Source organism: Aythya marila, assembly GCF_965140915.1.
Source record: "Aythya marila genome assembly, chromosome: 12".
Taxonomy (NCBI): Eukaryota; Metazoa; Chordata; class Aves; order Anseriformes; family Anatidae; genus Aythya; species Aythya marila.
Genome location: NC_139053.1, coordinates 4,316,698 through 4,460,876, shown reverse-complemented (window position 1 = coordinate 4,460,876; position 144,179 = coordinate 4,316,698). Strand labels below are relative to the sequence as shown.

The 144,179-nt window shown below is 40.2% G+C and overlaps 1 protein-coding gene across 2 annotated transcripts; it reads right to left on the bottom strand.

The window, feature by feature from the left end:
• Window positions 1-29,398: 29,398 nt before the first annotated feature.
• Window positions 29,399-140,649, bottom strand: NKD1 (NKD inhibitor of WNT signaling pathway 1). 2 transcript variants are annotated; one of them, XM_082769974.1, is made up of 10 exons: window positions 140,314-140,649; window positions 140,139-140,171; window positions 139,778-139,938; window positions 70,733-70,790; window positions 51,383-51,489; window positions 48,742-48,837; window positions 40,629-40,776; window positions 39,493-39,577; window positions 34,933-35,063; window positions 29,399-34,178 (listed from the first exon to the last, which is right to left on the bottom strand). In XM_082769974.1, exons 1-10 carry the CDS (start codon window positions 140,336-140,338, stop codon window positions 33,604-33,606), a joined length of 1,419 nt encoding a protein of 472 aa, XP_082626100.1. In that variant the 5' UTR covers window positions 140,339-140,649; the 3' UTR covers window positions 29,399-33,603. The 2 variants fall into 2 exon arrangements, with proteins under 2 accessions (XP_082626100.1, XP_082626101.1); XM_082769975.1 differs by lacking the exon at window positions 48,742-48,837.
• Between the last annotated feature and the right edge of the window lie 3,530 nt (window positions 140,650-144,179).

Below are 144,179 nucleotides of genomic sequence, written 5' to 3'. Positions count from 1 at the left end.
TGACTATTGGTGACCCGTTTCCTTTCATTTTCTAAACCCTGCTACAGGAATTTGAGCAGTGTGCTGATCCAAGAACAGGAAATACAGACAAAACTTTCGGATGCTGGCCCCCAGCTCTACAGCTAACGCTGAAACATTGTAGGTACATACTTTCAAGTATAGTTCCCATGGATAAAATCAAACATAGATGTTTTTCCACCTTACTTAAACAGTCTACAAAGTGTATTCAATAATATGAACGAAGTTAATGCAGGATTTTTTGGAGGATTACTTAAATTCTAAGACCACTGAGGACCTCAGAGAACAGGCACAAGTTGAGTCCAAAGCATTTGCAGAAATCTCAGTGGATTTCATTACTGGTAAAACCTCAGACCGGACAGAGATTATCTTACTTGGCTTTCAGCATCCAGCCATTAGAGGTAAGTGGTGATAACACTGTTCTGACTGAGCTTTTGTCTTGTAGAAAGGGTACTTAACAGCACACAGTGTATCAAGCCTCACATAAATAAATGGTGCGATTCATTTAAATCGGAATTATTGCCACAAGCATCACGATGTGTAATTAATATCTTCTGGTATGCTTCATCTCACAATAGTTTTTATTCAACAGAAAGGATCATTAAGAGTTGTATCATTCTGAAGAGAATACTGCAACACAAATTCCTTCTGCTAAAATCTAGTTTAAGGATTTTCTACCGTAAGAAAATGAGGTATAATATACTCATTACAATCCCTTAAAATATGTTAATGAATGGTGATATTTATCTCAGTATGGCAAATACATCTTAAAAGATTTTGCTGAGAGACAGCTTTCTGAAGCTGGCACATGATGAGCCAGTGGACACATTTCTTCACTTTTGACACCACTATCACACCCTACCACGGTCTGCCAAGTAGTAACCCCATCTGCATTAGTGTAAAACTGCAGAATACAATTAAATTATCTGTCATCACATCAATGCACACACACAGATTCTTAGGTATCCTGTGTAAAACTATTTCCCTGGATATAGTGAAGGAAAATATATAGCTTTTGCTAAACAAGCTGTAATATTAACATCTGATGAAGTCAGTGCCAATTGAAATCAATGGAAATGGGATTTACCGCCAAGGATTTTTCCAGTGGAAAGAGCTTGAGCTGCCTGGCTGGGGTTTTCTGAGTTTGCTACGACACTAGGTGGCAGTAATTGTTTTAGAAGTTTTTCTTTCTTTCTTTATTAATTTTGATCCCTAAATAGAAGTGAGATAGCACACACAATAAAATTAGTGCTGATTCCACTGCCGGTTGATGAGGTGGGGAAATTTGTAGAGACTCGATACCAGAACAACATATAGCTTGAGAACCAAGAAGAAGTTGCATCCAAAAAGAGAGTGATGGCCAGTCCCAAGTTCTTGTTAAGAAACCTCTGTGAAGGACAAAAAAAACCTGCTAAGAGTCATACAGTCTGTCTTGGGAAGGTTTCTCCTAAGGCATTCCCAGAACTAGACCTGTCATTTCTTTCCCTTTCACGGTCAGTTACTACCTTATCAAGAGATTACAGGCTCTTCTATCACATGTGGGAATAATACTGGAAATTTTTTTTAATATTTATTTCATATTTGGAGATATTTTATCTTAAGACATGAAGAAGTATGTACATTAATACTGAACTGAAAGTCTACTTTCTACATTGCATACGATGGGATATTTCTAAATTAACTTTCAGAAAAAGGAATATGATGTATTCCCATCACATCATTTATCTACTAAATAAATAATAAAACAATTATTTATCCTTTAGAAATTTTAGCCCACCAAATGCTTCCAGTATTAAGCAAAATTGATTCAAATAGCACTACCTCATGAAACACTGCACAAATATTTTCAAAATTCCTACACTTTGATTATGTAAAACCAAAACTTAAAAACATGCCAGTCAGGTCTAAAAACTCATGAGTATTCTAAAAATATAATACATTTCATTTTATATTGTGCCTGATACATTCCAATCCTATAAAAGTATATATAATCAAGTTTTTCTCCATATCCATTTTTATAAAATGAGGTGCTTACTTTTTAATGAAAACTCAGATTTTCACCTAATCATTTGAGTCAAAGAACTGAAGTATTAACAAAATGTTGTGAGGTTTGCCTTTAATTTGCTAGAGTTGGCAGTGCTGCATTGCAGGAACTGCACAGACCATGGGCACCAGCTGGGACACAACAACACTATAGCCTTTCTGTGCAGCAAAAGAAGCAAGTAATGGCTAGGTCAGCAAAGGGGGATTTAACAATGACATTATACATGTTGAAATCTGATCAAGAGGTCCCTACCTTTAGAAAAAGTATAGAGATCATCATATTCAAAAGTATAGCACACCTTCACCAGCCTAGTTCCAACTGGGGTCATACTGGGATGTTGGCTGAGAGCAAGTACTAGCTTAGAACTAAGGTCTTTCTTAAAGACTCTTTGAACACTTACTCTAAATAATGAAAGCATCTGTAGTCACAGCATAAAATGTCCTGGCTAAAATGGGGGTACATCTCTCTGGAAGATTTCACTTTTGAAACCTTTTCCATGTCCTGGGAGAAGTGAGCAGTTAGGACAGTGCTGAGGATCACATCATCTCTGTGGAGAACAACAGCACTACTGGATTTCTAGTAAATGTGGAATTTCTGGCCAGAGTTCATACAGCATTCTCATTTCTCTGATCCCAATGTTATTTGCCATCAGACCAGATATTTGAACTAATCTATCCTAATCTAGTTCTTGCATTCTTCTGTTTTCAAAGAAAATGCACATTGATTTTTTTTTTGTCTTCAGACTGACAATGACACTGTGCAGACTAATAGCGATACAGTTATGAACTCCAGCTGTCTTTGGTAAGGAAAAGCCATTAACATTGGCTTTCCCTTTATCCTTTTCTTTTATATCTATTTGCTTGTTAGCTGAACTTTCTATGTACCTCTTGAAACCCACTGTAATAATTCATACTGATTGCAAAAGACATACTAGAAGAAAAGGCTGCAAAGCCACTTATTTGTAGTTATCTCAGTTGTTGATCTTAGCCAATAAACTGCTGACTGATCACTGCAAATGTTTCTGCTTATAGAAGATATGCAATGGGCTGATACTTAACTCACTTTAGCTTCTGTTGCGGCCAGTCTTTTAGTGCAATAGCTAAAATGGTGCACAATTCCCCAGCTCATACAGGCCACAGCACAAGTGATGCACCATGTCTCAGAAGTGGAATAGTGCCTGGGTTGTTCTGAAACACTCCCGGATGGACCACCTAGCACATGTCATTGGTATCACCTCTGAAGCACTTGGTGACTACTCCTCTACCTGTTGCGGCTGCAGATGGTAAGGGGAAATACATAGCTACACCCCTAGGCTTTGTCCATCATAGCTAGCGTATGTTAAAGGAGATGGTGAAAGGGGGAGAAAATGACAAAAGTGTGTATGTACGTGGGACAGAAATGCTTAGCTTAGGGGCTACTCCAATTTCTGTTGACAACTCTGTTCTTTCTAAGATAGTACCCTGGGCTTTCCCGTTTCTTTTTTACCTTTAAAGTGCTCATTGTGATGTCCTTCCTCGATCAGGATGACAATGCATGCTGTGTGTCTTGTGCTCCAAGGGTTCAGCTGCCAGCCACGGATCGAAGCTCTTCCTGGCATTTCCCAAACAGCCCTGTGGTGAGTGCAGCATGCTGCAGGACAGGTTCTGTATTCATCTGCAAGATCACAACACAAAACAGTTGAGAATGCTGAGTAAGCAGAATTTGGATGTTAAAAACATTTCATCTATGCTTCTCCCTCATCTCTTGACAAGCACTACTAGCTACCTACAGTCACTATTCTCTCCTAAGCCCAAATGGGAATTTTGTCCTTCATATACCCTCAGTTTTGAGCTGCCTGTCCCAGCACAAAGCTAAGCCAGTCTGTGTAAAGATACCCTCCCCATAGCCCTCACACACTGTGAAGGAGACAAGTAAATACAACATGCAGCGGAGTACACAGTCATACAGATCAATACTGTCATTACTTCCCTTTATTCCCTGCCTGTCCCCATCCATCTGCTTTCTCTTGTCCTAGAAATGGCAGCTTTTGACAAATGGACTGGCTTTTTGTTCTTTCTTTGAATTAGATCTGGGGTTACTAGCCCACAATTAGAGCTCCTACACACTACAGTACCCCAGGTGACAAGCAGAAGCCCAGAGAAGCACAGACAGGTATGCACACTGAATGTCTGCCTGGTACAGGTAAGTGGCATTGGTGGTTGTGCAGAGGCCCCTGCAAGGCCTATGCAGCACTGCAGCTTCATCCAACAAGGTAAGGATGCAAGCAGAATGCAAGAAATGCAAGTCTACAGCAAAGGGATAAATTTGGACACGTGGAGAATGTTTAATATAAATAAAACAAACTACATGAATCAAATATTTAGTTTTTGAAATGCTAGCTGTTCCAGAAGTAAAAAATCTAAACCATTATCCCTGAGATAAGCATCACGAACTATATTTATATTTCCCCCTAGGTTTTATTTTGTGTTCATTAATATATACAACATTTTCATTTTCAAAAATACTTCGTGAGCCACATACTCTCTCTGTGTACTTTTATGGACTTGCTATTAGAGTTGGATGAAATTGCATTTGCATTCAAGACAGAACTCAACTCACTATAATCATGCCTAATTTGTTGGAGCACTGAGTATTTAAATCTGATTATTATGATGTTTACGGCTTCCACAACCCCCAAATTGCATAATAATTGTCATGTCATGCAATTTATAGCTACGCAGACTCTGCATGAAGACTGACAGGACCATTGTGTATATTATTAGTGGAACATTTGTGAATCTGAAGATTATAAGGAATCCAAAAGAAAGCTGAGGAGCAGATTCTTAGTAGCATGCATACTGTGTAGCTTAAAGTAAACTCACTACATTGCACTACTGAAAATGTGCAGTCTCTTCTGCCATTTGAGCTCCTGGAGGAAGGCTTCAGCTGACGTGTTCAGAGGTTCATGTGGTCAGTAGCCCCAGAGGAAATAAAGACTGAGGAAAGTTGAAATGTTCTGCAAATATGTTTTCTTCAAATATTAGGCATATTTACTTCCTCAAATTTATTCCTGATATCAAGCAAAACAAATGGATTGTTACGTACCCACTAAAGAAAGAAGCTACCAAGTAACTGGGCCGGAACTTCCATGCTGCTTGAGTCAGCTCTGCTTCCTCCGTAAAGCAGCTCTCTGTGAAATTCAGTGGCTGAATAGCAGTCCTGTAAGCAAAGACATGACACTGAAAGAAATGCACCTTAATGATTTTATAGCACTTAGCACAGTGTGGTAATGCTTCATGAGTAAGTTTGTAGGTGCCACTAAAAAATCACCAAGAATAGTACTTTCTCATTAAGAGGGGGAAGGGAAAACAAAAGGTGAGACAATGATGTTTTCTGTCTCCAGACTCTAATTCTCACCATTAGAAAATGCAGAGTTGCTAGAACTGCGGTGGTGATGCCACTGCTAAAATTCTCTTTGAGAAAGCTGTGAGAAACGCTCCATTTTCCAGTTCTCAAACACAGATGCCCTCCACAGTGCAAGAGCTGCCACTCACTTCCCGGCCAGTGGTAACTCCATGTTCTACTCTTTTAACTGAGTAATGGCAAATTAGTGGGGAAGAAAAATGAAGGCACTGTACTGATCAAAGAGGATTTTTTGCAAAAAGGCATGTGTGGTTGGTTATTAACTGAAACACAATGTCAGTGGTTCTTTTTAAACAGGAAGCGGATTCTTTTGTTGCTTATGGAAAGGCTGGCGGAAATTTGCACAGCCTTTGAAAAGTGTCATTTTGGAACATCGGCTTTGTGGGATCGCAAGCACGCCGCCGGCAGGAAGATGGGGTGGTGGCAGAAGGACTTCCCTGTGGCTTGTAAGGAAATCGATTACGAGTAAACCCCTGGACAGAGACAGGTTCTGCAGTACCTACGTGATGTGGCAACCACGTGGGCTGATGAGCCAAAAAACAGGTGGTCGGCAGCAACTGCCAAATCACCATCTTGACCTCATCAATAGCCAATAAAGAAATAGAGCAGAAACAAGTTACAGATGGCAAACAACTAAATAAAAAGACATTATGCTGCCAAGAGGAGCTCTTCTGAGGAGTAAATTGGCCCTAATACCAGCAATTCTGACTAAAAAAAAGAAATGAAATGGTTTGCCTAATTTACTCTGTGTTCAGAGCGGGAGTATGATTCCTATGGCCTACCATTCAAAAGAGAAATAGTTTAAAGTGCTTAGGTGGTCAATGGTTATCAACAAGGCAAATATTATTAGTAAAGATATAATGATATTTTCCCTTCTAGAAAACACAGCCAGGAAACCAAAAAAAAAAAAAAAAAAAAAAAAAAAAAAAAAAAAAGGATCCTAGTGATTAGTTTATTCTAAAACAAAATGGAGAGTGGTTGAAACATAAATTAAAAAACAGTTAAAAATTACTATAACAATCGAAAATGCAGGAAAGTCAAATTATTGCAGATGTTTTTAGAATTGAAATAATTCAAGTTGAAACATGCCTGCCAAAGGTTCAAAATGTAAAATAACCTGTGGGACTGAGCAGCATTGGGATATATTACAGGAAAAATGTGCAAGATAAATGAAGCACAACAGCTAAAGTATCCAAAGCTCTTGCGAGTCGTGTTATATAATCAGCATGGATGTGGTGGACAGTGATCGAGGAAGCTTAGAAGTTCCCAAAGAGAAGGATAAAACATTAGGTTAATAACAGCCATGTACAAAATGACAGAGATTAACCACGCAGTTGTGATTACTTTTACAAGTGAGAAAAGAGAGATGGGAGCTAACAAAGAAGGTGGCAACTATAGAGTTATGATCATGTTGCCTTGCTAGAATTTATTCGTCAAGTTGCTCTTTCTAAAACAGCAATCCAGGCAGAAAAGGAGTGGAGAATTGTAGGATTTTGTGCATCCACAAAGCCTTAGGGTAGCTATATTGAACAGCAAATGGGAGCAACGTCCAATGGTATTCCCAGGTGCTAAGCCACAAATGCCAGCTCTGGGAAAGTATGCTTAAATCTAAACTCAATTCTAGCTACAATGCACAAGACAACAGATATTCAGAATTGCTTCATGCACAGAAAAGGAGATGGTGAAAATTGGCCTCACCAGGCTCCATCCAGGCTGGTGCTGTGCAAGCACACACTGCTAACAAGGAACAGCCACACGGTGGGTGTCGGTGTGAGCTGACACCATGGCACTGCTGCAGCTCTCCCTCGGTGCTCAGTGATGCTGTGACAAACCTACAGCACTCCCAAACCGAGCTCAGCCACCACAGGAGGCCGTTGCTACGTGAAGCCGCCCCGCAGCCACCGGAGGCCAGGTTGTGAGCAATGCCACTGGCCTGCCTGGGCTCAGGCTGACCTGATGCCGTGCGGGTGGACTTCGTGACCGATAGCTGCTCAAACGCACACCAACAGCTCCCTGCAGCATGGCATCTCTGGTTCCAGGATGCCTCTCTCTGTCAAACACTCCCGTGCTCAAAAGTTGTCTGGTTTTCTTTTGAAAACAGGTAACTATTTATTTAAGACTATTATTAAACTTCAAGTTTCAGCAAACATTTAAGACACAGTATGCTGTAGAAGTTCATATAAACTGCACCTGTAAGTGACATCTTTGCAATAGTCTCATACATAGGAGGCTCAAAGCTATTTCTTGCCAGCAGCAGTGATCCACAGACTTAGATGTTGTTAAAAAGCTTACAATATCAGCAGGGCAACTGCTGCCTCCATTAGAAACATGATACTAAGATGCTGATTAATACCAGGAGGGGGCTTTAATCAGCCAAAGCCATATGCTATTTAACTTAAGATGAAAGTACAAATGATAATCATTATTTCAGAAAGGATGTATTTAAAAGAAGAGCAGAACAGCAAGTGGCATCTTTTTATCATTAGAGCTTCTTCATGCAGCCCCTTTTTTTCTAATGCTTTATAAGCTTTTATGAACATCTGGATCATTTCTTCATTATATAGGCTTCCAATATCATTATGTTTGATGTAGCATTTTTAGTGGAGCTATGCTAAACTTCTAAATATACAATTAATTCCTATTAATTATAGTTTTCAAACTGGTGAAATTATCCATCATTAACTTAATCACTTGTATTTTATCTTAAAATTGTATTCACTCTTTTATAATCCCTACATCTAAAGCCATTTCTTCCCTAGGCTTTGTGTGATGTTTTGCATGCTGTTTGTATAAAGGTTTGCCAGCCATTTTCAACTGCTTGTAGAGCTGAAGCTGTCAGCAGCAGACCATTTTAAAATAGAACCTAATACAGCTTAGTTGTTTTACCAAGGAGTGCTTCAGAGAGAAGGGGGAAAAAAAGAATTGAATTGGGATCTGTAAAGGGCAAGACTTCATTAGATCTGATGAAACTTTAGTGCTATGTTCCCTACATCAATGGGAGGAGGAGGGGAAACCTTAAAAAGGGGAGAGTAAGGTAAGGGAGCTATTCACTGTCTTCCACTCCATGTGGCAATAATTCAGCATGAATAGAGCTGAATGATTTGGAAGTCTGCATCCACTGTACATGAAGAATTAAGAGCATCTCTAATACCAAGTTACAACACATCTAAAGAAAAAAAAAAAAAGAAAAAAAAAAAAAGGAAACTTTTCCAAGCTTTTTTCTGAACACTCTGGCCTCACTTTAGGTTTATTTGGTGGCTTAACCTGGAACTTAAATTATAACACCTTCACTGAATGCCTCCCCCAACCTCCAAGCCTGGAGTTGGATCTGTTTCCTTTTCTTTGATATGACATTTGCAAAATAAAAAGAGAAGCAATCAGAGTGTTTAAAAGCACCAGAGCTGACCTGCTTGGTTCTTGTCAGCCTGCTTTCAGACACTGGAAATCAGAAATGGTGCAGGGAGCCAGAACTCCTGTTAGCACGGATGAGACATAAGTATCAACTTTGTGGGATGTGGTGTATCCACTATGCGATAATCCAGTTGTTATCATTGTCAGATTTTTAGTTCTCAGCACTCCTCCTCATTGCAGAAATACCTGGAGTGGGTGGTCAGGCTTAGCTATTGTTTTCACTCCAGTCAAGGTCTACTTAAGCCTCTTTAATCTTCTCAGATTGCTCCAGGGCTCTCCCCACCCTGAGCCAATGGCCCTCCACAGAGCAACAGAGCAGGGTAAATCGGAGTTGGGTATGTGCCGATACAGCATGGAGTCCCTGCAGCACTGCTCTCCATCCTGCTAACCCCGAGTTCCCAGGCAGCACCTTTTTGGTGAGACCCAAGGCCCACAGAAAGCTGTCCAGCTTCTGCACTCGTACCCAGTCACAGCCCAGAGCGCACCGCTGGTGCCTGGTTTGTACAAACCCTGAGCAATGAAACCTCTGCAAAAGACAATTTTCACCAAAGTCTAATGCTCTGAGCAGGTATTTTCTAATTCCATCATGCTTCTCCTCTCTTGCAACTTTTTCTCTGCTGGACCTGAAGGAACTTAAATGACATTCACATACATCTTATTTTCACAAGGAATGTAGTATCATCCTGGTTTTGTCATACAGGATGAAAGAGCACCTCCTCTGCTTGAATTTACCAGAGAACTGTTAAACACATCAAAAGCATGAAGACCTCTGATTCTCACAAATTAGGCTGTCTGATCTTTGTCTTTGTTTCACTGACGTTCCACGATAGCATACACTTTCTGTAACTTTACCTTAAATTTGTTTATTTAATTGTCTCCTGTAATTTCAGAAACCTCTGGTCACAGCTCCAGATGGCCCCTTCTTCTATTGGGTTATTTAAAGGATTCTCCTCTTTATTCACGATACCATGTGATATCAAATTTTGGGCTCACAGTTCCTTAAAGTAATACTTTTTACTTACAGTTCCAGCTGCCTCAGTATCACAGAACCATGTGTTCCTGCTCTGCTCATCTCCCAGACTCCCATTTCGGGAGGCAAACATACTTAAAAAATACAGTTCCCAGTGCCTCAGATTACAAGGAGGCTGATTCTACATCACTCCCCCTCTCTTCCATCACATGCTGGAAAAATCTTCTTGCTTCTGTCAAAAAACAAAACAAAACAAACAAACAACAACAAAAACCAACTTGACTGACACTGGAAATTCATGTTCCAAGAGAGAGACTGAGCAGGAGCTAAAGTTTGTTTTATTTGTTCTGTGATGAGACAAGGTTGTCGTTGGTTTTGAAAACTTGTGGCAGCATGAGAGACCCAGCAGCAAAGCTGCTCCTGCTGGGGGTGGAATCCTTTGGTCTGTTTTAATCACTACTCAATTTCCTTCCAGCTCCTGCCCCTCCCTTGGTTCTGCTCTCATTTTCTCTCCCCTCCTCTAAATGGAAATTTTCAAAAATCAGACTCAGGCATCCGACCCACAGCTCACCTCCAGGTGTGCCACAATATGCCTGCTCGTCACGGGGGCTGCTTTTGCTCTGGAGGGCAAAGCTTTTGCCTTTGATCATGCCAGATGTATTTTCTCCTCATAATAAACTGAAAATTACAATCATCCCTTTTGGTCTCCAACAGCTCATTTGCCCATTATTTCTTCAGTAAGGCATACAATGAGTACTCGGGTAAAGTGCTACACAGCCTAATGCAGTTTTAAACCAAAATTCAGAACGAGTGAAAATGAACTGTCTCTCCTGAAGTAAATTAGCTGCCAGGTGCTCCAAGATCAAGACTGCAACATCCAGATCCAACAAGGCTGGAACTTGTGGTTTCCTTCAGAAGTTTCTAAATCAGGCTAACAAGGCTGGCCCACAGTTGACTCCTCCTGGTCCTGAATAATGTAGGTACCTCTCCTTTGCAAATCACTCCTGAGTGAACACAGAGAGCAGCATGCTCCCAGTTGCTTCTAGGTGCTGTGGAAGACATTCACTTGGCCCCTGTATAAATTTATTCTGGAAAAGATTGCAGCTGCTTCAAGAATGTAAGAAATGCTGGATTAGGCCTGCGGTGCGCCTAGGCCAGCTTTCTGTCTCCAGCAATAGAGATGTAATCTTTAAGTCCAGCCCTTTACTTCCTGTCTTTCAACCAGTTTTCAGACCTTAAAATAATCTGTCCGCCAATTTCATGGCAACTCACTTTCTTCAACAATCTTTCATATGGAACCTTGTTAAGAGCTTTTTGAAAATCCCAGCCTTGATGTCCACTGGATCTCCTTTATCCACATGCGTATGGACACCTTGTTGAACTGCAGTGGGTTAGGGGCAGGATTTCCCCTTCCAGAAGCTCCATGCCCAGCACAGCACACCTCTCAATGAGCTCACTGACCTTTGGATTCCCTCTGGAGCTCATTTTGTATTTCACTTACATTCCAATGAAGTAAGCTCTGACACAAGCACCCAGATGAAGTAGCACAATCCCTGACATTCCCTGGGTTCGGTCCATTTAGTGGTGCAAAGGGTGTCAAAATTTTGCAGCTCCACCTAGCCATATGATATAAACCCAGAGCCTTGTGCCTTCCCTGCTGCCCCAAAACAGCCCCTCTTGAAGACTGTGTTGTGTTTTTTTTTTTTCCCTCTGACACAGATCTCCAGAACTAGCACACAAAGCCTTTAACAGATTAAGGTGCCTGGCTCCTAGTGGTCCCATTGCTTACAGAAGGGGCTGAGGATTGGGAGGTCCTGAGGCTGCTCACAAGATAAATAAATAAACCAGCCAATTTTTGGTCAACAGCAGCAAGGACTGAGAGACTCCATTAGTACTAAAAGCCTTGAGCTGGAGTCCCAGCTCTGCCTCTGACAGGCTGTGGGGCTCTGGAAATTCTTCCCATATCCATTGCCCTCTGCACTTACCTTGTCTGCTTAGCTTGTGATCTCTTAATGACAGTGATTGGCATGAGACATTTGTACAGTGCCAGTAACACAGGCATCACAGCACAGCCTGGGTTAGGACCCCAAAGTGCTACTCTAGTAACAACGTGCGGGACTCCTCTGGCATTGCAGTAAGCCTTACCTGCACTGCAACATCCACCTGCTTTGGTGGGTGCTATGTATGCATCTGGTACACATAAATGTCCCTGTGTCTTTCTGCATGTAAATGTCACGCTTTGAAGGCTCTTCTTATTGGGACCAGTCATTGCTTGTTAAGCTCTGCCAGATTTTTCAGCACCATAGAGGTGGGCCCATGGAGCCTTACAGCGTGAGCAGGGTAGCAAACCATTTGGAGGAGGTGTACAGCACATACAGCAGGAGCTGGCTCACTTCAAAGTGCTCCACGGGAGCTGGTTGCACTGGAGGTTGTGGCAGGTTCTCAAGGAGCTGGCAAAGGGGACAGTGCTTGGGCGCTCAGCTAACAGGAGTTTTTGAGCACACACAGCAAGGCATGAGGCTGTGCTAAACAAGGAAGGAGGCAGAAAGACAGGAGGGTGTGAGGCAGACAAAAAGAACAGGAGGAGGGACAGAACAAAATCAGTGCTATTATCTGGGGGAGGGACACTACAGATCAAAGCTCTTAAGGCTAAAAAATTAAAATTGCTATAAAGGGATTAGATTAAAATGATGGAAAACAGTGGGGGGTGGAAACGTTGAGGCATTGCATGCCACATACTTTCTAGTGTTCAGCATCTCATATATATCAGAAAATTTAAGAAAGACCCTTTTGAGAGTCCCCCTTTCTCCTCATTGCAGAGACATCTGATTCCCCATGACAAGGTACTGGCAAAAGGCAGCCCTGAACTTCTGAGCTGGAGCACGACAGGACCGTGATTCTGTAATGGATCTGTCCTCACACGAGTGAGGCTGAACAGGGCTTTTAGGCCCAACTACAATATAAATGATACAACAAATCATCATCATCAGTACCGGAAGCTGATGCAGTGTGGTGCTCCATTGAAGAATACTGCAGTCCCACAGCCTGAGAGAGACAGAGAGAGAATACAGCTTGAACAAATTAGTCTAGTGGTTCTTCTGTCTTTTCAAGATACAAATGCCAAGATCACCCCTTCCCTGCCAGTCCTATTTCAATCCCTCTGCCTGGAGAAGCTGAACTGAGAAAGGATCATAACAAAACGAGGTGATTAAGCCTCCGAGAACAAACACGGTTCCTTCTGCACAAGTGCTGAGGGGTAAAACTTTCTTGCTTCCAAAGTCTTTTGAGAGTCCTGAAATTCTTTTCTTCTGTGTTGCATTTTGAAGTTGCTCCCCACGAATATCCTTGTCAGACAATACTAACTCTCCACCTACTGACTGTCAGTAGTTTTCACAGAGCTGACATTTAAAAGACTCAGAGCTTGAAAGCTAATCTCTCTTCTCAAAAGTTATATTTCCCAGCAAATATTTGGATATCTACCAGACAAATAAAGCAAATGTGGATGTCTCTTTGTAACAACTCGACCACAAAGTTTAAAGGCGGTAGAAGAGTAGGATTTAATTTGACTGAAAAGATACTTGAGAAAAACTGCTGTCAGCTTCAGCCCAGAGTTATATTAACTGGATTTTTTTTTTTTTTTAACACACAAAATAATCTAAATTAAAAGTTCACTGTTGTAAATGCAATACTAAGGTCCATGCAGTCATCTGCTGGAGCCACAGTGTTGATGAAGAGTGGATTCAGTGCATCAACAACTTATCATGGCTTGCAGCGAAGAAAATACCTATAACACCAATGAGAGGTGTGATGACTGTGTTCAGACTTCCAAGTTATCCTGGGTACAGCCAGGCTGGGTACAGCTGAGTGTTTTTACAACAGCAATGACCTGAGTATGCTCAGATTCTCAGGGCTTTACAGGCTGTGTTAAATTCTGCTCTGCAACAGCTTCCCTGCCACGAGAACCAGAGCTAGGTAAAGCCAGCTTGAGGGTATGTGGGATCCCCTCGCAGCAACAGAAATACAATGAAGTCCTTGAAAATGTTTTGGTTTTCTTTTTTTTTTTTTTAGAACTACCCAACCCCATTGCACTTCAAATTAAGCCTAAATTTTAAATGGCAACAAGAGGCCTTGTCCATGAAGATCTCAGATGTTGTGTCCCATTTTAGCACAAGACACATTACTTCAGCTGCTGCTATTGTTACGGATAGCCTGTTCTTCCTAACAAGTCAGATTATTAAAAAAAATATATATATATATATATTCTTCCACTGTGCAGCTTCAAGTAAACTTGAAAGCACAAGATTTAATTAGCAAATTTTGGGAGAGCTTCATGCAAGAGTAAAGAAACTAACCCCTATATTTCTGTTCCAAACACAACCGTTTTAATTCTGCTCCTGTGCTCATGACTGCCCAAGATGCTTCTGTTCTTGCTCCCACAACTTGTTCAAACCCCAAAACAAGGTCCTGGAGCTTCAGGAGGGGAGAGCTCAGTGAGGCTCTACCTGTGCACAGTGGTCTTCAGCAGGAATTTTTCCAAGAGCTCTCCAAAGGGTAGTGCAGCTGCACACTATCCCCAGGGAAGCTTCCCCATCCTTGAATTTTTCAAGGCATTTCTTAATGTACATGAGAGCCACAAGTTGATGGTGAAAGTCAAACAAACAAAACAAAAAAAACCCCTCCTGTTTCCCTGGATCCCTGTGGAAATCCATTCCTCAACCATCACACACCAAATATCCAGTCATGTCTATTTCCCAACAAATATTTCTCATCCTAATGGGCAAGACTCATTTCAGTGTCATACAGGTTAACGCGCACAAAGGGAGCCTGACTATGTCTGAACTTGCCATTAGGTAGATACACCTAACACAACAGGCACCTCCAGCAGGGTTTCTCTGTCCTGTTAATCAATAAAAACTATTTTGCAGCCTCAGCCTAGTGGAGAGGTGGCAATATCAAGACATTGATACATTTCAGACTCAAATCCTTCAGCACTGTCTTGGCACAGATGATGACTGCCACAGCGCCCCGGCTCCCATCGCAGCCCCCAGGTGCTCCTTTTCCAGGGTGCACTTGCTCTGCGAGTAAATCCAACAAAGTGCACGTGGTTTAGCAAGCCAGCCTTTACACCAGCATCAGGAACAATGAATTAGAAACACAAAGTCGGTACCAGTAGCAGCACGATATAGCAGTAACACAGCCTTCTACAGCTAAGTTTCTAGTGATATCATGAGATGTTCTGGGACTGAAAAATATGGGGTTTGGGTCCAGAAGGTATCTCTCCCTTCATCCCCAAACTGCTTAGCTTTCCTGAGTGACAATCACTGTGTTACCTACTACCAGGTAACCTAGTTATCACTACTAGGTTATGATACCTCTGGATCTTAGGGGAGAACTTAATTAAATTATTGACACTTTTCTTTATTTAATGCAACTTCTGTGAGTGTTGAGACACAAGACACCACAAAGCAACCACTATAAACTTCCAAACTATAAAGTGCTATTTTGTACTTTCCTCTCTGTTGTTTTTCCTGGTTAACGCCGTACCTTCTGAAAATTACACATTACCAAACTGAGAGCAGTGGGTAGCATATTTATGATTGTTAAGTAAAACCACTGAAAGACCCCTCATTTCTTACAAAACAACAAGGATTTTTACAGAATTCCTCTCTTGGTTCAACACTTAAAAAAAAAAAAAAAAAATCCACTTTTTTCTTAATCTCTTAAACTTGGGCTAAGCAGAGTTTTAAGGTTTGCAGAGCTGTTCTCCAGCTGAGTGTTTCCTTTTAGATATGCACACCTCCTTGTTGGACATTCATTATCAAACCTTGTGTTTGCCTTTTATCTACAAGTCCTCTTCAGTGTTCAGCATAAACTACATGGACACCTTGCAGATTGACATTTCTTCATTCATGCTTTACCTTAAACAGCATGCGAAGACATCAAAGAAGAGGAGCCGACTTTGATGTTACAAAATGAAAAACGCCTCATGATTTGCCAAGACCAGGGGAACTTGTAGTTTGCTCTTTTTCCCTTAAAGAAAGACTACTACTTTCCCCATGCATATGTGAAAATCTTTGCCTTTTTCACCGAACTTGTATAAACATTTTGTTCCCTGTAAGAAAAACAAACATGCTACATCTTGCTCCAGCCCAAAAAATACAGGCCCCAGTGCCCAAATGAAGGTGGCTTAGAGGAACACGCACACTTTATGTAAGAGCATATTTGTTTTGCACCTGTGACTTTTACACGCTCAGGTGTGATGACCCCCCCCCCAACACTGATAATCACAGTGCATGTGTTCTGTTTTTCACTCACAAGTCACTGCTGATAGGGATTTAGAAAAGCTTGCTCATTCCTATGCTGTAGGTGAGGAAACCATGCAGCAAGCAATGTTATTTGGGCCAGCCATGACAGCAAATAGCCAGCGCTACGACAAAGCAGTCCTGGTTCCCACGTGGGTAGCTCACTCTGGCCATGAAATAAAGGGCAGTGGTGCTCTGCACCTTAACAGCCACAGAAAGTGCTGGCAGCCCATGGGGCAGCCAGTCATCCTTACCTGAAGGTGCTGTGCACCACGATAGGAACGGATTGACTTGCTTCATTAGTTGTGTTCCTATTGTTTTGAATGCTATCCAGGGTGGTTTTCTTTGCAAGCTTTGTTTCATTGCTTGAAGTGAAGAACTGCCCTGTCCTTATAAGGACAGTAGGAATGTGCATAATTAGTCCAAGGCTAAAGAATAGAGGCATTCAGAATGAACATTTGTTATTGATTTCCCAGACTGCAGTTGAACTGAGAAGAATATCACGAGAGGAAAAGATAGGTAATTAAATGTGATTTGTTAGAATGCTGCCTAGCTAGGTCATTGCATATGTATTATTCGGCTGCACTGCTTCAATGTAAAGTGCACAGTTCCTCTCCCTGGTACAAAATCCTTTGATTAACCAGCCTCCCTTCGCTGGTGGAAGGGGCCAGCCCTTTTGTTGTTTCGCTGCCGGCAGCATTGCTTGTGCCATTTCTTTAAGACTCTTCATCAGATGTGGTTTGTCAGGAACATGCTTAGACTGTAAGTCAGAATAGAGCTCATTTTCTTTGATGTGCATTTGTAATGTGCCTGCTCCGAAAGGAGGGGAATAAACTTTGGTCACGCTGTTAATCTTCAGGAACTACATTTTAAGCAACTTGATGTGAGTGGACTCGGCACATACCGTAGTGTCAGCTACTCCTTTCAAACAGAACTTTATCAATAATTGGTGCCAACACAAGAACTCACGTCAAACATTTACCATAATAGATTCAACAGGAATGTGTTTAGCCCCAACCTTCTGCTGTAGAGAGGCCTTTTATTTTCAGTTTAGAGTCTGAAATTTTCCAAATCAAGATGCATAGCTACCACTTCACCTTTTTTTCTGGCTGTATCACAGTCAAAGACCAGCACGGATATGACCAGTTTGACCATTTGGCTCCAGCATTTTAGGTTCTGCACTCAAGATTTTTATCCTTGAGCAAGTGTTTTGCATACCAAGGAAGTCTGAAAGTGAAAGGGTTACATTTCCTTGAAGGTCCACTTGAATGACTGTGAGAGGAGAGCCAAAATGGTAATCAGATCCCTATGAGATCATATTGAAAGCAGCCATGCCTATTTCACAGAGTCTTCTGATGTTGCAGGGGTCTGTAAAACATTTAATCACTGGAGTTCCAATAAGTTGAGATTTGTTGTGAGTGCTGTAGAGAGCACTCGCCTGAGATAAAATGCTGCCTGGTAATGCTCTTATGGCTACATGAGCCAGAATGCAATCGAATATCCATGGTGATTTAGCCTTGCATCATCATCCCAGAGAGGGGGATGCAGGATTTTCACAGCTACATAGCAGTGGATTAATGTAACTACTCATTACAATTCATGGGAGGCCTGATCCAGCTTCTGTTAAAGTCCAAGTAAAGATGCTGTTTGAATTTCTTGGGCATCTGGACAGTGGTTTGTGTGTCCCATCCTGTAACTGCCTTCTACCACAGAAGCAGGCCCAGGTTTCTCCGTTACCCAGGTGGCAGCTATATGCATGTTGGTCTGCCCTCATTACCCAGTGGAGGACAGGTGACTGTAATTCTGTCAGACAAAGAGGCATTGGCACAGACAGGATTAATGGCTAAACTTGCTCTACCTTGCTTTTATTTTATTTTAACCTGTGAAGTTCTGATTGACATAGAAAATAAGTTTGGCAGAAACTATGTTGATATCCACTTCTGAACTAAGGAAAAGAGTGGGGTTTTGAAGATGGCTCTTCAAAAACTCAGATGTGATTGCGTGCATATGAAACCAAAGTCGCTTAGCTAACAATGTACTATCTCATCTGACTCAGAGTTTGCAGGAGCCAAGAGAAAATCCATGTTAGCCTATATTCTTTAAACAGCAAACAACCATTATCCAGTTAAACCTGCACCAAACAAACCTTTTATTAGGCCTAGCTTTTGAGAAAGCCCTTCTCCACTAATGGGTATGACTTGCAGCTTACTTTGAAAGGTTCAGAAACCAAACTAAAAACGAACCAAGATTAAAGAGCAAATTACTCACACAGGTCAATCCAAATGACCCCTTCCAGTTTCTTGCAATAATCCAAACCTCTAGACTGTCTAAAGACCTCATAACACTGGAGAAATCTAAAAGGTAGTTTATGTCTCTCAAGTGGTTAAAAAAAACAACAAACATCTGAGTCCATTTTATGCTACAGTTTCTAGCTTTGCTGCCACTACCAAGAAACAGAACAAGCAAGTTTGTAGGTACTGAGGTTAAAAGATGTTTCAGCGTGTGGTTTATTTGTTCTTTCTACCTACACAATCAAAACCAATATATATTAGTTAAAAAAAAAAAAAAAAAAAAAAAAAAGTGAGACAATGTGTTTAAAAACGCATCTTTTTGTAGTGCAGTCTAGACTTTTTAACAACTGAATAGGAAATATTACCTACTTAATTACTTGCTGGACTACTAGAGCCAACAAAATAAAACGGATCCCTCTGATCAAAGACCACAGTTTTCAGAGGTGGCTCTTGAAATACTTCAGGTTTGGAAACAGAAGCCTCAGACCATCAGTCCTTTCCCCTTGTCTGACAGGCACTTACTGAAGAACAGAAGAGGTTTGCCAGCAGATATTTTGAGTGTCAGGAAAAAGAAAAAAATATCATGAATTAATGTGATTTTGGGGAGAATTATATTGCCTAAAATACCATTGTTAGTACAATTTTTTATTATTTTTATTTCTGTGACAGATTTGGCAGATTTATGCAGCACCTTCTTGACAGTATGAAGTTATGTGTGTGACTTAACCTTTTTATTTCTGCCTTTTGGAGTTCAGTCTCTGTCACTGTTGCCCTCTTTATTCAACTCCTCTGTAGATTCAGTGCTCCTGACACTCATTGTTATTCTACTCTCTGCTTTCAACATTATCCCAGTGAGATTCCCTCCTTGTCAAAGCACTGACTCAGTACCTTAGAGGACGGTCTGTTGATCTCTAAGACATGTGCGAATCCTTCTGGTCTCACTATTATTTATTAGGTGGCTAAGAATGCCAAGATATAAAATGTTTAATGCAAAAAAATGGTCACAACATTATTTATATCACTTATGTGGTAGTAATAGAAATATCACAACAATTTAGTGCTCTGCTTTGTGTTACTGATAATGGTTTAGCAGCATCCCCTGCCCCGCTAGCAACCAAATACCATACTACAGCAACTTTTCCAGGCTGCCTATCAGATGTTTTTGAGGAAAATTGTATAGAGGCACAAGGACTAACCAGGTGAAGTGCTGCATGCTCCCTTTGGTCTCCAGGCCAAACACTGAAAAGCACAAAAGCACACCATCTATCTATAAAGCCATATTTATCCTCCTTTTTTCTTAAACCCCAAATAAACCCTGGTCAAGTCACAAATCACCATAAATATTCCTGTTAGGCATTACCCTATTCTTAAAGAAATAGTTGTCAGTACCAACTCGGATGCAGGAAGCTCTTTTTAGTTTTGTAAAACTGTGTGGCAGCAGAGTAGAGATGGAAAGGCAAAGGGAGCAGATTAGTTTCTCCAGCAGCAGTTACACCCACTTAAGGTGCCCACACCCCAGCACAAGCTATGCCTTTGGCTGCCACAGCAGTATGCTGCTGTTCCAGCATCAGTGCGTCCAGGCTAGGGGACTTGCCCTGTCTGAATGGGCCTCGCTTCCAGGCATGGCGTCAGCCAGCTCCAGGACTTTCCAGAACACAATACAGCCATGAACAAAAGCAGAAGACTAAAGACAGTACAGTCAATAAGGGTAACAAGAATAATCAGAATTAAATAGCAAAAGCCATCATCAGACTGACACCCAGGATGATGGACTGGGAGTTTTGGAAAGGACAGGATCACCCATTTGCTGCAGGCCTTAAGACAAGCTCTGACCATGCTGAGGAGACTTGGGAAGCAACTTCTCAATGCTGAAGCTTTTATCCCATCCTTTAAAGGCATGCAGCACTGGCTCCTGCCTAAACTGGAACTCTACACCAAAGTACCTGCTGGCATTGCCTATTTTGGTAATATTTTGTGAGGCATCACGATCTCTGCAAGTTTTATAAATAAACCCATTCATTACTAGCTTAATTAGCTGACCTCATATAGTTGGAAATCCTGGTTAAGGACCGTGGTCTGTTCCCTCCCCAGTGGCAGATAAACAAGCATTACCCAGCAGTGACCCAACCACTTCTGTCAAATCTTTCCAACATCCTTGGAACTTTCCAGAAAACAAGGAGTATGTTGCATTTTTTTGCTTGGCACTACAGCACGTAGCACCCTGTAACATCAGACTGACATTTGTCTTGCCCCAGTTGCACATATAGTTGCAGTTAAGGGAGAAAATGAGTTCTTGTATCATTAGAGACGAAAGTGCTATCACACTGAACTATCACACCACTCAACCCAAAAACAATGTCTACAGACAAGTCTCCTTACCTGAAGAGCACACAAGTAGGAACTAGATGTGTAAATGCCTTCAGCAAGTGGCAAAAAAGAAGGGGAAAAAAATCTATTGCAAGTGGCCAATACAGCAAATTACAGCTGACGGTCTTACTGTTAATCGAACTAATACGATATCATACAAAATGATTAAGGACTTAACTGGGCCTAATGCTCTATCACTAGAGATATGAAACTCATGGCAATCATGATAAAATACATGAGCAATTTAAGCCCTTAATGTAAAGAATAGCTGTCATTTTCTTTGATTTATCAACAGCACAGCAGCCTTCTTGACAGTATGTTCTGTATGCTACAGTGAGGCCTGACATCTTACAGGACATCAGGTCTCTTGTGCATGAAGATGAAGCTTTGTTGATTCATAATTCCCCCAAAGAGTCCATAACTGTGGATTGCAGTGTTCAGCAAGTGCAGACTGAGCACTTAGATCCCAAAGAATGAAAAATGGGACTGTTAAGTGATTAAAGCAGGAACATTGTAGACAGAAATCACAATTAAAAAGAAAGTGTGTATCTCATCATCAGGTGATCAAGTTAATTACTGGTGATGAGGCATGAAGTAGCTATAAATGATACTACCTTCAGAAAACTCAAGGTTTCAGGTGGGAGATTAAATCTGGAATTAAAATAGAGTTAAATTTAAATTCCAGAGTTCAGTGGAAGCTGTACTGGAATAAAAGAAAATCAGAAATCAGCTCTATGCTTCTAATTGAAGCAGTTTGGAAATGCAAACTTAGAGAGCTGACTGCTACACTTAAAGGAAAGAAAGCATCTCTTCACACTGAGCATTTTCATCTTTCAATCTCTGAGCATCATTACAAGTGAAGAATTCAAACCTGTCACAACTCTTCAGCTTTACCAAGTAAAACCTGCTGCAGAACTACGATTGAGCCAAACCTTTCTCTCTTGAGCGGACATCCTAGAGCAGTTTGTGGAATTACTGCCACAAAACACCCCTTGTGACTCCTTTCAGAGCCTAAGAGACTTTGAAACATCATTAATTCATTTTCCTTGGGGAATATGATTTTCAGTTTTGTTTTGTTTTTTTTTTTTTTTTTTTGTTGTTGTTGTTGTTGTTGTTATTGTTTTGTTTTTGTTTGTTTGTTTGTTTGTTTCCTTTATTTTTATCCTTATGGTAATTTTCTACTCAGAACTCTAAAGAAAGGGATTCATATCCAGTCTGCCTCCAAAATTATCAGAGTAATAAACCAGGTAGGAAGCAAGCTCACTGACCTAACCAGAGTCAGCTGGGCTCCCTGAAGGAAAAAGGAAATGACAGAAAGACATCAGAGAATGAAAAATAAAAATCTAAGGCCCATGCTAGCAGGGTGAGCTGGTCAGAGCATGCCAACTCCATCCTACTTCAGGTGAAAATGTCTAATATTATAGCTGGCCAGCAAATAAAGTAGGAAAGTAAATTCAGAAGTTCTGAACATTTTTCATGCTTTTTAACTTGACATTTAGGGTTGCCGATTGGCCCAACTTGCAGACAATAGAAGTTGTAGTCATGTCACACTTTTTAAATGGCTCCGTGTTCGTGCTGGCCTTGAACATGCAGCATTTGCCACAAGGGTGGTATTGACAGAGAGGACGTCAATGAGAGAAAGGTACGAGGGATCCCCTGGCAGCCATAGGGAATGACAAATCAACTGGCTCTTTTCATCAAAGTGATAGAAACAGAGTTGATCAAAACAAGCAGAAGGCACTGTTCTGTTTGGTCTGTACACTTTGTACGCTGCCACTTGGGAACTTAATTAGTCTGCATGCTTTATGTTTCTATCTTTAGTCTGATGGCATACAGCTGTTCTTTTCAACATCACTGCCTACTGCCCTTTCCTTGCTGCTGGGGCACATTTGTAAATAGGAGAGGCGAGATGGGCTGGAATTTAACCCTCTGCCGCTGCAGCCGGGGCTTGTGAGTGGACTGCGGACCTGGAGGAGCCAGGAGGTCCTCCCTCAACCCCCACAGCCGCCAGGGGTTCTAGGCTGCTGGTGGGAAGGTGCCTCTCTGGCTGTTGCTGTTGGAGTCAGGCCTCATAATTACCTGATTAATTAACCTAAGCTGCACTAGTAAAGGTGACTAAAGGCAGGGCCTTGGTGGTTGCCTAAAATAGTCAGTTTCAGCCCAGGTGGTTTTAAAGTGGTAAAACATGGTTTTAAAGTGATGAAGCAAATTGTTCTATCACCTCACATGAGCTCTTTGTGTTTTTTTTTTTTTTTTTTTTTTTTTGTTCGTTTAATTATGGAAAGGAGGCTCAGTGGGCCCTCATCCCCATCAGGAAAACACCACTGCACAGGGACAAACCCTAGAGCCACGTGGCACTCCTCATCCTGACACCAGGCCTTCTCGTCAGCAAAACTTGGCCAAAATGCCAGAAAGCCAAAAAATAAGCGTTCTGACAGCAACCATACCTGTTGTGGTGAGGGAGGCATCAAACCATGATAGTTTCTCCTCAGCTATCATCTAATCAGTGATGGTGGTGATGAGCCAGAGGTGGTGCTCCCCTGTCTGATCCCAGTGGCAGTAGCCGTTACTTTTATTTGCACTGAAATGGGCCCTGAGGGGCACAGGGAACCTTCTGGAACCTGCTAGGGCTGCCCCATAGAGCCTTCCGGAAGGTTCCACGGAGGTGCCTCAGCTTGGGGTGGGTTTAGGTCAGCACAATTTGGAGCAGGGATCAAAAGCCTTCCCGATATCCCTGCTGCCAGCACAGTGGCTGACCACATGCCTCTGGAATGTCCTCCCTCTGGAGAGGCACTTGGGCCCTTCCAGAGTGAGGAAAATCCGCCTGAATTATCAGTGCACTGAGGATTTCCACTCAGTGTGGGGTATAAAAGCTGATGCACTTAACAGATTCCTGGGGTCATGTTGTGTGCTACCCTGTGAGACGTGTGGAGCAAGAAATATGTTCTGCTGCTGGTCTGGAAATGAAAATAAGATGCATATAAATGAGGAGAAGTGAGGCCTGGATATGAAACACATTGTGAAGGTATGAAAGGAAAACAAGCAGTAATAGATTTAAGACTCATCTTAAATCTTTGTTCTGCAAAGATTATCCTTGCTTTTGTTTAAATTCATTCCCCCTGAAAGGCATCCATGGCATTCATCTGGAGCAGCAATGCTAGACCTTATTTCAAGGTATCAAGGCCTGGCACTTTCCCCAGAAAATCTCTTGCCATGATTTATTCCTGTGTCTGTAGGAGCCAGTGACCAAGATTGTGCACGGATTTGGAACATGGGAGAAAAAATTTAGGACTGAGATCATGAGGGGTCCATGGCTTGGTCAGATTGAAGTGCAGGAAAGAACAACCTTGTCCAGCTGCCAATTGAAGCCATACTTAAGCAAAGTCTCAGGAACAGCACATGAGAGCTGCCACTTCTGGTTGCCTATGTGTTCAGCATCAAGGTGAGCGTTAGCACCCTATATACCCAGATCTACTGTGGTTACATCTCAGAAACACAAAGCTGGCTTTCTGGGCTGATGTTGACAAGAGAGGAAGGGAATGCACCTCTGAAGTATACGCAATAAATTAGATTCTTCAAAATGCCTTTGCTTGTGTCATTTCTTAGCCTTGCACTTTCAAGTGAGACATGTAAATCTCCCAACTGGAGTGCAGCCAGCACCCCCAGGTCCAGCATTAACCCCCCAGTTCAGAGAGCAACTATTTTTTCTCAGCAGTTAAGAAGTTACACATTCATCTATGCCCTACTCCCAAAATTTACCACATCAATAGCCTCCAACTCCTGCCCCCCCTCCCCCTTGTTTCTGTCTCTTGTAATAATTTTTTTCATAGCCTAGAAATTCCTGCTTTACTACCTTGACAGTGATGGTAACGTCAGGTGCTGCATATCATGCCACACTCATGAGTTTTACATTCCTACGACATGGCAGACTTTGATACAATTACAGCTCAGCTACATATCTTAATTTATGTTACAATATTGCTGTAGTGATATCGGAGACAAATGTTTAATTCACAGAACCTCAGTTTCAAATTGCAGTCCCTGAATGCAAACAGCAGACTTCAATATTTTTTCATCAATTTCTTAGTTCATAAAAATCAATTTTTGTAGAGTTTTTACACTGCACATAAAAGACTGTGGCATCAATTAGCCTTAATTCTTTTTTTTTTTTTTTCTTTTTTTTTTTTTCTTTTTTGGAAACCTCTTTGTAGGAAAATCTCATATTTCAGCAATTTGCATTATCCACACAATCTGCTTTGAAGTTCTAAGTTATGGTAAGAAAAGGATCCACTTATCTGCACATAAAAAATGTTCAAAGCTTATAAATTCCCTGAAACAGATGTACATTATCATTGGATTTGCCTTTCTCTCTTTGCTGTTGCATGGCTAATAGAGTTTCATGTGCCCTCTCACATCCTCCCCATTTAGCATCTTTTCTCTACAGAAGCATGCACCCTACTGTGCCAATCCACACTTCAAAGATTTCTGTCTATCTATTAGAAACAAAGCACAAAGTGAGAACATATGGCCCCTTTTAAATTTCCCACATTTAAGTCAATATCGTTTCTTTTCTCCTTTGGCAAGAAACATAATAAGGTTTATCTTCTCCCTTCCTAAATCTGCTGGCTCTCTCAAACTGCTTGTGCCAATTCAGCAGTTACTTTGCAGCATCAGACTTGGCAGCACATATGAAAACAAAATCTCTAATTTTTTAAATTGCTTTTATTTCTCCAGATCAAGAAGATGCATTTAAATGATGAAAAAGGATGAAATGTAACTGCACACTTTCAGATAAGTGGATTTTAAACCCATGAAAGGGCACAGCAGAGAGTCAACAGCAAAAAAAGAAATTGTCATATTCAAGTTCTTTTCACAGTGACATCTTTCCAAACATTTCCTATTACTAACTAAAGGTATGGAAGAGCATTTTGGAATCTGAGGCCTTACTGCGCATGAGCATTCACTGCTCTCATGTCCCAGAGCATCCTTAGAAACCCAGCATAATGGCATTTAGGGGAGTGGTTAGGCAATAACGAGACATTGCTGTCTCTTTTGAGGTAAAGGAACAATTACTTGCCTCAGAATCATGTTGGGTCTTCTTTTTCTCTGCTCTAGTTACAGGCATAGTGAGTGTACTTCTTGTGTGCCTGGAAGCAGAAATTTCTGACCATTTCTTTGGAGTGACTCTATCCCAGATAACAGGAAAAGCAGGATGCAGGCTTAGCTCAAAGTGAGTTCTGCTGTGTAGAGGATTTCCTCTGTTTGTGGGCATTAAAACCACCATCTATGTGAGAAAAGACTCTAAGTAAAATAAACATCATTAGATAGCATTAGCCACATAGGTAGTATCCTGCGAATACTACCTAATTTATGATTCAGTTATAAATAAATAGGTTGCAGGGATAATGTTTTTGGCAGGACAAGGAGCGAAAGCCTTGCAATGCTCCTGGAAACACCACGATTTACTCCTTTAATTTAATGTCTCTAGCTAAGATGACTCCATGTTTCAGACTCCTAAGCTGTCAAGCTTGTGATCTTTAAATTAATCGATTTTAGCATCCATTTATTGGACCAGGAAAATTCTTATAAAAACCTGCCCCTGATCAGTGCAAGCTGTGAGTGCCCCAGGGCCCTGATTCCAAGAAAGTGTAAATTGAAGTACCTCTGTTTACATCTGCTGATCCAGTTAAGCCACACAAAGTTTCCATTGAAACTCATAGAAGTCACATGTGCAGAGCCATTGAGGGATATGGCCTTAACAGATGGCATAGCCAAACAGCAAGAAGTTGTGATTAAAGACATCAAAAGTAAGAAATATTCCCCGAGAAAGCTGTAAAGAGAGAGGAGGAATGTGAGGCCCACAGTGCTGCCTTTTGCTCCCTTCATACTTTTGCACTTACTGGAAACTCCAAGTCTCTTTAATTGAGCTTTTCCTCCCCTCCACTCCTTGCAGGGTGAGGGGGTTAATTGCTGCAGACTGGAACATTACAGTTTTCGTACTCCTGCTTCCTACTGGCACACTGAGTGCACAGGAATGCCCTGGGCACGCACTGCACAGGAGTCCATACAGCACTCAGAGCAAGGATGGAATAAATAGCTCCAGCCCCCATGGCCACGGGTGTCCATAAAGCACCGTAACTGCGGCTTTAAAAATCAGCACTGGCCAAGTGAGACCTTAATGCTAATTGCCATGGCATTTCACTGTTTATCTTAGCTGAACTAGCATTACCAGTCCTGGTTGTTAACAACCTCAAGTGGCACTTTATTCATCTATCAACAGTCTTATCCTGTGAACAAGCAAGCGAAATACTATAAACACCCACTCCAAAGTCACTTTGCAGGTTTAAGCTAAAGCCCACAGAAAAAGGCCTTTCACAGAACTCCAGTGAGAACAGAGAGAACGCAAGCTCCAAAACAACATTTTAATCTACAAAGTTTTATTTTTCTTTTTAAACTTGTAAACCATAAAAAGAGCTTATCAAATATCTGAAATTAGTACAAGAAAATATGATGACTCATATAGCAAACTGCATTTGAAGGTCCAAATTCAAAGACAGGCATGGGGTTCTCCTGGCTTCCATTTGTGAAGCTAGAGATAAATTTGGCCCAGTTGATGAGGTGTTTTATTAGAGAATTCACAAAGCCTCAATGTGCTGCACTTCATGAGCAGAACAGAATGGGAACGATGAAGTGCAAGAATAAGCACTCAGCACCAGAAGGATCTGAACCCCCCTCATCTTCATCCGCAAAGTACAGGCTCATCATGAACTAGGCACTCAAAGGAAGACACAAACCCCGTTTTGTAAGCATGTTGGGAAAAAAAAAAAAAAAAAAAAAAAAAAAAAAAAAAAAACCAACCAAACAAAAAGAACAGAAAGCACAGTGCACATGATTATCAGTATGCCTGATATTGCTACATTAATGTTTGCCCATTGCCAATTTTATAAAGCCCCTTAACATTGTCTTCAACATTCATACGAAACTTCTAGAACTTCCTACTCTCAGACCCTGAAATACCAAGCTAACGAGACAATCGTTATGGTCCAATCTGCCATTTCATGTGATATCAGAATTAGACTTTGTGTCAGTAGATTTCCAAGGTATAGTTAACACTTAACATTTAGAAAACGGGATAGACTCGGTCAAGTGTTGCACAAAACTTCCAACTTATGTGTGTTTGTAATCAAAAAGAAAAGGAACTGATGCTCTTATTCAAAGCATATTCTGAATAATATTGAAAACATCTGTAGAAATACCCCAGCTTCTGAAAAAAATTCCCTTAGCTTGGGCAGAGACTCAGGAACGCAGGACATTGTTTCTTATTCTGCCACAGCCCCGGTGGTGATTATCCGCAACTTCCCTTCCTGGTGCTTCTTGCTGCACGCTGGAGATAGACCTCTTCTAGACAGTCTTTCAAGCTTTCCCCATGAAAAACATTCTATGAAGTATTGTTGCTGTTTTGTGAGTGACAAATGTACCATAAGAGATTCAAAAAAGTACTATGAATATAGTTTCTTCTCCATATAACATCCTTCTACCTCTTTGCTGTTTTTCCCCCCTACTGATAGACAGTTCTTCTCTATCCCCACACTTCCCAAATCTTTCCATCTTTCTCTTGCCAGTCTTTTTTCACAGCTCTAAACCTCCATCTGTATAGTCCTTAAATCCTAATATTTTAAAAGAAATAAATTAGAAGATACCATCCACAAAATTTCTATATTTTTAGCTCAGTAGGATTGAATTATCTAGAATTATATAGAAATACAAAAGTAAATTAAAGCATCATTGAAAACATCACTATTTAATAACTGTGATCCAAACTGCAAATAAGATGCAGTTCAATGCCTACTGAATAATTTCTATGCAAAGTTATTTGCTTTTCTATGTCTGTTCCTTTTAACCAATTTTTAGCACATTTCAAACGTGTACAAGCAAAAAAAAAATACCCAAAACACCCCCTTCCAAGTCAAATCAACTGAACAGCTGTCAAATATGTGAAGAAAATAAGTCATTATATGATAAATTGAGGCCGGTTTTGCTGCTAAGTACCTTGGAAAAGAAATCTTCCAGAAGCTGTGTAGAAAACATATTAAGTTCCATTGTTATTTCATAGATTTTCTAACATGTTTCTACTTGGTATATTAAAAAAAAAAAAAAAAAAAAAAAAAAAAAAAAGTCTGACAACATGATGCTGAATATGACTTGGTTCCCACTGAAAGCATGAATAAGTCATGTTTGAAAAAGTATTTTCAGATGTTGATGAATTGCATCAAGGTAGTTAAAGGTGAGACCTGATTAGCTGACACATTTCCAAACATGAACATTCTTGCCTACACTCCAGGCGAAAATTATGTTGAATGTTTTTGCAAATTTTCTAGCATGATGAATTTTCTCAAGTGTAACCTGGGCCCCAAGGGGCCTAACTTTCCTGTTAATTGGAATACAAACAAAATCTGTCACTCAGTAATTGAAGTACACAATGACATGTGGAGAACAGTAAGCATTCATCATACCTATACATTTGTGTGGCAACCTGTAGACTGTTGAGCATACACAGTAGTTACCCACTAATAAGATCGCCTCTGTCAGAATCCATCTTGTGGCAGTCACTACATGCCAGCAGAGGACACATTTTAATAGAAACACACACACATACATACATATATATATATATATATATATAATTTTTCCTTTAAGTTATTTCTCCAGCTATACAGTATACTCCAGCTGTTCTGTGCTCATGATGACTAGGGTAGGAAGGCAGCTCTAGAGGTCAAAGATAATGTGGCTTTTTAAGCTGGTTTTGCTTTAAGGGTCTGCCAATATAACAGCAGAGGCTGTACTTCACCATCCATGGGCAGAACTGGGTCTTAATCCTTAGCAGTGTCTAAATGACGTGTGGATGTTTGAAAAACATGTGGAAGTGCCTTCAGATACTCCAATGACATGAGTATTAATTAATTCACCAGCTTGATCTCTTATAAGCTTTCATTTACTATCAGCTACTACAAAACTATCACCAGTAAGATGCATTAGAATAAATACTGAAATCACTGCCTGCACATTACATAGACTTCAAACCCATTCTCCTGGAATGAAACTATAGGCACCCAGAAGCCAGTGATAATCTGGAAGTCTTGCTACAGATTTCACTGGGATAGAGATTTTACTTTGCTATCCTTAGCTTTGTTGACTTGGTATTAGGTGGACATGAAGCTGTGAGAAGAGCTTAGCAATCTGTATTTTCAAAAACCTGACTTTCCCAAAATTGTAGCTGGTAGAGCTGAGCAAAATTTTTCAGTTGAAATTTTCTTCAGCATATAGCGCAAATTTTGGGATTGGTTTCGTTTTGTTGTATTGTTTTGTGTAAAAACAGAAAAAGTAGGTGAAAAGGATGGAGTTTTTATTTGAAATGACTTTGTGCCATTCCATTTTATTTTTAAACAGTGACAATATTGATATATTCTTTCCCCTTGGAAATGAAATGTTTTGTTTGACCAGAAACTGATTTATTTTAAATTTAGATTTGGCCACAGTTTTGAGTAACCCAAAATAAATTATAATATTTTAAGGTTTTCAGAATTAATAAGCTGAAAAAATCAGTTACTCAATGCACCTCTAATAATAAGGGACAAGAAATTTAACTTTTAAACTTGACAGTTTAATTATAAAGCCAAAGCATGCCCAGTCCATAACTTATGGCCTGATCCTATTCCCAAAAACGTTAATACAAGTTCTTTCATCAGTGAGATCTACAAGCACTGACAGCAATTGCAATAAGCCCCTGAAATCCACAAGAAGAAGAAGGAAATATACTTTCAGAACTAGTAAAACTTTAATTAACAGGGGGTTCTCTTGGCACAGTTTTTGCTGTTAAATAAATAAAGCATTTAGTCAAAACCGTCTATATTTACTATACAAAATACTGAAAAGCAAACATTTTTAAAAGATACGGAAACTTAGGGTTCTGTGAAAAGAAACTGTGCTATATGTTATTCACACTTAATGCACATAACACAACTGCAACACAGTATTTAGATACTGCATGTTCATACATGGCTGGTGTAAAGTTTTAGTATGGGGATGCCATGTTATTAAAATTTGTTTGTATTTCACAAGATCTAAACAAGGTTGAATTTGCCTTTTGAATCTCCAAATATAATAAAACCAAACAAATCAACTCAAGGTTGTATCCAATGGTCAGTTGTGTAGCATTTCAAAGCTCACTTGCATGGCTAGTACTGCACACTTTTCAATCAGATGGGATTTTGTTATTAGTGCTGTTATCTTTTCTAGCAAAAATATCTTTGGGTGAGAGAGCATTTATGCCCCTTTGCAGCCATCTTATGGAAAACCCCACAGATCTGAAAGCACTCAAGTTTTCCAGAACATTTCTTGTTTTCAGCAGTGTTCTGCATTAGAAAACTGGACTAGGAAATAATTCCCACCTCCAAGTCTTTCTGGCATATGCTCTACTGAAAAGAGAACAGCTTTAATTATGTTTTCAAAACAAATAGCATGGCATCCCTTCTTAGATGGAATGTACACTTGTGTGTTTGCATGCGGTATAACGTAAGTCACTTGAATACATCAGACTTTGTTAACACTATAATATAAATAAGCTTATTCCTTCTACTAGACATATAAATGCCTTTTTTTTTTTTTTTTGCAGTCCATAATTATATATACATTGAAAAAGAATGATACACAAGCAGCAAAAAAGGCTTAGACTAGAACAACTCAGTGGTAACTAACCAAATTTGTGGCCTTTTCATATTTTCTATACAGAGAGTTCTGCATATAAATATTTTTGGACTTTAGGAATTTAAAAAATAAACAGAACAGTATAGTTGTCACACAGATCAAACACATTTTAAAAACATTTTGTTAGATTTAACAGAACACACTGCTGACAGCTAAAAAAAAAATAAAATAAACCAGATTTTTTAAAGAGGACAATAAGCCTAAACAACTGCTGATTCAGGGAGACAAGAGATGGACCTAATTACCAAGAAGCAGTGATTCTATTCCAATTTCACAAGAAAGCAAGGCTTTCAACTTTTTCTTTAAAAGTTGATGTCTCCGTGTTCTTAGAAAGGGCAACATCCCTCTAAAATTGGTCAGCAGTAAGGTAATACTCCATTTTGGACTGATGAAAACTCTAGTCAGAAAAAATAATAAAGGTCTTAAAATGATGTGGGATAGTTACATTTTACAATATATACTATAGGCAAAATACCACAACATTTAAAATAATTAAAATGAAATGCAAATATGTTTGATAGAACAGTTATATTGTTATGATGAGTTCTCTATTTCAAAGTTCCAAAAGCAACGTAGGCATTTTTCAGTCACTTTCTACCTGCAAAGTAGTGATCTGTACAAAACCCAACCAAATGGATTATAGATCTGGGCCCCATAGAAAGTAAAACTTGAATGTACTGACCCTTTTTTCACTTTTCCAATTTGCTTTTGACCTTCAAATTTCTCAGCAGCCAGTAAAGTCTTGTAAGTATGGTCTCAATCTCCTTCATGGAATGGAAGCCCTTTGATACAAAAAAAGTAGAAGAGGCCAGAATGACTGTGAACATTATTTTTTCACATGTTGAATTGTCTCTCAAATGGGAGAAGCACAAACTGGTAGGTGCTGGGGAAATTTAAATCAGAGGCAACTAAGAAAATGCCATGGCATGTATTTCAAAATGTCACTGTTATGGGAAAAAAATTATAATGTTAATATTCAAACCACAGATTTCTAAAACACAACAAAATGTACCTGAGAGTGTGCATATTTATATATATATATTTATATTTATATTTTATATATATTTGCCAACATTTAAAGTGAGAAAGTATATTTTCCTCAATTCTTTCTCAAAAAAAAGAACTGTGGATTTAAACAAAACAAACCCCCCAAACAACCCCTCTCCTTCCCAACCCCCCGTGAATTATACTTATGGCCCAAGCACTAAAGTCTACTGATGGTTTTGAAAACACCATTTCACATCCTCCTTTTTTCAAATGGTTACCCAAACAGAATGGAGAGTAAACAAGAGAAAAAAAAAAAAAAAAAAAAAAATAAAGGAAGTGTATTTAAATATAACCCAGTATATAACAGGCTGTACTTGTGTCAGTGAAGAATCTCAAAGAAAATAAAGTGTAAGTCATACAAATGTAGCTCTGTTGACAAGTATAGCTAATGTTTCTTTGCAATTAAGATAATTTGAAAGGATGTGAACACAAACAGGCTACATGAATGCAGTATATTAAAATTTCCCCTGTAGCACATTACAATCAATAAAAAGAAAATAAAATCTGAATAATACTAGAGGTAGCAGCTGTTTGTATTTTCTGTTATTCTGAGCATCTCTGGAGTCCAAATCTTCGAACATTGCTCCCCTGATAAAAGGCTTGTGTGCGATCAGCCGACATAGAGCAGACTGGTAAGCTAGATGTCTGCAATAGTGTTTGAAGTATCTTTCCTTCTACAATGGAAGTAGTACTTGTAAAGAAGTGCGTTGACGACCTGCATTAAATCACAGCTCAAAATCTATGGCTGTTTGCTGTTTTACAAGCCACTTAAAAAAAAATCCACAAGTTGTTTAAGTAAGCTATGCAGTTCCACAACATATAAATAGGGTAAGTTTCAAGAGTTCCATATAACCTCTAAAATAAACGCTAGCTGAATATTAATGGAGTAACAATAATATTAATCATAGTAATGCCTTAGTTCTGGTGTCACAAGAACGTGCTTCCTTCATATGGGATGATTCCCGGAGGATGTTGGTGGGATCTGTTTTATGTCTGGTAGAAATGATGGTAGTGGTGGTGATGCTCATGGTGGTGGTGGTGTTCATGCCTCTGTATCATTTGTCCGACTTGGCCTTCATACAAAATGACTGTGGGCAGGTCTCTCACATGTTCCTTTTCCACAACTGTCCCTGGAGACTGGAAGGTTTTGCACATCTGGTGATTCTCCTTTGCCCTCTGCTTATGCTTCTTGTGAACCTGTTGAGACTGCAAGGGGAGGTAAGGAAGATTCTGTCCCACCCGTGTACTTGGGGAAGCCATTGGCATGGGCCCCCCTTGAAAAGGTTTGTTTCTTACTGCCCTTCCAGGATGCACAGGAGCAACATTTTTGCCCTGGGCCTTTGGAGACCTCACAAAGTGCTTGTTTGATTCCTGGTTCCGGAGCCTCTGTTGAATTTCTGCAATCTTGGCATATGAACTCTCAGCTAGATTGATGTGGCTCGGATCCACCACTTGAGATTTCCTATGGTGAGCATGGAAGGTTTCAGGTTCATGAGAACGGGATCTAGTCTGACTCACAACTCGGCTTGGTGGGTCATGTTTTTGAGCTGCTGGAGGAGATCCTAGAAAATAACGAGCTGAGTTAGTCATCTAGTATTTCAAAGTTTTAATTAGTAGCACACAGTTGGCAGGGATAGCATTATCAGCAGAGTGAATTTTTCCTAAGGAAGTGAATGCAATTATAGCTGTCTAGTTTAATTATATTTAATCATTCTGATTAGTAAATAATACACACACATACCTACATATATAAAAATATGTTTAAGTATATATCTTTAAAAGTCTTTACATTTCATTCTCTTGCTCATTATCTATTTGAAATTCAACAAAATAACTGTGAGTGGAATAGTAAGAAGTTGGCAGAGGACAGAGAAAGGGAAGAAAATCCAAATCCCCTTAATGTGGGGGACAGAAGGCAAAATTCCAGGTATAAACCCACATTCTCTGATTTTTTGGTCTGTAATGAGTACAAAGAACATGCGACAATAGATGCTGGTATCATCTGGGGAATGACATCCGCTATCCAAAATTCAGTCCTCACCTCACCAATAGACTAGATCTACTAATTCGGATGTAAAGATTGTTCTGCTAGGCTGTCCTCCAAGTTTAGCTACACAAACAAGTACTTCAAAGCACGCTTGCAGTACATTAGCCACTCCATTGTGATTCCACCTTCACCAGTAATTACCTTGCAGCATACATACAATCCTATTTCTTCCAGTAAGTTACTACAAACAAATCACAGTTTCAAAATTCATGCACATTTAACTGAAGAAAGAAAAGACCAAAAGCTTGCAATATAAATTACCAAATTACCTGGCCCAAACTTTGATGTATAGTTTTCTATTCCTGCAAGATCCAAATAGTGGTTTCTCCTTTCAATGTTCTCATCAACACAATGACGATAGCACCCACTTTGTTCTGGATTGTTCTCACTCTGGTGATATCTGTCAGCAGGAAGCAAAATTACAATTCAGCAGAACTTCTTTAAAGTTGTTATCACCATCTGCAAACCAACAACTAATGGGCCCTTTGAAGTGACAGGAGTTGCTCACAAAGAAACAACAAATGCTTGAAATTCTGGATGACCGGATTTGCTAAGTCGATAGGCCTGAACTGACTGTTCTTTCCCCTCCTATAAATTGACCCCGATGTTGCAAAGCAAAGGAGGCTTTCAAATCGCATCGCACATGCAAAAACAAATAAAAATGTTTCAAGGGTTTATTATAGTCTGTCTTAAGGCCAAATCATTCTACTGATTCCTTAATCTGGACATGCCAAAGAAAACCTGCTGTTTGATTCACAACTGTTCCCACTGCTGTCGGGAAGTGCTGGGGTGAGCCTTGTGTCAGATAAACATTCATGTGTATCTGCTTCAGAAAGACAGACAATAGCACAGGTGTACTAACTAGAAAAAGGCTGAGAAGAGAAGGTGTTGGTAGGATACTTGGAGGTAACTGCTGCTTTCTGAAATACAATTAATAAGGTCAAATCAGCTGCTGGGTTCAGAATCTCAACTCCTTTTCCTGCTCAGCTTTGCAATTTTATTTATAGCAGAACTATTTCCTGTGAATGAATATCTGAAATACCATTCATTTATGAGGCAGAAAAAAATCAGCTAGAGGTTTACAATATTGTAGCCTATAATGCCCAACAATTCAGCAATTTAAGTGAATCTCTGCAGATATGAGCAATATATCTTCAATATAACAAGCAGGATAAGAACCACCAGATACTTCAGCCTCTAAGACCACAACATCAGCTTTGCTCTTTCACACACTCCTTGCAACTGGCACCGATGTCAGCCTACAACCAGAGTCTGTCCTTGTATCTTCTCTGAGTTTCTAAACACAGGATCCATTCTGTATGGTGGCAAGCACTTTTGTTTTGAGTCTATTAACACATTTCCAGATTTCCAGAGTTTACTAGTCCCACTGAGCCTTAGCGCAAACTGCTTTCCAGATCTAGGTTCAGACTGTTCAGGACATTACAGAACCGAGTTTCCAGTGTCTCTGTAAGACACACGTCTACAGTTTCTTTGATAGATGTCATAAGACTTGGCCTACCTGGAAGATCATTTTTACTCTACTTTGATAAAGGTCAAGCCTCCTGAATGAAGGAGAGTCTGAAAGAAAGCAGCTAAGCTTTAAAGACTGAGTCAGCTTTCAATTCTGGAAGTGACATATGGTACTGCCAAAAAAGAGGGAATGTTCAGATTTTATTTTTTTTTTTTGGATACATAGTCAACTTTGTACCTTACCTGCTCAGACACACCTTTATAAATTGTTACACTTTAGAAAGTAAACTTAGAAGATCTCCAGGGCTAGAACCTAGCTAACTGATGTTGCCAGGCATGAGTTGCCTACAGAAACCATCGGGACTTGCACATGTGTGCTAAAGACAGTGCAGTTAACCCAGAAAAAACATTGTTGGGTTTGATCCACCACAATTAAACAACACTGTATACAGCACTTTCTGTCGAAAACAAAGTTAACAGGGAACCTTTTTCTTTTTTTTGTAATAAATTCCATCTCTCATCAAGACACTGAAGAGAAGCTATCCAGTACTGCCACAGCCCAGCATTCTAATAGCTTTCTTACATGCAAGATGATATTCAGCAATGCAAATATACACAGCAAAGCAATTATACACTGATGAGCGATGTGCTCCACTGTCAGAGAACTTAAAGTACTGCTGAGAATGGAGGCATCTGGCATCCAACCTTAAAATGCTCTTCCGCACATATATAAGAATACCTAGGCATGCATCAAGTATGCATCACGTGCAGGGTGAAAGAATACACATAGTTGTTCCAAGGTTTTGTTTTGTTTTTAAATATGAAAGGCATCTGCTTAAATGCTTGTGGAGTGTATGAAAGCCCTTTCTAAAATTCCTACACTGGAGCGTCATTCTGATGGCAAGCACGCAGCAAAACAGTGGGTAAAGGGAATAGAGTGACAACAGAGTGCTGAGCAGAAAAATGCAAGGACATTTCCTGAAAGCTACACTCACAGATAACCTAGAGCTTAAGGCAGGCAGGGAGAACTCACTGAAGTAGGAAAGAGAGACAGAATGTGCATCAGTGGTAAAATGAAGATGTTTTTGAGCTTGGTGTGCATCATATTTTCCCTGTTGCACTACACTGAGCAAACTAGAATTGCAGTAGGATATCTAATCCACAAAGTTGCCTGCCAGTCCTCTTACACCACCATTTTCTACCACTCATGTCAGGCAAGCTAGCTATGAATCTAGTTGCTTGATCTTGATACTTGTATTAGCCCTACAGGTGAAAACTCCTGCCTGGAGCTTCCAGCACATGAAAAATCTAACCCATTTATCTCCCACCTTTGGGATAAAAACATTCCTATCCATTTTATCTTGAATATTAATCACATCTTGGGTGGAATTCCTAAGTGACTGAATTTGTGAAATGTGTGCACTTCTCACAAGTTCTCATTGCTGCTCTCCAGGGTACGTTTCTCTGCTAGTATCATGAGACAGTGATGTGGTTCAGGGACCTTTCCTGTTGGTTAGCAATTTGGCCAGAGTGCATGAACATCTCTGCAACCTAGATAGTGGCTCAATTGTTTGTCCTGTCCACATTTGATGAGATGCAACAAAAACTGTCAGATGTTGATACTGATCTGCTCAGCAAAAGATACAGTTATTTCCTGTCTAGGAAGGCTCTGAAAAAAAGAATGATGAGGAGGACAAATGCAGCAGAACCAAGATTCTACCCCAATATTTGCTGCCTTTTTGCCTGCGGATATAAATGGAAATGGCTGCCATCCCTAAAACCACGACATTTGCAAAAACAGGATTTTAAGGTGGATGAGCAGGGGACTTCAATCCAAGAGAGGATTTTTGCAATAGATTATCAAGCAGAAACAGTCCATTAAATTCACATAGGGCAAGTCCTTGCTTTTGGGAAATGAAATCTGAGCACCACATCTAGGCCAGCAGGCAAAAACATGGAGTATTCTTTAGTTTACACTGAATGCTCTTTACTTTGAAAAAGATTTTGTACAGAGTTGCTAACAGATTATAAATCATTTTCCAATCTGAAATTTGATTTTACTGACATTCACTCAATGGGATAACTTACTAATATTTTTACTCTGTCCAGAAAAGGAAGGCATATTTTTGTTGTAATTTCTAATAAAACTGAACACTCCTCCTCCTGATAAATTTATTAAACTCAGTACTCTTATTTTGGACAAATATACCTAAATCCATGGAAATCCAAATCTGGATTATTATTTTTTGTTTTTATTTGCAGTTGAATAAACAAATACAATTGATAATTCAATATCTTAACTGTGGCATTGCAGTAAACATTTCCCTCTGCCTTAGCATGAACTAGAAAATCCTAAAACAAATGGAACCTATACACTGATACGACCTTTTTGGAGCAACTGATCTACATTAAAATAGCGATACAGTTTAATGTATCAAAATTTCCTGGTTTTGTCTTGTTTTTCTATCCATTAAAATACCAAATTTGGAAAAGGAATAACACACCTACACTTAACTAAGAGGAACATTTTTCTTAGCTGTAACAAAGTTTAATAGTTGAAAAATACATTGCAAATAATCACATACTCTGAAGTTAATATCTATTCAGGTAATATCTATCAGTGTGTGGGATTGAGCCACCCTACAGCTGCTGTAACCAGAACCATCTTAGCAGAAAGGAACACGTAGCCAGCAGTGTACTGGAAGTTCTTGCTGCTGCTTCCTCTGCAGGACATGCCCTCTGAAGACTGTTTTCTGCAAAGCTGATTTTGTCTGCCTCTCATTACAATCCCCCTTTCTCCTTCCTTCTGCTCTCTACTGTACCCAGTGCCAGCTCAGAGGTCTTCCTTTAGGAGGAAAGGCAGTAGGAGAAGCAGTTACGGCCTGGTAAACAGCACTGAGTTAATAAAGGTTGGAGCTAACTGAGTTGACCCATGAAAAAGATGGGTTGGAAGGAGCACAGAAACAGGAGATAGCACCTATGAAGATGAAAGGGTTTAGGGTGCTTTTAGCCAAAAGGCTATGCTATATTGCTTAAACTCCATTAATAAATATTATATTTGCAGCCTGCAACTAAACAGATGCTGTACCCTGAAGAGCCAACAGAAGAAAATGTAACATGGACCACAGTTTTCTTTAAAAAAAATAATTAAAAAAATCCTAACATGCAATTAAAGGGTTGTTGCTGCTTTTTTTTTATATGAAGTATCCAGCTATGGTATCTGCTGCCTGTTCCATGGAGAAAAATCTTCTAATGTCTGCATTTTTAACATAATTTTAAGTAAATAAAAATTAATCAATAGTTGAGGATTCCTCAAAGCTACACTGTGCTTCTCAGGAGACAGGGCTCTTTTCCCTTACCTGAGAGAAGCCCGCTGCTTCTTTTCAGAGCTTCTTAATTCTTCATTGGCTTTGCTTTCGGCTCTATGCCTGGCACTCTGCAAATCTGCCAACAAGAAGAAGTACATATTCTCACATCACTGTCCTTGCCAATCAGTATAACGAACGTGCTATGTGGCAAATACATTTTTTCTTGTCCATAGATCAAGATGTAATGTATCCTTTCATGTAACCTTCTTAAAAGTGCTTTTGTCCACAGGGCAGATTTTAGGCAGACATAACCTTGGCTATAGAACATTAATCAGGGTTGGGCTCAAAGCCATGTGGCAGGTTAAATGGAGCCACATTCACACTGATATACTTGTCCCTCAGCAGGGCTCGGTAGCGCAGAGCTCAGTGCGGTACTAAGACACAACATAGCTTTCCAGCAGTGAAAATTTGCTTATGTCTGCACTTGACTGAGTGGATGTATATATTAAAAATTAGATGCCAGGGCTCTCTTTCTGGATAAGGTGCCCATATTTTCTATTGAAGTACTACATTTAATACTGTAAATATTTAGTTTAGTACTACTTAACCTACTGAAACAATTATGCTGATATAGCTATTATTAGAGTGAAAATAAAGTGAATAAGCCATCACCGTATAAGCCATTTCATAATGGCAAACTCTTCCAGTATAGAGAAATGTTAAATTTTCATGCTCAGACTCGTATAGTTCAGCTATGCTTAATTTTTTATTCTTATCCAGCAACAGTGATAGCTATGCACTTGCAAGAAGCATTTTTTTTACCGCAATACTTGTTTTGATGCAAGCTGAGCATTGTAATATCAAAGTTAAAGTAGTACAAATAGAAAAGGCCTTAAATCTGCCTCACGGTATGCAAATGCAATTGCACAACACATGGGTTCTTGCTGCTGCCAAGAGGAAAAAGTCAATCAGGAGAGGGAACCCAAATTTGCTTAACATACATAGAAGAAAGGGTAGGTAGCTTTGCACCTGAGATCTTAAAACAGATTCATGAGGTTTAAAATACCCGCAAAAGTATGTGCCTTAAGTATATATTTATTTGTTTTGACAAAATACAAAGATGGATTTTAAGAGCCCCTGAAAATTTCTCATATTTTTTTTTCCAATGGTTGAGTGCACATCCTTACCAGTATGATTTAACAAGATACTCTTTTTCTTCTGGCTGCCATCTGGTGCCACAGTAAGTTTCACTCGCAGGGTTTTACTGGAACTAGGAGAATGGTTTACTGATGCATCAACTACCTCATAGATGGTATGAAGCAAGCTGGTAATGTCCTAAAGTTGGATTGAAACACAAAAACATACAATAATGTGAAAATGAACCCAGGGATAATTATTCACACTGCGATTCACTTGGCCAAGTCAAATACGGAAAGTGAGGAAAATATTGGACTTTACACCTCCAGTAAATCTTACTACTACTTGTTTGGTTTTTTTTGATTTTTTTTTTTTTTTTTTTTTCTTGCATAACTAACTAGTTGATTAAATAGAAGAAAACTAGTAAGTGATGTGACAGAACTGTAAACCTCAGGTTTGGAAATAGTCTAAATGTCACTCTACCAAATCTTTACCCTGGTCTAGCTTACTTTGCAAAATTCATACCAATTCTACATTTACATTTTTGAACAGCTGAAAGTACTCATTCCGGTCTATTTCAGAACATTCTTCACACATATCTTTGAACGCAATAGGGCATGAACAAATGCTTACACATCTAACTGTATCAGAAAGAACACTAGCCAGTTTTTATAAGCTGATTGTTTCAAACAGAGGAAACACTGCAGCTCTCCCTGTTTAGCAGCTGGTGATGCTCAGAGGTCTCTCATGTTTATCTTCTATTCCAGCCAGGCCCAAATAGGGTACTATCTTAAATTGCCCTGATGAACAGGAGATCTCTTGGCTCCCCAAACAAATTCCACCTAAATTTATTCTGGGCACCAGCTTAAGGACAAGACATTCTGGTTACTGAAGGTTATAAGGACCCCATTCAATGTATAACCAAGAAGTTCTCAATGCTGGTCTTCCTATTCCTTGATCTATCCTAGTAGTGAAGCACTTTCCAGATGTCTGAAAGCACAGAGGAAATATCTTAATCATCCTTTGTTAAATATAGCCAGTTCTGAGGATTAAGTCAGGTCTATAAAAACACAAAATCTCTCTTCCTTTGCTAGGGATCATTCCCAGAACATTGGCAGTTCAAAGTTCATTTTGTCCTAATGGGCCCCAGCAGAAACGCCACTTCAGTAGCCAACATATCACACATTCTTCATTATCTAACTAGCTTTCTGCTCACACAGAATTTAGGGAAATACCGATGTTATGGCCAGGACAAATGATTTTACAGTAAATGATCTTCCAGTTCAACAGGCAGAATGAATAACTAAATCTTAGAGGGTCCAGACTTTGTCTTAACATGTACCCTTTCCTAACTTCCCTGCACTCAGTGAAATTTCTCCAGATATGTGAAATGAAGAAAACATTCATAGAAAGCACAATCTGCAGTATTTTTTCTACCACTGCCACAGTCTCTATAAATGGGCTGTTACTACCACACCAATAGCCACTTCCCATCCCCTTGACAAGAACCACTGTCTAAAGGCTGAATGAGGAAAAGACTGCTCAGTGACAATCTGGTAGTCACGTCACAGCTCTTTAACACATCTCACTTTTCACACTTCCACCCTAATTTGAAACCTAGCCAGACCTCTAAATAGACACAGCCACGTCTGACAGCCAGCTTGAAGGGCTGGATTTTTATTTCATCTATAAGAAAAAAACAACCAAGCAAGAACATAGACAAACAAGCATGTGTTGTTCTATATACCCTCCATAAATTATGTTCTAGAAGCCTTGTGCTATATTCCTACACCTCCACAAAACAAGCCTTGCCTTTTGGCAGAATACTTAGGCACCACATTTATTCTTAACAGGGCTTCACACACTCACCACTTCAGTGAAAGGAACCTTTCCCATACATTCCTTAACAACTGTTGGTTACCCAACAGGGCATCTGACTACTATCAACAGGTTATTATCAACTCCTTCATTCACAGTAACCTCTTCCCCTCCCCTTTTTTCAGTTAGGCCAGATGTTTGCACAAGCTGATCATCTACTTAATTGTTTACTTCAGTAGGCAAAGACATGCAGTCATAACTCCCACCGTCCTTTTAAGTTAGATTTTTCTAGTGACGAGGTTTAACTTGCTAACTGTCATACAATCTGTCCGTTTTGCTCTTTGAGGGTCTTTCAAGCCACTTGACCCAGCAGTTTTAGAAGTACTCCCAAATGCTGTCAGGGAAGGCTTGTGACAAGCAGCACTTGTGACACATACTTGGCAAGTCAGAAATATGCTTACACACATCACGTCAAGACAACTTGCACTTCTCAGCCAGATGGGTCTGAATTAACCCAAATTAATGTCCAGGCATCAAGAAGTTTCAGAGCTGCAAAAGGTATTCAGACACCTTATGTCTTTATTCTCTGCTGCCTCTACATTTCATTACATGTTTAATACCCAGCTTCTTCCATGACAATCTGAGCTGCTTTGCATTTTGGCACTGAATAGCCGTGGTCGTCAGACTGGATATATACCAAGATCGAGGTTAGGGATATCCTTAAGTAACCACTTAATGCTTATGTTGATCTTTTAAATACCAACAATAACATTTTTATTATAGGATTCATTTACTTGTGGTCCTAATTTGGGGTTGGAAATCCTAGTGAACTGACGGTTCTGATTTGGTCAAACAAGTCTGCTTGGGCCATTCACTACTCTATCATCTATCAAAGTCCTGGCGGAGTAGGCACCGGCTACAAGGCAGCTTGAACCTCATGTTGCTGTCCAGTTACTGCTTCACATCCAAATTCCTTAAGGCACTGATCTGGTAGGAATGAAACTGTCTTTGCCAATCAGTTTCAAACTGTGACTAAAACTACCTTCTCGCAGCCCTTTTTGGCAGCTAACAATGGGAATGGCTTCTAGCCAGATTAGTAGCACTAGACCATTACAATATGTTACAAAAACTGTGTTTTACAGCTCTGCCTATATTTACACCCTAAAGAATTTTCATCCTCCAGTAGCCTGACAGGAGACTGGGGTGATTTATGCTCCCCTTGAAAGCTGTCCCACTGAACATTATCTGTATTTAAATTCCTTAAAGAACTGCTTAAACCCACTGACAGAGCTTTGCCTTGCACCCAATAGCTTGGGCATTTCACCATCCTCAAGAAATTAATAGTCAAGAATCAAGAACAAAAACCAGTTCAGTTTTCCTCTCCTGTGGTACACCAACCAGCACATCTCAGAGATAGCCTATGAAAGAATCCAACTTTTCTACACAGTGTATTTCTAGTCGTGTGATTCTGCAACTACTTTGCTTAAGACTGCTCGGCACTTACCCTACGAAGTTTCATCCCACACTTCTCAAATGTCCCTCCTTTTCACATGAAAAATAAAGAAGGGATTTTTCTTAGTGATTCCCACTTTCCCAAATATGAGTTTTACCCTTAAATGAACTTTTAAACTATTTCTACTTAAAAATCATTGTCGATTTTTTAAACTTCTATTCTGAATGAGTACAGAGAAAAAATAGCAAGAAAATAAAGGTTTCTCTCGTTTATAGCAAGTTGATTATATTTAGTGAGGAATTCAGCTATATAAATCCAAATGAGTTCTGAAAGGTTTCTAGTGCACAGAATTTCTACTGGGATAGCTATTTTAATCAAGTAAGAAAACTAAAACTATATTTTTCCACGAAGAGAAAAACAAAGGCTTTTGTTCTGTAGTATCCAAACAGCCAGCAAATGTCATGCCCAGATTTGTGTCTTGCTTATTGAATGCTACAGTTGTTTTTTCCAGGGCTGAAGTATTTAACAGTGTTAATCTTTATGTTTTTCACATCCTATTTTATCAAGCAGCCAATATAAAAAAAAAATAAAAAAAAAATTCTGGCAATTTTAACAGATTGCCAGAAATTCTTGCATTAGAAATATTAAAAAACATACTTTTTTTAAAACATTTAGAACCTTCAGAGAAAGTAGTGGGTCCACAAAAAAGAGCAAAAGCAAGTTACATTTAAGTAGGTATCATTCCTTACATTTAGGTATTCATAATTCCTTACAGAACTCATGTTGCTGAGTAAGTCCCTATTCCAGTTAGTAATTTTTTGTTTCTAAAGAATATTACCCCAGTGTTAGTGTAGCTTATCATCATAGGACTAGTTAGCAAACTAGAGATTCTGAAGAGGAAACTAAGAGGCTTTTACAGCTGAATTTACAGCTCAATTTAACAGAATGGGATATTTGCACAAAAAAAAAAAAAAAAAAAAAAAAAAAAAAGATTATATGACAGTCCCTCTAATACAGATAGCCGTGGCTCTCTTGGTTCTGTTGCTGCTTCTTTATCATGAATTAATGCAATAGTGACAAATGAAAAACAGCAACTTTCAAGTCAAGGGTCAGGCTAATAAATACTAGCCCCAGTAAAGTTGGTATCCTTCTCCAAATCCTCCAAATCAAAGATTTGGTGCTGAGTTCTGAATGCAGAAATAACCTCATGCCTTTTCACTCATAAGAAGATACAAGCAAAACTAACTAAAAAAAAAAAAAAAAAAAGATAGGAAACGCACAAGAAAAAAATGGGTATTTAATGTAAGATACAAAGAACATTTTTAGCATTAAAAATGCATGAAGAGAAACATCAATATCAGTTCATTACCTTTCCCTCAGAAAAAGAAAAGTACAAATGTCTTATCTGTACTTTCTTTGTAGTCTGATTTTTACATACAGCAGGATGTTTTTACTGCAACATCAGCTTTGTTTGATCATGTAAATTTTTGTATCATTCTTATTTGGAAACTGAAAGCAGCTTCACTTGCTATCTATTCAACAACCAGAATAGAAGAAATCCCCTCACACCATTTTTTTATTTTATTTTATTTTATTTTTTACTCCTGACAAATTTTTGTGTGCTTATTTCTATTCAGCTACTCACCGAAGAAACTAAATTTTCCAAGAAAGAACTGATTGCACAAAAACGGCTGGTGTTTATGAAGTGTAATTACATTCAGAGAGCTCAATATAAAACCTCATGGATCAAAACACATTAGTTAAATTATCCAAGTTTCAAGTCTGATTACAAATATCCATATGAAGATAATTACAGTGCAGCTGTCAGTTCTAAAAAGGCCTGCAGTACATAATGAATTGTCCTCTTATGGCCTATGAAATGAAGGGAAACATTATTAGCCAAATTTTGTAATATACATAGTAGAGCAGGAAAAGTTATCTCCTACTACACCAAAAGGAATGAAAAACAGTCATCTTCTATGACAGAAAAAGCAGTATTTTAAGAAAAGACACTAATGCTAATTTTCTAATTTGCTATCCCAATACTTATGCTTTCATAATGGGTGTATCCCTTCAAGAAGCATGACTAGATCTGAATTTCTAATTATAAGGACTAGGGAATAAGTCATACAGACTCTAGGAGAAAATCAAAGCAGTATTAAGTTCTGAAGATGTTGTTAAGATCCAGAAGAAATTTCACTAAGATGGAATTTTAATGCTCTTGCAGTGATTTGTCATTGTGTAAAACCCACGGGAATTTTTATCCAGTAACTAAATCCATATCTTATTTACAATTTTCAAACATTTTAATGAGTAAAGTACTTAGTCCACTTGCAAAATTGCACCCCACCTACATGCCTCTTAGAAACTTGATTTTATACTGTGCATTCATTTAGGAACTCTTTAAACATGTAGTCTAACAATGAATTTGAATCAAATGAAATGGATGTGGGTGGGTAAGTCACTTCCTTTTCCCGTGTCTCACTTTTCCAAAGTGAAAAACAAGGATGATAATGCTGACTTCTCTTTTTAAAGCACTACAAAATCTACAGATAGAAAACTGACTTAAGAAATTTCATCTCACTCATTTCATCCAGCTGTAAATCCACAACAGTCAAGTGAAATTTTCAAAGGAGGAGGAAAAGGTCCACACTAAGCTTTTCTCAACAGACTACTGGACCTTTGTTTAGAAAAGCTGACCAGTTCTGAAAGCATTTCAGTTTACTAAATGGCACTAGTACAATTCAGCCCTCTTCCTTAGACTGTCCGTTCGGTCGCTGATCCAGCAATGTGCCTCACACTTAACTCAAAGCATGTGTCCCATTCATTTTAATTGAAACTATTCACATTTTTAACATCCACCATTGTTAAGCCCTTTGCTGGATCAGGAGCAGAACTGTTTAACAGGCTACGGGACCAAGCCCACTATGTTGACTGCCAGTGTCTCAGAGCCTAATAGAATGAGAAATTCTACATCATATGAAGAGACAGAAAATCCTCTTTTGTGGCCAACATCATCTATGAGCTATCATTCATTATTCTTGCACAAACAACTCTTAAATTGCATCTGGATTCAACAAAGGAAAACCAACAAGATGTTTTATACAAATGACATTGGAACAGCTTGCAAAAGAAGTAACGCAACTGGAAAACTCTGCAATGGTGTATAGTATTATTACTATCTTTGGTCACATGTAAAGAGCTGAAAATTATCAACCTATTTAGTCCCTTGGTTAAAAGAATTTTTTTTGGCGGAGGTTCAAGCCTGAATATAGCAATCTCCAGACCTCAGGGTAGTATAATTTTCAATCCCCACACAGATTTGGTTTCAGTTAAGCTGCAGTCTGCTCTTGTACCAGGGAGAAGTAGAATTTGGCTGTAACATGTTCTCTAAGTACAGTCAAATTAAGCCCTTTGGTGTACCACATAATCACAAATAATTATTGTATACATACTTAAAAGCATATTCTTGTTACATTCACCACACAGAACTCCCACTAACATTACTGGGAACTCCATGCCTGCATGTAAAGGACACCCATGTGTGTGGGTTTGGGTTCTGTTGCGTTTTGTTGTCTGTCCATTTATCCCTCCCCCCATTGTTGAAAGTCAACATAATCTTGTAATGAAGACTTAGCCTTGGGTCTCAAAATATCTGGGTTCAATCTGCCACTGGGTTCTTGTGAGACTTCAGGCAAGTTACTTAATTTTTCTGGTGTCATTTCCTCACATGTTAACAGACTTTTTTTCCCCCTCCTCCTTGCCCTCTCTCTCTCCAGCTTCGGTTCCCATTGGAAACTCTGGGGTTGGCCTGTAACTTTTCATCTGCCTATTGCCTTGTATGAGGGGCACAGATTTCATTTGACTATTCAAAGTGCTATCAGAATAGAGACTAAAAAAAGCCTAGAAATGATGCTCAAACACATGTTAAAAACCTTGAACCACCATTTGGCAATTTGTTTAGAAATGTCAAAAGATACTTGCTTCAGTCTTCTAGCAGAAATGTCTGCCCTCATTTAGTGGTCTAATGTCACTATACTTTCAGTATGTACCTTACACCTTCTCATCAGTTCTTAGTAATTTCCATAGATATGAGCATAATAGCCAACAGAAGCAGAAACTGTCAATTTTCACCTGATTATCTGAAGGCATGCAAGCCAGTAAACATACTTCACCAAAAATCAATGACAGCACACCGTGGTAAATCTCAGTAAGAGACACTCTTCTAGAGCTTGCATTCTATCCAGGTAGAAATAGTTCTGAAAATGGACTGTACACTGATGTATACATCCTGTTATTTGGCTTCTTATTTGTGCAGAAAATACAACTTGAAGACATCCCAATTAAAATAAAAATACACACAGGTGTGCTTTGACAGGCATTCACTGTGGTCCTGCAGCAAGTATCATCAAAACTATTTATACTTAAAGAGCAAAGACTAAAGAAAGCAGAGATCAGCCTAATATTCAAGAAAACAACAGAACAGTATAGTTAGTCCTACATGGAAAGAATTTCAGAAAGCAACTTTGCTATTTGGTTAGCTTAACTCTGAAAAGCAGGATAGAAGCCAGAACAATATACATTTGCAGGGGTTTATTTTGACAATGTGTTTAGTTGTTCAGTTGTTTCAGATATTTTCCCCCTCAAATGCCAGTACTATTTTTTAAAAGGCTAATCCCAGATATTAAACAACAACCGGCTTAAAAGTGGTACAGTTCATCTGAAAACAGTAAACTACTGGTGGGATTGTTTCTAGGAGGGAAGGGTCCATGGAAACTGCTGTTTAAGTTGGCAGGACACCTCTATTTCATAGAAGAAAAAATGTTCCTGTTATAAAACACTTCTCTTGTTAGCAAACGCTGCACACAAAGGGGCAGCTGCACTTCGCTTACCTCGCGTGTGACTCTTCCGTTGTTATCAAAGTCATACAGTGTGAAGGTCCATTCTTGCCTGTTATCTTCCTCTACAGACACATCACATTGCAATTCCTAAGAAACATGCAAAGAGCAGCTGATTACCTAAAGCAAAAGGCCTGTTTGCAGAGGAGACTCTGTAGAAGGAGGCTGCTTGCTTTCTTCCTTCCTTCCTCCCTCCCTCATGGGAGGAAGCTTCAGGATATGTCCAGGGGGGCGTCTGTCCACCCCACTGAAGATGTCTCATCATAATAACACGATAATCCTAACTCCTTTGGGCCAGGCTGCCGGGAATCTGTGAGACGCTTTCTACTTCATTGTAGAAAACACAAAAAGGTACAAGAAAACTACTCCCTGAAGCTGTTGGAATGTAATAAGATTTCTCCCTAAAAAGTAAGAAAGAAAACTCAGCTTAACTCAGGAAGAGAAAGATAACAGAAACAGGCTCACAGCGTGAGGCAGCAGACCACAGCGCCAGGAGTAGTCACAAACATGAAATGGGCACACGGCACAAATCCCCCCTCGAGACCCATCCTGGCTGCAGATGCTGGCTGCCCACACCACAGGTTGCTGCTTAGCATGGCCCAACACCACGGAGCTGGCAGGGAGCAGCGACCTGGGAGCAGAGCCCTATCCTGATTCTGTGTTTCTGCTGGGGAGTGCGAGCTGGGGAAAGCCTGGAAGAAGCAATTTGTTACAGGAAAAAATCCCCAAACCAAAACCAAGCCTTCAATCAAGAACAAAGGATGCACTTCGACTGACTCCAGTCACCTGGGTGCAAATCGTTTGCTTCTTCTCAAGACCTGTGCAGTCAGAATAATCCTGAGCCACAACAAGGCGAAACAGAAAAGTTACAGTGCAATTAAAATGAAAGCCACTGTATGCAAGTAAAATAAACAGCTCCAAATAGCTTCAGCATGACAGAGCTCAAAATACCTGGTTGATCTTCTGACTTGAAACCAATTCCCTACAGCAGTTCCCGGTCCCCCCTGTCCCCTGCTGAGTTCAAAGGCAGTCTTCCCTCACTTGTTAGAAGCCCGGCTGAAAGCTGCCAAGTGCCCCACACTCCGCTGTGGAAACACCGCTTCAGATTACACAAACATTCCCAGCACCTTTAAAAGCCGGATGGCGTTCACCTCACATTTCGACTCCTGTCTCGACACTCGCCTTTCTGATTCTTTTATACCTTTTAAACATTTACGGATCTCTTAGCCCCTACCTGCCATGGTTGGAAAACCTTCAGTTGTAGAACAAGGGGAAAAAATATCAATACTTGGTTCCTTGCCACACATTAATCCTTCCCTGTCCCACACTGCCTAACATAACATCTTTATGTGAGGATGTGCTCTGCTTAGTTAAGAGCCATGGCAATCTTCCCTGCATTAGTCATAGAGCCTGGTACCAAGTGCTAACCTTTATGGCATGCCAAGAACTACTTGGGAACAAACACAGACTCCACCGCTGCGGTGCAGTTCCAGCTACACTGGGCACCAAACATGTTGACAGGTGTCCTCCAACGTTCTAATATCAAGGCACTGTTAATTGCAATTTATCATGCCTTTCCTGTCTGCAAATCTCTGCTATTCAAGGGAGAATATAAAATGTGCCTAGAAAAAGAGTTACTGCTGTGCAAAAAAAGGCAGGGAAAGTCACCTCCCTCCAGACAGCAGACAAGCACCTAGTGACGCCTGAACTGCCTATGGGAAAAGTACCTCCTTTTAATCAGCCTTAAAACAGTAAAAAATAAATTGCACCAGACTGCTAAGCCCTGCTCTAGAGAAGGAAATGAGCACGCAAGCCATGCTGTAAGGTGGCTGCGTGGTCCTTTAAATAACAATTGAGGAATGCAAAGCTCATTACTGTGACAGGCTGACAGTGCTGAAAGGTAGAAGCCTGCCACATCTGCTGGAGTGCAGAGACGAAAATCTGTGCTGTTTCTTGCCAGTGCCAGAGTATCTTTCTGTTCACCAAGACAGACAACGCTCTACCTGGATGACAGCATGTTTCAATACTCATATTTATTAAATCACTCTCTATACAAACAAAACCTGCCAACTGCGCACAATGTCTGGCAGTTTTATGACTATTATTATTATTATTTAAAGTATGCAAGAAAACAGACCATCCAACTTATTACCCCCCAGGATCCTTTTTCTCCTGCCATCTGATGGATTTCCACTGCAGTATATGAGGGATGTTTCACTTTGCAGGCCCAGGCACAGGTATCTGACAGCTAAGAAAGCTTTCACAAATATCTTCTACACAACTATATGAAATAGTCCACAAAAGCCAATTTAAAGATTTGATAACATAGTAGATAGCATAATAAATTATTTCTGAAATGATAGAGGGTTACAATGAGCACCTCTTCTTGCTATACATTTCAGAGCCTACCAAGAAGTCATCATAATCTGATTTGCTCCAAACCTGGAAATAAAACGTACTAGTCTAAAGGAACAACACCACCAACAGTAAGACACTGACTTGTGCCACTTATACTTTACCTATTACAATTGGAAGAAGATATAAACATGCATCAGAGGGCACTATTTGATCCTCAAGTTATTCTTCTACCTTAATTATGTCAGTACAGTGTAACTTCAGAATACAGAGGACTTACTTCAAATTTTAGTTGCTTCTTGCAACCTGTGCGTGTGTCATTTTCTTTTTCTGCTCTCTTTTCATCTCCACTGCAAACTCCATCTGTCTTCTCTGGAGGCAAAGCCACTGCAAAAATATATTTAAGAATAAACACTTATAAGGAAACGTCAAAGCAGTCTTATATTTGCAAATTTGTCTTCATATATAGGGTGAAACTGATTTCAGCAAACGTGTATGAGAGGATCATTATACTTGATTTGCTTTTGTGTTCACTTCACATCTGGGATAACTTCAGCAGACAATCTACCAACAGCTTTTGGTACACAGCCTCTTCTACAAATATCACTAGAGTCACAGGAGGTTCAAACAAACTGTTATGAAAATATAAGTCAGCAGAACTGTTACTGTAAATAAGTTGAATAATTTTGCAAAATATTGAAAGTATGTGACATGTTGCAAAAGCATATTGCATTCATCAGCATTGAATAGAGTAATGAAGCTGAAATGAAGTCCCCATTCTGTTCCAGCCACCCTCTTCTAACACATACAAACCTTATGACCTTCCTAAAAGGTAACACTAACCTGCCAAAATGATTAAAACTGTGTGATTGTTTGTTTGTTTTAATATGCATGAAAAAGTGTATTTCACCTAAATTTCAAGTTAAAAAATTTGCACTTCCATAATTCAGTAGGACTCAAAGAACATCAAAATACTAACATCATACATATATCACAGCATATCATATAACAACATCTCAGAAAGATATATATACTTCTTATGCAGATTAACAGAAAAATGCCCAGGAACTTAATAGCTTAGGCTCCTACAGAGGCACTCAGTACCACACATGATGAAATCCTAACTATGAATATAGAATTATTTTCATCAGACATATGAAAATGTACACAGATTTTTAACCCTACTCTCAGACTTTTCAGATATGTTTTTATTGCATCCTTATGATTCTGCCAACAATGCTATGCCCATACTTCATTAGACATAGCAGTAATCCTGCCTTCTTCCCCCCAAATAAAATGCATTACAAGAATTTAGGCCTAAATGTCAGCATTTTTCTCTTGTGCTGCAACATCTGCATTTACCCAAATGCTTTATTCTATTGCTATGTTTCTTGGGGATGCCTTTGTAAGTAAGATCTCATATAAGTGCCAGTTCAGTAAACTGAAATTCCTTTAAAAAAAAAAAAAAAAAAAAAAAAAGAGATGATTCCCTCCAGTTCCCTCCAGGTTAGAATAAGCCATTTCAAACTCAGTTTACTCTGTGGTTCAGCCGGTGTTTGGCTCTACTGAGGTACCTCCCAAGTACCCTCCCAGGAAAGCAAAGAACTAACATGCTAAAAATTAAGACATTTACATTAGATATTTTTCAATTTTTTATTTTTTTTTTTTTCACAGATAAAAATAGAACAATTAGCTACAAACAAGCGAACAAAAAAAAACTCCTCACCTTCCCGTAATTTTATACTCTCAGAAATCCCAAAAGCTAAGGTTTCTGCCACAGCAGTCACACTGCCACATTGCAATGTGTCATATTTTCTGTGCTCGTTTCTTTGCTTAAATTTAACACTACTGCATTACTGGTTTTGGTCTTCAAAACTGTAGCATCCTATAAAAGAACCAGTAAGGAAAGGGGTGAATGAGGCAGAAACATGAACCTTTGGAATTTCCTAACTTCAATATTTACCTGCAGTTGTGGGGTTTATACTAATGCCAGCTTCCAGACATGGACATGTAATTTGCCTTGTACAAATGCAAGTAGACATGGACTCTATCATACCCTTACTCACACAGTAATAGACTTTGATCTCTACTCCAGGCTATGTTAGAATTCCCTATACCAAACCTGAGCTAAGCAGGAAGGCCATCTGAAGAAAAAGAAATCTCACTTCATGGCAGTTTCTTTCCTTGCCCATTTAGTGTAGTAGTACTGGATGAGCAGAGATTGTTTGGTTTTGTACAGTGCTTACCATAATGAAGACACATATTATAACAAATATTACTTATAATACTGAACTCTGAAGTATATCAGAAGAAGGCCATATGTTTTATATTCACTTTGACCATAAACACCACTCCATATTTCTGGAAATTCAAAGCAAAGGCCACACACACACAACCAACCATTACACAAACAAAAAAGACAACATTCGGTTATCCACCTTAGGTCAGCCCTGTTGCTTCATTCCAGAACCAAGAAGAAATGAAAAGTCCTTCATAACAACTAGTCACATTAAGAGTGTCTCTTTGTAACCATTAAACATGCCCCTAGATTTTGAGTGGCTCCTTTGTACCAGTAACCAGTTCCTCACATTGAGGAATCTAAGTAAGCTGACAGAAATATTTGTGTGAGGGACTTCTGCAATCCCTCACAGTCCGGCTCCAGTGAGTGTGAAATAAATGAAAGTTGGGATGGTATGACCCTTAGATTTGTTGGAACAGTAGACAATTATTTGGAAAAAAAAAATACACCTACCTTATCACAAATTCTTTTAAAGGTATAAAGGTATATAATGTTAAAAAGATTTTTACAATGGTCTTTTATCCATTAAGGGACAGCATCCCAAACATTGTGCTCAGGGCACTGAGGAGCAGATCTTGAACAAGGTGACTATACCCTGCACCAAAGCTCTATTTTTATTTTTATTTTTCCCTCCTCTGTCAATAGGAGGCATCTTACAGGACATATACCACTTGCTTTTGCACTGCACTGAAAGCTACTGGTGTGCGCAAGGAGCACCAGAGCTCTCCAGGCCACGGGGTGCTTCAGAGAGGAACAATGCCAATGGCACAGACCTACCTACAGGAACAGCCCTTCCACTGGCATGTTTAATAACCTTTCTGGATGTACAGTATGTGTGTTCAGATAGGAAGCTTTCACTTTAATGTATAATTTATGTAACAGAGGAAAAATGTGCTCTAACAAATTAGTCCTCTCAAAAAACAAGAGTTCAACTATTGGGGAAGGAGGGGATACATCTTGCAGTACACTCCTTGAGAGAGTTTAAGTACTGTATGCCAGAAATTATCCTCTTTGAGCTTTGCTGACCTTTGATCTGAAGAACTCATTGGCCTTGCTGCTCCAGAGAATTATCCTTTGAAATCAGTTATTCATTTTGGAGCTCAGATGAAATGGGGAAATCTGGTGATCTCACCCTGATGTCAAGTTTCATTCAGCAAAGAAAAATGAAGTCTAAATGAGTTAAGTTTAAAGGCGAATATGGAGGTATTAAAGTAATATTTATGAGCGATCAAATAATGTGTCTGTGCATATATCCTTATGTGCCTTATCCAAAACCCAATGAGCATATAAAAATATGTAGAGTGGAGTACAACTGTTTTGTCCAAGAAGCAGAAGTGTTTGGTGTCTTGTTTCTATACTTAGTTTTGACTATTAACATGCTCTCAATTTCATGAAGGATACAAACACATGCTGAACCTACTTATAAATAAAATTAGAATGTCTGCTTGGGACAGTTAAAACTGGCAGCCTGTAAACAGAGATCCACCAGTGAGCCGCATGCCAAGGTTCAGCTATATTCACAATGTGAACTTCCTTTCAGCTCTGCCAATGATATTAAACGAGACCAGACAAGATTGCTATCTCAAAGGAGTGTGGAGAATTAATAGACTGGTGTTTCCAAAGTCTGGGCCATCAAAAATAGGTCCATGTACAAAATATTATCTGTGCAAAAATACTTACTTACCTCCCCACTCAGATAACAAGTCCTGACAGAGAGAAGGCTCTACACAGATTAATACACTGAGAAACCTACCCTGTTGTTGTGGGAATCCACAACTGCAGAAAAAAAAAAGTATATTTATTGCTTCCCGTGGGAATAACCATATGCTCTCAAAAACAATGTTCCCTAACAGAGTGTTTCATGAATTGAAACGCTGCATATGTTTTCTTTATGATGTTCTCTTTTCTTGTTCATTATTAATGGTCTTGTATTCACTTCTATAACCTTAAGACACTATAAAAATGCGTCTGGACAATATTTGAAATTGGAAAGACAATAAAGGAAAAATATTAACTTGGAAAAATTGTGAAATACCATTCTTTCATGAAAAACAAACTGACTGGCTTAAGTGTACTAGCAGATGTTTCTCTCTAAGATTGTTAATTACTACCACCCAATTGCTCATAATTGGAGGGGGGAGAAAGAGAGGCAGAATGAACACCAGTTTAAAGATATTAAGGTTCAACCCTGAAGAATCAACATTTTTCCCTCAAAGGTTGATTCATTCTTATGAAAAGGAGTGGGTAATAATTCCAACTGTTCCTTAGGAATCTCAGCAAAATAAAAAATAAAAAATAAAATCCCAGAAATGAGGTGAAATTAATTGCTGTGCTGTGCATACTGAGTGAGTACAGAATACGAGGTTTCTGACAGTGAAAGACATTCTTCACTGACCTGCACCTTACATCTGAGAATAAAGAATTAAAAACAAACAAACAAACAAACAAACAAAACAAAACAAAACAAAACACAGAAAGCCCAAACAGAGCTGCAGTCAGGTCAAAAAGCGACTGTTTAAAGTTCCTCCCTAACTCAGGTGGTTTGTCATTTCAGATTTCTCAAAGCCTCGTTCAAGCAAAGTACCATGATTTTTAGCAAATTATCTTCTTTGTCAAAGGACAGCTTCACTGTTTTCAACTGTACTGAGCATTTTAGCCAAAAGACTTAAGAGGATCTCATGGCCAGAAACAAAAAAGGACGCAACTCTGATGAGCGCTCACGTCTAAGCTAACAGCTACCAAGTCAGAATTTACACAGCAATTATGAGAAATCAGGCTAAAGATGAACTACTTCAGAGCTTATTTGGGATGACAGCCATTTAGAAAGGTATTTGATAGATCACAGTGCTTTAACTCAGAATGAAGGACTATGGGAGAAGCTATGCAACTCCACAGTGATAAATTATGACTGGATGTTACCAGTGACTATTATCTTAATGTCAGGGTCATTACTATGCAATTTCTGAGAGAAAACAGAGCCAAAGGTAAAATTGGAGAATTGACAAAAATGCCACCTATGGAAGTCAGCATCTGGCATACATGAAACAAAATCCTTTGAAGTGAAATATTCTTAGCCTTCCCCTCAAGTCGGATAGACTGGATTCCCAGCAATTCTTTAAAACTACTATCAGAAACAAAGGGACAGAGTTATCTATATGCAGGGAAAAACAATAAACCACACACTAGAATCCGAGACTTGTGGGGGAGTAGGGTAAAAAGGAAAATGTAAAAGTGAATAGACATATCAAGACAAGGAGATGAAGTCATAAGCGCTTCTGTAAGAGCTCAAATGGAACTTCAGTAGCAATATTTGACTGGTGGAACTGAACATCAAGAAGCTGTTCCGAGGGAAAATTCCTATTGACGTCAACAGGGCAAGGGTCTCACTTCCAATTTACAGGTCCAGCAGACACAGCAGAACTTCAAGTCAGATACTATGAGGACCAAAGGGACAAGAAAAGAATTAATTGTGTTGTTTTTCCTGAAGTCTCTGATGTCTAAATTATCTGGTTCTGTCAACATTTTTTTCATTGCAAATCAGGTCTGACAAACATAACTGACATTCTTTGCTGACTGCACAACGACCCCAGCAACAACAACTGCCTGATAGTTATTGAGAAGTCCTGTAATTAACAATTATGTTCACATTCAGATTTCACTTTAAAGTTCTCCTGGAGGCCATGAATTAAGAAACATCACCCCCATTAAGCACACATTTTGGTTTTATTCCACAGGAGTTCATTGAAATACATTCCTGATGGAGATAGCTTTGCTTGAGCGAAGGTCTTCTTCTCCTGTGGCTCATGCCCACATGCAGAATAGGGCCAGGAAGCAAGTAACATTCCTGATCCACAGCCACCAGAACAGCAAGCACATAGAAAAACAGGCTCGTGCTGGGTCAGTGCCAAAAGCATGTATTCAACTTTCTCTGGCTGAAAGCTGAAGCTGATGAATTAGACACACCCTTCAAAACAACAAAGATCAAGCTGCCTTCTCTGAAACTTACTGTAGGGAAATTAATTGTCCATTTTACGTCCAGTGGGACAAATCAAACCAATTTAGCAAAAGCTGTATACCAGGAGTGCTTTGTACAAGTCAGGGATAGATATTTTAACCTGAAAATATGGAGAGAAGTCATTTTCTTCTATTTCCCTGTTTCGTGTCAATGGTCACAGCACAAATTAAGGGTTCAATTACACACCACAGAGGGGGGGGGGGGGGGGGGGGAACACAACAACAGTGTCATAAGACCTGCTGCCAGTGCCCAGCCATGGGGACAGTTAAGCATATAACAGATGGGTTGTGACTCAGAACATGTGATGTCTTAAAAGAAGTTAAAAAAAAATAAAAAATGTTTCAATCATTCAGGCATCAGATAATGATTCTAACTGACAAGTCACCACCAGGACCTCTGGGAATTGCTACACTGAAGTTCACTTGGATGTTATCATGCAGCATTTTCTCTCCTGAATAAATAACACTAGGACTCACAGGTCTGTGTGCTACCACCTCTCCCTAAAGTGTCAATTCTCATCCTCAACCCCAATAATTTCATATTTATAAATGGAAGTATTTCCAAATGCTGATGTAGAATCACAGCATGGTTCTGGTTAGGTCTGGTGTCTTGTTTTGATTGTCAGGCTGCAGGATTTTTTTATTTTTTTTTTATTTTTTTAAAGGATGTGTACTAAGGATGCACACACAAAGGACAACACGGTCTCTCTCTACTAACTAGCGTATAACTCATACATGCTTAAACACTAAACCTAGATTTCTTGCACTCTCTGGAGTGAGTTTGCTGAAGGGAGGGAGTTTGCTGAATTTTGCCAGATTATGATTCCCTTTTCCAATTAGTTCCCCAACTGGCTGTATTTCATCAACAACAACTGCCAGATTAAATGCCTTACTTGACCATCTTCACCCAATACACTTTGATGTTCAGTTCTCAAGCTTCAAAATACCTTTTGGATGAAGATCAGACAGCACTAAACAGAATTACTAATTAATTAAGCAAAGTTAAATTTTAAACACTGTTTGTTGTGTTAGCCAAAAGCCTGAACAGAACAGTCTTTTTTCCCTTCCTCATCGAAGATCAAAGAAGATCATTTCTCCCTCCCCTCCCCTACTTAAAAAAGGGGAGGCTGGGGGGGAAATCTCCATAAGCTTTGGTCAGAACAGTTCAGGATGATACCTGTAGCAGCAAGACTTGTGTTTGATCGCTGGGCATATCAAAAGCCACATTAACATAATGCAATCTGCTATAACGATCTGTGTCATTTAATGTGGGTAAGTGCTTCTTAAGTGAGAGCTGTCACTGTCATATGGACCACTCACTGCTTTCTAACGGTGTTGTGTGTCCCTGGAGCTCTGAATGGGTCTGCAAAGTGCTGGATTCTGTTGCAGAGCAGTGACAGATGGACACCAAGCAATCACTTGTAACTTAAAGCAAAGGAAGACAGACCTCCCTCCTCTACAAATGGCTATACACTGACTTTGGTAACAATTTTGCTTTTGAAAATCCCTTCTCAGTGTAAGCTGCAGATGCGTGTGTTCAAATAGGATGTTCTGTCTTAATTTTTTTTTTGTCTCCTCAGATTTTCTCCCCCGATATTCACAGGGGAAGAAAAAGAAGAAAGAAGCAACACTCTGAGACCTTTTATTCAGATGAAGACAGAATAGGTAATGCTATTAATAATGTAGGCTTTGATATCAACTCATTCCCATCTAACTTAGATATTCAATGGGAGAATCTCATTTCCACCACCTTGCTATGTAACAGGGGCTATAAAGGTATTTGAGCTGTACAATTCATTCCATCCAAAAAGCTTCCCGTGAGGAAGAACACTACTCTGACCCTCACAAAAAAAGCTTTGGGAGCAAAAAATAGTCCTATACTGCAAAAAGTCCTATACTGCAATATTACTTTGGCTGTGCTGAATCAGTTGCACCTCTGACAACTCTCTCACAGCTAATGTTCACAGCAGGTTCAGTGTTCCCATCTGCAGAGCCCAACAGCTCACTGTGAGAGATGGGGGAAAATGGAGATTTATCCGCAACACGGCGTACAACTAGAAAGTGACATAGCGACTAGCAGGCCCACAAATACACATGTATGCACAAGCACAGGTCTCTTGTACGTACCATATTCATATGTGGCTGAGGAATGGTACTGAGGTGATACATCACGTACTGCAAAACATCTAGAGAAATAAAATTCCGCACTTGGATGGCCCCATCTGTAAAGGCTCATGGAAATGACCAAAGGGCCCGCAGTACCACACTCCAGTTTCACATACACAAATCCTTTAGAGGGGCTATAACTTTCCCCTAAATAAATCTTTTGCACACACAGCTCAGGGCTGCCTGGGCTCCCCTCAGTGCTGAGCCCCATTCCCAGCCCTGGCTGCAAGGCACAGCAAAGCTCCCCAGCTCCTCCAGAGCCCTATGAAAATTCCTCGGCTAGGAGCTCTTCTACTTCTGGATACTTTCTTTTACAACTTCTATTCTTTCTCTCTCTTTTTGTTACCAGTACAGTTTTAAATCCCCTTCAGTACAAACTTGAGCACTTTATATGACATGGTTTACTGGTGAAAGGACCGGGATGGCTAGATCCGATTTATAAAGCAAGAAAATTCTGATTATTGGTATTTTTATTTTCTTGGTAGGCTGGGGGGTTCGGACTTTGCATCTAACAAGAGCAGCTGGACTCTGAGCCCTTTCAAGAGCAGAAATGTTGCTTCAGGTTCATTTCCACAGCCCCATAGTACTGCACTTATTATTTGCCTTTACCCACAAACTAGTTGTGGTTACAAAAAAAAAAAAATCCTCTTCCAAACAAATGACATTTTATCTTTTTCTCCACAGGAGAATAAGGTTGACTGCTACTTGTGCTTTGAGGTTTGGGTATGATTGAGATGAAACATCTGTTGAGAAAAAAGGTGTGGGGGGACTTTTTTCTGCTAAAAATATCATGTCTTTTTTTTTCCACCAAACTTGAAACATGTGATGAAATTCAACTTTTAAAATATAACCCTGGAGCTACTTGAAACTATAAAAGTCTCCTCAGTATCTGAGGCAAGTCAGAATTTCCACTGTTCAAGCTGGGCTTTTATGAAGAGCAGACTTTAGAAAAAGCTGTAATCTGTCTAGGTAACAAAGGGCACTTGTTCTGCCTGGTGAGGTAAAACTTTGGGTTTCTGTAGCTACTGCAGCAGAAGTGGAGTTGAAGCACACAAAAGCACCCTGACTGATACACACTTTGAATTTGGAACAGCAACTGGCAAAAGCAATATGCTTTTCACTGAAATTGCCTCTATACGTCTGCATGTATACGCTTGTGTGTTTGTAGGGTTCGGCAGGATGACAGGTTGTTGTGTCTCAACTACCCAGCCCGAAGGTTCAGGCAGCTATAGAGCTTTGCAGCTACATAGCCAGCTATAAAAAAAAATGACGGCTCCTGAATTTGACGCCAGCTAGATGGTTTCTGCTTCTGAATGCATGACAGAAGTGCAAGAAGTATTTAGTCCTGTCAAAATCTGTGTGCTCACATGAGATGCACTGAGATATGAAGCCCCTCCGGTTAGGAGGGCCTTACAAGAGCATGAACATGGGAACCAAACAAAAGCCTATTGCAGAAAGGCACCAAAACCCCAGCAAAGGGAGCACTCTGAAACTGGGTTGCCTGACTGTGTCAAGGTCAAGGCAAACACAAAAGAACAAGAAACCTCAGGAATATTTGGGAAATTAAAGCAGGACTTACTGCCTACTGAATTGTGAATGAATTTAATGTTTTATGTAAAGGCAATGGATTTGAAATGAATATATTTTCTTCTGAAATAGCAAAGGCCAAAATGTATTTCAATTACAAGAGCAAAAACTGGAATAATTCCATGAACACCAGCATAAGAGTATTATCTGGCCCCATATCTTTGCCTGGAAATATGCTCTAGTTTCACATGGGTAAAAAAAGAGAGAGTCACGAGAGAGTCAGAGAAGAATGGCATTTTGACTCACTTTTCAAAAACATGTTTAATAAAACCTCCACAAACTGTGGTCAAAGCTACAAGAAAAATAACTGGTAATAATCGTTGCTGGGAAATTAAAAGTAAAAAAGGACCTTTGTTCTTCAAGTAGAATAAATGAAACCACTGGTATTCATCATGTTTCCAGAGAGATTGTTTTCGAACTCCTAACTGACTTGTTCCCATATTTCATTCTTTGTTCTTGGTGGTGGATGTCCCGGGGCAAAGTTCAAGAACATTTTTGTACTGCTGCACACGTACAGTATCGTAGTGTTACCTCTGCCCCATGCACACCAGATCAGCTGTCTCCCACAGTCGCTGCGGAGCCCATCGGATTGCCAAGGTGTATCTGATGGCAGCCTCGGCACCTGGGCCCTGCCTCCTGGATAAGTCGCTGCTGCAGAGGCCGGGGAGCAGGACACACAGACACAGCTAGCTGTAACCCCCAGCTGGGGTGGCGAGATGGGTTTGCCAGAGCGACCCAGGCAGGGGGCAGCCAGCACAGAGCTGTGCACCAGCCCCCATTGCTGTGCGCTCAGGACCGTCACTACCCAACCTGAATGAGAGGAACAGCTCACTTGGATGTGCCTACACAGCGCTCCTCCTCTGAATCACGAGGCTGACAGCCTGAGCGAAACGTCAACAGCCCAGACTGATTTGGCAAGTTCTGATTGCTCAGGCCCAGCACTTTCAAGTCTCATGCGAAGAGCACGAGCTTCACATCACTGGCACCCATCTCTTGCCCCGCCTCAATCCTGCTACAGGGTAACTTCCCTCAGGCTTCACACACTGGTGCGACCAACCAGCCTGCTGCCAAAGCTCTGCCTTGACAGGGATGCTGTGCTCACCTTTGGGCTGGGGAAGGCAAATGAGGAGTACTCCTCCCTTCGATGAGATCTCCTAAGCTGTTGCCTTTGCCCTTTGATTCTCCTGCTTCTCACACGCACCATGAAGAGAAGCAACCCAAGAGACATCTAGACCTAGGTTTCAACAGCTACATCCCCAGGAGACATTTTCCTCCTAGCAAACTAGTTCATGACTGCCCTGGAGCTGAGAAGGAGTGAATACTCTTATTGTTAATTGATCCTATTTTAATGACAACTCAAAAATGGCATTAGCTTCTCTATGAAAGCAGAAAAAAATGCTAGTCTTAGGTAGAAGGAAAAACTATGGAAAACTAATATTGTTACATATACTCTAACATGCATATAGTGTTATTCTAAAAGCTTTCCATGTGTAAGGTGTTCACTAAATGTCAACTTTTTGCTTCTGAAGTACTTGTTTACTTCCCTTTTCATTATCTTGTTTTTTTTTGTTTTTTTTTTTTTTACTGAAATATTTTCTATACTTTATACAAAATTAATAATAACATTTGGCTTTCTTCAGCCACCGCAAAGAACAGAGACCACTTGTAAGTTAGGAGTTTTGTTATGTACTATACTATGAAACCCTCTCTCCATAACGCTCTAAGGGGCAGAAGAGCAGGCACAGATGCAGGAAATGCAGGCTCTGTTCTCAGCTCTTCCGTTGTGTCCTTGAACTTGCATGCGTTCAGGAGTAATAACTTTCCAGCACTTGGGAATCATCTGAATATAGAGATCAATGTGAAACAATTACTTAGAGCAGGTGGGATCTTCCCAGGCTAACACAGGGGATTAACGACCAGAATAAAATCCTCAGACTGTAGACAAAATGCACCATCTACCAAAAGCTATTAGGCAGCACCAGTAGGAGCTGGTGGGCTGCCACCTAAAGAGAGCAATTCCCTGTGCACAGGGAACAAGCCCCGCATGGGCAGCAGAGCACGTCCCCTCCGCATGGCAGCAGCTGGCTGCAAGGGGGAAGGCTGGCCCTGTGAGGTGGCAGAACAGCCCACCTTTCACTGCCGATCTGTGGTCTGCTTGCCAGCATGGATGGGAGCTGTGACACACCATAAAGGTCCATTTGGGAACACCTGGAGACCACTGACTCATTGTGCACAGGCTACAGACAGCCATTGGATGGCAACAGTCTTTCATCACTACTGACCTGGCTGTACTTGAAACGGCAGCTCTAGAAGTAAAAGCTTCTGATCCAAATACCAACCCCCCTCAACTGGAACAGCTAATGTTAAGAAACACTTGTACAATTTAAAAAAAAAAAAAAAAAAACTAAGTGCCTTATGCCATAAGATTTTCCTCCCACTCATGGCAAACAGCCTACCTGCTTTTATAATTTCCTGGATCTGTGTATGACCACAGGAAAACTTCTGCTAATCCTACCAGTCTCATGTTCTTTGGTGACTTTTGTTCTAACTGCCAAACTAAGCAGTTTTCTTTTGGCACTTTCCACTGCTCCTTCCCCCCCACCCCATGTTCCTTGGTACTCCTTCCAACTCACGGTAAGCAGCTTATCAGCTTCCAGCCTAGGCAGGGACGAGCTGCGTGTCAGACACTGGTGGCTGATGCCAGTGGGGCAGCCTCAAGCTGAAGGTATTTCTTAGTGTCATTTTACTTAGTTTTGAGGAAAGGGTACAGCAGAAACCTCTTGGCAGCTGAAAAAAGTACAGCCAGCAAGCAGATGATCACCAGTCCGAGGTGATCACGTAGCATATACTCATGTACAGCAAAGCTATAGTAAGTGCAAAGGATTAGCAACAAGTCATTAAAATGCAGAATTCACATAGAGCCACCACAGGCTGACCACAAAAGCGCTTTTACGGTAGAATTATTTGCCCTGTTTGCAGTATCAGTGATGAATTGGTGTTTGGTTTAAGAAACAACAGAAAAAGGAAAGCCTATATCAATAGTACTAGGTGAGTAATAACAAAAGTGCTCAGATAAAGCAACTTTGCCTCTTTGCAAGATGCGATCTATGTGTTTTCTATAAATATGCTGATGTTTCATGCAAATAATATATAGGAAATTATTTCATTTATTTTCCAAGGCATGAATAACCATTATAACTGAAGACATTAACTAGAAAGGTACGTGAAGTTTGACAAAATTGCTTTTTGTTACACATTCAGACCCCAGCCTAACAGACTACATGAAGGTGTCGCTAACAAAGACTATTTCAATAGTTAGCAATATGAAGGCATTACTAACAACAGACTAACAAAGCACGGTAAAAAGTGTCTTGCATGCATATAGCATTTTCATGATACACATTTCAGAAAGTTAGCTAAGACTCGTTAAATTAAGTTTTCCTTTGCTGATGAACTTATAAACAATTTGGGCCCAAGTACCATACCTTGCCACCCTTCCTCTGAGTTGATAACCCAACAGGCAGTCTTCCAATTACCATGTTTAGAAACAGTCATATCTGTATCTGCTTGGCCACAGATTCCCCAGGTACCGGTCAGAGGGAGAAGAGACAGATGAAAGACTGACTGGACATACTAGTAACACATTTTGAGAAACACTTTGTAATACTAAGAATATAATTAATTATTATTCTGCTTTGCTAAATACAGCATGCCTCACTTGAGAGTTTAGAAATTCTGTAATGTCTTGTAAATGTGTGAAAAGTGCTCCAAGTAGCTCTTTTACAGATATTCAAGACAGATTTTTTTCAGCAACAACATGTGCTTTGAACTCTGCTGGAGGGCTCTCTAATATTTATGGGCAAAAAGATGACCTGAATAATTTTGTCCTTTCTGGTACCAGAAGAGGGAATGTTTTTTATCTAGGGCATGGACGGCTGACAGTAGTTTGGATGTCTGGTTTAGGAAAAATATCAAAAAATGGGTTTATTAATTCAAGTCAAGTTTTGCCACTGCTTTCAGCAGGACCCTTGGATATCATGTTCACATAAGGCACCAGGAAGGCTTGGGTCATCTCCAGTCTTCTGTCAAGAGAATAATAATCAAGACATCACATGCTAGACTGACAAACGAAACAGGGCACAGATTGCTATCAGCAGAAGAGGCAGCTTGTCTGACAGGTAAAGGACTAGATTGATCTCACAGAGGTGCAAGATTTCTAGTTAGTAGAAACACTTAACTCATCCTTTTCAGAACAGTGACATGAGAAATCATATTATCACATCACTAATTGGGGTGATGAGTTAGGTGTCTCGTGAGCTTAAGGACTTTACCTTCAACTCCAAAAAGCAGCTGACGTGGACTGATAGCTATTTCCCATTGGACTCTAGAGAACTTGTATTGCCAGAAGTAGGAAATTGCCTCTTTACTGTAACCAGTCTGTGTCAGAGCAAGATTTTCCTGCTACAGGTTTAGATGTCACAGGCAGGTAAAATCAGTCCGCCTTGAAAAGTTTCTAAACATTCAAGTAAATAGACAGGAAATTGCAGTTCACTTCATAAAGACATGGAATGGTCAAATAAGAAAACTCGCCTGGTCTGCACACATTAGCTGTGATAATTTCCCCCAAATTAAGAGGAAAATAAGTGAAAATCATTCTAGAAACAAAACAAAACAAAACACAAGAACGGGTGTCTTGAACGACTGATTAAAAACCTTGTTTGTACCTTGAAAAGAGACAACTTGGATGCTGAACACACCAGTAGCAGGTACCTTTCTGAGCCACCTGTGCAATTCCATGACAGAAGAGCAATTTGCTATTTGATGCCACATTCAATTCCTGCCTGCCATTTTGGCTTCCCTGCTGAGATAAAATGGAAAAAACATCTTCCAATCTCTGTACTAGTTTTTTGACTACTTCCAGAATCATCTCCAGTCAATTCGGTTCTGCCAAACTACTATTCTAACTAGTTACAAGGAAGGGAAAGTTCACACTCTTTTATCCTAGATACGAAGAGTGATGAAGTTCATGCTTCCTGTGCAGACACTGCTGGACAAGAAAATTTGTATGTTTGAGCATGAGAAGTATGTACAAAGCCATGGCAGACTACACATCACATGTACTCCAAGTTTGGCAAGTGGAAGTCTCTGAAACAAAGAAGGAAAGCACTGATGAACTTGGAATACAAGCTGCAAATGATCCCACTATTAAAATTATATCTGATTGAATTTGTTTTGAATTACTAGTGATAGGGAAAGAAGGGCAACAAAGTAAAACTGTAAAATAATAGCAGACTAACGTTTCCATTGGTTTCTTTTCTATCAAGGAGAAAGAGCAGCAATGTAAGAAAAATCTAAAAATTGCCAATTACAGTGACTTGCCCAGCAGCAAAATCAAAGGCAGGTGCTGAATATAATAGACAATACTGGTCAAACTGTTTCTTTCTGCACAGCACTCAGTAAACAGAGTCACCACTATTGAGTTCTAACCTCTTGTCATGCAGCAACATTGAGTCAACAATCCGCTCTCATGGCTTAATGCTTTTGATGTTTACTTTGTTCTTTCTATAGTTCAAAAGAATGCACTAATGCACCAGTCCTCTTACCAAATACAATCTTAATCCCAGAATCCCGAGCCTTTTGCTGTTGGCCAGTTAAGTCTGTTAAGACGAAAGGATTTGATCAAGCTTTACATAACAACACAGAAGTTAAATCCAGCAAAGAGAGTTCTTTTTATCTGTACTGCTCAGACAGCTAAGAGATGAAAAAAAAAGAGGAGAAAAAAAAAAGGTAATGAACTTGGCTATGTAAAACAAAATAAGGAATTCAATTATTTCTCTTATTGCCACTTTGTCTTTTCAGTGAGAGCCTTATAAAGAGCTCAGATTTATTCTCCAATAAGGTCTCTGAGTGTGAAGGCTATAACTCTTCCCTAACCCAAAGGAACTGTGGCACCTGCTGTGCTTTTTTCTTTTCCTTTTTTTTTCCCCCCAAATCTTAGTAATGTTTCTTTTTTTTTTTTTTCCATCAAGCATTTTCCTGATTTAAAAAAAAAAAAAAAAGAGAAAGAAAAAAAAAAACACAACACAAAACCAAAACATTAAACTAAGCATTGTAGGTCAAAGTACCATGAGAGGAGAGGAGAACAATTTTGTAATTGGGAAACAGATGGGCAGCTTTGAGGAAAGGTAAGACGTAAATCATTCCAAGTAATTAATGCTATAATACTTCTAATTCAAGATATTTTTTTTCCATCCGTACTGTGTATTCATGAAGGTAGAACATAGGCCAGTAATTAGATGCTTGCCTGGTACTTGGTAGAGGTGTGTTCAAGTCTTTATTGTCACTCATGTCCCATGTCAGCTCAACCCAATTAACCAGTGTGTCACAGCTCCTGGTCTCTGAAACCAGTAACCAAAGCTTCTGGCTGATGCGTAAGTGCATACACATGAAACAAATATGTGTTACACCCATACTTATGTAAAGCATGCAAAGTAACAAAATAAAGACAAAATTATTTTAGATGGAAAGATTAATATCCATTCTAGAATATTAACTGCATTTTCACACTAAGCATTTCTATCCAGAGAAGAGTTATAAGAGTGGTGAGAGCGGTCATCTTGCATTTTAGCCACACAGAATTAAAACTGTACACTAACAAAAGTCTCAGATCATGCTGCAGATTCACTAGGATGCAACTTTTTGCCAATATCAGAATTTTATACTAACACTATCATTCAAGAATATTACACCAGTATTAAGTACAAAGTTACACAAAAAGGGCAAAAGCATCGTACTTCAACACAAGCTTTCAGTATCATCTACTAATCAGAAGCAGCTTTTCAATTCAAGAGGTCATTCTGGGAAGTGGCTACGGCTGCCCGGCATGGAAAGCGCAGCCTGGAGATAGGAGAGCAGCAGGGATGAGGACCAAAAAGCGTTTGCTTGAGCGCAGGGTGGGAACAGTTACCTGACTCACAGCTGGGCAGATGCTACAAAACAGTTTTTCCCCAGTGGCAGCACGCAGAGAACGGACCACCTGCTGATATCTAACTCATTTTCTCTACCCAGCTACTTCATAAGAAGCAAGACAGATCAGGAGTAATAATGTAAAACTGTCCTTGCCATTTAGCTGGAAAACCTAAGAGTAAGTCTAATAAAAACAGCACAGCTGCTGAATAGTTAGAAAATATTAGCAAACAGAATCTACAACACCTATGCAAGACAGTTCTTCACAACTAAGTAAGAGATAATTAGAGGCAATTAAAAGGAAGAAACAAGACACAGAAAAATGAAATTATTTACCATACTTGCATTTAATATCCTGTGCTAAGTATAATATTGAAAAGTTAAAACCTCGCTTTACTACAGTTATACCCTATTATGAGGGGAAGGGAAAACTGTGAAGTTAATACTGAAACACTTATAACAAACTGACTCCATTGTGGCAATTATTTCATGTTATTGCTTTTAACAGTAGCCTACAAGCACCTGCTCAAATTGAACTGCTATGTTACTGGCATGTACTAGGGAACCTTTTTTGTAAAGCAGATGCGATAGAAACACGGGCTCCAGAAACAGTCTGTTAGCATACTTTACAGGTAAGGAATTGGAAGACAGACATTCTTAACATGAAGAGTCCTTCATGGTCTATTCCATTATCCTGACTGCACCTCAAAATTCACATTCTGAAGTCACATCTGGGTTTTATCTGGTGTGCACAACATATTCTAAGCACATGCATACAAACACTTACTGATGCTAAGTACCGTGGCTGCAATGCAGGTGATGCAGGCACAATTCACTCACTTCACTGAAACCCATTTTTCTGTTCAATGTGACAAGTCATTTTTGCAATGGCTCATGCTTAAAATGAGTTTTCTTCCAGCAGCTCTTTGGGCTTTTTCAGCTCAGTCTCAGCAGGTCCCAGAGAATGAGATTACACCACTATTACATCAAAAGTGCTGCTATTCTGCAGCCTTTTTTGATCACTGATAACAGATTCAGCAATGGTAGAACAATTGTTTGAGATTTCTGTGCTACAAATCAATTGGCAGTCCTTGAATAGAATTTGATAGCAGAATCCATTATATTACAGATGTTCCAAGAAACACTCATTTACATTTACTAGAAGAAAGCAAGAAGCAACTAATGACGCAGGCTGACTGCTCAAAGAAGAAAAGATGGAGAAGGTGTTATTAGCTTAGTTAGTATATAATAAAAATAGTAAAATAACAAAAATAAAGTCAGAGTTACAGACATCATATTTTTAGGCATTAGAAAGGCATTTGTGGTAAACATGTTCCCACCAACACACACAATTTCACTCATATATAAGCAACTAATGAGCACAAGGTTATCAATGAAAAAAGCTACACCACTGCCATGATTTGAACTTAAATTCACAATTGGATTTTGCCAGTACACAAAAGGAGAGAACCCTGCCTAACACTCAGACTTTGTAAGCATACTCAGTACAGCAAAGTCTTCCCTCAAGCACTGAACAATCTGCTGCTGCTAAAAAATATGTACACAGAGTCTTCCTGATCTCTCCAAGCACTACGTCTGTCCCCCTCTACTTGAGGCATTTATGGTCTAAAAAATTTAAAAAGAAAACCAATATAAAGTTGGTGTGAGTTTTGTTACAACCCTTGTCATCTTTTAGTCTCTACCATCAGGCAAAAATGACTGGATTATATAAAAGACAGCACTTTCCAAGTAATGCTTGACATGGTTTGTTGCTCTAAATGAGTTAGGCATATTGTTTCCACTAGCCTGTAACATAAATCTAGCACGCAGCCCGTACAACTACTTGTTATGCTAGAGAGTTTCCCAAAGAGTTTCTGAAGACTAATTTCCTTATTTGTTGAAAAGAATGACCGACAATGTACCCAAATTAGTTTTATCCATTCATCAATCCCCACTTGCACAGCTGAAGATCAAGGGGCCTTGACTACGTCCTCTGGCATGCATAATATGGGGTCCTTATTGAAGGTCCCAGAAGGCCCTGCCCACAACAGTGATCCCATCTCCATTGCAAGAGAGGCCTCAGCACAGAGGAAGAGATTAGATGAACCATGGAAAGAAGAAATTATAGGAAGCAATGATGATTCCGTTCATATTCAAGAGAAATATATTGTGTAGAAGTCTTCAGTCTTTTAGAAATTAATGTAGGACTTTCCAAGTCTGGCTTGTGTATCACAGAAGGGTGTGTGACATAACACAAAACCCAGTGCTAACATTTCCAGTGATTGACTGCTTCTACTGGAGACAGCACTATTTACCACTGCTTCCACTGCCAATGGAAGTAGCTGGACAAAAGGTTTGAGCCACTTAATGAATACATTTGGGTTCTGTGGTACAACGGGATGACTTTTTGATTCTAGGAGCATGATCATAGGAGATACAGAAATAATACCCTAATCCTATCTTATCAGTTCTGCCAAGCAAATGACACACCAGCATATCAAGAGCTGCACTGTCATGTATACATTCCTATATCGATTTGCTCAATGACTTATTCCAATATCCCTTAACATTAACCAAGAAATTTTGTTCCTTAAATACCTTCTAGATGAAAGTGCTCATCACCAATAGCGTCTCTGTAGCCTTCCCCAGATAAATCCTGTTAAAAAGAGAGAGAGAATAAAAGTTAATGACAAATATACTATATACAAAATATTAAGGCATTATATATACGTATATATATATATGTATATATATATACGTATATATATATATACGTATATATATATATATCATCAGGATTAAATAAAAACATTAACAGGAGCACAAAAGCTGTTTTCCAGGAAAGAAGTTAATCACTTTATTAGTGGTAGTTAATGCATCTGATGCTATTTTAGAACGCTCTGGACATACTTTAGAACAAAAATTTAATGGAGATGAACAGATTGTACTGGGCAATAGAAAAAAGTGTTCATATTCAAATCCTTTTTACAAAATAGATTATAATATTTAGCATTTCAACATTCTGTCAATCAAGCTAGATAAAAAAACTGTGAACGGAAACGATAAAGGAGAAATAAGCCCTTCACTACCCACAGAGGAATGTTATCACTTGGTTCCACCAACAAACAGAAAACTTTCATATGCCAGAGGTCACCCAAGAAAAGCAGATACCAGGCTCTGAAGAGATGCCTGATCCTTCAGTCCTGAAATTAATGAAATTTTGTCAGCCCCAGTATGTTTGGAGCAACACAGAAGCAGAGGCCATAGATATGCAGATGATCTTATCTCAGCCCCCCAGAAAAGTTCTCTAATGGTGCTGCAGTAGTAATAAAGGGCATCAGTACAATTTGGAGCTAATCCCACTTATAAAGAGCCTGAAGAGCATTTTTAGTCTCCTACTAGCAACAGATTTTTCCAGCTCCATCCCTCTGCCCCAGTTAAACCATAAGCAATCACAACTAACCTCACATCTTGCCTTCTTCCATTAATTCTGATCACTCCACACATTACTGTAATGTCATCGATCTTACATTATAATCATGTTCCTTAGATTTCCACACACACTGACACTGATAAATATTTATGGCAACAAAAAAGGATATGGTCCTAAAAAGTTGAAGTGCTACCATTCATAGCCATTTTAACTTCACCTGCAAAAATATATCATGAATACAAAGCCAGCATTCGCAGCATTAACCCGGGGCTGCAAGTAGACAGTAGGAAGCTTTTTGCTTGAGGTAAAAATAAGAGAAAAACCTGTGAAAATGAATATCTGGTTGTACTCATTTGCTTTATTTTTTAACAGTTTTATCATGATGAATACAGTTCATCTCTTTTTCCTGAAGAAGCTGACAGAGGTTCTTTTCTAACTTCCACATGCCTAAATGTTATTCTTTGAGATTAGTTATCAGAAAGTAACTAAGCCACAAAAGCATATCTCAGGAATTCTTCAGTATCAATTTCTGCAGCGGCATTTTAAAAATCAGATTCCACAAATACTACTGGTTAGCTAGCCCAGAGACCCTGAGAACATTGTTCTCTTCATGAGCAGATACCCTGATAGAAAGCTGGAACTCTTGGGCCAAAAGGCACTGAGAAATGCTGTCAACCTGATCCAAAATGCTGGGATTTTGCACAGCACAATGCTGCTATAAAAGCTGTCAGTCTGGATTTAGCTTTCCAAATCACAAAAACTTTGTTTCTTTGAGTTATTGTTCCAGCAGAAAAGCCCCCTTTTGAACAAGTGCTGATTAATATCAAACCCTGACTTTAATATACAGAAGAAACGGACATAGTGAACAAAAAGAAGCCATGAATTGTTGGCATAACTTATCATATTTCTGCAGGAAGATGGCCTTTCCAGGGCCTTGCAAAAGTTGGTATACTTTCATTTGATAAAATTCCCCCATGTCATCATTTTCCAGGAAGCTGAGAGCACACCTGGCTGCTCTCACAGATAATGAGGTACCTAGAAGTGACTACATGGCATATACGGCCCTTCAGCTCTGTCCCACAATGCCAAATATTTAATAGCTGCTTTTTACTGAAATCAAAATTCTTGCTCCTTCCCCTTTCTGCCCTCTTGGAAAAGCATTTCTGACTTTCTGACCAGTGACTATGCAATGAGTAGGTATGAGCTTAATTGTGACGTTCCTCTGAGGAGACTACTATCTAGTTGGTAGCCTTCATCTCTTAATATTTTAAGAAAGCAAGCAGTGTGCCCGGGTAACAAATGTTGCCCTTGAAATAGTTGTTAATCTCAGCCTCTCCAAAACCGCAAGTCATTATTTTTTTTAATGATTTTTCAAAAGACGTCACTTAAAATTTAGCATACATTTCTTGATGTAAAATGCACCATCATGTAACTCAATGGAAAGGAGGGAAGCATAGGCCAGCAGAGTGAAGCATTGATATTCTACAAACCAGCTGCTTTAGTTTCTCATTGTTAATCATTACATGGTTCTTAAGTAAATATATTTTATATTGTCCTGGTTTCAGTTAGAACAGAATTAATTTTCTTCCTAGTAGCTGGTGGAATGCTGTGTTTTGGCTTAGGATGAGAAGAGTGCTGATAACACCCCGATGTTTTAATTGTTGCAGAGCAGTGCTTATACCAAGCCAAGGACATCTCAGCCTTTCGCTCTGTCCTGCCAACAGGCAGGCTGGGGGTGCAGTAAGAGCTGGGAGGGGACAGACCCAGGACAGGTGACCCAAACTAGCCAAAGGGGTATTCCATACCATCTGACGTCATGCTAAACAATACATAGGGGTGGCTAGCCGGGGGGAGGGGTCCAGACTGCTCAGGGTTAGGCTGGGCATCGGTCAGCGGGTGGTGAGCAATTGCATTGTGCATCACTTGTTTGTACATATTATTATTACTTTCCTATTATCACCATTGTATTATTATTATTATTATTGTTATTATTATTTTTGTTATGATTATTTTCCTGTCTTATTAAACTGTCTTTATCTCAACTCACAGGCTTCACTTTCCATTTCTCTCCCCCATCCCAGAGAGGGAGGGGGGAGGGTGAGCGAACGGCTGCGTGGTGTTTAGCTGCCGGCCGGGTTAAACCACGACATATATTCTAGTCTAGTTTCACTCCTTTTCTAGCTCCTAGTTATTTAAGTTGAAGTAGTAACTTAATGCAAGGAAATTTCTAATAAGCATTTTCCCCTTAAACCATATTATTATAAATCACCACGTTCTAGAAAGTGTTTTTATGATGTTGTACCGTAATATTGCTGTTAAATGGCACAAATTGACAACCCATCCTGAAACTGATGAGGGTATCATTTGAACAGTTTGGTGACATATTTAAGTGGAATTCCTCAGCTCCCATTCAAATGTGCTCAGTGAGAGTAAGATTGTGACATGTGCTGTCTTTGAGAGACAGATGTGTATCTGAGAAAGGGGTGAGCAACCCTTAAGATTTTACAGGAAGGAAAAAAAAAAAAAAAGAGGGAGAAACTGTATCATTGATCAGCAATGACTCTTCTTTTATAGGAGAAAAAAAAAAAAAAAAAAAGGAACCAAGAGAGTTTCTAAGACACATCACAACCTGGATAACTACCAAAATGCACCTGCTTGACAAAAGGGTTTTGGGTAGTTTATGCAAGCTCATACTCAACAAGTACAGAAGCTAAGCCAGTATCAGAGAAAACAATTTTGATTGCAGCTGGTTCTGCAGGAGGAGTATTCTCCCAGTCACCTGTAAAAACTGCCTTAATGTGAACAAAATAGCGCACCTACCCCCAGCTAGTCCAACTCAGAAAACAGACCGGAGCAAGAGCACAGGGTAAGCACATAAAGCATAACCTGAAGCTCAAGAAATTCTACTGGGAAGAGAGGGCTATAGCCAGGTAGGAGTGGCTGACCCTAGGGAGAAATGTCTGGGCACAAAGGAAACATGGGCTCAAGGGGACAAAAACATTGGTGGTGGCTCCGCAGCAAGGGCCTCCCTGCACGCTGCACAGCTGCAGGAGCACGTCCCGTGGCAGGAGTGGTGCTGGGGAGAGCAAAAGCAACAACATTTAGGTCATAGGTAGTTGTACATCACTGTCCTGACATGATGTTTTAAATCACAACACTGCATTTTCAAACTGGAACACTGAGTCATGAAACAACCAAAACCAGATGTACCCTGTGAAATACTATATAAGTGAGGTCAGCGAGCACTTGAAAGAAGAAAGAGAAGAAACATTTATGTAGAAGGATTATTCCAGCATGCCACTTCTGTAGGCTCCTAAACTGGAACCCATTGAGAATAGGTGTCTGTACCTCACCAGGAGTTTCCCAGACAAATAAGTTGGCCTGTGTTAGCCACTAACACAAATCACCCCAAACATCTAAAATTCAGGCTCAAACATCTGCTTCAAAACTACGAACGGCTGCCTGCCCAGCCTGCGTGGAGCGGACCTGGTGTCCCATGTGCCCCATTCGGATAGGTGCTGCTGTACACGGCTCGGACCAAAGAGGGTGGGGAGCAGAGTTAAGCAGCTCAACTCCCTCAGAAAGGCTGCTGAGCATACGCGTACGCGAGGAAGAAAAGCAATCTTGAAAAGCTCCCACACCCCAGGGCTTTTATTCAGCTGGTTACAAGTCAGGCACTCATCACTCGCGTCCCACCTTTGCTGTGCAATCAGACTCCAATGAATTCTAACTCACCGGGAATTTTATTTTTTTAACCCCAACCTCAGCCCTGACTGCCCTGTGCAGTTTTCTTATTGATACAAGTCTCTGGGACTTGAGGCCAGGACTCACTCCGGGGCTTCTAGCTATTGACTTGCTTTTCAGCAGCTCTCTGAAACAGCTGCCACCCAAACCCTCACCCGCCGTTCCAGCAACGTGCCGGTATCACTCACTGTAGTCCTTCACTGCCTTGATGCCCTTCTGCTTCCACATTGAGGTCAAGCTCCTTGTCTTCACCTTCCAGGCTCTGCACACTTGTATTTGTGTTCACATCTCCCAGCCCCCATGCCCACTGGTTTCTTTATCTTTGTTACCACTGTGACAATTTCTTTCCATCCTGGCTCTGCCTTTTCATGCCACTCTCCACGATACCTACCACATAAAGGCCCAAGCCACAGAGTGAAAATAACATGAATTTTAGCAGACGTGTTTGCTCTAAGGTGTTGCTTAACACAGTTTTGCTCTTAATGTAAGTAGAGACAACTTCGTCCATAGAATTATTAGGTATATCTAAGGGTAACCTTTGATTTAGGTAGGTTATCATCACAGCAAGCACATTTTTAAATTTGGAAGCCCCTACTCCCTATATTACAGCACAGCCAATACAGTGTTAATCAACATTTTTCAAAAAGGAGGTGTTGCTTTTTTCCAGTAGAAACAAGTCACTTTACCTCTCCTTCTTCAAACATCTCATTAAAATCCTTTGATTTAGCCTTAAGATACTCAATTTTCAATTTTCAACATTTTTGGCAAGGAACACACACACTTTCTGCTTTAGTGAAATTCTTATCGAAGTATCATATTCACCACTTTTCCCAAGTAAAACACATGTAAAATGACAAATTGTCAACCAAGAAAACTTTCCTCTCAACTTTTGCCATTCTGAAGGAAATGTATTTTGTTCTCTCTTTATTCTGATATTGATGCAATAAAGTTCCAGTACTTTTTGAGAGAGCAAAGTTGAAGAAACTTGTTTCACAACAGGACTGCAAGGGATAAGACATGTGGTAACTCTTGTGGGAGTAGATTTGACAGTGGTTTTAAAGCAGCTGCCAGTGAGAATGCCATGTAACCTATACACAAACTTCCATTCTTGACGTAGACTAAAAATGATCCCAAGAAATAGAGGTTCAAGAGAGTGAGGATGCCCTTCGGTCTTTCACCCAAACAACTGAAGGCTTTGTCAGCTGTAAAGTGGCAATTCTGAGCACTCCAGTCTCACCTTTGGGAAATGCCAGGTTTCCAAAATGAAGTCTGATTCTCATATAGCAAATCCTTAGCATATTTGGAAAACCTACTCTCTCAAGGATGCTTTGGGAAACCCACCCAAACCCAAGAAAAGTGTTGTGGTTTGTGTCTGTTTGTTCAATCTTGTCCAGATGAAAAGAAAGAGGTAAGAGATTTTTTTGAAAAACAAGGGATGGGAGGAACCTAGTTCCCCCCTGTGGGTATGTGAAATTTCCCATGGACCAGAAACATAACCATATATAACTATGGTCAGCTCAAGCCTAGCATTCACTACTAAAAAAAAAAAAAAAAAAAAAAAAAAAAAAAAAATATATATATATATATATATATTTTAGAGTAATATTAGTAAAAAACAGATATTCGGATATCCAAGATGATCATCACTTGTTCCAATAAAATAGTTTCATACTTAGCCTTAAAACTGTAAAATTAAAGGTAATAAATTTTAAACCACTTGTAGTCAGACATATTTGGAGATGACATGTCCCTAGGTAAGCAGCTTTCACACACAGAAGTTCATGCAGTCAAATATGCATAAAATGGAAGTTTGTACACATAAATTTCTGCAATAACTCTAGTCACAGGCAAAACACAAAGTGTTTTAGGAATACATTTTTTGTGTATGCATTTGGCTCTCATTTGAAGCCTTGATATTACCATCCTCTTCCAAAAATGTTTAAACATCCCCCTCTTAAGCCTTTTCAAATATACCATATGCTTCTGTATTAGAGTTGGAAGCTGTGTAAGGCGAGAGATTCCTTCCCTGTTCATAAAGTAACCTATATACATAGGGCCTTACACAGGTAAAACATGTATTCCAAGCCTCATTATAATGAAAATCAAAACCAGGCAAATGTAATGAAGAATTAAAGCACATACCATATAGAAAACACAATAGAGCAATACACATTTATGCCTTGGTTTAAGTCCAAGGTTGAACTTAAGACATATTTTACCTTTGCACTTAAGACCAATTTTACCTTTGCTTTACCTTTTTAACTGTGAACTGCTTTCTTCCCTATCTTTTTTTTTTTTTTTTTTTTTCTCCTGTTTGTCATTCCAGATAATTTAATAGTAAGGACAATTCACTAGGATTCAAATTCCTATAAAGAAAATGTAAAGCAGCTCACACTTGGAGAGTCAAGGTGACTTCAACCTAGACCAACATTAAAATACGCATAGCAACTGCAATAATGCAGGTTTTTAAGCAGAAGCAGCAAGCTCGACTTTCGCGATGCTTTCTTTCTCTGAAATAAGAACCTGGTGCTCTGTGATCCATTACAGCTGGATTTTTCTTCCTCCACCAAGCATGGAGATTTCTCTCAGATAAAATTTCTTTATAATACAATCACAGCAGGTAGAGTTGTTAGAAAAACTGTTTTCTCCTCTAAGATCTCTGATAGATGATCTTGAGCGTGCTAAGCTGCTGTGGTTTAGGATTTTAGTGCCTTATCTGCCAATATGGCCTCTATGTCTCAAGTTACTGTCTTACTGTCTTCCTAGCAGAGATGGCAGACTGCAATGGGTATAGCACATCAGCTACTGAAATTCACCTTTTCGTACCTTAGCACAAAGCTCACACTAAGACACCAGTCAAAAAACTACGGCAGTAAAGCAGCAACTCCCAACCATAATAATACAGTAACAGTGTTTGAAATCACAGCATCTAAACCCACCAATTTGCCAGAATTGGAGCCCCCACAGTCTCACCTCACAGAAGGTGACTGTAGAGCAGTTCCAGTTACTAGCAAAATACTGTGAAGATAAAAACAGGATGACCAAAAGAACCTCTAATCTCCAGTTACAAAGGAACATGGACTATTACAAGCTTACGAGGCAAAAAAATATCCCCAATACCTTTATATCATGTTACAGACCCTCAGATGGGTACGAGCAGTAGTTACCATACACTTTTAAGGATACCCCATCTGTAGGAATATGAGGCTGATGAGGAAGCAAAAGGACAGAGCAGCAGGACACTTATGCAAGAGCCTTCATGAAGGACGCCTGATGAAGAAAGTAAATATAGACGTGGTGCTTTTTGCTCCAGGCTGTTTGCAACATGCAGGCAAAATCTCTTTTGTCCCAACCCAATGCCTGGACCAGCTTTCCATCAGGACAAAACACATACCCTTTCTTCATTCTTCTGACACATTTGCTTTCTAGCCTATGAAAATCAGGTAGCAGCAATGCTGAAACATGCTCTTCGCAGGTAGCTTTTCTGTCTCTGTCACAGTGGCAAGTGGGCATCCTCTTTTAGCGGCCAGCCACTGTGATGTGTGTTCAACAACAGCTACCAACCAGCCCACTTAACGTGAATTGTAAGATTCCTGTGCTCTGTTGAAAATGTGCTAGTGAGTATATATCCTGAATACTACATGGAAAAAAAAATCCACGGGAGAAATAAAAACCAACAATATCTTTAACGTGGATTTTTTTTTTTTTTTTATTTTTGCCAACTACAAGTAAAAGTGCCAACAGATAAAATTATCCAGTGTGCATTAAACCCTGTAGTTAGCGAGATGACCCACTGAGGGGGCAGTTTGGTTTAAGTTGTTCCAGTTTCAGGACAGAAGATTACTGGTCCTATGATGTTTTAACCCTGGATTTCATGGCTTTTTAGAGACTCCTGCTAGCTGTTGCAAAGTGACTTCTTCCATTAACATGATTATAGGAATTCTAGAACTATTATGGCTTCTTTTCAAGGTGATAGGGTAAGAGACAGTTTTTCAAGGACTTCTGTCAAATAACAGGTTATATAATTGAAAGCAACTGTATATATGAATAGACCTATGGATTCAGCAGTTACTTTCCAGATGAAGGGTCCAACCATCTCCAGCTAAAAAAGATCTTTTTCTTTGAGATGAATAACTGAAACAAGAAATGACTGTTTTCTGTAAAATTTAAATTCATGTTGAAGCTACTTCGGACGGAAAAATGAACTCACTTTACTTTGTTCTTCTAGCTGTCCTCTAACCTATTTCCTGATTGCAAAATCAATTGTCCCATTTCCCCCAAGATCTCTTCCTCAATGTAGATTATACTGATGAACAAGTCTGAGGACATGAATGAGAAAAGAGAAATCTTCACCTAACTTCCAGCCTGGGAAGCAAAGTAACTCCTCCAAATTGCTTATTTTGGGCTTCTTCATCACAGCAGACAGATGGGCGTAGCTATGTAATAAATCTGGTTTTCTGTTCAACTCCCTTTCATGATAGATTTAGTTACCAAGAAACTCTTTAACAAACAGACGTAAGTGCACCGAGGTGATTTTACCCAGGCACATGTGGAGAAACAAGCATGCAGAACATGGCTATAGAGCTTGACTACAAAATAACTTGCTCATTTAAGATGTGGTCACTGAAATCAAGGAGACTCTTTCTACTGGCTTCAGTGACCATTCCAGATTTAACATACTGCATTTTGAAACTTTCTGCTGATGATAGCCTCTATCTTCCTGTATAGCACAGGTTTTCATACAGCACAAGGGCTTAAAGCTCCCCTAGAATGATAATCAATGCTCCTCTATTATGTTTATGGCTTTAAGTCCTTTCCTGCTAATGGATGACGTATATTTATGCAGCTGGAGGAAACCTGGATTCAATAACTGCTCCACCACAGACTCACTGTGTGGTGTAGGGTAAGTCACTTAAATCTCTCTGTGCCTTCATTTTTCAACTGTAAAACAGAATTCTTGATGCCCACCTTTGCAGAGAGCTCTGAATCCTCAGGATGAAAACATACCCTGCTAAATAATATTACCTTGTTAGGAAGCACAGGTGTGTGACCCTGGACACATATGCTAATGTTGATCCATAAATCTGTCAACAGGAGGTGCTGGCAAAACAGATGGTTCACATTCCTTCTTAAACCACCTCTTTGTCCCCAAAGCCCAGGTATGTCAACTAATCATTTTATAACAGGTCAAGGTTTTAATGGGCCAGGAAGTCACAGCGTAGCACAATGCCACCAGCATTATGGCTAAAAACAGAGCCAAAAAGAGCAGAAGACAGACACAGAGGTTTCTTTTACTCTTCTCCTCTGCTCCCTGGCACGTAGGACAAACAACTGAGAGACTCTGCAGACAAAGATAAAAGAGAAAGCAGAGCCCATCCCCACACATTCCTGTAAGCAGTGCAGCATCGGTGATCATGCCTGAATGCTGATTGATGCTGCGCGCACAGAAACAGACACATGCTTTTTAATTACAGGCAATAAAAAACCACAGACACACACCATTTGAAAACCTGATTTAGACAAACAGTTGCGTGTTGACCCACAGGGTCAGGAGGATTACAAGCAAATAAAAAGTTCCCTTCTAAACTTTTTTTTTTTTTCCTTTTAAACTTACGAGTTACCTTTATTTTTAGGAATTTTGACTCCCCAGCCCAACAGCTGAACGCCGAGCACACTGCATTGGTTAAATGGTGCCGCAGCATTGAGGGCTTCGCAGCAGGCTGGGAGCACCGGGGCAGCCAGACAGGGCCCTGGGCAGGCCGGCGGCCGTGCGGGACCGGCTGCCACGCACATTCCCCTAAAAGGAATCCCATGGCCAGAGCACCACATCAAAGCCACGGAGTTTAGAAGATTTCCCTTTCCCCTCCCCCTGAGTCTTTGAGACGGAGACTTCATACTCCAGAATTTAATATCTTTTTCCTCCCTCCCCCCACCAGCCCCTTTGTCTGCGGCTCTGTTCTCTAAGAGCTAACAGATGTTGATGCCATATAGTTTCAAAGAAAACTTTTGATGCCCACATAACTCATTACAACTAATATATTCCAAGAATGCTTGTAGCTCAGGAAACACTGGGGTGAAAAAACAGAGGAGAGGGGGCAAATGGCTACACTGAATAACCCTTGAGAGAAAATAAATAGTTCACTTCAAAGTCATCAGGGAATTCTTTAACAAGCTCTTTCTTCCGCAAAACACAGAACAAATTCAGCTGAGCCTAGAATTCCCAAAGGAAAAAAAAAACTACAACCAAAGCCCACATAAATGGCAAAGCAGAGGGAAGCAGCAGAGAGGTCGCCTGGTTCGCCCAGCAACAAAGCGCAGCATTCTCGAGGTCCGGTATTCCCAAGCAACCTGTGCTGTGCCAGGGCACAAAGGCACTGCTGAAAACACACTGTCACCAGCAACAATACAGAGAGCCCTAAAAAAAAGCTCACCCTGTCCCTCTGCACTGAATGAGCACAGGCAGCGATGAGATCATGCAATTCACAGCACCATGAGCTCAACCTTACAACACACGCACGAGGACATGTCACGTATATCACAACTGCACAGAAGCAGCGTTTGCTCACTTAGCAAAAGCAGGTGATGGGATTTTTCAGCGCGGGCAGGTCCGTGCTCTTAGCCGTTTTCTAGGGTTGCATCTCGGAGGCAACCCCTCATAAATTTCTCGAGCAGGTTTCCTCCCCTCCCCTGCCGCTTCGGCACACAGCTGCATCCTTCCCGTTTGGTGAGAAGCCCCCCAGGAGCCACCAGGGTTGGTAGAGAGAAGGGTTGCGAAAGGGGGGAGGGCGAGAATGCGATTACATCAATTTCCACAGCAGGAGGATCAGATTGCATCATTGCACACAACTTGGGGCCCGCTCTTTTATCCCTGATGCAGGCAAATTCCCCATTGAAATCAGTAGGAGACTTGTCTGTGCAAGGACTGCAGAATCGAGCTCTCTGTGATCACAGAATTAGAAAGCAGTAGGAAGCCACACCTGGCAGCACCTCTCAGTGGTGCCCTGCTCTCCGTTGGGATGGACGTAAAATCAAAACAAATGAAAACACAACAGCAGTGCTGCATTCCTCCTTCCCCTCACACACAAGCTCCTAAAAATCTGCCACTGCAATAAATGGGCAGAAGTCAGTATAAAGTTCCTACCAGTGAATGGGAGGCTCCCCACAAAACAAGAAACAATGGGAGTGGATTTTTATAGGGGAAAGAAGGGCAGCTGCAGGAGTGGGGATTTCTCATCTAATCGACAAAACGAAAAGGGTTTTAGACAAGTAGGTGTGTTTACTTATATTTTTCAGAGGGTTAGATGGCAGAGAGAAACCACGTATGAAAGCCTCGGAGCCAGTCAGCTCAACTTCTGCAGCAGCAGCAATGCAAGGTCTCTCTTCTGAACCATTCAAACACAAACCATAACAGCACAGCACTCTGTGCAGCGTTAGTGGTTCTTCACTGCTGCTCATTTCCAAGCACCACACTTTGCATCCACTTTCAGCTGCATAAAAAGTTTCCTGGTAGCAGCTCAATAGCTTCCCCACTTAGCTGCTGCTATCCCCATGCACACGTTCTCTCCAGAATAATTATCCCCTAAAATGCACTGGTAAACAGCTTAGGAAAACCAGAAGCAAAATCTTGTATCAGATTTGTTTGGGATAAATGTGGTTCTTGGTAAAATGCCTCCTTATTATCTCCTGCCTCATTGTTTGGAGATGGCTCATTTCCTCTAGAGAATAATGAGGAAGGCGTCCTCAAGCCTTGTAGATTTGCAAATAAAATACCATAACCCTGAGTTCATTCACTGCTTTTTGGGGTGTCAGGAAGCTTCAGCAGAGCTGCTCGGGTAACTCCAATTTATTCTGCGAACTTGGAGATCCCCACAGTGCTGGAGTGGGGCCAGAGGGAAAAGTCAGGAGAAGAGATGGGACAACACAGAAGTAGAAAACGCTACTAAAAGCATGGAATCAGAAGTCTCAAATATTCTGTAAATTCTCCAGATAGGAGATCTGGGTTCCAGGTTTCCCCCAAATGCCCCAATGCTTTTGGATTAGGAGGACTGTTCACCAGCTGCAGACCGCGAGCTGCCGCAGTGCAGCACGAGGCTGAACCAGAGCCTTCTGAGGATACTGCACGTTTTGCCCACGTTTCCTACAACTTTCAAATACCGTATCCCAATGTGGGTTAATTCCACGTTCCTTCTGTCTCACATACACCAGAACAATGTGGGGGAAAAAAAATTGCAAAAGGCATTATGTAGAATAATCCCTGTGGCCTCTTTTTAGCTTCAGCTGGGCCCCTCTTTGACTGTTTTGTCACAGGAAAATCATTGTCCTTTAGGAAGAAAAAAGTAACAAATGGTATTTAAAAGACAAACAAACAAACAAAACCACCACAGCAAAAACTTGGTAACTCTTACTTAGAGCAGCTACTGGCTGCAAGAGGTGAAGTTTCCCCAGCAAGACCCCAAGCACAGCAGCAGCAGCACCACAGCTGAGGCTTTACCTTCAAAAATAACAGGACTACAACCTGAGGCTCCTCCTAAAGCTGGTGGATGCTTTGTCTTTTCCAAGTGTTTGAATAAAAACTTAGAATTCTGCATCCTAACAATACTCTTTACACCATGCTTCTGCTTTCTATACCCAAACATTAACTGTAGAGGACATGACACATCCAGCTTTTCCATAACATTGCTAGACTCTCCTGCTGCTGATATATACTGAAAATCTATGTTTAACAACCTAAGCCACCTTTTTTTCTGGAATTTGTCAAAGAAAAAACCTCAGCTGTAGACAACCAGAGCAGAAGACCTTTCCAGTGCATCTCAGCAGTAGGTGCCCAGCAGTACTAACTGCTCTCTGAAACTCTAAATTCCATTACAATCTTAAGCAGATAATTCAAAAACAATTAACATTCTTCAGCTTTTTACCCAATTTTTGCTTCTTTTTAACTGTCAAAGATACCATCAATGCATTTTCAGCTGTGTCCCTGTGAACTCCAGAAGTCTGGACAGCAATCTTTCAGATGTGTGTTTCCTCCTCAAAGAGGACTTTCTGCTGACACACAGCAACCGTGCTACAGGGAGGGGAAAAAAACAGCTTCAGTCTGCCGTGATGCAGCATGATGCCTTGTTTTGAAGTGACTCTCACATTCTGGGCATGCAGTGCTCTACATCTTGGGCCACGGGTGTGTTTTGTCTCCTGAACTGGGCAGAGTGATGCCCAGAGACATCCAAAGACCTTAGAAGAGCTTTTTACATCTATTTCTCATTACTTCAAGGTTTTCTAGTTTGGGGACGTGTTTGGTTTTATATTGCAAGGAGAACAGAATCTTAAAGAAAAAAAGACTGATGCCACTAAAAGTGAAATTTCCTCTCAAGAAACACCGATGGAAAAACAAATGCACAAATCTCACAGTGCACCGAGGCAGTTCCTCAGCCTGAAACACCATCTTGCAGAGACGAAGCCAACCCCAGGTTTCTGAAGCACTGCAGGAGCTAATACTTGTGGGACTTTCTCTTCCTCACTCTTTTTTTCCTTTAGTCCACTATTTCCATTAACAAGCATGACTTAATCTATTACTCTTCTGCAGTCTACACTAGCAGAGACCCCTGCCAGTGGCACAGAAAACAGCTCCACAGCTGGCACAAACCGATTCAACAAAAGTGGCATCACTTGGCGTCAATGGCTGTGTTTCTCTTCCCACAGAGACCGTGAGAAAGCTGAAAGGGAAGCTCAAGGTGCCATCATCAAGGACCACACCAAATATTCCAGTCTGGGAAGCGACTAGCAAGTGACACAGCCTGGAGTTTTAAGAGCCTTACCAGGTTACCATCCTGCCCGACTTTCTTCTTTTAAGCTAACTTAACTCCATCTTTGTGGCAAGGTTTTGTACTCATTTGCTATCATTTATAACATCTTACTTAAATAGAAAGACCAGCTGAAATCCTTTACCGTATGTATATAATCTTTAATGTTTTCCATGAGGACCTGACCCATTTGGGAGAGGGGAGGACAGACGCCAGCTGAATGCAGATGACATGAAGAGCAGGAGTGAGTGGCCCCATGCAGCTATGAAAAAGGACAACAGCATCTTAAAATTCATGTTTGCTTGGAAAAGTTTTGCCTACTCTTCCACAAACACCTGAAAGGCATTAAAGCAGGAAGAAAATCTCAGCATTTCCAGTCAGTTTACTTTGCTCACTTGACTTCACAGGAGATTGTTTCCTTCATTTTCTCATTCACACCTGCTGGTCCGTTCAGTGTGCTCCAGTGTGAAAGGTGCACAAAGAGGAGTGGTGCAAATAATTATTAAAATAAAGGAAAACGGCAAGGGGGCTTTCTTACATTAAGCTACTTCATTTAGGTTTTTTAATATGAACTCACTGTCATTACTGGCATCTCAGTTACCATTGTTATTTTAATCTCAAAGTTCTTTAATGCCTCTATTTTTAATTGCTTGTGTTTAAAGAATGAAAGCAAATTAACACAAACAGAGCAGGTATCATCTCCCTCACTAGGCACAACTCTTCAGTCAGAAGAGTCTGTCGGGCAGCCCAGATTGCATCAACAAGTTCACAGGCTCAGGACTCACCAGCACCACAGTACAAACACCGCTGTCCAAGCCATCCTGGCAAGAGATGCAAGCCTTGATTTTGATCCCAGTTTTACCCTAGTTTCACATTTCTGTAACTGCAGTGGAACAAAATCAGGGTGGCTGGAACCAGAATTGTGCCTTCACCTCTCTCCGGAGCATTCAGGATCAGGTCAGTTCATAGCTATAGCATCAATATCGATATCAAAGCAGATATTTTAACTTCTGTTGAAAACCCTTTGCATTTCTTCCACAAGCAAAATATTAAGAACCCTGCCCTAGAGAAAGATGAAAGGAGCCAATCTCCCCTTTAAATTACCAAGCAAGCTTGGGCCTTGACTCCCTTTTCAATGGGAAGTCAAAACGTCTGACTTCAATCAGTTTGTATAAACCAGCTTTTGTTTTTCCTTTTACCCAAATGACTCCACTCTTAAGGATTTATTGTAACTGGATTGCTTTTCTACCCAGCAGGGAGCTGTAGCACTAGCAAAGCTGTTCCACACAGTAGGTTTTCCGCTGATTGAATTTCTAGACTTTCAGCTCTTCGGAAATGTTTGCTCTTGTACAAGCTGTCAGAGGGAAATTGTGTGCACTCGATTTTGTCTCAGCTAAAGCCAAGCGGGGTTCCACATGCAGCCAGCCAATGCGGAATTGAAAGAAGAAGGATCAATCAAATTGTGAAGGAAAAAAAAGTCTCAGTCACAAATGAAACAAACAAACAAAAAATAAAAGGGCAAGGGGAAGCAGATGAGAAGGAAAACCATTTCTACAAATAAGCACACTCAGAAGAACCAATAACATGCAGAAAAGCCTTTATTTAAAGACCACTACAACAAGGGTTGGGAACTAACTGAAGAAGCTGTGCCATTTAAACACACACAAAGCCAACACCATGAGGTGCTCCAAAACCAACCTGACACACACACCTTCATCCCTGGGAGCCTTACCAGTCCTGCTACAACTGTTAGGGCCATGGCCCCGTCACCACGTCGTGGCTGTGGTCGCAGCACAACGTCCTGCCACTGCGAGCACTGGAGCAGCCAGGTCTTCTACACCACCTGAATGTACCTCTGCCTGCTTAGACAGCAGGGACATGCACTGGGAAGGTGCAGAAAGCTACTGCAACGCACCTCGCTGCCCACAGATGGCTGAGGGTGATCTAACGAGGATTTTTCAGCCCTTACATTCTTGGTGTTTCTTAAAGAAGATTACAGAGCCATTGCCACTTGCTGTGGGACACAGCCATTATCTTACCATGTACATGACCCAGTGGTTCAAGTTGCTGTCCGCACTTGAGATTTTGTTATTTAGTAATCTAATAAATGATAACACCAGAAGTGCACGTAGGGGCCAAGGCAACTAAAAAAAATCAGAAGAAAGCAAGCAGAGATTAAGACATCTGTATTAAAGATACCATAAAAGGATTTTAGTGTAAGCAACACTTGACCGTGGTATGGTCTGGAATAGCTCATATTTCTAACTCAATTGCAAGGACACATTTTGGTTCTAACTGCATTACACGGAACAGAAATGCTTTTAGGACTAAGCCAATACCTCCAAATGACATAGTGACCCGTGAACATGGCAGCACAGGTGAATATTAGATTGGGAGTGTCTGCCCTGCCTGCCATGGGTAGATAAGCCCTGCAGTCTTTAAGTACACCATCATACAGCCAGGAACAATTGCTCTGACAACAGGCACCCCATCTTGACTCAGTACTGAGGTTTACATCTTGATGACCTTGTGTTAGGAAAAATCATGCCACTTGTTTTAAGAAGTAATTACAGCTAGTGGATTTTTTTTTTTTTTTTGACACACAGCACAGCACAGAGCACAAATGTCACACAACAGAGATTTTGCTGTTAAATAACCAGACTTGACCTTGAAAGACTCTTAAGTCCTGCCTTGTATTATTCAGGACTTATCCTTATGGGTAAGTTTAGTGAGTAGCCAGATAGTGAGAGTGGAAAACTGCTTCACTAATTGTCTGTGAGGACATTAATTCTACCTGCTGAATGTGAAATGGAGAAAAACACCCTGCAGAAAGGCTTTCATAGTAGATCCCACTGCCTGCCAGAGTGATTAGTGCAGTCACTAAAAGGTGTAAAAAGTGAACTTTGGGTTTACAGGGCGCTTTCCTCAGAAGAGGCTTACTATGCAGCGAGAAAAGATGACATCCATCATGAAACAAATAATAATAATGAGGATTTTTGCCACTATTCTATTCTTCCCCAGTCAGCTGCCTTCTATTCACAGTGGTTTTCTCTCAGTTCCCACCTTATTTCACCTGTTAAGCATAGCTCAGTGATGTTCCTGCTGGGAGGCTGTTCAGACACGCTTTCCCACCTCAGCACACTGACAGCCTGACATTCGTGTTCCTAATCAACGGTGCACCTCAGCAAAGCCCTGATGATGAAAGGAAATATCCTGGCTCCAAAGTCTTCTAAAAGGGCCACTTGACTGATGAAGGCATTTACACCACTATTTGCACCATATTTAATGAACCTCATTACCCAAACAGTCATCTCCTCATACTAGTCACTAAAAACTGAAGTTTCCTCATTTTTTACCTCTTGGGAGGCTACAGTTCCTCTTTGACCATAAAGAAAAACATTGCAAACGAAAAAGGGAGAAGGCAGAGAGTAACAAATTCCTGATCCACAAAAAGAAAGCTCAAGGCTGCAAATGAGCTGAAACTTTGATCAATCTTTCCCACTGATGCTATTAAGATTTACTACAGCTGTCCCAGCTATTAGTGTTAGCAGTGCCCCCGCCCAGGGCTGTTACCGTGTGCAACAGCTAAATACAGTATTGCCTGAAGATAGAAATTCATTCATAAATCCCAACAAGGGTTACTGAAAGGTTACTGCACTCCAATTAAGGATATGCTGCCATTTTCAGCTAAATGCAGATTTGATTTAGATGGGCATAGATTCAATACTGCAAATGTATAACCTTCAATGGTTTATGGGAAAAGGAGAAAAAAGACTGGTCAATTTTCCCCACAGGGACTCAAGGAGCTTAGATTGCCTGAAACACTTCTTATCTCATTATCTATTTCAATCGTTTTACTGTGCGAAATACCTCCCTCCCTCCAAAAGTCAAGCCAGAAGTCTGAATGTCCGAGTCACTCCACTCTGATGTGCGTAATTATAAAACATACACATTGTGGATTTACTACTTCTCCCATTTAAATAAATTGAAGTGCTGCAATTGATTTTAATGGAAGGAATCCTTATTTCCATTGCACAGCATAAGCCATCTGCAGATTAACATCCCAGACCACATGTCATGCCTTGCAGGTCTCATTTTAGAGTGCAATTGCCTTTCATCCCAAACAAACTGCTGCTAATCTGCCTTATTTGCTTTAACAGTTACCTTACCGTTCTTGTGGGAAGCTACCAACCCTCTGAAGGAGCAAAGTGGTTTGACACAGAACCAGCATGGTGACAACAAACCTCAGGAAAGCTTTTGCTGGTTTTGTTTGTTTGGTTGTTTTGTTATAAATACAAAAATACACTGAGTTTGGGCAAAATTATAAACAAGGCCTAGTGACACAAGAAGACAGGAAAACAGGCACAGAAGAAATTAAAGGCACTCTGTCATGGAAACATTTGCAAATACACCAAAACCGATGCAAATGAACAGATCTTTTGGAACTGACAAGAGTGCTTAAATGCGCAAATTCCACAGTTTGCAGGATCAAACATTTAAAATGAAACCTTAAAAACAATTAAAAAAAGAGGCAAGGAACCTGTAACTGAATAACAGCACATGAAATACAGCATCTGACTAATACTAATGTTAATTATACCTCATTAAAAAATAAACTTCAAAGTGGGACCAAAACCTGAACGGTAATACAGGCAAGATTTAAAAGTGATAATAAAAAACAGGCTAAGGTATGTACTTGAATATGCAGCGAGAATGGAGTAGGCTGAAACAAAAACAAGGCAAGGAAGCAAGAACTACATCAGGAAAGAAAATGGGATGGGTGTAGAGAAAAAGCATGTTCACGGGTCTTTACCCCTTATCTATTTAGGGCCACATCCTGCAAACATTTAACACCTGACCAAAAGAGTAATGCCACGCCCACTGCCATGGATTTCAATGACTTGGGTCTAACTCCTGAAGGCATGCCTTGGTTTGGAGTTACCGAGGCTGCTTCATCTGAATGAGCACACGCAGACATGCATCTGCAGGATTTAGCCCTTTGCTCACAGCCCTTGCAGCACTGCATTTTTCTTACAGCATGGCTCCAACAGCCACAGCCTTCTCCAAGCAAGAATTAATTGCTGGGAGTGTGATGGGATGGGGTGCAATGCAGGGACGGATACCCCACGGGGACTGGGATTTCTGAGAAATTATGGGCAAATTCCGCTGCTTACCTGACAGAAATGAGCCAGGCTGCTAGCTGACACTTCAGAAAACAGTAAGAACGCTGCCCCAGTGAGAAAACTTGCTTTCAGATGTAAATGAACTTTCCTCAGATCACGCACATGTAAAGACAAAGTTAGGTATCAACACCTAACATACACATAGAGTTGGATCACTTCCTTGATAAAAATAAAAAAATATAAATCAAGAATTCAAAAGAAAACTGGGTACAAAGAACATAGCTTTGTGGATGATGGCTGTAACTGAAGCCATTCTACAACTCTACACCATTGCAAAAAGATGTAGATTAATCCCAGTAGCTCACCCGTCACCAAGGTGCACTGTCTGCTACCCGAGCAAATGCTGTAAAGTGATCTTCAAAGCTGCTACATGTGCTGCTCTTACAGCAGTGTCTATAGCACAGACATACCTCTCAGAGGTGTTACATGAGACAGACAGGGGTAACTGCCTCTAAGGACATACCTCAAAGGCAATAATCCATACAGAGATGTTAAAAACAACAACAACAAAAACAATATACACAAACCTGAGGAGTGGGAGAGCACATGGAGGTAGGCTAGGAAAATACATTGATGGAAGTAAAGGCCCTGAAAGTTGCACCATGTTTATGGAAAAGCATAATGCTCAAACCTGGACTGCAAACCTCATTTGAATAGTTCTTCTGGGGTCTCCAAAGCCAAGGCGGAAGCCCCAGCAGCTTGAGCTGGAGGATGGTGTCCTCAAGAAGCCACCTGCCGCAGACTCTAAGCTCTGCGAACAAGGTGCAGAGAAGCCTACAACACACAACAGGAGCTGTACGCAGCTTTCTGGCCCATCTCGGGGGGGGGGGCACAATGTAGACTCAGACACTGGGAAGCCTAGCAGGAGAGAGCATCTGTGACTATGTGACAGGCTTTAAACTTCAGGAAACCTGGGCAAGACCTGGCTTAGATTATAAAACGCAATGGCTGTGATAGTTTTAGCACAGCAGTTCAAAACCTTGCAGTCCCTGACCTAGGATGGGCCAATGGTGCTGCAGGTAGCCCTGCAGTACATGGATTTTGTGCTGGACCATGAGGTAGTCTGTTAGTTGCTCACACTGTAGCAATTCCAGATATTTTTTCAACTTTCTCAGCTTTTATGGCAAATAAACAACCACGCATACCTGATATTTACCCACCGCAACGGCTGTTAACAGCTTGATTTTGTGAATCTCACACAATGCCTGCAAAACAAACTTTGCGGCTGCTGTGCTTGTGATGGGTTGGGTACTGCTCTGCATCCTGACTGAATCTTAAATATGCCCAGTACAGCTGTTTGTTTTAGCTAGGGATCTTTTCATAGGCCTGTTTTGATGGGCAGAGTTCCTTCTGTTCTGCTTTGGTGTCTTTTCCATTTAAGAGTAACAAACTTAGAAGATTTTAAAATAAATAAATAAATGGAACAGGAAACTATCCTAGCTTCAAGATCTGACTTTCTGGATAGAATTTAGGACAAGAGGCAATACTAACAAATACAATTTGTACCAGACTTTAAAGCCTACATGCCAAAGCCAATGATCACACACATACACAAATTCATGCTGTGAATTCCCTTTTAAGCTTGCTGGAGATAACACACAAAAGCTTGTTTAGAGACCTCTGCTCTTTCCTTTTTTTTTTTTTTTTTTTTTTTCCCTAGTGTTTTATCATTGTATTTATTTTTGTTATGCTCCTGCACATAGAGAGAGCCTTAGCTCTCAGCTTACAGTGTGCATTCTGCTCCTCTCACCGGAGCAGGACAGGAAGTGGAGAGAACACAAGTTGCCTAATTACCCCCAGAGCAAGTCAGCATGCTGAGGCTTTAGAAGCAGTTGTGCAGCCCTCTGTGATCAGGGCGGCGTTAAACCCTCTGATAACAGAGCAGGTCAGGTAGGTACGTCACTGGACGTGTCATACCATACCAACAGAAAACCGTAGCTCCTTTGAAGAGGGTTTGTGCACAGAGGTAACAAGGCTAGCTGTGCTGTTAGGTACAAGCAGCTGCCACAAGCCCTCAAGCCAGGGACGAGCATAATGCAGACAGGGAGAGAGCTTGGTTCAAAGGCCCAAGTCTGACAGTAAATACTCAAAGAAAAAGAAAAGCCAAAAAAAAAAAAAAGAAAAAAAAGAAAAAGAAAATAGAACAAAGAAATCTTAAACTGGTTTGTCTGTTTTTAAATTTACAGAACTGTAAACAAATCCAGAGGTTTATTAATTTCTAATGTTTTTTTGTGGTCATGTAATGCAACTGCGAGCTTTGATTTAAGAAATGAAATTTGGCAAGAAAGGCGTTTCAAGGCAGCCTACTCACTTTCCCATTAAGAAGATTAAAAAAGAATCCAAAATATTTAACTTTGAGTAATAAGGTCTATACTTGTGCGGCAACTAATCTTGTGCTCACGCGCATCCCAAGTCAGTACGGCACTTGCTTAACTTTAAGCATCCAAGTAATCCCACTGACTTCCCTCATGCTTCAGCATACGCTAAGTGCTTTGCTGAAATGGGGCCATGATCAGATTTAACAGTGTCCCTTAATGAGGATTTGCACGTTGGAATAAAAAGTCTCCAGAAAAGCCACTCAGCCTGTAAAATGCTAGCCATTCACCTTAACCAGCAACTTCTTATCTAACTTTGTCTTTAAATACAACTATCCTACACATAAGGAAGGAAATCACTGAGTTATTTTAAACAGAGTGTTTCAAGTTCAGGTAAATGTGGGGAAAAATCAGGGCCTGGACTCTCAGCCATATCCGGACTTGCTGTGCCTGAATGTAGAAGGCAGCAGCAGCTAATCCCTTGGTACACCACAGCCACTTGTGCACTCAGCCTCAACTCTGAACGTGCTGCCTTTTGTAATCCAACAAGCAACATCAGTATTTTCTAGCCAAATTCTTTTTGGCTATGATCTTCTCCAGATTTTAATCACATTACTTGAATGCAAAAGGAGTTAAATGTGAACCTTTTGGCCACAATCAGCTTTAATTACATACATCATTCTCAGGAGCAGTAGCTGAGAAATAGCCTTACTTTGCCTTGAAAATACAAAGTACAGTCAGGAAGAGAGGGAAAAGATTCTGAAGAAATACCATCAAGATGCATCCCCCCAGGTCAAAGGGAAGGCCAGTAATTTACACTATGAAAACATCGGTGGTTTCCTTTAAAGCAGGGTTAGGTCTTTGTCCCAGTTATAAGTATTCCGCTACCACTGTGTTATCCCGCATCCAGAAACTGCAATGACCATCCATTTACCTGTTTAGAGAACTTTGAGGAAAGCCACAAAAGCTGCAGCTTTTGCAGCAAGAATAAATGCCCCTAAATGCCCCTGTGGGAACAGTGGAGAGCTTTGCCAGAGCTGGTGCATCTGCCACCGGCTCAGTGGGACTGTGCTGGCATTACTCCTGCTGTGCCATGGGTGGCATCGGCTTGTCTGCAAAACAAAGCTTTGCTGGACTGAAACTGGAAGCTTGGTTTTAACCTGAGTAAGAGTGCAAAGAGCTGTGTAGACATTTATTTTTGTGTGGTTTGTTATTATGTAGCTTAATCAATTCAGAATCACTTAAAGCCAAACAAAACAGGAATCCCTAATGCCCACAACGGAGTTTTCACCATTCGGTTCAGATTAAAGTAGCAATTTATTTAAACTACAGTTGTGCTACTCCTGTATGTGGACAAGGCCAAAGCTAATCAGGAGTCACCTCACTGCAAGCCCAGCGAGCGGAGATAATGGAAAGGTCTGCTTTGGGAGAGGGAGAGGGAAGACTCCCTGCTAGACAGGGCTTTCAAATCTATTTCTGCACCAAAGAAACAATCCCCTCAACGTCCCTCCAGTGTGTTGTCAAAACTGACCTGTGTGAAATTTGAGAATGGATATAAATCAAAGGGAGAAAAAGTAATAAAAAGCTCCCGGCAGACTTGATGACATGTTGATAATGTTCTCGTCCTGGAGTCAGGGTGACACCAGCCCAAAGATGATATATAGAACTAAGCCCACATACCGACGATTTACTGGCCTAACGACAGTTTTCATTGATCAGAGGCCAACAATTACTGGATTCCTTCCCACAGCCTATTTCAGTATCAGGCTCTGGCGTACAATCAAAACACTAGCCCTGCTTCTCTACAGTTCATGTGCCAACTTTGCAGTGGATGCTCAAGCCAAGCAAGAATGATATGCAAATCTGGCAGGTGTTTGGGGCATACCAGTGCTGCTCAGAAGCCCAACCATAAAAAAGGAAACAGCAGAAAGGCTAAGGGAGTCCCGCTCTGCCGCAGACAGGCTGCAGGCTCTGTACAGTACACAGTAAACAGGTCCCAGAAACAGGAGACATGGCTTTCAGGCAGCAACAGAAAAGCTCAATTATTTTTGTTGAGCATAAACAAAGCACATTCTTTATATCCCCTCCAGATCGTCTGAAGGCCCCTCTTGCCATTGAAGCTTATTTCAAAAAGAACAAGAACTTACAAACAAATAGAGCAACTGGTCCTGGTACCAATCACGTAACATTCCTTTGGTTTTTTACATTTTGCTTTGTGTTTTAATGTAGGGAACCAGTAGAAAGAGATTTATTTCCCAAGCGTATGGAAAATGGATGTGTCAAACTGAATTAATATCTGCAATGGCATATTCAAATGGCCATAATTAAGCTGCTGGAACGAGATGAATCAGTGTGGGAAAGGTGCTGGCAGAGAAGTATTTTTCCAGTTTATTACTGTCTCTCACAGACAGGCAAGTGCATGTAATTTGTCTTGGTCTATCAGGATTTACCTATCTGTTCCACAGTCAGCAAAGGGAATGTTGCAAATTTCCAAAAGCTTCTATCCGCCTTCTTTGGGACACAAGGAAAAGATGGCGAAAGCTCCAAGGAAATAAACAACTGTTAAACAAAGTAATTAATAGATTCTGTATCACAAACTCATGAGAAAGATACATTTAGAAACTGCCCTGGAGCACAGCCTATACAAAGCCTGATTTATTTTTATATATATATATATATATATATATATATATATATATATATATATATATATATATATATATGCATGTATAAAACCCTCTTTCACAAAAGGGGAAAGGATGTAACTACAAAGGAAAAACAAGGAGGCTGAGTACCCAACAATATGTCGCTGGCATGTGCTCTGAAAAGAAAGGGCATTTTCCTCTATTCAAGCATCCTGACAGTAACATTTAATAAAAGGATCCAGAAGGTTCAAATGCAAGTAGATTTTTATATGGAGGTTATTAACTTCCATACAAGCATGGTATACAAAGGCAGACCCTCTGAAAGACCAAGAGATCAATGGCCTTTATGTGCTCCTCCGCGTAGTACTGGCTGAACAGCTCTTCCTTGCTGTCTCTATTTCAAACTTCACTTAATGTGGTATTTCAGCTTTCATGCCTATTTACTCTTGAGATGTGACAGGCCAGTAACAACAAATATTCTCATCACAGCCATGCCTGCATGCCCTGGTGATGAGCTGGAGCCCTCTCATACCAAGCACTGCACTACCACTTTGATGATGAGCCTGTGAGCGCTGACCACACTCCTGGCTGTCCTGCAAAGGCCTCCTTGTCTTCCCAGCTGGGAAGCATTCTCCCAGGAATCACAGCACCACCCTGCCTAACTGCAACAGATTATCTCAGACGGAGCAGCTCTACATGAGGCTCTCTGGAGACAAGCCACATCCAGGGCAGAGCAAGTACTAAAACACGTTTATTTTTTGCCTAAATGCAGACAGGTTGTTGGGAAGAACTTCTTTACCTTTTCCATACTAAAGGAATAAATAGAGAATGGCTGCAGAGCCTGGGGAGTTCTCTTTTCTTCTTAAGAAGGGGTGAGTTATTTGATGGGTCCCCAAGGGAAACAGTACTTCTTTCAGCCTCTCTCCACTCCATTGCAGTATTCATCCAGATCGTAAGCCTCTCCTGGCAACTGCTGAAGTCACCCATCTTCAGCAACAACATTGATAAAACAATAATAGCTCCATATCTCCTATTTTATTTTTAAATCCCTAGAGAAGCATCAGATCAACAACATTTCTGTGTGGAGGGAGAAGGCGACATTGGTAAACACTTTTTGTCAGCAACTGACACTGACGCTTATTAATCTGAGCTCCGATTTTAAAGCAAAGAAATTCCGGCTCTCAGCCTCACCTGAGAGGTTGAATCTGTCTGCATCACACATCTATGGGAAGCTGTGGAAATATAGGACAGCTCACTGAGCGGAGCGCCACCTTTTTGTGATCTGTGTTCGAGTGATTTGCAATATATTTTGACCCTCTATACAGAGACCACAAAGTTTTTCAGCACGTTTTGTCCACTCTTTCATACCACTGGTGTTTCCCTCTTTGCTAGCATTTAAGCATTTAGAGAGTCTGGTGTTCATCAGTATGCCCTCCTGGTCAGGCATCTGTTTCAGCTTCAACTGGTCTGTTAAAAAAACAAACAAGCAAACAAACAAAAAAACCACAACCCACTCATATGTTCAAAGAAGCCAAATTATTACCTGAAGAGGGTCCCCAGACTAGAACATCTGCAAGCAGGAAAAAGGTGTGTTTCTAAGCATCAGACTTTTGGAGGAGAAATAATTTACAAATATCAAGTACTTCAAATGCTAAGTCTACCAATCAAGGTTAAAAAGTTCCTTTTCAGAGATAACTCTTTCCCAAAGAACCTGCTTTATCCTTAAAGGGAGTACGTGACAATTGTATGCTGTTTGCTAGTTCACTATACACTGGGTGTAATTATAGCCTCAAATGACACTATATCAACATATTTCTAATGTTTCTTTTCACCAAGAGTAACAGGGGAAAACCACACAATCCTATTATTCACAAATCCACTGATAATTGTTGAATAATACACTTGGCAAACTAAATGAAGACCTATTACAGAGCTGCTCCAAAACCACGTGCAAGTATTTTAGATAACTTATTTGGGAAACAGCCATACAATGTCCTGGGTGGAGGGGAACAGCCCTGTTCCCCAAATCGTTTTGCTTTTGCTGTTTTGCCTCACTTTCATGGTTTTACACTGCCTTCTTTTTGCTGTTACAGGTCATGGTGCACTTCCATTTCACCCTCCATCCCCCATGCCCTCCTCCCCTAGCACCAGCCTTTTCAGATCATTGCAAAGCATTCATCTCTCCTTGTCACTCCAGTCATGCTCCTGCCTATGATTTTTGGAAAAAGCATGAACTAAAATTTATTTTTAGGCAATGAAAGCACCAGTGTACAGAGATACCATGGTAAATAGCCAGCCCTCTCTTTCTCAGTTGCTAGAGGTGCCAGACTGCCAGGGGTGCTCTGTCTCTGGCACTTTTTCAGGGCCTTCAGTCTCTTTTTTGCTGTGTTTGATTGATCTCAGATGAATGTGAAGTATGACAGTGTTATATTGCATTGTATGTCTGAATCTGGTCAACGCTGCATTTATTTTACACTTTTAGTGACATATGAAGGATTTCCAAATTTCTCTTAAGCAGAAGACCCTTTGATGTTGTTCCAAACTGTAGCGGACACTTTACTGTTCACACTTCTGACACTTAAAAGCGCCATGACAGCAACAAGAAGCTCCAGTGTTGCCTGCCAACCAAGGCAGTTTTTAAGACAGCAGATTTTTAAGACATTACATTCAGCAGTACTCTGTTCAAATACAGAAGGTTAGGCTAAGTTTTCAGTCAGGCTTATATTGAACAAATGGATCAAAAATTCCAAAATGCTACAACCCTACCCCACCTTCCATGAAAGCTTCTTTTCATCTGATGCAAGGAAAACCTTTCAGGTTTTATTCTGGGGGATGGATTACATAGTAAGCATAACTGTGTGGAATAAAAGCACTCCAAAAGCTAGTTTGCAGCCTTCGTAATTTGTTCTTGCATCTTTAATTTGGCTAGGTTCTCCCCTTTCCACTCTTACACAGTGTGTCTATTTCTCATTTCAGATTTTAGCCGTTTCACCAGATTAGCTTCTCCTTTTTTGTATAGTTGGTGGCTTGTGTTTATATACAGAAGTCAACATATATCAAAACCTTCCAGCCTGCCAAATCTTACAGACTTCAGACATATGCCTAAACTGAGGAACACAAGAAATAAAACTGCAGAATTAAACTTTAGGTTAAGTAATTCATTCTGTTGATGCCAGTAATTTGGCTAGAAGGGACAAACGAGACCAAAACTTGTTTCTGTGAGGAACGAAGTAAACTTAAAACTGAAATGAAGGACAGCTGAAACATGGAGTTAAGGTGCACTGTGCAATTAGGATCCCTTCAGTTTCTTGTTATTTCACTAAGTGAAGGCTCTGCTCTGCCCAAATAACAACTGAATAAAAGACATTTAGAATCCTCCCTCTTGTTCACAACTTGACATCTACGACACCATGCAGTACAAATGGGAGATCTTCCGGATCTGCTGCACCCTACCTGCCCAAACAGAATTTCTTCTCTTTATTTCTCTCTCCAGCAAGCGCTGGGGCTGCCTCTATATTTAGCCAGCTCATGCATGACTGGTTCCCGCTGTCTTCAAAAGGCGTATCAGGTGCTGATGCCTATTTTTAAACAGGACATCTAAACTTCCCAAGTGTGGTGACCCATGAGTTTGGACATTCTGCCTTTAATCAAGTGAGATAATTAACTACAGGTCTCTAAAGAAAAAAAAAAAAAAAAAAAAAAGGCATCAAAGAAGAAGACCAGGCTACAATAAAGCAACTCAAGATCTGAGTGATAGGAGCTCCTACTCCTTCAAGCACAAATATTCAAGGAGGGATTTTTTGTTGTTGTTATTATTGTTTTTCAATCCATGCTACCAATATACAGGCAAGTCTTCTTCCTTCCTGCAAGAAGGTGACACCATCTTTTTTTCAAAAAAGTCTAGCACTGGTATGGCTGACCCATGAGAGAAAGGTTATTCAGCATACAAAATCTTGTCCCTAAATATTTTGCCATAGAGCAGATAAAGAAAACATTGAAATCCATGGCTGAAAATAAGTACAAACTGCTTTACAGATATTAACAGAACTTGTAAAATAAGTTTGACCACTAGTTATGGTAGGATGCAGTGGTGGTAGGTGATAGGATGGTACGGGCTGCACTGGGTGTTTGTGTAAAAATGTAAAAATTTTAAAGATATTTTCCAGCCCCATAAAGCATGGCATACAGAAGTTGAAGAGCTTGAGACAACCCAAAGAAAGGACACATGACTATTTATACTCATCTCCTTTTTTGTCGTGTGCCAACAAACCTTGCAAAGCTGAGTGACAGGGTTATTATTTGCTCCTTATGTGACTTACACATATTGTGAAAAAAAGACTCTCAATATTGTGAACCATTATGGAAAAAAAATAGTAGCTTAAAGCTGTTCATGTAATTCCCCACCCCACCCACTTCTTCCTACTGGCAAGATCTTACCACTAACGTAATGGAGCCATTACTTTGACCTGTGCTGCTGGGGAAAAAGCAAGGATTTCCTCAGTCTGTTCAATGTAAAGAGCTACAAGGAGATATGGGCTAAGTCACAAGTGCTGCACAACGCTGAGAAGTGCTGTGAATGCCTACCCAGTTCTGTGACACCCAGGCAAACAATGAAGCCATACAGAACAAGATGATCAATGGATAGAAATCCTCCATCTATAAAGGAGATGTACCCACTGTTGATAGTGGGTGTCACGTTCTGGTTCTGCAAAGATAAGACCCTGGGCCTCTGTTTTCTCTCTCCCTGACACATGCACACAGAAACACACTCTCTGTTAAACACACACACTTAACAGAGTGCAATGGAGGCCAAGCTCCACAGTCAAAGGTTCCTAAATCTACCCCTTTTCAGATACGTGTGATTAATGCTTGGTGTTGCTGCTGACATTCCAATTTGCTCTCCAGCTTAATGGCCTTCCTTAAAGCAGCAATGAGTAAAGGAGAGTCAGCAGCTTTCCCTTCTTTTTCGGTAATCTACTCCTCTTTTACACATATTCCTGCTCAGATTTTTACCTCAGTGTTTCTTCTAGTAAGTTTCTACTTTCTCAGCCACTGACCGTTTTTGCTTGTTTTCCCTGAGAGAGTGGCAGTTCTGGACACAGCAGTGACTTGAACCACACTCAGCGGACATGAGTCTGTCCACAGAAACCTGATAGATCTCCTCTGGTTAAAATAGCACAACTAACTGTAAAATTTCAAAGCAGCTAGACACTGAGCAGCTAATCCAACCTTACTTACCTCCTGCTATACAATCAAAAATAACAACGTTCTCAATGCTATAAGGAAATTCTCACCCCCAGTCTATATATAACGCTACCACCCAGAGATCGGCCTCACAGTGACACAAGCAGAGAAACAGTCATTCCTGTCCACATGGCTTACCAGAAACACTCACAGGCACTAAAACTGACCTCACTTCAGTTCCTGTTTCTTTCCAGTGATGAAGGGAGCCTACATGACCAGCTCAGATGTCAACATCTACCTTTTAGCCATCTAAAGTTAGCTGAGGTGAACTGAGCTCAAGGCCTGACGAGCACAGAACCCTCACAGCGCCTCAGCAGCTGTGACGAGGGCACCAGGAAGACAAGGGATAATGTCAGTGAAATGCAGACTCTAATGCAGACTCTACATGCACAGTATGATGTATAAAAGCCTATGCTCATTTTATATAAATGACCAAAAAAAATATTACTAAATTAATAATGTGCTTCCTATTTTAGAAGCTGGAAGCCTTAGAAAAAGACACCTATGGCAATTTATCCGAGTAGGCACAGCAGGTTTTGACCCTACCTTTACCACGCTAAGCTTTTGAAACTTTATCAGCATAGTTCACAAAATTCTTGGTAGCTCAAATCATTAATACGGAAAACGATCCTGGAATCATTACATCACATGCAGTAGATTTGTCTTCATTATTCATTATTATACATATTCATGCCTCCAGTACCTTGATTTTGGTCCTCTGCTGTTTTCCCCACCTATGTTCATTCCTGACCTCAGAACAGTAATTTTGCAGGCTTACAAATCACAACATTACTTTCATTATTATTTAACTCAGTATGTTTATTTGCTTAAAAACAAAACAAAACAAACACTTATTGTCCCCATGAAGCCTGTCCAAAGCAGTGTAATTCTCAGAGAGAGCTCTTGGTGATATTACTGTATGCTTAGCTTTGTTTAACAGTCTAGTCCTAAGGTACGAGTCCTCAACCCATTTTGGTCACCCTCATTTCAGAGCAGTCAAGTCAGCTACAAAAACGATATGTTTCCTCTCCTCACCTTCAAGGTAAATTACCACACTGGAAACCAGAGTATAGTTAGCAGCATCTGCTGTGGTTAAATTAAAGGCTGGAGTCAAATTCTCTCTCTGCATTTTACAAACATTGAGCAATTTTTTGGAACGTGCAAGATGCCTCAACAATTGTTATATAATTTAGGAAGATAAATATTTAATTAAAACAAAAAAGGCAAACCAACTCTCTCCCTTCTTTGGTTAGATGCACGCTCAGACATGACATGTTTTCTGGCACATACAGTATGATAAGAGAGTTCAGAGCCTAATTCGTCACCAACGATAAAAACTAAAAACAACCAACCAAGAGTGATTTGTACATAACATCCCTCACTCTGATTTGGATGGTCTTTTGTAACTGTCACACAGAAAATGTGGTCAAAGCTAGAACTTTAAAATTAGGGTGAACTTGCACACATCTGGTAGCTTGTAGAACTCTTAGTTCTACAAGCCAATTTCTTCTGGCCAACAGCTCTTCTCAACACTCACGATACTTACTCTTCATGGTTCTGATTTAAAGAGAACAGTTGCCTCCAGCAAATTTAGTTATAGGAAAAGGCTGTAACAGAAAAATCTATGCCTCTATTCAGTAAAACATCTTCCTAAATGAAAATTCAATAATAATAATAATAATAATAATAATAATAACAATAATAATAATAATAATAATAATTCATTTTTAATTCACCGATCTATCAGCTTGTGAATTTTTCTGTATTTTTGTTTTATGTTCGCTTTCATTGTGGCAATCATGCAAGCAATCATGTCCTCACCAAAAAATAATAAGCACAGCAATATATATGATAAAGGCGAATTCTGGAAAACACAGTTTGTTTGTTTTTTAACACATTTATAAGAAGTTGAGCACATTTGTAGACAAATATCAAATTTAAAGAAAACTGAAGTTGCAAAGGAGCTGTTCCAAGTAGGTATGCATAATCCTGAGACCTCAGCTCAGGTGTCAGGTAGGATATGGACTCCCGGTAGACATTACACGTCGGATAAGTCTACGCCCTTTTCTACTTGTAGTTATGATTCTCCCATGTGATATCAAATGGTATGTGCGCAGATTTGGACAGACTACCCTCATTAAACCTTAGGAAAGTGAGAACGGGTTTTTAAGCAAGGGCCAGATTGTATTTGTTTAGCAGGTTTTTAAAAGCATGTATGTAAAAGGATACCCTGCAAAGGAAGCAGCCCAGCTTCAACCCCCATTAACCCTTGACAGGTATGACTTAAAGCTGAAATCTCACACCTTCCCTGGTTTATCTCTAAGTACTCAGATATGTACAGAGATAATTCTCAGATTCCCAGAGTTTACAGTTTCCAGCCCCATCTAATGAAAAAACTTCCTCACAGTGTTTATTTTTTGAGCACACTAGCAAGCCTTCCCCTCTATTAAGCTTCTGAATGCCCATTTCAGCAGGCTATCAGTTCATGTCACACTGTAATGAGCGTGAAATCTAACTATAAACCACACTCGGCCAAATTCGTATTAACAGAGACATAGGAAGTAAGACAGGCATAAGGGAAACCTAGTTCACAGCTGTGAAGATCATAACTAAAGTGCTACATACAAGAACAAGATTACATTTCCTATCAAATTCCATAAGGATTAAATCATCAAAATCATTCTGGGAAGGAGGACGGTTAATTTCATTAAATAAATCTGATATATACAAAAGGGACTCTACTTCTAAAATGAATAGAATATAAGAGAGATTTGGGAGTATCTTTTATGACTGAGACAACAGAAATTTATGATCATAGAAATGCAGCTGAATACACAACTAAGCAAACTTTGAAAATACCAGTTGTATTTTGGAAGTTTCTAAAAATTGAAATAATATTCAGACTCTAAACACAATAGTTCAACAGAAGACCCCGAATAATGTGAAAGTCCCTCCCCATCCCACCTCCTGAATAACAACCCTAAGTGGCATATAGGACTATGATAAAATGTTCTGTATATTTACTTTGTCACCCCCCTTGAATGCACTCATGCGTAATGCCACGCAGTTTTACTATTATTCAAATAAAAGTTAAACTTTTATTCTTTCCCACATCTCTATATTTTATGCCAACAAGGGAGAGAGAAAAGGAGACTCAACTCTAGCAGTGGTGGTGCTGGAGCAGAGATCTCTCCTGGTAAAACCTCACTCTAGGACACAAGAAATTCTGCTGTTTCTCAGAGAGCAGAAATGTGGAAATAGATTGACATGGAGGGGAAAGAGCAGATAGGGAAGAGGAAGGAGAAAAGGAATTTCACAGAGAGGCTGAGTTGGAAAAAGTGAGGAGAGAGAGGAAAGGGAAATACAATTTCAAAGACCTTACACAGATAAACTACGTATTAGCCCATGACTTTAGGACAGAAGTTCTCCTCTTAATACTAGGCTCCCAAATAAACTTTAGCAAGGTATTTTCATTTTTGTGGCACATTTTTCAATGACATGCAGGTAAAGGTGTTGTAAGAAAGAGCTCTGCACTGACCGTAGTGAGTCATGAGCAGTCTCACAGTAACTGGGCTGATAGAGAGACCTGCTGCCATACTCTATACACTGTGTTTTACCATAGTGAGGACAGAAAGGGATGGGAAACCTGGGGAAACATGTTCAGCTCTACTTGAAACTTTTTCCATGGAAAGGGAGGGATCACCTTAGAAATGTCAGGATAGCATATGAGCATACGCTCCTTCATTCTGACCACAGTTACAGACATTCAAAGAATATTTTCTTTACTAAACAGTATTCCAATTATCCACACCACTAACAGTTTCAGGCAATCATGCCAAATATTATTTATATGCAATTATTATTATTTGTAATAATCTCACCACCAAATTAATTTGAGCTTCTACTTCAACATGGACATCACACTACTTAGGAACAATTAGTGGAGGAAGTTACGAATATAATAACCAGATTTTACATTAAAAAAAATAGATCTGTTGATGAATTCACTTTTTCCACCAATCCTAAAGTTTTTAACAGGAAAAAGAACTGAATGGTTTATTGTTTCCAATGTTTCCAAGTGCTATGGTCTCATCCCAAGGCACCATCCAATAAATACACTAATACACTATGCAAAGATCTCCTTTGTAGAAGGACCAGCAGTGTCCTTGTGTTTGGTCTCACATTTACAAAGTTCAATTGCTTGTCAAAACTTGCTCCCCTCCAAAAAAAAAAACAAAAAACAACCAAACAAAAAACAACTATTTAATAGCAAAGACATAAGTAAAGAAGAGACTTATTACAGGACAAACGAAACCAATAAACAATTATTCTCTTTTTGATGCTTAACTTGGGTGAAAAGAAAAATTAATATAAGGTAAAATTGCAAAAAATGTTTATCAGTGCTGTCAATTTCGAAGAAATGAAGGTCATGAAGAATCAGCCCATCAGCCTGGCAGGAAAACACATTCAAGTCAAGCTACTGTCTTACAGTCTCAGAAGCCGTGACTCTTCCCCTACACATCAGAAAAGGGTTAAAAATTTGAGCAGCAACAGGAGCCTCACAGAGCCTCAGACTGTTAAATCACTGCAGTAGTTTGCCAAGCCAGCTGAGGGAATGGTGTGGTTTCTCCTTGGTAAAAAGAAAACCAGAATTTGAGTAAAACATGCCACAGTCTCGACAAGTGCTGCCAGAGAAACAGCATTAAAAAAGGAGCTGGAATCTGGAACGCTGTTGGTGCTCAGCTGTGTTGTTACTCCAGGAAGACGCAGGAGGACTGTGCCTGATGTGGATAAGAAGTTAAGAGGACAGGTCTGGGAGTCAGGGCTATGAGCAAATACTGCTCTTGAACATGACTGAAAGGCTTTCTGAGCGCTGAGTGCTGCAAGTCCCTGCTGCTTGGATAAACCAAGACAGTGGCTACAGCTTGCTGAGGGAATATCTTCTGAAGTTCATTTGGAGCTTCAGATTGGCCCAATCCATGAACTCCAAGCCAAACTCAACATTCAAGCAAAACTCACTTTCATCATACACACAAACACAGCTAAACACCATCAAAAAGCTATAACCAGGAAAGGCAATGGTCTGTCAGCATCTCTACAGGACAGCATCTCTGTGCAGAGGTGCTGGGTGCTGTTTGCTGCAAAGTGTTTGTGTGTGGTAAACCAAACACACATTCCTGGCTTCCCTCGCCACTTCCCAGCTGGTAGCCAGCCTCCAGCTCATCCAGGCGGTGACCCACCACGGAGTGACCGGCAGCTGCGGTCCTGGCACAGCAGCGCACACTTTGCACCGCCACCCCAGCAGCTTCTCTCTCTACAAGCAAAAAGATGACACAAAGGAAAAATGAAGCGAGAGGGAAAAAAGGGTCAGTGAAAGGCAGGTAGGGTGAAAAAAGAATCAGGAATAAGATATGCTACACAACCACAAGGAAGGAAAACAACTAAATTTTGTTCAATTATTTTTCCCATAGTAACAAAAAGGGCCTAATCCATATCATGGGCAAAAGTCCCATAAAATTTAATTAAAAACCCAAAGCCGGTAAACAAAATGACATTATGGCACCAGAAATACAACAGTTAAAGATTTGCAAAGTTTCAATGTAAGCCAAGTCACAGGTGGTTCATATGTGATCCTATATCCAGTGGAAGTAACTACCTACATGTCACTCAGCCCCTAAATGAATTCTGGAGGAGGAGATGAAATCACTCTCTTGGTGTCCTCTAGCTTTCACTAAACAAAAAAATATTTCCATTTCCATCCTTTGGGATTTCATATACCCTTAAATTTGATGGTTAAGAGTTCTGTACTAAGCCAGATCATACAAAAGGTTCATGGTTTTCTCAAGGGAAATGTGCTGTGATCTCACTGCTTTCCCAGATAAATTTCACTGCATTGTTTCTTTTGCTGCAGTTTTAGACCCATGTGGATGCCATAGCCAATACCAGATGTGCCTCCATGCACTTGCAAGAGAGCTCTGAACAAAGAAAAACCAGGAGAGCTGGAGTTCTGTTTAATGAGAACAGCCCTGGGACAACGCTTTAATAGTTTAACTAACATTACATTCAAAACTTAATTAGCAGACGCTCTGAACTCACAAGCCGTGGCCCATGAGCTCTAATACACTAATTAGCTAAAACACCCTTTAAAGCCAAGTATAGCTAAACCTTCTTGAAGCTGTCACGTGAATTGTCAGATCTGAGGCAACATTTGTGCCACATATGGGAAATTCAGCCTTATTTCACTATAATGTGGTTGGATATACAATTATGGCAAGTTCCCAATTATTTTGGGTAACAAACAAACTATAAAATGTTCATAGCATATATTTCTATATATAAAGCAAGATCAAAGTAGATTTTAAACACAGACTTTCATACAATAATGTGAGCCAAAAGCCTCAGAGAAGTGGACAAGAAATAGTTTTCAAAACATCAGAAAATTTACATATCTAAAGGTCTTAAGGAAGGCTTTCTTTCTTTCCTTTCTTTTTTTTTTTTTTTTTTTTGAGTCACAAGTGTTTTGCTGGTGGTGGTGGGTTTTTTTTGTTTGTTTGTTTGTTTTTTACATCTTCCAGGGCCAAACAAAATATCCAGACATTTATTGCGTTTGTTTGCAAACAGATTTGTTTCAATTTTAATCTCCTTACTTGTTTATTTGCTTAAATGAAATACCTGAACAAAAAGTTGCTTAAACCTAAGAAATATTCATTTCAAAAAAAAAAAAAAAAAAAAATATTCCAGCAACTTTAGTACAGCAGGAGAAAAAAGTAAAATGTGACAGTTTTTGAAATCAAACTTTATCAGCATTACTATTTTGACAAACACTGTCTGGGAAGTAAAATTCTCAGCAGGATTCCAGATCAGCTTTGTGTTGCCCCACTTTCTTTACTGCTAGTATTTCAGCATGACTACTAGTTTCAGCAGGAAATTTAGTTAAATCTGGACTTCAGGAAATGAATCTCTACTCCTGCTACTGCAGTACCTCACGAATGTTCCATATGGATTTTTTGCAGGATATTTTTGCCTTCCAATAAACCCTGGGAACAGTTCAAAATACCTTTTTCTTATGTCAACGCGCACACACGCATGTACTTTCAGCTGTTGTAGAGGTGTGGTTTGTATTTGAATTCCCACAGCATACCAGCATGGTAGCAGGGAAATTTTCAACATGTCTGTATCTAACACAGTGTTTCATGAATTGAAATCAGTTTAGGGCACTGCACGTACATTGGGGAATGGAAAAGAGAAAAATTTAAATCCAGGACATTGGGACAAATTGTATTAAATACGGAGTATGTCCTATGGTCTTAAAGGATACAAAAGGAAACGTTAACCTTTCATGACAGTGAAATCCATGGTGCCTAATTTATCTGCCTTTGAGGAACAAACACAGCCACTGCCAGGATTTGGACCTGTAGAGCCAGGGCACTTCGGTGATTGAAATCTGATGCTTCCGTACACAAGCTGTTAGTTTTCCTTCTCCAAAGCCTTGCTTTTACTGCTAAAAAGGTGTGCTTCTATAAGTTAGTATGAAATAAGACATAGATCCTTACCCATCAAAGGTTAGGCTATGAAACACCTTTTCAACAGGAAAAAGAGCGCAATCTCCTCTTCCCCTTGACCCCCAAAACAAGCAAGTACTCAAAAAACCTGGAGATTTACTGAGTTATTTTATTTTAACAGATCTTGGTCAGTTTATAAACATGCTTATATGGCATAGCTGTTTGTAACCACACGGGACAACCCAGTTGGTCATTACACTCCTTTGCCTCATTTTTTCCAAAGCGCGTGAGACATCCTAGATAAAAATACAAGGCTTTTATTTTTAAACATGTGGCAAGACAGATAGTTACCCCCTGGCTGTTACTGACCTTCCATAGTCAACCCTCTGGTAAAGCAGGCTGAAAATCAGAGCCCTGCTACTGTGCCTGGTTAGAGAGCACTGAGTGCAACCCACCACACGCAGCACCAGCCCCTGCAATCTGGCCGCTGGGTGTTCTTTCTGCTTCTACCTACCACAGTAGAGTACCAGCCATACAGCAAATATTAGACAGTGCAATAATCCTGTGACATTAAGAGCACTGTTTTACACATGGAAATGCATAAAACTCACACTGACACAAATCCGTAGCTTATAGCTGTTAGGACAGCTACCACCATCAAGAAGTGTCCTTCTTTCTAGTTTTATGTAGTGCACACGAGATCCACACAACATCAAGGGAAATCTGAACCAGGAGCGCAGAAAAACTTACTCCCAACAGGTTGAAAGTAATAACAATAAAGGAAAATAAAAAAGGAGTACATCAAAGTACAGTATTTAGTTCTGCTTGTATGTGTAAAGCACTAAGTCTTCCCTTGAGGATGCAGAGTTGTGATGTTTGCTCCAGCACTGTGCTGCTCCCGTTAAAGCCACAGAAAGAGTTCAAGCCTCCCGATAACTTTGCGACTGCTGATCCAGTAAGCTGCTTAAAGGACTCTTGATCTCTCAAAGCAAATTTTTTGCTTCCAGTTTCAAGTTATATCCCCTATTTCAAATGACTGAAAAAAAGGAAGAATTGAAGGAAAAGAAATATCAAAAATGAAGAAAAATTAAAATGAGACATGCAGGCTCTCCACAGAAATCAACCAGCAAGAATTCAACAGCACACTATTCAGATTTCAATCCCTCATGTTCAAGGTAATATGTGGGCAGCAAAATAAGGCTAATCTTCCCCCTTTCTCCTGTAAGTAAGTGTAGAAAGGAGCCTAGCAGGATCTATACACAGAAATGAGTTTCAGTTGCATCCACAGGACTGACTGCTGCTCTGCAGTCCTAAGGAAATGCTTCATATCACACAGGCAGGAAGAGATCAAAGAAAACCCATGAGATTCATCACCCCCGCTCCCTCCCAAATCTGCTTTAGCCCCAAAAGAGAGAACATAATCTAAACTTGGTTCAGATTTTCCATCCATGCTGTAGCAGGACTGGTCACAGCCAAGGGGACACCGCCACAGAGGAGCTGATGAGCCATCTGCAGCCAAAGCTGGGGCAGCAACCAGCCATCTGCAGCCAAAGCTGGGGCAGCATCCAGCACCCCTATGGCTACAAATTGATCTTAGCTTGGTTTATGTGAAGTATTTTCTAAAACAGAACAAAGGAGTTTACCAGAAAGGTATTTACAGTTTTTCTTCTTTCCATATTCCATTTCCAATGGATTTCACACAGATGGAAAAATCTGGTTTTGTGCTCTGAAGCTCCAGTTGGTTTGTAGAACTGACTGTTCTGCAGACTATGGCATGAACAACACTCTCCAGGCTAAGTGCAAAGTTAATTTATTAGCGTATTTTATTTCACATATACATCTAGTAGAAAAACTAAAGAACTATTAAAGGGTCATTAAGACACTAGAAATGAGAATCTAAACAAGTAGGTGTTTCTCCACTGAGGACTGTTGTAACACCTCAGGAACTATTTCATGCACTTACATCATGGTTAGAGTCAGTCCAGAGCAAGCGCAGTGATTGAAGGGCAAACAGCAGTTGTCATTCAAGCAAGATCTTACTCCAAAAATGCTTTAAAAATAAGATACTGTGAAATCTTGAGAATTCACTGGAATGCTACTCTTTAAAATTTAAGTAGGAAATGTGAAAGTTTTAGGGGCAGTTTCTGAATCCTCCTGATCGCCCCCTTTACCTGAATAATATAATAATAACAACAAATCTCACTGCCATAGTGTTGATTTCAGTCTTCTGTGTGTGAGCTCTCACTGCAGCCACCCTGAATAGTGGAGGGGATCTCTGGGAACTGCCCTGACCATCCTGTCGGGTCCTAGCTGTGGTCTGCAGCCTGCTGGGGCTTTATGGACTACTTTTGGAGGGTCTATGCCTGCATGTCAGAGCCTTCAACTCACTATATCTGATTTCAACTCCAAGCAGAAAAAAATTCTAAACAACTCAGAATGGGTAGAAAGCCATGGACATGGGGCAAAAGATACCAGTGCACTTTCTTGCAGAAACTGGAACAGGAATTACAACTTGTCTCATTAAGAAGCTACCAAGTACCTATTAATTAATAGGGATCCCAGCTGAAATTGTAATCCTCAGGTAAAAGGCTTATTTAGCAGTGTCTAGAGACACTGCAAACATTAGTATCAAGTCCCTGTGGATGAGCTTGCTGCTACGGAGAGGTGCAATCACTTTCAACTGCACTGAAAAGTTAGATGGGCAATTCACTTCCCTCTCCTCCCTGATTCCATTCCTACTTATTCTCAAGCACTGTAAAGCTGCCAAGGGAAATTACAAAACTGCAATACTAAACCAGGATGGTGAATAGCACATTACAAGCAGTGAAAGCACGGCTTCTTCTAGCCGAGCGCCTTACTGTGCGGACCTCCTGCTGTGACCAGGAGGTTGCAGGCGTCTGTAGGGTTGGCCTGGCTCTCCCATATCCCTCCCAGAAGTAAGTCGTTCCTTCCTCTTGCACCTCCACATGCATTTGAAGAGCTTGCAAAACCTGCCAAAAAACCTGTATTCATGACAGTTGAGTGGAAGTTGGCTATACTGCATGTCCTCCTGTGAAGCATGGCAGTTTGAGTTTAGGGGTAACATTGCCTCTCAAATTCAAGTACATCTTTCTGTCCCAGATGAACGGTGAACTAACTGCCATGTAACAGTGCCCTCAAAGCCCCTCTAGCAATTTCATTTACGTAATTTACATTTCACTTCAGTAATTTTTAGCGAGAAAAAGTTGAAACAACACAGCTATTACTGTCAGCTATCTCACTTCTGCAGATAATGTGACTAACAGCACTGCTCCTCTAGAATAAGATTTGCTTTTCCATTAATGTAGTCAGACTTTGCACAAGTTGAACAAGTTGTATGAACAAGGATGAGACATAAAAACTTCAGGCATACTGAAACAAGTATCTAATTTTCACATATTCACTGCCAAAGACAGGTGCTGTGCTGGTGTAACCATGAAAAGAATTTGGCACATTTTCAGTTTATTTAGGCCACGGGAGATTAGGAGAAGGCATTGTTTGGGCAATACTGTTATGCTGAAACGATGAGCGTCAGGAAGAAAAAGACTATAAATAAAATAGACAGATGATTGAAGTCAGTGGGAACTGCACACATGCATCCAAGGACTGTATTTGGCCCATAAAATGGAAAACCAACATCAGCTGTAACCACAGCACAAACGGGTACAATTTGTCAGGTCCAAATGCAAGAACACAAATGGAAGTGACAGAGCCAGAACACACCAACCTCAAAGAGGATCTGTGATAGACATCAAAACATTTTCAGAAGTTCAGAGAAAAATCCTTGAAGATAAATAACTTGAGTATAAGAGTATAAGCCTTTTAACATAATTAACTCTTCCAGTATAGGGGAGGTAAAATTGAATACAGAAGCTGGGATTAAAAAAAAAAAAAAAAAAAAAAAGTTTTATTGCAAGTAGTATATTTCTGCTTAAGGAATCAATCCACTTACTAATTAATGAGAACCACTGTCTGCCACCTCTTTCTTCTCCCACCAGCACATGCCCACACCAGGAACAATTTCATACTTCTCCAGGCATTAAGCCAATCATATTTATGATGTGCACAAATCCAGCAGATTATCATGCCAGCTAGATTAACTAGTGATGCCTCCTTGATTGCACCAGCCTAACACCACATGCTTTTATGCGAAATATAACTTACAAAGCACGCAGTGTGTGGAACGAATCAATAATTGAGCAAATCTGCTCTCTCATGAATAGTTTTCAAATTTCTGTGTGAGGCAAAGAGTAAGCAGAGTCCTTTGGCAGTCAGAACAATACACAGCTAAACTTCATGTAGTCTGGGTAGAAGCATTTACACTGTAATGCAGGCAGGGTTCATCTTTGCTCCTTCAAATTAGGGCTTTAAAGCAAGGTTCACTCCTGAATTACAGTTCTGAAACAGGGTTTGGTAGAAACAAGCTTAGAATTGTCTTGCTTGTTGAGCTCCTGTTGGAGATAAGGACATTTCTGGAAAACAAAACAAAACAAAAAAAACAGGCAGAACTAGTCTCTTCTGGGAAATGGAGGTACAGGGAGTGGCCCCTTCTGGATCTCATGTTACCAAGAGCCTTTCCAACACTAAAGTACCAATATAAGTACTATTTCACTTTAGTAAGGTCTAGCAGTTCTCCTTATTTTAGGCATCATAGTATCTGTGGACACAGAATGACTATCCACCAGTAACCGTTCATCTGTTGAACAGAAAGTCCTTGCTACTATATGCCTCTCTGCTGTAATGCAGGCAGTATTTTTGCTTCATTTTTTTTTTTTTAAGACTGTGTTCTTACAGGTAACAGGACTCTTCTTTTTTATGCAAGGGATTCAGACCTGGAAAGAAAGAATTTGCTGGGATTTACATTCTCTTCCTGTTTTTTTCTGAAGCTTTCAGTATTTCATCCGTATCCTTCCTGTCTGATTATTTAAATATCACTGTTCTGTTCTATCATTTCCTGCACTTTTAAGACTATTACTCCTTCTATTTAGAACTGATTATCTTTCTTATTTAAATGCAACATTTCAACTAACAAGTCGTCTAAAAAGACAATCAAGACTCTTTTCCTACACTTTCTTGTCGCTTGGTAGCCTGTAATACTCAAGGGCTTCTCTTCCAAAATCTCTTTGAATTATAGCTCATCAGTCACTTCTGGAAGGCTTACAGTTGGATTAAACTCCTTGTATTGCCTCCTGTTACAGTCTTAAAAGGACCATTTTCTGACTTACATTACTTGTTTTCCACATCTCATTCTTATTTATCATTTGCATTTCAGTAGCACTTGGAGGTCCCAGTGAAACTGGAGACAACAGTCTGCACACTCAAATACAGGGACTCTGCCCCAGGAGTTAAAAATTGAAAGAAACATGCAAAAGGAAAAACAAAAAAAGATAATTGTCTTTTGTGGGAAAGATGAACACACACAATACGGAAACAAAATTCATTCAAGCTTACAAGGTACTCTCCCAAAGATCTAGAAAATGAGGCCAGGTCTCCTAAATCTGAAAAGTTACCTAGATCCTCTTACTGATGTGCTGTTTTCTAGGGCCTTTGTGCCTATCTGGTCTATTTAATTACATAAGAACAACATATAAATGGCTGTCATTGCTTTTGCAGTCTCCAAAACCTGTTTTTCCAAATGCCAGTGATGGAGTTGCAGTATATCACAAGTACTCCATTTAGAAAAATGAGTGAAAAAAGCTAATTGGAGTGTATGATCTCCATTTCCATGTAGTAGCACCCCAAGGTACCAAACGGGCTAAAATGACAGTCCAAGAAATTTGATAGTTAATATTAAACCAAAAAAATACATGTTCTAAAGCACAGAACATCATGTCTAAGCAAGGACAAGATATTATTTTCCACAAAAATACATTTGCTGCTGCATGTCTTATATAAAAAAAAAAAAATCTCCAAGAACCCCAGCCTGGAGCATATAATGGTTTATGCAACAAATACTTGTGAAATGCCTACTTAAAAAGTTAAACCCCCTGGAGGGCTTGTGAATCTTTTAGTTGTAATGTACCCCTGGAGGATTTTATTTTGTATCCGCCTAGCCTAAAGTTAAAGAGTACTTTTTGAACATGTTTGCTTTACTTGAAGCTAAAATCTGGGTTACTTGGGGGAGGGCAACAGAGAGTCCAATAAATCTTACAGTATAATTCTTGGCAAGAAAACTACTTACTGGTGTCACGAAGAAACAACTTAACTGCTCTCTAAAGAAATATTGGTTTCAGAAGTTACCATTGTATTCAAGACACATGGAAGCTGCATTAAATCAAGTTGTGAGAAGTACAGGGGTTATATATGAGAGCTTTTTTTTTTTTTTTTTTAAAAAAAAAAAAAAAAGTTAAATACTGAAACAGGTCCTGACATTAAAAGAAAAAAACAAAAAAAAAAAGAAAGTTTGAGGCTTCCATAAATTCTAAAGGGAGGAAGTATAAAACTTGGGTGTTCCACTCCTCGAGTCACATTCCACAAGGAAACAGCTTGTGGAATTTTATGTATATACTTTTACCATTTAAATTTCAGTGTTTTATTTAAACTTCTATTTTCACAGTTTAAAATTATCTGTGTGTGCACATAGCTCAGTGAATTCCCACAGTCTCTAGTTTTTCTAAAAGAGGGAGCACACTTGCTTTGAGAAGATCAGTTAGCGTATGTTTTCTTATTCATATTTGGGCAAGAGCCCCAACTGTTGGTTCACGACACTCCCAGTTACTTCCCCCCACACTAACCAGTGCCACCAGCAGAACAAATCTGCCTTACCAGTTGCCTGTGCATCTTGGTCTCCCCACCACAAACTGCCCAGAGGAAAAAAACTGGGAGGCCCAATCTCTACATAGAATCAACTGTAATGATAATAAAGTGAGTGTAGAGCCTTCAAAAGAAAGCAAATAGAGTAGTCAATACATCAACAAACTCATATAAAAACTCAACAAAATATATGAACAAACTCGGCTCACGTGAGAGCAAGGTTGTGTTTCCATGCTTCCATTCTGTGAATTCAGAGTATATTGCCAAACTACAGTTAACAAGGCCAGTTTGCATTTTATTTTATTTTTTTCCAGAATTGGATTCTAATAATACAGAAATTACTTTTGTTACAATTCATCTACTTCTAGACCAGGACTGGAACCAATTGCTCTCAATAGGTGCAGAACAATACCATGTATCAGGAACTTTTCCTCAGTGTAACTGAATTCTAAAATATATTTTTAACATATACATTTCACACAGCAAAGGTTCCTTAGATGGGATGAATGTTTCTCAACAGTTTAGCCTGTTGTTTTGCTGCACTTCCTCTCCCACCATACCTATAGCATTGTGTTCAGCAAAAAAAAAAAACAAACACACACCCATCAATGCCATCCTTTGAGTTGATCGCTTTGCTCCATGTGAAGAATACTGAAGATTTTCCTCAAGTGTTACAAAACTATCTCACAATTCTGATGCATCAGAGCCGTAAATTCCCTTACCAGCTATAGTAGGTTGAAATTTAAGTGGCATATTTTTAAAACTTCATAATCCAAAGTAAAATTTATTGAGAACAATGTAATTGTCTCAACTGCAGATTAGAATGAATATTTAATGTTACAGTGTTACCATCACAAAAGGCACACTTCTTTTGATAAAGACATTGATCTATCTCTAAGTGTCCTGGGAGGGCGAGGCTGAAATACTGAAGAGAAGCTGGCTTGGATCTAGGTTTCAAAAATGACAAAAAAAATTTACCAGCCCTCAGTTCTTAACTGTCTTACATTAGTCTTCAAAAGTTAAAAGGGGGATTAAAAACATAACCAAGTAAAGCAAGAAAATACCAGACATACTGAATTCAAACACAGTCCAATTTTATCTCCTAATTATTTAAAATGCAAGCTGCCAAGTGCACCAACCATTATGACAACAAAAGTCTGATCCAACTTTGCAACAGCAACAACAAAAAAATGTTTATCAGAGAGGTCTAAACCAGACTCATTTTATAAACTTGGAAGCAATTCCAGAGCTAGAGCCATACATCCAAAAGGAAGAGATAAACCCTCACTCACATTTTTATATAACAACTATAAATGGATAGGCAGTCTTCACAAAAAAAAAAAAAAAAAAAAAAAAAAAAAAAAAAAAAAAAAACTTGAAAGCCTTCACAGTCAAAGCCACAAGACTTCAATAATGGCTACTTCTTATCAGGGACAATTCAGGGACTTGCACCTTAAGTGCAAGTACAACTCTTGGCAGAAATGTCCCAAGCCTTGTGTGTTGAGAGAGGGAAAAGGAACCAAGCTAAATCAGGGGCTCAGAGCACGCACTTGCTTCATACAAAGGAAATCGTTTGCCTGCTTCACAAAGAGTCTTGCAGGACAAGGGTTTCAACCCCTTCTGAGTCATCTTTAGTTTCCAAGCATTTCATGTGGAAATTGAAGCCAAATGGCATCAAAGAACTGAGGACTGAAATGTCTTGGCTTAAACGATGCATGTGAGAATGAGACACAGACAAACACGTTTAAAAAGACAGGGAAATTTCATGTTCTTACCCTCCACTCACATTTTTCCAAATGCTTCTGGAGAACCAGCTGGCTCAGCAGATCACAGAGGGAAACAGAGCCTTTCAATGCAACGGGCTGCTGTTTCAAATCCAGCCCAGTCTTACAGTGACTGAAAGTTATTATCCAATAGGTGGCCAATGTTAAATGAAATAGTGATTTCACTTCCAGTTTCTGTTAAGTAGGTGTCTGCAACACAACTGGCAGTTTCATCAGACAGGCCAAGCTCTGGCTCTGCGAGCCATGACCGAGGTGTGCTGGCAGGGCAGGACGGTGCCTTGCACCTGTTCTGTGGCAAAGAACTTCACTTACCAGTGCTGTTAAACACAAACCAGGAATTAGTATGTTTTTAAAACAAAGATGAAGAGCAGAATTCTACACATGACTTTTTTCTGATTAATTCCAGCAATGGAATATAGATCTGGCATGTTTGCACTATATAAGTTATTATTACATCAAATTAAACTTGATACAAAACTCAGACTTTGTTCCAGCTATAAGCAAGGAACTTCAGGGCTCTGTGAACCGATATAGCTCTGCTATCATGGCTTATGTAGCAAACAACTAAGAGCTAGGAAAATTTACTGGATGAACCTGAGCAAAGCGCTTTGGGCTAGTTCCTAGCGTTACAAGATCTGAGAGTATGGCTACCTGGCAGGCATTCCATGGTAACAGCTCATGTCAACACTCCCTTGGGGTAAATAAAGGCATAAGCTGCTTTGCATTACCTTGAATTTACCGCGGGGTATAAGAGAATTCATACAGTCCTCCACGGAGCAGTTGTTGATGTGGTCACAGCCTTTGCTTACCCAGAAAATACCTACTGAAGATCTGTAACCAAACTCCCATACCAGCCTTTGAGGTACTTGATGCCATCTCCACTCTCAGCAGGCACAGATTTGTTACCCAGATGAGGGGGGGGTCAAGGTGGGTTTTCAACTCTGCCAGCACTTTGCCATTATGTGTTTTGTCTGATATTCCCACACCCTCAGTGCAGACAACCTATTTTAAGGTTCCTCTAGCATCTGGCTGTCCTATACGTTATGTTTAAAGGGAAAAGCAGCCCACACCCAAATAAAACAGTCCCCAAGAGAAACCAAATAATTAGCAACACATATTTTGGTACAGCATATGGCTTTCCCTTCCAGTGCACATAAAGGAAACATCTTTGAAAAGCAGGGAACCAGACACTTTTTCCAGCAATATTTAATCTAATTTATGTGAGATTAAAGGCTAAAACTACACTGAGTTAATTTATGCACTGAAAGAAGTACACTATGCAAACTTGTGAAGAGGGTTTTGTGTATATCTTATCCAGTGTCTTTTCTCAAACGTACTCAAAGCTGAGAAAGGGCAGGATGTCCTCAGGTCGCTCTACAAAAACTTGTCTGCTGAGCCACAGGAGTGAGAATCAGACTCCACTATTCCCCAAATGGTGTTTCCACCTGCATGTTATTGATGCCCCAATGACAGACCTTATATTGTCACAACTCTCTTTTGAGAGAGGCTGCAATTCCTCTTTCCCTTGTACAAGCACTCCTACGGAGTTCAGCAATACATTGCAAGAAAGCTGTAAGATAGTTTAACAAACTAGTAAGCCTATGTATCTCATTTATTTTTGTCTGTATATGCATATACACATGCATATGTATGTGGGTATATGTACATTCATTCATTCAGGAAAGGGGAGGTAAATTTAAAACAAGTATTTCAGTAACAAGTGAGTGTTACAAAATAATATTTTTCCTCCTAAATGCGTGGATAAAGAACCTTTTGCTAGTCTCTGAATTTGGCTTTCACAGCTACATCATCAAGCAGTGTCCTACCCAATAAAAATATTGCTGCAGAATTTAATAACTACATCTATAGCACCTTGTCTGAGATTCAAAAGTCTTGGAAATTAAAATATGGCAAGCACAGAATTTATGACAACTCTGAAGTAATGTCTATACATACATTCCCTCTTAATGTCACAATTAATTTACTGCTAGGCCTATACTGTAACAAATTTAAATATAAGTTACTGGTTCTGCCCAAAAACAATGCTCACCCACAAAAAGCTAGCTTCTGGCCCCCATGTTTGCTGAACATTTTTCTGCCTACTGAATGATGGTAACCAGAATAAAAGTCAATGCTCATATGTGTTAACAGCTACAAGCTCTTTGCAACACCCCCTATAAGCTATAACCAAATGTGATATTGCAACATGTCTTGTCATCACCCTCTTCCTGCCCTTCCCAACACACATATTCCTCATGAAGTGATCTTTTCTCTCCAATAGCACCTCTGCTCTGGTATTTTATTTCTGCTATGTTATAGGAAATAGTGGGGGAAAATGTCTGCTGTTACACAAACAATTCTATTTATGAATTGAAAATTACTTCTAGGCTTGGCATTTACAATATATTTATTATTTCAAGGATCATTAATCTTTATAAAGGGCAGAGCTCTGAGTTACTGCTGTCAGCATAATCTGCCAAAGCCATGCTTAAAGTAACAGCACTTCTATGTTGACTGGTATCACATACAAGATGTTCGCTAAAGGGGAGAAAAAAATCTCAAGTCTTATTTTTGCTGATGTAGATGCACTTGACTATTCCGTTTTCATTAGAAGAGTGACAGTTCAATGGACACAATCTTGAAGACCCTTTTCTATCACATACTTGAGAAGCTATATATAAATGGTGCAGTTTTGACAATTCTTAGAGAAAATGAAATCTGTACCAATTTCCAGAAAGAATTATTCCATACTCAAACAGACCTTCATTGCCACGTCTTTACATACAAGCTTTTTTTATTTATCATGGTCTTCCTGTTGCTATCCCTAATCCTACTTCTTTACTTCAAACAACATTTTTAAGTCTCAAATGATATAGACTAAATTTGATCATTGCTTCATTACTATGTGCTGGCATGCTTACATACGGAAACAGACTGGAATGGATATTGCAGAATAGCTGCTGCACAAACACTTTGCTTCACAATATATGCCGGTGTCAGTAAGTACAAACTGCTGATAAATAAAAGCACTTTTAGTCTTTGATTCTATAACGAGAGCTCTTCTTTTCATTTTCTATACGTACACAAGAAGGAAACAATTTGCTCTTTCAGCCTTCTTAATGCAATTGTCCTTTACTCCTCAGTCAATTTTGTCAAGTTTGCCCAGTATCTTTTCAATATCTTTCACTGTGAACAAAAGAATATTGTGGTGGCAGAGAACTGTACATTGCATACTGCTTGTATGATGAGATCTCTATGTTCACGCAAAACATTACCGCACTTGGTTTGGCATCAGTATCTACGCTGAAACACAGACGTTCACCACACACAGTTTTACCCACAGATTTAACAGGTCTAACAAAGGAACACTTGCAAAGCCAACAAGGAATGAGAAACAGGGAAGATGAACAATACTGTAGCTTTCTACAAGTTTCTGTAGAAGTGATTTCTCCTGCAATGCTGCAAAAGGAGCAGCAAGTGACAACTCAGCTGGGGTCATAGCCTGAACTTATTGAAATTTCCTACTGATTTTTCAATAATGCCTAACAAGTGGTTCAGAAAGTCAGCAAAAGGAAAGAGTGTTTCTCAAAAGGTCACATTCAAATTCTTCTAAATAAGCGATTATTTTAAATTCTGACCTCTTTGGTATCAACTGGAACTTTGCCTGAGAAAATGGTTTCAGGACTCTGCCCACTGGTTTGTTTGTACAGTGGTACAGGAAATATGTAAATAGATTAAATTTATGACAAAGTGCCAAGCATGTGAGCATGACTGTACACCCATTTCAGTATATTCTTTGCCACACAATTATGACTGCCAGAGCCTAACTCTAAAGAAGTCAGAACTAAAATCCTTTTTGAAAACAGACACCATGCAGAGTCTGATGGGCTTGCTCGCCATCATCTCGGGCCCATCACACACGTTTGTTCACATTATCAGCCTTTGCTCAGAGTGAAGTCAGTCCGCACATACGTTAAGTGCTACACATCAGGCTGCAGACACAACGGGTCATGGCACAGGAGAAAGCCTATTCACTGCCTAGCTTACTTGTTCTGTTCACATCTGGGCAATTGTTTCTTACTGCCATAAGTTATCATGTCTTGAGACAAAAATTCAAATTTGGAGCCCTAATGTCCCACATACTGCCCAGTCAGACCTAGCTGAACAGATAGCTCTTACCCCAAATGAGAGTTGTTCTTCCAATTGCATTTAGGAAAACAAACAAACAAACAAACAAAACACTTCATCTCAGTCCAACACTTAATTCTTAGTGTTCAGCTTTAGGTGAAGAAGTTCAGCTTCCTAAAACCAAGGCTATTCACTGTTTAAACCTTTTCCCATCAATTAACTTCAATTGCACAAGCACCAAAATGTAACAAGCAATTGAAGCTGAAGCATCAGCTAACAAACAAACACTTTCCTAAGAAGAGAACATGATGGGACATTCACTTCCTTTCTTCCCTGTTAAGAGCGTAATGCTTTGCATTTTCACTTTGAGATAATTTATGACAAACATTATTTTTCATAAACAATTAGCACTTGACATTTGCAGCTCTACTAGGCTAGTTAAGCTGTCCTTCTCTGCCAGAGTACTCATGGTTTGTCCAGTAAAAGAAAGGATCTGACCCCAGTAGAAAGAAATGTTTTCTAAAATGAAGACGCATTGAAAAAGCAAGACTTACTACGAACACAGCACAGCTCTAAAGCCACATGGGCGAATTTTAACATTTATATCCCTGCTAACTAGAGACAGACTCAAAACAAAACCACAAATATGGAGAAAGTTTGAATCTAGATCAGAGTTTTATAGCTCACACCCCAACTCTTCACTTAACAATGGCTAGAAGATGCATTTCAAATATTAGTTATTTTTATTAGTTATTTTTAAATTACAATATTTGCTCCATGCACAGGAAATGAGTTTCACAGAATCACAGAATTTTCTAGGTTGGAAGAGACCTCAAGGTCATCGAGTCCAACCTCCAACCTAACGCTAACAGCCCTCCACTAAACCATATCCCTAAGCTCTACATCTAAACGTCTTTTGAAGACTTCCAGGGATGGTGACTCCACCACTTCCCTGGGCAGCCTGTTCCAGTGCCTCACAACCCTTTCAGTAAAGAAGTTCTTCCTAACATCTAACCTAAAACTCCCCTGGCTCAACTTAAGCCCATTCCCCCTCGTCCTGTCACCAGGCACGTGGGAGAACAGGCCAACCCCCACCTCGCTACAGCCTCCCTTGAGGTACCTAAAAAGAGCGATAAGGTCACCCCTGAGCCTCCTCTTCTCCAGGCTGAACAAGCCCAGCTCCCTCAGCCGCTCCTCGTAGGACTTGTTCTCCAGGCCCCTCACCAGCTTCGTCGCCCTTCTCTGCACCCGCTCAAGCACCTCCATGTCCTTCTTGTAGCGAGGGGCCCAAAACTGAACACAGTACTCGAGGTGTGGCCTCACCAGAGCTGAGTACAGGGGGACGATCACCTCCCTAGCCCTGCTGGCCACACTGTTTCTGATACAAGCCAGGATGTCGTTGGCCTTCTTGGCCACCTGAGCACACTGCTGGCTCATATTCAGCCGACTATCCACCATCACTCCCAGGTCCTTCTCTGCCTGGCAGCTCTCCAACCATTCCTCTCCCAGCCTGTAGCTCTGCTTGGGGTTATTGTGCCCCAGGTGCAGGACCCGGCACTTGGCCTTGTTGAACTTCATGCAGTTGACCTCAGCCCATCGGTGCAGCCTATCCAGATCCTCCTGCAGAGCTTTCCTACCCTCAAGCAGATCGACACACGCACCTAACTTGGTGTCATCTGCGAACTTACTGAGGGTGCACTCGATGCCCTCGTCCAGATCATCGATGAAGATATTAAAGTTTAATAGTATATCTTTGGGGATTAGCTTTGTTTAACTGTGCAAGCCTTTGATTCAAAGTCTGTAGATAGTATTGCTTTAGTTGTTACACAGAAACCAACTTATTTCCTAGTGGGATGCCTCCTTTGCTCAGATGGTCATTCACCTTAATCCCTGTTAACTTTATGGGATACCATACTGCACGTATCATTGGCTGTAAAGGAAGTCCTTTATCCATGTTTCTTGGCCTTCCTCTATTCACAGCATGAAACTGCTGAAGATAAATATGCTGCTGAAGCACTGGAATGGGGTAGTTGGATATAAAGCAGTACATTCTCCTTACAGGGGAATTCTCCATCTCTAGACAACATAAAGCAGCTCCTGAGGATGAATTTACTGCTTTTCTGCTTGGGCATATTGCACCATATCATGACCCCACTCTGTACTGCGAGTGAGGCAGCAGCTGAGAGCTGCGCTGCCCCAGAGCTGCCTGTGAGATGACTCTAATTCACTAAATCACAGCTCCCTTCAATTTCCGTGCTGCCACAAGGAAGGCAACAAATACTGTTGTTGTGCTGTCCTCTCCTTAAAACAGTTCTGCTCCTTCATAAGGAGCTGGGCCATTCTCCACTGGATCTCTAATCACAAATAGGCAAGTAAGGAAGTAGGAGATATGAGGAGAAATTCCTTAAGCTCAAAAACAAACAAATATGCTATGCAAATTTTTTGTTATCAAAGCATACAGCAGGTACAGCACGTTTGGGCAGTACGCATGCTGCACGCTTGCCTCCAATGCTGTGCTGTGGTGTGCTAGCCAGTGCAAGATGGCAAAAGGACTGCTCATGTCCCAGCAATGTCCCAAACATGCACCCTGCTAGTCAGACCGGCACGTGGCTTTGTTTCTCCTCTAAGGGTTTAATTTTCTGAACAACATAGTATTTAAATCAAGCTAAGGCAATGGCAATAGCTGTTAGAAGAGAGGTCTCTAACACACATAGTGTTGAGACCTGAAGAACTGGGAGGGTAAGAGACACACAGGGCAACTGCTGAGACCATGTGATCTGTCAGCAGTAGGTGGCAAAGAACTCTAAGACTCCAGGAGGATGGGAAAAAAAAAAGTGCTCAAATCTAATGCACAAACTAACATACACTGACTCCAGCCAGATTGGCCAAACTCTCCAAACCACAGAACCACAAGATTAAGAAAAATCTTACAATTCAATGTTCAGAAAAGTCTTCATTAGATAGAAAATAATGGGCTCTACGATGCCATTAAGTCCCCTATAGATGGGCAGAATTCATCTGGATTTCCTTTATGTTGATAAGGAGGGGGAGCTGCTGGCATGGATGTGCCTGGTTGCCAACAGCTGGCTGTGGGGTGTGTTCATTGCCAATGGGACACCAACACTACATCTCGTGTGCTCCGTTGTCTACAAGAGCAAATGGCATTCTAAGCAGATACTTCAGTGGCAGCAACTAAAAGGCTTAGTAGTATTCAGCACAAACCACCGGCCGATGTTTCCAAACGTAACCTGGTAATACATCACTGCCAGCACCACAAGGAGGAGGGAAGAGGTGTTAATTAACCTGCAAACCTGCTCCACTTTGCGCTCCAAACAGTACAAAGGCCCAGCAGAATCGGAGGCATAGTTCACCCTCATTATAAGGCTCTCCATTACAAAGCCAGTGCAAACAAAAGGCTACTGCTTTGACTCACCACTCCACTTCAGTTCATTGTAAACATTTTGACATGCATTTCACTCATGTACAAACTCTGCTGCTCCAAAGAATAACTTTCAAGAGAGGGTAATTTCATTATTCAAGTGAACACCAAGAGAAGAAAAAAAACTCATCTCCCTGCAAAGCCCCAAGTCTAGCTGGACTGAAGATCAATCTGATCTGACCTTCAGTCAAATCTTTAACTTGCATTTTTCTTCTCCCTTATGTCTACATAGTCCATTTCTTCTGGTAACATTAGTAAGTCCTACTTTCTATATTATTTACCTGTTATGGTTTATACACATGCTAGCCATATGCTCTATCCCCACATTCCAACTGATCTTGCACAGAATCTATGTGTCACTAAAAGTGAGGTACAGCAATAAGCAGTCTACAGCCATCACCTCTTGAATGCACATGTCCTTGGACAGGGGGCCACCACAAGCAGTGGAGATTCAACTCATACATTAAAGGCACACCCCTTCTGCCACCTTCTAACCCTATCCAAACCCTCACTCGCATAAGTGAGAAGACTCATCTTTTTTCCTCCATATTTTAAAACTGCTTTAGTTAATTCAGCCTTTTTAAAATGAGATATCTTGGGCCACTGGGTTGTGTTGAGCATTGGACAGTTCAAAAAGGCCCCTTGCCAGAATAAGGTCAGGGAAATTACCGTAGAACAACAACAACAAAAAATGTGTGTCCCCCCCAACAATGAAGAATTGTATAAACTCAAAAGGAAAATGTTATATATATATATATATATATACATACATATACACACACACAAAGAACACTTTGCTCAGGAGACTATGCATCAAATACCTGGCTTATTCACAACAGCATAGCAATGAACAGCATAAAAGATCAATTACAGTTGGTATTGAAGCTCTTCATGAGCTTGAAATGTTTCCTTGCCTACCTCAACAAACTTGTTAGTTAAAAGGATAAAACCTACCCCAAATTCTCTGGTGGGGAGGTGGGAGAAAGGGGGGTAGGAACAGGTAGTTTCAAAGAGAAGACAAATGACTAAACAAGCAGTACGTGCTTAGCTATCTTGTGTCTCTGAGAAGATTTACATCTGAGTGATTTGGGAAAGGATATACAGCTAATGTTAGGGTCTAGACGGGAATACACAGCTCCTGTATCCCATTCTAAAGCCATAATTCAGAACTTGAGACACCAGGTAGCACCAGAGCAATGGTTATCCATCTCTGACCACCCACATCACAAACACCTCCCAGCTTCATACCAGGCCCACAGACCAGTCTTCTAATCTCAGATGACTTCAAAGCCTACTTACTTTGTGATTCAGAGTGCTTAAGAAAGCTGTACTTACCCTGTTATCCTATCTCTTTAAACACAACAGGACCAACATCCTATCTGTGAAAATCCCAACCACCAAGTAAGGGACCCAAGTGGCTACACTGGTCAGCCCAGTTAACAAAAGCACACCCTGTTATCAGAGACACAAGGACTGCATGGTAAACTTGTTTCTGGACTGATGAAAACTTTAACTTGGTAGGGATATTTCTGCCATATATACTTATATATGGACAATATGGGCCAACACCACTTGTTAATGGATAAATCTATGAAATGCTCTAGTAGAACATGTAGCCTCTAATGAACAAGGGACCTGCTAGTAATTATTATCACAAGATAAAAATACAAACAAATAGTATTTTTTTTTTTAAATGATTGAAGTAAAAAGGATTAAGGGCCTTTTCAGTTTGAAATTCCCAGATACCCCTTTATACCCATTCTCACCCCTTCCCCTTAACCAAGTCAAAGATTCTGTTACATCTTCTGCATATGAATTCTAGATTCATTTGTTTGACCACATCCCATTACCAAATGAACCCTAATTTTCCCCTTTGTGTCCTTTAACAAGCCTGCATACAAAAGCTGAAGAAATGTTCTATTCTCTGCCTGCTTGCTTTGTTCAGGTACACAGGTCTTACATCTCCTCTACCCAACCCTTCCTCGTCTTTTTTAAGAGCATATTTTCACCCAGCCCAAGAGGATTGCTCTTTGCTCATTCCTGTTTGTTATATTTATTGTGACACAGGATCATATGAGATTGAAGGCCCAGAAAACCCCATGCTGTGTGCCTTGCATAAAATGTACTTTCTCTTACACTAGAAAAAGGCTTACATGACATATAGTTTTTATAAATATATATCTATGGAATTTTGAAAGTAGGTAAAAACATTATAATATCATAAAGGTGGCAAGGAATACAAAAGAAGAAAAAACCCCAGTGAATAAAATCCTTTTTTAAAAGAAGGGGGAAAAAAAAGGAAAGAAAACTATGCTTAACACAAACTCCTTCATGAATTCTCTTTATACTTCCAGCAACAAGAATTCACCATTCTGCTGACACTGTTGCTGACGCTACTGAAAAAGTCACCCAAGAAAGCTCACTTTAAAATGAAATTTTATAAGGACAGAAAATAGGGATTTGTAATGAAACATTTCCTTCTACTTAATCGCAGTATTATTAGCATGATTGCATAAAGTCCACTTGGTCATTTTAATTGATTTAATGATAAAGACTATTTTTAGGCTGACTGACACAAGGAAAACCACTTAAAAGGGAAAAAATCTGAAGTTACAGTTACCCCCCAAAATCCCCCCAGAAATGATTTAATACCAACAAGACATTCTTGTATTAACTGTTTCTAATATTGCTATTAATTTTTAATACTACCGTCAGATTCCATTGACTCAAATCACTGAGGAACTATTAAATATTTACAATCATCAGTCAAACAAGGAACCTTTTCAGCTCTTTACACTTATAATCATGAGGTATAAACCTTCAACTTCCATGCAGAAGATATTTTTAAAATGAAGAGCGCATTTCCCAGAATAATGATGCTCTAATACCAAACAGCAGCTCAGTTATTTTGTGTTAAGAAACCAAAGCCCTTCTTACACAATTTCAAAGCAGCAGCTGTGACTTTGAAACTAGGAATTCATCCTGGCCACCTGCTTTAAAACTAGCCAAAATAAATGTGGTGGGATGATTCCTGTTGATAGCCATGGATTGGTAGGGCAGCACAGGTTGTGGCTTTAGGTCCTAGAGATCACTGACTTCTCCAGAATCTTGTCTAGATGACAATTTTGGAATCCAGCTGCATCTGAAGTCTGGATTAATTATTAAGTGTTAGGTTGTGGTACCATTACTCAGGAGGAAACTTCATTGAACAGCTGAGATATATTGCTCACAGAATGCCACTCACAGTATGAGGTTTTATTCCCATGGCAGATGATCCTTTTCTATCACTCAGCATGCAGGAATTATCATGGTCTTACTTGTAAGGTATTTTCTTTCTTTCTTTTTTGTTCTGTTTTGCTTGCTTTTTAAACTCACATTCACAGTGGTAATAGTAGTAAACTAAAAATTGATGACTTCAAAACCTCCAACTAACCTACTTTTCTTGCCTTAATGAATACAAAAACATTGCAAAAAAAAAAAAAAAAAAAAAAAAACACAGTGTCCATCAATGGATTTTAGTGGAACATGAGAACTTCACAACCATAGCACAATGCACCTCAGGAAATATTTTAGGGCCTAATCCTGTTCTCAGGGTTAATGGACTTCAATAGTAAAATAATTTGGCCAGTAAAATCTCAGTCATTTCTACCTCTCAACATTAAAAAAGCATATTTTTGCATTAACCTGAAAATAATCCCCTTGAAAACCATCTACAAAGTACTACAGAAGAAAAATAAACCTTAAATATTTAAAAGACATATTCCTAAACACTTATTTTAATATAACATTGCTAAAAAAAAACACACATAAGAGGTTGCTGGTCCTTTCCACCTTCTACTCCATTATGCCTTGCCTTCCCCCCTTTGCATGCCCCTTCTTCAGAGGCACATTTCAGAGCACGTACCCTACTCCAGCACTGGTGCTGCCGAGGTGGGAACAAGCACTTCTTACAACCAGTAAAGGGCCCACAACACAATCTTCAGAGAAAAGCCTCTGGATGGTGCAACTCAAAAGACTGCTGCAAGTTTATTTCTTGCTTTTTCTTTTCCTATAAATTACTCCCCTTTTGATGTCTATTCTTGTTCTTTAAAAAAACCCACACGTCAGGTTAAGATGAAAACTGCCCACACGACAAGTTTGTGTTTACAAGCTTAAGAGCAAGTTTCATTTGAACACAGGTCAATGCCGCTTTAAGAAAACATCACATACCAAAAAAAATCACACATGGTTAGAACACATCACGAGCAGAGAGGAATTGTGGACTCAGCCTGTGAGGCACCGAGCCAGCCTGAGAAGCCCTTTGAAGTTAGAAAAACATCCTCTGGTCAGAGCACATTTGTGAAACCGTGGGACAGGCGCTTTAAACAACATTCGCTCCGAGATCACCTGCGGTGTGCCAGTGGATTGGCGCCTGTGTAACTTCAACAACGTAACCCTTTATAATCCACAAAGATCACTCGCTCCAAAAATCAGTCCTGTCAACTGCACACAGCCTAACGGCTGCATGGTGAAACATGTACCACTTCACCCGCTGTCAGACTCACTGCCAGACACTTACTAAAGACATGTGAAGTTTGTGTGACCCCTGGGTAAACAGAACCTGGTCAATGGGAGAAAGAAACAGTACTTTATGTGGACAAAGAGGCACTAGTAGAGAAGGAAGGCATCACCCCACAAGAAAGGACACTCCAAACCCATGTCGTGCAAACCTACATGACAGCTCAGCGCACACCAGGGTACGGCATAGAACACACTACAGTTGTTGTGAGAAGAAAGGTTCTTGGCTGCTAGTGGCTAATCCTGGCAACGCACACCTTATTTCCACCTCAGTTACAGGGGGATGGGACTACACATCAGCAGACAGCTTTCTCAGTGGAGTCACTTCCCTCCACCCAGTGCTGTCAGCCTGCTGGCCCCAGCGAGTGGTACCAAAGCACCATAGGGCCGCATCCTAGGCCCAGCCCATCTCTCAGACCAGCAAGCCTCTCACAAAAGGGCCTCTCCGCCATTCCTGACACCACTTGATATTGAAGCCAATACACGATAACAGAACATTTTGAAGGACCAAATCACATGTCTTGTTTGGAGCATGGAAGGAGGAAGCCTCGCCCTGTCTTTGGATATGGCTCCTGCTGATACTAGGAGAGGCTCTGACCATACAGCAGGGCAGGACTCTTTCCTAACTTAAAACATACCTCTAGACGCACAACACTCGCATTTTTCTTGTCTAACGATGAGCTGTCCTGTTTTTCCCCAGTGGTGCTACAATTCTCCTCTTTTTTGTGTGTTTATTTTATTTCTTTTCTTGCTGACCAGGATGGTTGGCATTGCCATCTGAAACACACATGAGGACAGGCAGATTACTCTGCAGGGCTAATACCTCAGTCTTTTTGTTACTTCCACAAGACATTACCTGTTGTCTGTTATCGATTTATTGGCAAATCTATGGGGCTTCTCACGGAAGGCCTTCAATTCCTCTTTTTCCAGGACGAGGAAAATCAGAGATGGCCACAGATTAAGGAGAAGTTGTTTTAGCAGAGGTATGATTTGCCTTTCAACAGCACTGTCCAGTCTCTCCTGGATTAGTCCCTATAGTCCTCCCCTCCTGCACACGTTCAAGGACACAGAGCAACTTCAGCTTGCCTTACTTTTGACTTTCCTCACACAGTTCTCAAAAAACAATCGTTTTCATTGCTTTTTTTTTTCTTCTAATTACATCAAAGAAAAAAAAAAGAAACAACAACCAGTTAAAACAGCACATCTGGAAAAGAGTGCCAACGTTAAGGCCAATTACCAAACTGAAATCTATGTAGTATAAACGAGTACAGTATTTCCTTCCCAAACACCGTGGTGGGTTTTTTTGCACACTTCCCTTCTTGTTACATGTCACCATGCTTTAATCCAAGAACAACCGTCTTTCAAAGAAAAGCCCCGTATGATAGCTCTCATTGCTATACATTAGTCCTGAATTAAGGATTTTGTGTGCTTCCTACCAGTCACAAATTGTTAAAAACAGCCTCCAATTAAAAAAAAAAAAAAAAAAAAAAAGAACCTGTGGTGCAATACTGTAACAAGCCAAGCTAATTAGATAAAGAATGCCTTCGTACAATAAAAATGTACTATTTTAATGGGTTTTAGGCTATTTGCACAGCACTGCTTTTCTCAAAACATGCTTTCTAAACTTACCTGCAAAATTATGTTGCTAATTACAAATAAGAATTTAAGTGGCAATACAATTGTGAAAACCGCTTGCGAACCTATTATAAAATGACCGGCTAAATTACATCTGCAGGGGAAAACACACTGCCATTCCACTAGCAATGTAGCTTCTAGAGAAAGACACTATCAGTCGCACCACTTGAACCTTCCCTGCTCTTCCATTGATGTGGCAAAAAACAAGATATAAAACCACTGAAAGCAATAAGAAATTTCCCCTCTATTATAGCAGGGCTTTCATATCAAAATGTAAGTGCCTAAAGAAATATTGCAGAAGTTTTCAAGATGATCTAAACAGGCTTACCCAACTGCACTGAGTTAGTTAAAAATATACCTTTAAAAATAATTTATTTATGGTATTCTGAAAAACTCCTTTTACATATGTATCCACATCAGGAACAAGACCTTGCACATAAGCTTTGCCTAAATAAAAATTGCTTTAACTGAGATAACCTGTGAAGTTTATCCTCAAAATAAAATTAAATATTCAGGATGGATAAATGAGGCACAGTTTTTCCATGGGAAAATATCAAAGTATTATTTATTTTTTCTGTAAGTACTTGTTTTGAAAAGCCTTTCCTCCCCACCTGGGCTTCGGCTAAAAGCCACAATCTACATTTAAACAGTGTGTATGCTTTAGAAAACTATCAACCATCTTTCTTTAAAGCAGAAGCATATAAAATTATTTGATCCACTTTTCATATAGAAAGTCTAGGGCTGACCATAAAGAAGTAGGCAGGCTCCCAGTATAAACTTACCAGGATTACATCAAAGACCTTCCTCTAGGATCAGACGATTGATTTCTTCAATGCTTTTTAGAATTTCTTCCAGGATATTTTGGGTTATTGCCTTAGACCTTGCTCAGCTGGAATGACAGATATTCTGTTTGCTAGACTATGATGTTCTCTCTTTATAGGGGAATGAGTGTCTGTAGTTTATACACACGTACACTATGTGAACAGAGACAGACTTGGAAAGTTCACAAGCAAAATTATTATTTATTGTTTCAAAAAGAGAGTGGTTTATTACTGAAACACTGATACAGGCTTAACCACAGCATCTTATGCAATACAGAGACTGCTTGTTATTCTGCAAGCTCAAGGCTGGGGCACTCTATGCTCAGAGAAAATTCCTGCTCCCCGAAACAGGCATTTGTTCTGTATATCCACTTAATACATATGACTTAGCATTACAGCCACTACTTTTTTTTTAAAAAAAAAAAAAAAAAAAAAAAAAAAAAAAAGACAACTCTTGAAACTAACCTTCCCAGAATTATAAAAGATTTTTAAGATAAGACAACAGGAAGCAGCTTAGTCCTTATCTATTGCTATCAAATCTTTGGGGAATCAGACAGAAAACTATCTCCGAGGGCAATGTGACATACTACCCACCATTCTCCTTCCTCCCCCAAGACAAATCTATCACCTCTGTACCACTCATCATTTGCAACAGAGTATGGATCAAAAGATTTGAGGCTGCTCCCAAATCCCATTTCTCCTGCAAGACAGTACTTTGTTCTGTCACTTCCCTACTGAGTCTATCCCCTTATTTTATGCCTCACAGCATGTGTGGCTGCACCCCAAGATCAAACACCCATGCATGATTTTCTTTCACAGATCTTGAATCACAATGTTATACTTTAATAGGAACCTCAATATGCTTAATCCCTTTAAAGCTGCCACGGTAATGCCCCCAAATGCATTAAATTCCACCCTAATCACAAAACACAAAGTATTTCTTTGGATGGACAGTGCACAGACTGTTCTGACCACATGCCAATCCAGCTCTGAGCTGAAGTTACATACAGCACTGGATTTTGTTAGTCTGAGGCCTATGGATACACGGCTGAAAAAAATATCTGTGCACATTTAGATCTTTCTACTACAAATTTTTCTTAAAACATAACTGAATTCCTCCCACATTTTAAGGGAGGATCTCATATTCTCAGGGGATTTGCACTGGAAATGATATAAGGGACCAGTGACACTGAGCCTACATTAAATCTAAATTCCGTTACAAACAAAAATGAGAATGGTAGATGGCACTTTTGAAGGAATTAGCAGGACACCCTTTTGCTATCAGATAGATGAGTTTCAGAGTTCCACTGAATTTTCAGACTGAGAAGAGATATCGATGAATATCAAACTATCAGAGCTCTGAGAAAAAGCAGAAAAGCTACTTGCCTGATGAGTTTTAATTAAGATGTTTTATTAATCAGGAGCTTCAGATTTAAGAAGCAACTCTTTTTATGTGTTCACTTGGAAGGGACCTTCTTTAAATCAGGGAAGAGAAGTGGTTCCCTTCTCCCTGCCCAGTGGCTAGTCTGGTAGGATCTTTTAGGTGCATTTCTACTAGCCTCTTCTTGAGCACTGAGGAGCTCTTGGGCACAGATAGCATTTCGGTCTCCCCTAGCCACAGCATGGTCTTCAGAGGAGTGAAAGGATTTAATAGCCTAAAACAATAGGATCATTTATTGCCCTATGATACACAATAGGCCACACCACATGAACAAGATCAGTGGTACTCAACTTCACAGCTGTCACAGGACCTCCCAAGACGACACCGCATCATTCCCTTCCCCAAACAATTAGATTCTGTATGACTAAAACAGTTATTTCTCACATATGACAGGCACATCAGGTCATGTAAGAAGCACACATGTAGGTATCAGGGCTAGACACTTAGCTGCAGATATAGCCCTGTCTGAATGTGAAGTCCCATTAAAAGCCAATGGACCTGTCATTAATCAGTGGATTTGTGGTTACATGACAGTTTACTTGCAAGATGCTAACTATACAAGACTGTGTGAAGGATCACACAGGAAGGAATGTGAAAAAGGATCTCACATGCTCAGAAGTGTCATTTCTATTCTGCGAATTATGGGACAAAGTCTTGTTTTATTTTTATCACAGCTATATGACATAGAAGTTTACAAACAGCAAACACATCATATGGCCATATGCCTTGTAGAGAGACCAAGACAGCTAGAGTTGAGCCTACAAAAGTCATTTCCCCCCTCTCTTAAGTTGCACAGTAGTAGAAGTGTCCATGCCAGCACAGCCCTTTCACCATAGCTAACACCACTGGCATTCCACCACTGCAAGACAAATGTCATGAGATACTCCAATACAAACATGCTTTCCTGGCTCAGAAATCAGACACAATGAAGATTTTGCATTTGGAACTTGGTTAATAATTCTTGAATGGAATACAGTCCAACTCAATCTCCCATAGCTGTACTTACTCTGCAGGAGTAAATACAAGCTTAGTTTTGCTGCCAATGTTGGCAGATGTAACTAAATAAATTCACAGGGAAAGTCTATTTGACCATTTCTTCACATTAATTTTTTTGAACTAAAACTATACCTCATTTTCCATAAAAGGTATTTATAGATATAAAAGCCTGAAAACTCCTGTCTGCCTACTCAACATAACTAGTATATTTAACAAACTAGAAAAGGGGTTCAGTCACCAAGAAATACTCCAAGTATTCTGTACGTGTCAACATCTACCATTTACTCTTCAACCTTGTTTTAATGCTGACATTCATGAGGCAAAATTCATCCACAAGGATTTCTATAAAGGCCAACATCTGCATCAGGGGAAGCAATGTTCCATTTTGATTTAAATATCACCACCAAACAATTATTTCCCCAACTTCAGAAAAAAACCTAACTCACAAAGTTTCAACACTCAAGAGACTTCTCTTTCCTCTGTTCCTAACCAAATTCAAAAGAAACCATAAAAGTCAACTAAGATCTCCTTCTGAAGGGTGCCTACAAATATCCACTTACTGAGCTCCTCCTGGGTCTTATTACAGATCTCACAAAACCGACAGAAAAACCTTCTGTTAATGAATGCTGCTATAAAGAACATTCCCATATGTCAACAATCGTGCTACAAATTTCCCATTCTTGTTATAAGCAAAGTTTTAGTGTAAAGTCTGGACTAAATTACTTACATTTAAGTCATTAGAAAATATAACATACCGTTGTTACTTTTCATCCTGATTTACAGAAGAAAACGTAACCAAGGCCTTCTCATCCAGAAGATTTAAGGTTTTGCTAAGCCAGGAGGGACTTTCAGTAGCCCAAGAGACATAGCTTTCTCTTATCACTTAAATGAGGACTTCACCCAGCTATTAGGCAGAATAAGCTTCCTTCTTACAAGCACCATTTTAGAGAGGGTGGGAGAAAGAGTTGTTAGAGATCAAAAAAGTTGTTTTAATGAGACTGTTTGCAGAAACTTCATGGACCATTCAGCTTTCCAATCAACATCCTAAATTAAAAGTGTGCCACGTTAAATCTGAAATACCTATAAAGCAAGCCCTGATGAAATACAGACTGCCTTCCATCCACCTCCTCCATATGGCTCAAGCAAAGTCAACTTTTAATTTCATAACACAAAATATTTAATTTATGCTTTTCTTCATATGTCAATTTAACCTCCGGCACATAGCTTTGAAACCATGTAAGGATGTCTAACACTTTCCATATGGCAACTGAATTGTGGCTTTTAATTGCACCAACTGGTATCATTCAAGGATAATTCCCTTGGAATCCAGCTTTCTGCTACAGTATTGGCCAATTCACTAATCTCATCACCATGGCACTAATACGTTCAGAGACTCTTTGATTGTTAATATTCATATTATAATTTTCCCAAACCAAAGCTGTCAAGATAGACTATGTGCACTACTAATTAAATTATCTGGTTTTGTTGGCACCAAATTTCAACACAGAATAAGATTTTTCCTCTTTTTCTTCCAATATCAAGTTTGGAAATTTTATTTTAAACACCATACACATAATATTTTATATATCAAAATATTTTTTCAGTCACATGAATACACAACACTGCCGGTCTTTTGTTTCTTTCAATCCTCCAGGTCAACACAAATAGTTATCCCTATAATAGTAACATTAACGTACTTTAAAGCAATTCAGCTTAAAAGACCACTTCAAGCCATCACACAAGATAGCACCCAAGAAAATTTTTAATTGATCTTGTTACTCTGTCAGCAAGAAGAGAGTCCTTCAAATGTCATTCTACCCATGAAATGACCCCAAAGTAGTGCTACAATTAAATCTTCCACTCCAATAGCCTTTAAGGCATCACATACACAGGCCACTAAAGAAGCCTCATTATGATTTTCACTTTGGATGAATACCCTATCCAGCTGTGTCTCTCATAAGGCTATGTATTTTTACATACACAGACACATGCTATTTAGCAGTGGGGAATTGGGAAGGGCTTTTTTATTTTATTTTATTTTATTTTTAAATTCATGAAAGACCATGCAAGAGGAGCAGTGAAGTTGACACTGGCGTAGTCCCCTCTCAACCATGCAAGGAATGCCCATTAATGTCACTGGCAGTTACAGGCACAGAACAAATGGAGAACAAACCCCACATCAGAAGCAGCAATGTGCCTCAGTGTGTCTTACTGTATTAATCCCAGACCAGATACTCAACTCTAATATCAATTAGGTTAGAACATGAGGATCACTAGCACTAGCCCTTCCAGTTGAAGTTGTAAACTAAAGTCTTCCCTATTTTACCCTAAATGATTACTTCCAACTTGGCTCAATATCAGCTGGTTTGAAATTTAATTAAAAATTAGATTCTTTCCAGTTCCAAACACTGATCTCAATGAGACGCACAACCAAGAAACTAGCAAAATTTCTTATGTCTTTGAAGATAAAAGTAAATTGAACTAAGCAATGCCATATTTAATATTCCCCCTTCAGCACAGAACTACTTCTCAGTTAAATAAATAAATACATGTATATTTGCAAACAATGTTGATCTCTAGAAATGGTTTCCAAAAGTAAACATGCTGAATAAATTTCAACTTCAGAACTATACAGAATAATCCACAGTGTCAGGAAACCTCTCCTATTCTCAGGGTACAAGTTAACTCATTCATAAAGCAGCAGCAGAAGTGTATTCACTTGCTCTAACAGATTTACAACCCCAGTGGTTTCAATTAGCTTTGAAAATAGAATATGACTCCGGACCTCATACTTTTCATAGATGCAACAGAATTCCTTTTTTCTTTAATTCTACATGATGGAGAAGGGGAAGGGTGCGGTCCAGCCCTCAGCCTCCTCAGTAATTAAAACATTTAGAGCAGAGCAGCCCCTGCTGGGCGGGTGGCAATGGTTTAATGAGATCAGAGCTCTTAGCCCAGAACAGAAAGCTGTTTACACACCAGAAGTGCGTATTTCAAAAACACTCCCCTTCCCTTGCTTGATGCCTTCACCCGATGATTTACTACCACGAGATTCTCCTCAGATGACTGATGCATCTGGCAATAGCTAGACACTGATCCATTTTCTCCCAGTTAATTGGGGTGGGGGAAAATGCATCAACTGAGAGAAGTTTGCTTCAATCAAGAAATCTCAACACTTCAGTTTAAGAAGATAATAGGGATGCTGTATGATGGAACCCTGCCAGTGTCACACGCTCCTTGACTGACCTGACAGAGAGACTTGCCCTACACAGCTGTTAATGGGAGTCATCTATGTAAATTTAGTCAGTCTAGAGAGGAACACAAATTAAATTTTATTGCTTTCCTACGCTTGTCTTTAATCTTCTTGTAAAAGGCTACATTAATGCCCCTGTACTCCAGTGTCATCTCCTCTGGATAACTAATTTAAGCGAAACAATTCAGTGTCTCTTGAGAGAAACAGCCTGTCAGCTCCAACCAGAATTTTTTGGTTATACAGAGCAATATATGTCAAATTTCACTATCACATTCAACTTCCAATCCAAATGATCAAAATCCTCTAAGTTTCAGACAACTGAAGCAACCGAGTGTTTTCTCCTCCCATCAAAAGTACTTTGACACCACCCCAAATTTCACCAAATAAGTGAAACATACTGATGAAAGCACCATCAACAAAAGTGTGGTTAAGGATTAGGATTAAGAGGAAAATTATTTCTATTTTTTTAGTTTGTTTGTTTAAACTTGATGTTTCTCTGGATGCAAATATTTTCATCAATGTCTGATTTAATTCTTTCTGCTGTGAATCACAAGATGAACAATTAAGACCTATTTCAGAAAAAAAAATAATATGAGAAACCAAATTTCCCAATTGTGACAATAGAACTGTACCATTTCACAATGCCTTGTAAGCTAATTGAACATTTTAAGAAGAGTTTTGAAGCAGTAAAAAGAGTCCTTGGTTGGTTGTTGGGGGAACACACAACTGTCCCACACAATCCCACGTCATTGACCCTTAAGAGAAGTGACTAGCCTTTCTACATCTTGAGGTGAATGAAGAACCAAGAGGTTAGGCTACAATCCACTTTGAACCTTGGTATAATTATATAAGAGATGAAAGAGATCTTAGAAGAGAAACAGTTGTGTAGTCTCATTTATGGAGTCAAGAGCTGTGACTCCATAATCCTTGTCAAAGACTGTACATATGGCACATCTGTTTCCAATGTAGGATTAGAAATGCATCCTTCCATATTACCAAAAGTTCATATTTTAAATGAACTTTAATGTAGCTGTCATAGTGTTCCTGTGATAGGATGACAATTCAACTAAATCAATTAGCAGGCCATATACGTGTGCAGATGCAACCAAATATATTAAGCAATAAATTGCCCATATTTGCAAGCCTTCTGAAACAGTTCTATCAGGATGACAGTAAAAAGCCTTATGGGCACAGAACTTTTAAACATACTTGAACCTATTTGTAGTTTTATAACGTAGTAAAAAGCATCAGTTAATTTTTAGTTAGTGGCTTGCTAATTGCTGACCTATCATGAGGACACCTTGATTAACGTGAGAAATACTCTGTTCTACATTCTAGTTGAGCAGACCTCGTGGAACTGAAGCTCTGTGAATAGCAAAGTACTCTTGATAACAGTTCTGTTTGTTTTGAAAAGTATTTTCTTCCGCAAACTATGTTCTGCGGACATAGTTTGCAGAAGAAAATACATCTCATAAAGCTGAAGTCAGTGATTTTGACTTTTAATTCCAGTATTTTAAACGCACATTTAGTTTGGTGAGTTGAACTTTCTTTCCTGGAAAATATATACACAAACAGTAGAACATGCATCTGAAAAGCTTAACTTACAAAAATGGATATAATGAAAGCTAATTAAATGCACATTTTTACTCTTTGCATCTGTACCATACACATACAGATACCATTATTAATGTGAACATCTGTCCTTTGACACATTGTCTCCAAGTAAAATACAATAATATCACTAAAACCAAAGATACCTGTAGGATAAACACGTAGCAAAGTGATTATGCTCATCATTTACCAACATTTACATCAATATCCTAACCCCTTCACCTTATTTTAAGTGACTCACAAATAATTTAACCTCCTTTACATAAGAGTAATCATGGAACCTAAAAAGAGTCGCCATTTTTCCATTCTACACATCTTCCACGCAAATCAAGACCCCACCTAAAGTGAAGTATGTCTCATCTCTTCTCCGCTTTACAAGTTAATTTTTCCTTTTTCCTGAGAGGCAAGGAATTCAGGCTTCTGACAATAAAGCTGGTGGCTAACAAAGCAAAGAACCTGGTGGAGGTTTGGTGACCCTGCTCTGTTTGTGCTCTCAGAGACACATTCCTTGATGAGAAGCACAGATTCCAATCTCCCCATCTCTCAGGTTACTTTTCCACTGATGCAGCTTTCAGTGCTTGATCATGAAAGCCCATGAATGTCAAGGGGAGTCTTTCAGTAAAGACCAATAAGCTCTGGATCATACCCTAAAACACATTGAACTTATCTGAGAACAACCGCCTTTGTTTATCTCTCACCATGCCATTTTGCTTAAACACACAACATTTAACAGAAAAACAACAATAACTCAGCTTAAACATTTCTTCCAGCCCAGCTTTACGTGGGAAAAGTGGAGGAAAGAGGAAGGGTGGAAAATGACCAGTGTGTGGTAACAGCCAGAACAAGTGACATGTGCGGTAACTCTTATGGAGAAAGTCAGCCCCACATTAACAGCAAAGAGCAAATAAATAACAACATGCTCTTTGGGGACTTCTCCTTTCCTGAATTCCTCTGCCAAAATGTCAGAGACAAACTTGTGCACCAATCAGGGTTCACAAGCCTGCGCACACTGGCAGGGTGCTGGGCTCTTTCCAGCGGTTCTCTGTACGTTCCTGTTTGCGAAAGGTTTTGTTCTAATCGTGCTGCCCAGACACTGGAGGACAGGTCCTCCCTCACTCTGCCGGCTTTTGTACCAGCACCAAGTTTGCTCTGCAGCTCCCAACTTCACCAAAGGACAGATGGAAACCACCCACGGGCAGCCCCTTGGAGCAGCATTAGGGTAAAGAAAACCCTTCCTTTGCACAACTGGCCCTGGGGAGGGAGGGAGAGAGGGATGGAGAAAGAGCTTTTGGTTTCCCCTGTTTCAGAAAGAAGAAAGGAGGGGGCGCAGCTAGGGAGCTGACATACCCTGCCGCTGGAGAGCCTGCAAACAGCCCGGTGCTGGCAGCCTTGGAGTCCCGAGCTGCTGCCTCCGCTGCTGCTGCCGCTGCCCCCGGAGTATTTCTGCTTCACCATCCAGTCCTCCAGCCCTTTGCGAGCCAGAGAGGCGTTCACCGCAAAACTATCACCTAGAAAAGAGGAGACAATGCCGCCACTGAGCCGCCCGCACAACCCGCCCGGCCCCCGGCCAGCCCCGTGGCCAGCGGGGACCGGAGCGGGACCGGAGCAGGGGAAAGTTGAGGGGAGAGGGCAGGGGGCCGGGGGCAGCCGCTCGGCCCGGGGGATTCAAAGGCGTTCAAAGTTACTGGCTGGAAGGAGCCATCCCTACCTTCCGGACTTTCTCTGGGTTTACAAACGGCAGCTAGGCAGATCCAGAGGAAAGTGTGTGGGGGAAATAATAAAGGAAGATCGTTAGACACCAGTATAAAATCACAGCAACAACACACAAGTAAAATCCGAATAAGGGGAAAGGGCTGAGGAAGTAGCAAGTGAAAGGAACTAACCATGTTTCGAGTGAAGTTTCCCCATTTCTCTGCATTGATCTGCAATTACGATTCATTTGACTGCTTTCAGTAGGGTCAGGTTCTGTTGTTGTTGTTATTTTTGTAGATGTATAAAATCCCAGCGTGCTTAAAAATCCATGCGCTCCACTTCTCCCTGCTAAAGCAAGAGCGAATCTCAGCTCCCCTCCTGCAGCCCGGTCCGGCGTCCCCTCTCCGCTCCGCTCTTCCTCCTCTCTCCTCTCTTTCCCAAAGACAGAGGCGGTTACAAAAGACCTTACTTCACCCACCGGGGAACATGATTGACACCTCATTGAGATTAGACCACTTGCAGGCAGCCTCCGCCTTCCCATTGGGCCGCGGCGGCACATGAAAGGGGCGAGCGAGCCTTTTGGAGGCTCCAAAAAAAAAAAAAAAAAAAAAAAAAGGAAAGAAAGAAAAAAAAAAAAAAAAAGGGAGCAGCAACAGCAGCAGCAGCCGGGGCTCGTTTCACTTGCAGCCAGGCACGGGGCGCTCCGCTCCCCGCGCAGCCCCGCGGAGCGCCCCGGCTCCGGGACCCCGGGGTGCGAAGGGCTCCGGCCGCCGGCCGGCACCCCCCGCGCTCGGGTGCGCTCCCGAAGCCTTCGCGACCCTGCTTAGCAACATCTCGGTTCCGAAGAAAGCCAGCGTGTCTGCAAGAACGGGGCTTCTACTGACTTGGTCCTGCGTGCTGCCTTCCACCGGCGTCTTTGGTCACGGAAGGGATCCTACCCAGTCACTGATAATGCCAAACACAGGTTTTAGGGGCTGATCTGGAACCCCTTCTCAGTGGCTCAAAATGCTTGCAACATGAGGACAAAAGACTAGGTTTTCTTTTTTTTTTTTTTTTTTTTTTTTTTTTTTTTTTTCAGTCAAGTAAATGAGATTGAAAAAGAGTCTCCTCTTCTGCTCCAGTTTATGAATGATATATTTCTTACATATAGAATAAACTAAAAGGAAACTCGCTGTTTTATAAAGAGAATTCTCACAGTCATTAAAAATTTGTTTCCTTCCTCTGACTGGTCATTATTTTTCTCTTTATGAAAATCACATCTCTCTTGAGATCCTTGTAGTTGAACTAGGAGAGATAAAAGGGAACAAGGAGAGTGTGTAGTAGATTCAGAAGGAGAAAAAAATGCAGGCTTCTGAGAATTCTACTCAAGAAACTACTAGTCCAACTGTGTAGGGATTGACCCAGATGGGCCTGGTCCAAAAACTTCAAGGCCACATCTGTGCTTTCAAACCCATACGTTTCAAGCACAGGGAAGAAGGAGTTAGACTTGGGAGCTCATCTGAAATAAAGATTCAAAGCATATGTAGTAACACTTCTGCAGGGAATTGGAACGGGGAGAGGAGGGTCAGGCTTGGAGCGCATTTTTAGAAGAAATTCCAATGCACATGGATGTGGTGAAGGTCTGGTATGAAATGACTGCACAGCGCAGCCAGTGGAAAGCCATTAAATGAACCATTCAATGCCAAATTGTTCTTTGGATGGCTGCAAAGTCATTTCTCACATTATTTCAACTATTTATCTGTCTAGCAAAGAAAACACTTGTGTTGTGAAATGCAGCCATTGCAACAACATCAATTGCTTGTCAAATAGCTAATAACATGCATATTTTTGAATCTCTTTCTTTTTTATGTATTTTAATAATTTATTTGGCCCATTTTTTATGTTGTGTATTTAAAGTGACATATTTGTTCCTTTGAAGATTTTGGGGAGGAGAAAGAGGGAAAGAGATTTAGATGAAGCAGACTCCTTGGGGCATAAGCCTCACCTAGACTATGAAAACTTGGAAAAACTCTCTGATGGATATTAAAAGACATTTGAAATTGTAATATCCATTTTTAAATTGTAATACCCTTAGCCTAGAGTTTTAAATACCTTTTTTTTTTTTTTTTTAACTTCATCAGCAGATGTCTTATTTGCAATATCATTTATCTTCAGTGTTTACAAGAAACAGAGGACACCTTTGTGGAAGTGCCCCCCAAACAGTAAGGATTTATTAATATCTTTTGTGAAATGGTGCCCCCATCACCCAGCTGTTGGAAACGCATGTTGGCCTTAGAAATGTCACGAGTTCAGGTCTGAACCAGCAACTGGGGGAAGAAGCTGTCGCTTTCACAAAGGAGCACAGAGGTCCGCTTGTGTCACCATCGTGGAGACTAAGGGACTTGCGTTTATAACAGTCACTATTGTGCCATCTTGCTTTCATATATGCAACATTTGTTAGAGTTTAAAGCAAGCCCTTTTCAATTACAACCAATCTGAAAAAATGATGTTTTCAAGGAAGAGCAAATCTGACCCAAAAATCCCAAATTTCGGTAGCAGTCCAGGCATCCAGTGTGTTGGTGCTTGGGCACAGGCATAACACAGACAAAGACATTACACTGAGTAGAAATCACAACTGTGGCTAGTGTTCCTCCCCATGGGAAAGTTTCAGGTACACTTAAAGGGCCAAATCTTGAGATTCTGAGCATGTTTTTGCTCAGACAAATGCCAGTTGATTTCAGGAGGCGTTAGCATGGTATAACAACTAAAAGGAGACCTCAGGATTTGGCTCAGTAGAATTATAATGATCCTCAAAACTACAGGGACTTCGAGGCACACAAAGCCTTTTGTTTTTCCTTCCATGGAGCCAGAAGTGTGTTAAGTAGTGACGTCTAGTAAAATATCAGAGTAAAGTACACCATTCATAAAACTGTACTGATGATTAAAGGGTCTTTAATTCAACCCAGTGACCCCAGTGGAATTTTTAAAGTTTGAAAGCCATGATGTAGAGTATTATTCATTGCCCTTTCATTATTGCTGACTATGCTCTACTTTTTCAGAGGATGGAAAACCTTTTTGAACCTTGTTATAATACAATCTAGTTGATGATAGGAAACAAATGTATCTTACCAAGAAACAAGTGAATAAGAGCACTCTGGGAATTAATTTTCAATATCAAATGTGTAGTGAAGTTAACGACAATACTTGCAATAGCACGGGTTTTATCATTTGTTAGATTAAGAGGAGCTCTCTGTACCACTGAAATTTGGTTTGTTGTCCCAACAAAGAATGGGGACTCATCTAGAGTACTCATCTACACAGTGATATCAGACAAAACCACATGTCTAGTTGGATTCTATATTTGAGTATTAGCTACGGAACAGAGGGCAAAAATAAACAGTGACCTAACATATGGTAATTAAAGTAAGCCAGCATTGAAAATGTTCAGATTGAACATGCACCTAAAGACGACTAAACATGGTATAAGGCTACATGAAAGCAAGCATCCTAACAAGAGTTGTTCAGAGGCCGGGGTAGAAATACTACACTATGCACTTACCACGTACCTGGCCTTAGACTGGTAAATTCAGTCAGAGATCACACAGGACTCTCACACCAACAGCCTCAAGTGGGGCTCTGCATGGTGCCTGCGGAGGGAGGGCAGTGATGCACCGCCATCGTGCAGCTTCTGACAACGAGGAGCAGAGGGAGGAGGGCAAATACCCGTGGCAGATGATAGAACCACGCTGCTTTGCCTGAGTAATGGGGTAAGTAGTTGGGATAGTGCTTTCCAGTTCTTCATTTGTCTCCTTCCATTTCTTCCCCTCTTCGGCCATGTTCCCATCCAGCTGAAGCCTCCCCAGGTCTGAGGTGCATGCTGTTCTCTTCCATCTAGAAGTGGCATGCAGGTCATGACATCCAGCAGAAATAAGGGTTGAATTATGCTTTTTAAAGTGGGAAAAAGGTATGTAATTCTCCAAAAACTTTTGCCCACCGAGGCAGTAATGTTCAAATGGTGCTGCTCCTCTTCATTACTGCATCTATGTTTATATCTTGCAGAAATATTTTAAGAAGAAGT

Excerpts from the sequence above, each read along its gene's own strand:
- NKD1 (XM_082769974.1), bottom strand. The coding sequence starts at position 140,338 with ATGGGGAAACTTCACTCGAAACATG. Across the intron at positions 48,838-51,382 it reads AGAAGCAACTAAAATTTGAA|GAATTGCAATGTGATGTGTC; the intron begins GTAAGTCCTCTG and ends CATGTTTCTTAG. Across the intron at positions 35,064-39,492 it reads AAGCAGCGGGCTTCTCTCAG|ATATCACCAGAGTGAGAACA; the intron begins GTAAGGGAAAAG and ends TCCTGCTGACAG.